General features: G+C 42.4%; 1 protein-coding gene across 5 annotated transcripts; it reads right to left on the reverse strand.

Moving 5' to 3' along the window:
• Positions 1-8,959: 8,959 nt before the first annotated feature.
• Positions 8,960-112,339, reverse strand: BHLHA15 (basic helix-loop-helix family member a15). 5 transcript variants are annotated; one of them, XR_015300662.1, is made up of 4 exons: positions 111,989-112,128; positions 103,683-103,781; positions 35,954-36,104; positions 8,960-10,981 (listed from the first exon to the last, which is right to left on the reverse strand). XR_015300662.1 is itself a non-coding variant. In XM_086940726.1 (2 exons), exon 2 carries the CDS (start codon positions 10,940-10,942, stop codon positions 10,412-10,414), a length of 531 nt encoding a protein of 176 aa, XP_086796852.1. In that variant the 5' UTR covers positions 10,943-10,981; positions 35,954-36,090; the 3' UTR covers positions 8,960-10,411. The 5 variants fall into 5 exon arrangements, 1 of the variants encoding a protein (XP_086796852.1); XR_015300665.1 differs by lacking the exon at positions 103,683-103,781 and adding an exon at positions 73,015-73,129 and having other exon boundaries at positions 111,989-112,109; XR_015300664.1 differs by lacking the exon at positions 103,683-103,781 and adding an exon at positions 73,611-73,677 and having other exon boundaries at positions 111,989-112,067.
• Between the last annotated feature and the right edge of the window lie 31,840 nt (positions 112,340-144,179).

The raw sequence follows: 144,179 nt of genomic DNA on the forward strand, positions 1-144,179 counted from the left end.
CTGGGAGAAAAACCTGCCAACTACCCATCACTGCACGGCCCTTCCAAAGGCGGTTCAGCTCCAGAAAGAAATACAAGCAATACATCACACATGCCTCCACTTATTCAACAGCAATAGTAATTTCCCAAGAACATATGACTGGAATGGATGCTTTCCAGAGTGGAATAACCCATTTATGTGCTAGAGGACTGCAGTGTACGTTGGGATATAATTCTTGAGTGACCTGCGAAAAGGGCGTAATGGATCATTGAGGGAAGCACCTTTCAAGAACCCTGCCCTGACCTCATCTTCGACTGGCAAATATGTATATACTTTAGAATTATAGGTAAAATATACAATTCACTGTGTCTTCTCTCACATCTTCCCATAATCATTCCATAACCGGTGCCGGCTCAAGATATAGTGTGTCAAGCAGTCTGTTGACAATATGAGGGAGGAAGAAGTTGCTGGAACCCTGTGCAGTAACAACTCCACAGACTTAAAGTAACTTGGGAAAAAATATGGAAAGTTGCAGGTTGCAGTTTTTGTTCATTTGTATATGATTGCTGTTTGGTGTTTGCGGAATGATTAGGACATGCTTTACAGTTGAGGCCGATGATGATCATTAGGAATATGAAGTTACAACTGTCCTTGGGTTATTTGGCATTTACTTCAAAACATTTTCTTTAAAAGCATCAAACATTTTAATAAATAATAATAATAATTAGGGCCTGAGAGTTTGGTGGGCAGTGTACCCAGTCACAATCGCTGTGAAGTCCTCCAAATTTAGAGATGGGTGGGCCGTAAGCTTTCCTCACTGGAGCCCTTGTTTGGTCGATGGATGGAAAGCTTCAACTGATGGCCCGACAGAGTAGGGGCCGTCAGAGGAAGGGTATTACACCGCCCAATCTTTTTAGGGTGGATGCCAGGTAGAACTTGGCTGTGTATGACAGAAAAAAACAGATAATGACCCCACTCACTCTGGGAGAAAACCCTCAGGGTGTGGAGTGGTGTGGCTCACTGGTTAGAGGCGGCAGACCCGGTAGCAGAAGTCAGCCGGGACCAGGGTTGGATTCCCGACGCGGCAGGGTCGTGGACTTGGGTCAGCGGACTCGATAATTCTCGCTTCGGTGCCTACTCTAATCAGGGGTCCCACTCGGTAACTCTGGGCATTAGCTTGCCTAATCTTCACAACGGCCCCATCAACACCGGGGATGCCTGGCTCCACTTTGGGGACTCCCAGCAGGGACCATCCCACAGGGAAAGCCAGGACGGGTTCCCCAGCGTTATACAGCGCCAGGAAACCTACGGGTAGCAGTGCGCTTTACAAGCTCAAACATTAATTAATTAATTAATTAATTTGCTTTTTGTCTTTTAGAAGCAAGCTCCCACTTTAGGAGTTTGTTTCTGAATAACAAAAAAGTTTAAAATGTTTGATGAACATCCGTCTACATGACTATCATCCATTTATCAAACCTTCTTTACTTGAAAGGGTACCACCGTGATGGCAGTTGTTGTAAATGGCCCTTTTTAGGGATCATTCCCTCGACATTTTGCTTTTGCCTCTCCTGGTTTTCAGCTGATCTATGTGCTAGCCTTAGGACTTTGAGTGTTTGACACTACCATTCAATGCCAAAGCGCTGTCCTTGTCATACACATACTGGTAATTTGTGTATGCATGATTGGCTTATTTGAGGTATCTGTAAGCCCCTTGTGTAGGGGTAAGATACATACCTATAGCATGTAACTCAGATGCTCCTCCATGGGCCTGCAGCATTAGTTGTGCCACCCACAGAAGTAGGTTTTCAAACGTGCCACAGGTTTGCCCTTGTGGGTCTGGGTGTGCAGGTTACTGTTACTCTGCCTGGTATTTAAAAAAGCTACTTGCCATGGTTTTTCATGACTGAGGTGTGGTGGGGAAGTTTGCCAAGTTCGGGGGACCCATGCTTGCAACTAGAAACCTGTGCTAGCTTGCACTCCGTAGCGTGTGATGTCCGAGGGGTGTTGGAAGACCTTTGCCAAGTCCGCAAGACCTGAGCTGGAAGCCTAGACTGTCTCCGACCTCCTGGTCGGGCAGACGACAGTGACTGACATCGCAGCTTCCATACGAGGTCACCAGCTCCCTTCCCTCAGACCCACTCCACAATTAACTCTGTTGTTGAGAATATCATGTCTGATCTGCAAGGTTTTGTTGTGCCTTGTGTGTACCCATGGCTGCCTGCCTGGAGCAGCTGCAACTCATACCTCAGCTTGAGGGAAAATGGCCTTAACAATGTGGGCTCAGCCACGCATGTCGTTTCCCCGCAAGCAGAAACACGCTTGCTTTAACCACGCATATGCCTTAACAAGGCATATACGTGCTTAACGCAATGTGCAGTCTAGCTGTAGAGCGGATGGGCGGGCACAGGAAGACAGTAGGAGGAAGAATCGAGAGAGGACACAATGAGGTAAGTGGGGCTGGGGCCGGGTCTTGGGATGGTGTGGGGTGTTTTTTGGGGTGGGGTAGTTTTTAGGGCTCGGGGGCTTGGGGTTGGGGTTGTTTTGGGCTCAGGGCGGGAAGCTGTGGTCGAGCGTTTTTTAGGGAGTGGGGTCAGTTTGTAGGGCTCAGGGCGGGGCGGGGGAAGGGACAGTTTTCAGGACTTGGGCAGTTTTAGGCCTCATGGAGAGGGGGCTGGGTCAGTTCTTATTGCTCAGGGTCGGGGGGCAGGGGTCGAGGTCGGTTTTAGGGCGTTGTAGAAGTTTTTATGGCTCAGGTGTGGGGTAAAAGGGACAGCTTAGTAACTGTGGCAGTTGTGGGCCTCAGGGCGGGGGGGCGGGGTCGGAGTACATTACGGATGTAGGGGACAGTTTTTAGGCCTCAAGGCGGGGGGGCTGAGGTCAGGGTAATTTTTAGGGAGTGGGATAAATATTTAGGGCTCAGGGCGGGGGAAAAGGGACAGTTTTCAGGGCGGAGGACTGTGGTTTGTTACGTGTCCCTTTACCAATCATATCTTTATCAGGAAATTGCGTGGTAAAGGCATGCGTGGTAAAGGTGCGGTCATGGTTAGGACCACTTGGTTCAGGCATGCATTGTTCCATCATACAACCCCGCTTGAGGGGAAACACTTCTCCAATTTGGAAGCCCGCCAGCTTCCAGTGTCACAGTCTTTTGCCTACGGGGATAGGGATCCCGCACTTGTGAAGGTTTGCCGGTTGTCTGAAGGCCTAATCTGGAGGAACCAAACCAAGTAACTGTTTCCTTCCGTTTTGGGTGGTCCCAAAAATCTAATAAACCAGCGGGTCCAACATGTATCGTTGGCTGAAGTAGTTTGAGTGGCTGGGTAATGAAGCGTAGTCAAAACCCTGTGATTTCTTGATCATTACAATGGTATGGAGTATGCTATATTGGGAATGTCGTTTTTTATGCTAATGTGTTAGTGGGAAAGTGGAATACCTCTGAACAGCCTGCATATATGGTTCTGTTGCTTTTGATGTTGGAGGGATTGCTTGGTTCGTGAACTCTTCTGGAAAGTACGCACATGGGTTTATTTTGTTTAGGAGGCTGAGGGGATATCGGGACAAGTTAATACCTATGACTAGTACATATATGCTCATAATGTTCTGCTACTAATGGAGAGTTCGACAATTGCATATAACTGTAAAGTATATATCAAATGTGTATGTCGTTTTGATTTCAATGTGTGTTTAATACAAAGAGCAGTGTTTTATACATACCGTGTGGAGTCTTTTTGCGGTGTACTCAGTGTGTTGAAAGGGTGGTGTTGTTCCAATACTTTACACTTTGACCCTGAAGATAAGCCTGACCGCTCAGTGCCAAGCTACCCAAGACTGAGCACAGGTTATCAGACAAGTGTATCGCACTCAACTTATCTAGAACAGTGGATTTTGTCTGGTTTCGAGGCTTCCCAGTCAGTCAGAAAGCACTCGGTCTAACAGCGGTTCTTCTCAAGGTACAGAGATGACCACTGGGCCAGAAGTCCTTTCACAATTTGGAAGACAGTACTTTTTTCAGGTGGTGGAGGTAATGACCTCCCACCCTGACAGACAAAGTACTGTTCAGAAGTTTCGTTGGGCCCTTTGTTTGAAAACTTTTAGACTGAAAAAAGTTGGAACTTAAACTTTGGCCTTCGACTTGACTTGGCCCAAATTAGCCAGGACTAGGGTTCGAATGGTGCTGCTGTCTTTTTGAAATAACTCTAAGGTAAAATGATGGTCTAAGCCGCAGCTACGTGCATGTTTAGGTAGTACAAATAAATCAGTTAAAAAAAGGAAGCAATTATTTTCTTTAAAAAAAAAAAAAAAAAGAGTACCCATTTGGATGTAAATAAGACACAGACATGCCAACCCTCCCTATTCCGGCGTGAGACTACCGATTTCAAATCAATTGTTTCAAGCTAGTTCTTTTCAAACAAAATGTTGTTTTTCATATATGATACTGAAATTCGAATTAAGGACATTTCGCTGTTTGCTTCGAACCTTCAGCCTGAAATTGCTGACACGTGTTGTTAAGGATCCTTTGTTAAGCTTCAATCCACATCCTATTTTCGGGAAGGGAGCATGACAGAACTCTTACCAATCTCAGCCCCCCCTAAAAATGTGTGTGTAATAGAATATTTATGGTATTCTGAAAAAAATTGTTAATTTCTGCAAGCAATCTTCCAACTGAACAGACAATTTGCAAAAATACATTTATTTGAAACATGAAAAAAAGCGTAGTCAAATCTCGTGTTGGTCTCTGGTGTTCGCCAATGAAAGGGGTTCCTTTTCCTAAATGTAGTGTCACAGATCATTACAGCAGGGCAACAAACATGTCAGCAGTGGAATAATAGGACAAACTGTGGAACGCGCAAAGGTTGCAGATAGCCTGAGGCCAGCAGTCTCTCAGAGTAATTCTTGTGTATTCTAGGTACTTCATAGGTCACACGCACAAGCAAACACGTTGACGGTACACAAAGCAGTTTGGAAAGTACAAAATGGCTTTTATGCGAGAGTGAATGCTGCAGCTTTAAGTCGAGGCTCACTCAGCAGTTTCTTTTGCTGCTCGCGTTAGTGCTTCACATTTAGAAAATATTGCTTAGGTTGACGAGGGCAGACCAGAGAGTTCTTCGGTGCTTCTCTGTTTCCACTGCATGTGTCACTATTTTGCCTTCATCTGGTGTAAACTGAACATTCTGTTGAATCCTGTGATAATCCCGCACATTAAGGCTTCTGTGATCCAAGGACTGAGGAAGTGAGATTCCCCTGCTGTGCATGTGTTCATACATACATATCAAAAAATATATAAACAATTTAGAGGCGAGATAAACGAAGCACCAGTGAATTCTGCAATCCAGGGGAGAATTATCAGCAGAATTTTTTCTCTTTCATTGAGATTACATTCACTTTGGATTTTCCAAATTTAACATTTTATCCAGAAATGGGAGGACTTAAAATCAAGCCCTTTGTTACGGAGAATAAAACACGGGGTACATATCAAGTGTCCAGTTTTAAAATACACAATTTTGTTTCCAGTTTTAAGTTCAGAGTTATAATTTTTTGTCAAACTTGTGTTTATTAAGTTATTAAGTTTCAGGTAGTTGGTATTACAATCAGCAGCATCTTGAGAAAACACAGTTTGTAGCATAGTGTGGGAATCCATGTCGAGCTGAAATTGGTACATGGGCAATACATACATTGCAAACAATAAAAAACAGTAACAAAACAAAAACAGTGGGGTTCAGTGTATGGAATGCTTGATCATGGAGCCGTGTAGGCAGGCAAGAAGCTATGGTGGCTGGTGTAGCCACAGGGTGAGTACCAGAAGTGGCGAAAGAGATAGGGGAGGCAAAAGGATGAGGTCCACTCTGGGACTAGAATTAAAAAAGATGCAGCACCTCGTATGTGTAGGGCAGTGGTAGAACCTTGGACAAATACAACACCAATGGACCCCATGCAAACTCAAAGTTTTTGAAACCGTCTGAGAAGTTCAGAATTATTTTTTCGAAAACGATATTATCTTCTCATTAAGGCTGCTTTCAAGTGCCCAGTATCAGTCCAAAGGCACTTCAAAGTCGTATGCCAGTTTGTAAAGGACACAGCATTGCTACGATTCAAAACAATAGGAGTGCACTTTAACTTACATCTCTTGCTCCCCACATCCTCTCAAAATAGGTGCACTTTCACCAAGATGGCGAGTTCATGACGTACAGGGTTGGCCAACCTATTGCAGACATCAGCCTCCTCTCCTTCAAAACTACACACTAATTCAGTCTCTGAATCCTACCTGGTATTTATGATACATTGGAAACAAAAATATAAAATACATAGTACAAAACACATAAACTACAAAACGTTTACACAAATACCACTTGTCATTTTTTTCCTTTTTTTTTTTTTTTACAATAAGTACTGGTGGTAAAATACTCCCCGTTACTGAAGGATAAAATTAACTACTACAGGTCGCTGCCAGTAAAACATTTATCATCTCGAACAGAAACCATTACAGGAAGTAATGACTTTTCATAAATTGGGGTAATAACCACCCCAAAAAATCTTTTGCTATTCTTCGTTACATATTGCCAACAAATACTAAGGTTAAGGACAGTGAAGTGGTTTTCTGTCACTGCCCTTGCAATGTGCACACTGCTTCTGACCACTGGTCTTTTTCACTGCAGAAGGCACCTTTTTATCCTTGGTTGTAATTGTTTCTCTGCTGCAAATAATGCCTGTAGGACGAAATGCTATATTGTACCAGGGTATCTTTACTGGCAGTAGGAAAGCCCTCTAAGCTGGCATGTTTGTTTTATTACGAAATAAACACTGGCAGAATTTGTTTGGGTATAACGTATAGATTTGTCATTAATTTATGTGAAATAAGCATATATTTATTAAAATCAAATGATCATTTAATCCTTGGCCTGTACCAAGCATAGGGCCCGATGTAGGTGGCTAAATACTGGTCGGTAATGGTGGAATTCGGTAAATTTCACTGTTACCGACCAGTATTTAGCTATTCCCAATGAGGGTAAGGCATCTGTAAATAAGGAATCGGTAAATACTGATTCCTTAATACCGATTCCTTATTGCCCTTGCATTTAAGGAATCAGTAACACCAATTCCTTAAATGCAATGTAGGAAGCACATAAAAGAGTGCTTTTGGGACTTAAGAAATTGGTAATTACCACCAACTTCAAGTTGGTGGTAATTACCGAATTCCTTTAAAAATGCACTTTCTTGCTTTTTTAGAAGTGCCACGTGGCACACATCCACGCCCTTAGGGCATGTATGTGTGCCACATGTGCACACATGCACATTTCATGGGGTGCAACAGGGTGTCCTTTGGACACCCTGGCACCCTTGAAATAACTCCCGGTATTACCGATTCGGTAATACCAAATCGGTAATACTGATTTTCTTCACATTCATTCCTATGGGCCTCCAAGCCCATAGGAATGAATGGGTAGGTATTCCTTATCACCGAATCTCAATTACCGATTCGGTAATAAGGAATATTAAGGATTCAGTATTTTTTGCCGAATCTTTACCTACATAGGAAATACTGATTTCTTAATACCGAATCAGTAAAATTCGGTATTAAGAAATCGATATTTCACAATTACCTACATCGGGCCCTTAATGAGAACATTTAGGCATCCCAGAAGTATAAAGTCTTATTTAAAAAATGATCCAACAACTCCTGTCCTTCCTGTAAACAGTGTCTCTGATAAGACAGAGCTTTCTGGTGCCGGTGATAAAGATGTCCTAGAAGGAGATAATTCCACAAAAGATACAATGGAAAAGTATTTTTAAAAAATCCTATACAGAAAAAGAGATTGTGACATGTTAGGTTCACTAATTTTGGAAGAAGGCTTTGTGCCAGTCCTGGTGAAGGTCATAATCGATGTTCACTGACCAAAACATACGAACAGCTTCCTACCAAAGCCACAGACATTTCCTCATAAAATTAAAATACAATTATCAGTAACTGAAATAGTGGTCGCAGCCCACAAAAACGAATACCTCAGCTCTGCATAAGGGCACTGGTAAAAAGGTCAATGTACAAAAAACATCTGCTACACGTGCTTAAATTTAAGAACATTTTGCATTCAAGCAACATTGTTGATTTGTTGTGGTAGAGCATATTTCCACTCATTCACCACATTTGGGGTTTTGTCTTTGCAATATTGTTCAAACTAGAGTTTTTCTGTTTGAGGGCATGATGAGTGACCCAACACTTGTTTTGGGCTTCTTCACTTGAGGAGTGGAGAGGCGAGAAAAAGAAGGAGTAAGGTATTTTACATACCCGTTCCCAGTGACTACTTTTTTGGATACATACCATTACCTCCCCTGCCATTAACTATTCTACCTTGGCATTTAAACCACATCTACCATATCATTGACAGCTAATTTTGTAACAATAAAATTACCATGATATTAAAATGATGCATTTATTTGACCTTTACCTCATCACTAATTCATAAAGCTATTCCTGACCTCTCCCAATTTTAGTGTCCTTGAATTATTTTCAATACATTAACTAACATTCCCTTACCTTAACTGTATTGCTCTTTAAATAACGTTCCCTTATCATAACCCTACTGCTAACCCTATCTCTTACCTGTAAACTAAGATGAGTATCTAATTATTTGTACTTGATTATGTTTTTATCAATCCTTTGTCAGTAAAAACTGTAAAATGTGTTTTGTCAATTAAATTAACTGACGTTAAATAAAAGAAATTCATTATGGGACCCTCATCTTCATATTATTGCTAGTTCTAACTTTGATAAATAATGAATGCATAACTATTTAAATTACATTAAATATAATGTTTATAAAATATGTACTCATCATACTTCTAAATGTAACCCTAACCAATATTCAATTTTTAAGATGATTTGCTGAAATAAATTAAATAAATATTTTTTTAAAGAAAACGTTACTCTAGCTCTAATAGTATCCCTAACCCAAACCTCCAACCGTACTTCAAACATAGAACAATATTTTTAAATTGTATTTCTTTTATTTATTCTCAGTTGTCACCAGAACAGTAACCCTAACTGTAAACTATGTTTGCTTTATTTTAATCCATATTTTAATTTTGTTGCATTTATATAAACTAAAATGAATGCATAATAACCCTGTTTTTCATATATAAGGTAATGGTGAACAATTTATTGGTAAAAGAGGTAATGGTTGGTGCTATGCAGGTAAATTTGTTGTGGTTAAGTTGGAGAAGTAATGTTATGCCCTACCTTCTTTATCTACTGAACTGCTGGTCTTTAGCAATGCCACTTCCCCATTCAGAAACACATCTAACATCCTCACATAGGTGGTTTTTTGGGATCTCACACATCAAAGACAATTCAAACTACACTCCTTTGATCTATAACACTATGAACTTTATAGTGGTAACCGTCCCTGCTGTGGCTGGCAAGCAATTCACAGTTTTATATGTAATAATTAGGGCTTTAAGAAGACCGGGTCTAAGCACCGGCAATTTTTTAAAGGGGGCTCGAAACGGGTCTCTATCGGGCTCTGTTTTGTGCCCTGGCACAGGCGGTCTGTTTTTTTCCGGACTGCAGTGACAGCAGGCACATCATGTGCGCGTGCTCCCACTGCTCATTTCTCACTAGTGGAGAAGTTACGGCATGACGTCATGCCAGGTGAGCGTTTTAGGGGAAGGGAAATCCTTTAAAGAGAGTTATTTTCTCTCTGGATTTCCCTTCTCTTTTTGAAACCTAGGAGCAGCAACATCGTCTTGGTGTCACCAGGGCTTTAAGCCAAAGCTTTTTCAATATTATATACAAGTCATAGTTGCTGCTTATTTATCTTATGCAGCTAACAGCCATTGACAAAGCCAATGGTCTTGACTGGTTGTAGGTATGATGTTACTTGTTGTATCATACATCAAGATGCAATGACCGAAACAGCAAAATACAAGTCGTGTGGCACACTATGCTAAGAACAGATTTTTAGCTTAAGTTTATAAGCCACGCCCCTAATTACATTAGTCACCCTCCTTTGAGAGACCACCCAGTTTTTTCATCCCACTTAAAGCCCTGGTAATAGTACTTCTATTTGTTGAAAGTGCTGATGTATCCTGAAACCCACCGTTGCCTGACCATAACCAATTATATGTTTTCCATAGTGAAACACAATATTGCACCATTAGCTGCAAAAAGTACATCATTTATAACCAGACTATTTATTGCTCCTTATATCTCTCTTTGCATTTTTGTGCTTGCAACTCATCAGCACTTTGACACTCAAAGTATGTTACTTAGATGGAAAATTTAGAAAGACATAAACTGCGAGTACTTCAAAATATTTCTTGGAGGTCTACCTATCATGATTAAAAAACACAATGAATCAGCACTCATTCTACTTCTCATGTCCAGAGGGATAGGGTGATGGCACATTCCATAATATAGGGGCTAGGTCAGTAGCTTACATTAGCTACCTTGTCGGAAGCTGTGGATCTGTGTAGAGTATTTTTTTAACTGTTCGTCGCTCTCATCGTCTCCATTGTGTTTCTGGTAATGTTTGTAAAGTTTGCCCCCGTTTGGGGAGCTGTCGCCTTCTTTTGCAGGTAATAATCCATTGGACAAATTGAGCACGGTAGCAGTTAGAGTGTTAATATAATTCTTTGCCAATGTGAGTGTTTCAATTTTGGACAGCTTCTTCTCTGCCCTCACATGAGGAATAACTTCTCGCAAAGCTTGGAAGGCATTGTTGAGTTTGTGCATGCGCTGTCTTTCACGCTCATTGCTTTCCAGTCGCCGCGTGGTGTGTTCCTTTACCTTAGATGAGTGTTTCTTGCGCTTTATGGATACTCTACCCATCCCTTTTACGTTTCCCTTGGACTTTTCCTTGTAGTCCGAACATTTCAGTACTTCCAGCTGGTCAGTTGCTGGTTCGTCATACGGTAGGTCCACTGCGTCCGCTGCAGCCCTTTGTTTCCTTGCTTTAGTTTTTGACTTCATGCTTCAACAGGGTGCAGACTTGGTGGCAATGGTCATGTGCTGTAAAAAGATGAGATCAGAAAGTTAGATATAAATCTTCAACTGCTTACCACAGTTAATCTAAACTGAGAAGGGATAACATCAGGCGCTGCTCCTCCAATAAGGCGGAGGAGCGTCACCCCACTGCTCTCATAGCAGCGGGAAAGAGAAAAATAAGATGATAATACCAGAGTTATTATCGTTTTATATTTCATAGCAATGGGGCTCGGTTAGGGCGGGGCAGGACGGGTGTCACATTGAGGAAGAGTGATTTGTGCACAATAAGTGCGATGAAGGTTTGGCCGGCCGTCTTGTGCCTGCCAAACAACCAGGCACTTTTTAGCGTGCTCTCCACCAGGCTGTAATGCACAGGCTGGGTGGAGAACATGCACAGGCTCCCAGTCCCTGTCTGAGCACCGAACCACAGCGCCTAGACCAATCACGACGCTGCTATCATGCTGGTGACAGCAGCGTCGCGATTGGCTTAGGGGAGCTTGTGTACTTCCTGCTTATGAGACCTGGAGTCAGGAAGAGATGGGGAGAAGGGACAACAGAGGAGAGACGGCAGCCATGAAGAGTTTTTTTTCAATAATTTGCTTTTTTCAACCCCCATGCCCATCCACCCCTGTTCTCTAAAAGCCGCCACTGGATAGCATATCACATCTGTGCTTACTTTGTACAAGTGCAACGTTTTAATCCCTGAAAGACACAAAGAACCCTCATTACTAACTGAAGAAAACACAACTTTACTTTTAGAAATGCCTAACTTGGCTTGTATAAAAAAGCAGGTTTATATAAGTTTGGTTGAACTTATTTTTACTTGGCTACTCCTGATCAAAACAGTACCAGTGACAAATAATGAGGGCAGGAGTGCATTACGTTTCGTGCCACAATAGCCGGAGAGGAACATTCCTTGCTTTGAAAAGGTTTTAGGAGCACATAGACAATAACAATTAATAATTATTGCCATGTGAGGACATATGAGCAAGACAAACGTCCGGGTCCTCATTTATGAGCTTTTGCCATAGGGCAGCACCGCAGACCTTCCTGCTGCGCTGCCCTACTGTAAGACAATAGGGCAGAAATGCACCGTATCCTTGTGATATGTCGCATTCCTGTCCTTTTCCTCTGCGCCAGCGCAAAATGGGCTGAAGTGCGCCAATGGAGGCCCCTTTGCGCCATGGTGCAAGGGTGCCTGCAGTGCGGGCTGATTGATTTTGTGAAAGAAGGGACATCTCCCTGCACAAAAATCAATCAATTCAGGCGATTTCCTTTTCTGTGTGTGCTGCAGAATGCAGCACACATAAAAAAATGTTTTCATTTCTCTCCGTTGAGATTCCCTAACGCCACCCCTGGGGTGGCGTTAGGTTCTGACGCATTCCCTGGTTTGCGATTGCTCGTAAATGTGGTAATGTGTCAGGTTTCGTGGGTGATGCATGGGAACACCCACAGCAACACCCATGGAACGCCCCTTTCACACAGTTTTTTGCGTGAAAGGGGCATATATTTATAAGGCCATGAAAAGCCATGTAAAGTGGCTTTACGTGGGCTTATAAATATGCGGTGGCACATTGCGCCACTGGAACGTCAAAAAAGTGACGACCCGGGGGCGCAAAAGTGCTGGTAGGGCCTCATAAATGAGGCCCACAGTTTCAATATAGAGACCATTTTTTCCATGAGTGTCACCAATAAGCTTTGCCTAATTCTAAAACGTAGGATCTAAGGCCACTTGCTGCTGCTTGATGACAGGGTCTTTATTCAAATGGGCCAATGTGAATGAGCACCAAATAGCTAGTTTTGAGACCAGCATGAGTGCAGAAATACAGGAACTACACTAACACAAGCCAAAAAGGCACTGAAAAAAGCTAGAAGTCAGGGGAAAATTCAAGGTTAGAAATCATGAACAGGACTACAGATATCAAAAAAGGAATTCAGAAAGCAAGAAATGAAGAGCAGGGTATACTCAGCATGCACAGGGAAACAAACCACTCATTGGCAGACAAAATTACTAATAGAATCTCAAGGATGTACTGAACAAGCACTGGGACAACTAATACCGTTTTGGCACATGGAAACAACAACAAGGATTAGGAACAAGGATACAGATGGAAAAAGCAGACAAAGGGAAAATACAAGGTTGGTGCCAAGTCAGAAAACAGGTGTCAAAGGAGGCTTAAAACGGAGAGAACATGAATACAGCATACATGCCAGAAAGTCAAGTCAGAGAAATAGGCAGAAACAATGAATTGTGAGGCAAAGGAGTTCAAAGATAAATCAGAACGCTGAACAAATCTGCAACAGCAAAGAAGGTAGAAACAAACTGAGAGCTTGCTGCTAAAACAAAACACTACACAGTAAATCCAGAGAAACAAAAATAGCTGAAACAAAGGGCCCGTTTCACAAATTACATTTTTTAGTACATTAGGTAGAATTGCAGTCGTACTACTTACCTTACTACAAAATGCAATTAAGATTTTAAATCTTCATTTCCAATCTCCACCTCTCCAATCATTTCTATGGGGAGATCCTAACAAATGCAAGTGCACTACTAAGGGACCGATTCCGATCTCGCTGGGAGAAGGCTCCGTCCGACTCGGATCCGGAGGGCTTTCCAACCATCTCGGGCTCTGGGGTTCCGAGCGCCCAAGTATGATGCGAACAAGCGTGGACAGACACGGGCGCTCGAAGCCCCATTTGAAGTCAATGGGAGCCTGCTGTACGACGTGTACATAGGCTCCCATTGACAGTTTGTTGCGCACAAGGGCACTCCCTGTAGTGGGGACGCGTATGTGCCATACGCAACATACATGCATGGGTAGGGGGGACCCTTGGGTCCCCCCCTGCGATTGACTTGCTCAACTACGAGTGAAGGGGGGGTCGGCGCCAATGGTTTACGTTTCGGAGCGACTCGATCCGGCTGTCTGAATCGTGCATCGTACTGACTCGGTCGGATATTGCCTCCATTGCATGGCACGGTTTGCTTATGGATGAGATGTACAGGTCAGTTCGGATCAGAAACCGATTCGGTTGCCGATTTCGCGCTTCTTGCATTGTACTTGCTCGCTCGTACAGTTGTATGAGTTGGTCCGAAAATACGCGCACGTCTCGTACATTTTCCGGTCGGATCTCGTTTGGAGCCCTTCAGAGCGAGATCGGAATCGGCCCCTTAGTAGTAAATGTGGGAGGGATCAGTGAGAGTGGCTGGAAAAAGGGCATAGTTATTAGCAAATGGGAGTGGTTTAGTAAGACGTAAGGAGGGGTTTTGTGAGAGTTAAGGAAAGGTTTAGGAAGGGACATGCACCCACCCACAAACGAGTAAACCCATTGCTATTCACAACATTACTATTACTACACCCAAAAAGGCCCCAAAACAGGAGTAAATGTACTCCAGCTCAGAGCTAAAGTATGTCCAGCACTAAAAATGGTACTACAACACCTTCCTGTAGAAAATAATAGAGGTTGAGACTTACAATAAAACCCCATAGGAAATAATGTTACATTAAATATTTAAACTAGTTAAAATATAAATACATTAATTGAATATTACATAAATGATCTGAAACTAAAACATTTATTATTTTATTCTTTAATATTTTAATAACTTTCTTTAATATAAAATAATATTTAATTATATTTTCTAAAAACATAATTCAATTACATTAACTTAATTCTATATACCATTGTTAATAATTTCTACCACATAATAAAACATTAAAATTAAGCTAATAGTGCTGTAGCATTGTTTTACTTTGTTACTAACATATGGGGGGCGGGGGTGAGAAGTATTAGTTTCCAGAAGCTTATTGAAATATGTAAAAATAAAAGATATTTAATTTACAGTATTTTCTTTAACAATTTAACACCATTTAACTATTTTAAATAATTAAATGTAATAATAAGCTCTATGGGGGTTTAATGTTACCACCCTTATTGTCTATGGAAAAGTGTTACAGTATCAGTGGTTACCCATGTGTGGTGCTAGGCTTACTACTGCTCCTTTTCAGCAGTAGTAACTGATAAATGTGGCTCCACCCCCATTTTCTGCAGGTGAAGACATGTGAGTCTACACTTGTGAGTAACTGTACCCTCGGATTTTGTGAATAGGCCAAAGTAGGGAAATAAGTAACTCAAAAGAGTAAGAGTAAATTTACTACAAGCAAATCTACAGGAGTAGATCTCCCTTCATGAATAGACCCCAAAGTGTTTCTAAGAACTACACCACGAGTTGTGCCTCCCTTCTTAGAAAGTGACTCATTGTATGTACACTGGTACCAGTAGAGTCACAAAGCACGACAACCTTATAAACAGCGAATGTAATTAACCGAGAAGTCACTTCTAGACTGATCCTTGGCACAGAACCTTCACACACCGAAGTTTGTTGTATTCACAAAAAAACATTCATTTATATTGTTGCTTTAAATTTATTTTTAGTTAAAGTTCATAAGAAAGGTCGGGGTACTAATTGTGCACAATTTTTCCACACTGTGCTGATTACCAACATGGCGTACTTCAAACACAAACAGGATGTCATGGGAGCTTCAATCACTCATGCCAGCAGATAACCTCTGAAAATGTACACATATCAAGTTAATATCTTGTTTCCATGTGCTCCAAATTCAGTTGTTCAATTCCACTTTAAAATGACACTGATGAATAGAAAATCTAACAAGCACTGGCAAGGACAATGAAAATAGGTCTGATTTATGAATGAAAGTGCCGTCGGTGTGTCTGATGGGTGTGTAGATACTCAAAAACTAGTCAATATTTACTCTGTCACTTATCTTTTCACTCATGCATCGATTCATCATTCCACTGATTCGTCCTTTCAGTCACCCTCAGAGACAACTAGGGGCCATATGTAGGTAATCCCTATTTACCGATTCTAAAATACCGAATTTTACTGATTCGGTATTTCAGAATCGTTAAATAGTATGTAGATAGAAATTCTGTAAATTTTACCGAACCGGTAATATTCGGTATTACCGATTCGGTATTTACCGATTCAGTGATTCCCATTCATTCCTATATGCCTGGAGGCCCATAGGAATGAATGGGAAGCCATTCACTATTACGATTCGGTTAATACCGAATCGGTAATAGGGGGAACATATTCAAGGGTGGCAGGGTGTCACATTGACACCCTGTTGCACCCCTGAATCTTGCATGTGTGCACATGTGGCACACATACATGCCCTAAGGGCATGTATGTCTGCCACATCACACTTTTCAAAAAGCACAAATTTGCTTTTTGAATGGTTTTCAATATTTACCACCAACTTGTAGTTGGTGGTAAATAACGAATACTCAAATCACAAATGCACTCACTTTAGTGCTCCCTACATTGAGGATTCGGTAATTTACCGATTCAGTATCTTAAGGATTCAGTAATTTACCGATTCCTTAACACCTTGGCTGCTATGGCTTTTCCCCTCCTGTGCTGGAAAATGCTCCAGTTCATTATTCATGACGAGCTCAGCTCGTCCTAAGCACAGCTCAACCGTACCTCATGACGAGCTGAGCTCGTCATGAGCAGGGAAGGGGTTAAATTACCGAATCGGTAAATTACCGAATCCTTATTTATTCCCACCTACATTGGAAAAAGCTAAATACCGGTCGGTAACGGTAAAAATTTACCTATTTTCGTCCGTTAGCGACCGGTATTTGGCTACCTACATGTGGCCCTAAGACTTTAACATTTTTGATGATGCCGATTTTATTAAGATAGATTATATATGTTTTGCCACAATTGCACTTTCTGCATTTGGTCCTATTTAGATGAGATATTGAATTTGATTTGTGATGGTCTCTTTTAATGAATCTTATGTATTCGACGGCACAATTCCACTTTTGGTCCTTTTGCTATATAGCCATTTTAGCCTATGAAAACTCAGAATGGTAGCATTAAGTTTTTCATTAATTAATCTTATGCATTTGACAGCACGATTGCACTGCTGATGATTATTCCATATAATCACTTTAGCCTATGAAGGCTCAGAATGTTTACACTGAGTTTTCTTTACATTATTTTTTTTTTCATTTTTTTTAAATCTGATTAGTTTTATTTGTTGATTTATGTTGCTCATATATTTTCTTGCTATGATTTTAATTAATCTTTGTAATAATGATCATTCACAGGAAATGTGACCTTCAGAACTGGATACAAAATATTGCAGGAAAACGTTATGAGCAAAGTCCACAGTAGTAACACTGCCTCTTCTTTCTGTCGGCAATTTCTCTCTCTCGGCACCAACCTTCCTTACTTACAATAGTACATTAAATTGCATTCATGCAGTGTGTGTTTCAAGCAGTTCTAGCAACATATACAGCAGTGAAATGGTACCTGAGAGGGTGACTAGGGCCGGCTTTAGGGCGGTGCGACTGGTGCGGCCACACTGGGCGCTGACCTGGAGGGGAGGGGGGCACTGACCTCTGGGGGGCGCTGTGCTTAGCAATAACTTACAAATCAAAAGCACCTGCTTCAGAGTTCCTTATGGGTCAAAGTTTAATGCAACAATAAAAATGTTAAAGATAACTCTTGTGATTAATATTTCTGCTAGAGAGAGATCAGAGTGTTGTCTAGTGGTAGGATTGACTCGCCATAAAGTAGTGCAGAGGGTTAATGTGCCTGCTGTAAAGAACAGATCTGTATTTTATGTGGATAGCTGAATGGATTAGTAAAGCCAGCCTTTACCAAAACAAATGAAATGTATGTGAGAGAAGGGGTAATTGAGAGATGAGGGGGAACTTTTGTCAGGAAGTAGTGAGGGAATCCGAGGAGGAGGTCATGGGGAGGGGAGGTTCCAAAAAAAGGTTGTTGCACTGGGTTCCACCAGCGCTCAAGCCGGCCCTAAGGGTGACATGAAGCTTGTTGACTACTTCAAAGTTCTCAAGATTACCAAATCCATGTGTGAGGACTTAATTTGTAGCAGAGTGATTCTTTGCACTCTTCCACTTAGAGTACTGAAGGGCATATTTACAAGCTCCTATTGCCACAGAAGCATCTCTTTTTTTTAAGCTCCGGTGGCGTAGCACCGTTTTCAATATTTACAAGGTGGCACTAACCCACATAGAGTGGTTTAACGCCACCTTGTTTAGAAGTCCCTTTCTGCCACAGTCCTTCAAGGCAAAGGGGAGTGCAATAGGTGTGGCTCTGGGCGTTCCACCGCAAGACCCATTGCTTTTTTACACTGCCTCAGATTTACAAGGAGGTGTAAATCTGTAGAAGTGCAAAAATGAATGCCATGCAAGAGTAGGCGTTAGAATGGCTTACAAGGAGAAATGCTTTCATTTCACCTTCCTGCACATAAACAATCATTCCCTGCAATGCAAGCATCCTTGCACTACTGTGCAAAGGTGCCTACGTTGGCGCTTGGCATCTAATTTTAGCGCCAGCGCAAGGAAAAACAGAAGGGCGTGCCAAATTGTAGTAAATACAGCACATCCCTGCATGTTGAAAATTTCAGATCACCACGCTGCCAGATGTGGCGCCGCTCCGCGCTCCGACATTGTCTAGTAAATATGCCCCTGAATTTATAATAAAATAAAAAATGGCTACAGATACCAAAATGCAAAAATAAATCTAGTTTGGATACAGTACCTGTACATGGAGTTGAGAAATTAGAAAGCTATGGAACGGTCTCAACCGTAAATAAATACGGTACCGCAATTCTGGCACCAAGGAGTCCTATGCCACCTTGCCAGGACTCCAAACCAGATGGCAACAAAGCCCAGCCCTCAATGAAGTTGGTGAAAAGATCTGAACTCCACCCTACCTCAGAATGCCCTCTGTATAAGGGCCCCCAGTATTCTTTATTACTGACTGATTTGCTCCATGTTTGTTCACCATTCTGTCCATGACACAGCAGTGCTACCTCCATTCAGGGTCCAGCTACAAGACATTCGCCATTTCTGACTAGCCCCTACACCAGTCCTCCTTCCCAACATTGCCATTACTGTACTCCTTCCTTTTTCTCCATCCAACATGCTGCATCATTTTCTTCTTTCAGGCTCCTGAAGCACTCACCTCCTCCATGCTTCTGCAACTCTCTCACCCTTCTTGCAATCTACTCTTACCTTTCCCTTCCTTCTGGATGCTGGGACACTCACCCCTCTGGGTGCTTGCAGCATTCCTTACACCAGTAGTCGTACAGGACCCCCTCTCTCTGGGCTTATTATAGCTGTCAACTGACCCTATGTTTAAGAATACAATTTAGCCAGAACTATTTTTTAACCAATATCACTAAGCATAGTGTGACTTATAAAGTAAAACTACAAGTCTGAGAATATCTAGGGCCATTGCCTAAAACAGTATTTGTTGAAAGTTATCCTTACTGGCAAGCTGGAAGCGTTGCTTTAGGTTCTTGAGGCAATCCATCATTCTGATTATTATTATTTTTTTGGAACAATTTTTATTGATCATTCTGATTTTTGAGTTCTGCTTGAGTGAACTTCCTCTTGATTGGAGAACTTCCTTACCACACACTCTAAACTCTGGACTAGTAAACTCTGGCCTAGATCATCCTTGTTTTGTGAGCATGCTGCCTCTGCAACATGTGTTACTTTAATAACAGTATAAAAACAGCATTATGATCATTGCAGCTGAACAAGGCCACAAGATCAATGTACATAACACTTATTCCATGCTCTCTTGCTCCCATGGCTTTGCCTTCTGTCTCACACCCACCCTTTCCACACAGGCCTGTGCTTCCTAATATTAGAAGCTTTTAAAACTGCCTTGTTGACCTGTGATAGTAGGTTTGGCTTAGTTCTCCTGTGCACCACAGTCCTGTCCCTTATTTTGTTAATCTAGCAATAGTGATAAGTAATCTATGGGAGCTCAGTTGTTCCTGGCACCTTAGGAGAGTGTTGCAGGCCATAGTCTGGTAATAGGCAGAGTCTGGGGCTGTAGGGAGAAAGCATCATGAACTGTGGGGCTGCAGAGCTCATTCGCCGCTGTGAGAGGTGGCTGGAACACAGAACAAGTATGCTTCACTGGAGTTCTTGCGAAGAGTGTTGTAATGAAAAGTCTATTAGTGGAGAAGTGTGGCTCACCGGTTAGAGGAGGCAGTCACTGATGCAGAAGTCAGACCCGGGACCAGGGTTCAATACCCGACGCGGCAGGGCCTTGAGCTCAAAATGTCCACAGACATGATAATTCTCGCCTCGGTGCCTACTCGAATCGTGGGTTCACACTCTGCAACTCTTCTCACTACGGCCCCACCGCAATGGGATGCCTGGTCTTCACCTTGGGGATGCCCAGTAGGGGTAATCTCGCAGGGAAAGGCCAGGACGGGTTCCCAAAGCAAGCGCCTTGAGACCTTACGGTGAAAAGGCGCTTATAAGAACGTATGATTTACGATTTATTAGCTGAAGTGTAGATTTTATAAAATGATTTATTGATCTTAGTTGAGGTAAGTATATTGCCTAATAAGCTCTAGGATTACTCCAAAGTATAGCCCCACCAAGAGCAGCCTCCCTGCTGCTCAGCCAATACTCCAACTGACACTCCAGCTCAAAGGCACCCTAACATTCCATTGCATCACCATGCACCCCAACATTCCACACAGCACATTCATACTGGCTGAGCAGCAAGGGCCAGAGTAGCAGGGAAGATGCATAGTAAAATACAACGCGTGGCTCTGAGGCTGTCTAAAAGCACTGTTTCATCACTGAGAATGGAGGCACTGCAATTCTTTGCAAATAAAGTTTCAAAGTTTATTTATGTGCACGATTAAAATAATCGCATATCACCATGACAAAATCAGTAAAATATAAAAAGAACACGTAATTTGAACCCGAGTTGTATATCAGAATGTTAAACCTCCAAACTTATCATAATACATTAAATAAATATATATTTTTTAAGTTGCCTAAAATGTTTACGTACAGCTAATCCAGCTATGGCAGCTAAAGTCTGCAAGACTACTGCAGCCGTTAGGGGGTGGAACAAAGTCTCTTCGCGGATTTCAACAGCAGGGAAGGCTGAAATTGTTAATGCACATAGTAAACATTTTACATCAGCTGATATGCATGACAAATATGTTACCCTGTGGTTATCCGATAGCTTATACCAAACTGGGTAGGTTTCAGCCCAGATGCATGGCACTTGGTAAGGCTAAATCCATAAATAATCATCTACTAGACTCCATTAGGAAGTGTAAATATGAAAACAATGGAGTCCTAAGTAACTGAACAGGAATCTTTGTAAAGAAACTGGAAGCAATAAAGCTTTGTAAGTTCAACAAAGCTGGGAAGGTTTTGGCCGATTACTTAAAATGTAAGCACTCCAGACAGAAAAAATCTGTAATCAAAGATCAAAATGGGCAAAGCAGACAAATCGTAAATTAATCGCCAAAGTTTTCAAAGAGTTCCATCTAAGCATGTATTTGAGAAACCAAACCATCAGTTCGGCAACTTGCAAATGATATTTAGGATTAAATATTTTTATTGAGCATGTCAAGACAGGATGAATACAATACAGCCGTATAGATAACATCCACATCCCCACATTTTCAGAGGAAGAAGTATTACTTCTTGATAAATGTGCTACGAGGGAAGAAGCATCCACAGCTAGTAAAGGATTAAAAATTGGCAAAGCCGCTGGACCTCATGGTTTTACACCTACGTTTTATAAATCATTGGTGGAACAGCTATCCTCTTCCCTCGTAGGACTGTTTAACCACTATGAAGAAATATGTGGCAATACTGAAGAAGCTATAATAGTTGTCTGACCTGAAGAAGGGAAACACAATAATTTGGCCAAAAACCGCAGACACATACCCTTCTAAATAAATAAGTACTGGAAATTGTATGCCAAGATCTTAGTCAACGGACTACATCCTCTAAAACTTTTTATTCCCCTCACAAACAAGGTTATGAAAAATAGATTCTCCAATGATAACCACGGCGTTGCTGTCATGGTCTAGAGAAAGCAAATTCTCAAGCACAGCTTCTGCAGTAGTAGCATTGGATGAAGAAAATGCTCTCTACAAAGTAGCATCCCCATTCTACATGCAACTCTAAATAAGTTTGGATTTGACAAAAAATTAACCATAATCATTTAATTCCTCATTTTGTAAACCAGTGGCAAAAGTGAGAACAGCAGGATTATCTGTGACTCTTGTAATCTAAAAAAAGGGTACAAGTCAAGGTTGCCTGTTATCTCTGGCATACTTCCTATTGGTAATTGCACCACTACTGTAATCTACAAGATTAAACTCCTTAATCTACAGTGTGACGTTTAACAATATGTCACAAAAAGTGGCTGCCAATGATATATTGATCTTCACAGAAATACTGACCATCTCATCCCAGCATTAACTGAAACTATTGATAAATACACAATCTGGTAGAGACTTCCTGCCGCAGACTCCTTAATTTAGAATTATCCCCAGGCATCAACTGTATATGGAAAGAAAATGTGTCTGGGGATAATTCCAAGGTAAGGAATCTGTGGCTAGATAGAGCCACCACAAGATAAGGCATTACAAAAGGTAAGTAACTTGTTCTTAGCCTTTGGTTACACTTTAAATAAAGATATGCTGGGGGTGAGACCTTTAACTATTCATTGTAGAAGGCGGTATTAGGAGATACAGGCCTAACATGGCAACTGGATTTCAAAACTATAATTCCATTAGACTTTAATGCTAACATGACTGAATCTTTAGACACAAAGAACAAACAAAATCTGATCTCCTAGAATGCTGGTCACTCAGGTTTATGTATGTATGAATAAAGCTAAGAATCCAAGTCCAACTGATTGCTACCTATATGATTCCGCAAACTTCACAAAACAGCTCATATAGTATCAAAAATGTATTTATTTATTTTTGACATTTGTAGAGTGCTCTGCAACCCTACGGGCATCCTGGTGCTGGAAAGATTGCAAGTGACCATGAGAAAAGTGTTAAAAGATATAAAAGGCGATCAAACAAAGGAAGAGTAGTGTTGTTAAAAAGGCAGAATTTTCAGACTTTTGGAAAGAGCCAGGTCTTAACTCTTTTACGAAACAGAATCAGACTCGGACTACTCCTGATTTCTGGGGGAAGACGATTCCAGAGGTGGGCTGCTGCCACACTCTCCCCCCTAGGGTGACCTTCTTTGTCCTGGGCATTCTGGCCAACCTGGCAGAAGAGGAGCGGAGAGTGCGTGTAGGTTCATACCATTGGAACCTATCTTGAATCAGCTTGGGACCTTGCCCATGGAGTACCCTGAACACTATACATAAAGATCTGATCAGGATCCTCTGGGCTACTGGCAGCCAGTGTAACTCTGCCAGTGCTTGTGTTGTCGAGGAACGGCGTGCTCGACCTAAAGCTAACTCAACTGCTGCCGCCTGGATACTGTGGAGCCTAGCAATCAGGTATCCAGGGGATTCCAGAAGCAGGGCATTGCAGTAGTCCAGGCAGCTCAGTATGATACTCCTGACTACCGTAGTTCGTGCCTGTGCTGGCAACAGCGGTAGCACCTGCCGGAGTCCTCGGATGAGGGTATAGCAGCCTCCCACCAGTTTATTGACATGAGATTCCAGGTTTAATTTCTCATTAAAGCTAACCCCTAGGTTGCGTATGGCATTCACTGGTGTCGGCATGCCATCCAAGGTTATGGGCCAGAAGTCAGCTGGCAAGGCTCGAGGAACCCCCCTCCCCACCTTACATTGCAAAAACTCAGTTTTTTCGTTATTAAACTGGAGCGAGTTCTCCTTCAGCCATTTCACCATTTCTCGCATATATGCGTGAAAGCTGTCCAGTGAGTCCACCTGGTCACCCTCAAGGGATACCATGAGCTGCGTATCATCAGCGTAGTGTTATGCACCTTGATAATCTCCAGCAAAGGTCGCATATATACGTTAAACAAAACAGGACTGATAGAGGATCCCTTTGGTACCCCATACTTATTCTTTACAAATTCCGACTGGAACGGAGGGAGCGCTACTGCTTGCCATCTATCCGATAAATAGGAACGCATCCAACTCAGTGCTACCCCCGTCACCCCCAGGTCTTTCAGCGTTGACAGAAAAATGCCATGGTTGAACGTATCAAACGCGGTGGACAGGTCCAATAGTATCAGCACTGCCGATTGGCCCCTGTCCGCCCGCATTCGAAAATTATCTAAAACGGACACCAGGTCTGTCTCTGTTCCATGACCCGGTCTGAAGCCAAACTGTTCCTCCTCCAGTTTGCTGTTAATCTCCAAAAAGCGGGACAGTGCCCTACTTACCCAACATTCCATGATCTTAATCGGGATGGGTAAGAGGGATATTGACCTATAGTTCTTCTAACATCCTGGGTCTAGTGTGGGCTTCTTCAGGAGCCGGGTAAAGAGCCTGCTTCCAGATGGACGGTACCACACCAGAATTGAGAGACTGACAGCATAGCTGGTGTAGAATAGGAAAGAGTTCTGGCCCAAATTCTTTCATCAGTTTTGGGGGCATAGGATCCATTGGTGACCCTGAGGAGATTCCTAGGGCTATACGGGCAAACACCTGCTCTGAAGGTACGGGAAGATTGTCCAAAATAGCCTGAGGGACAGCCAGCTCACGAGCGCTATCCTAATTGTCACCGCCATATCTCCCCCCCTTTTCCTCATCTAATCGAGCAGATAGGGGTATATCTCCCAGGCCTTCCACAATTTTATTTATCTTTTCTTGAAAGAAGAGGGCCAGTCCATCACACAGCTCCTGGGTGGGTTTGATTTTGCTGTTAGTACAATCAGGATGGGTAATCTCTCTCACTATCCTGAAAATGTCCCTAGATTTATTAGAGCTATTCAAAATTGTTGATGCAAAATATTCAGCTTTGGCAGCGATAATCTCTTTATTATATTTTATTATAATTAGCCTCCAGCTGGATGTATCCTTTTCCAGGTAAGTCCTCCTCCACTGTCTTTCTGCCATTTTACAGGACAGCTTAAGATTCCTTAGATGTTCCGTATACCATGGGACTGAGGGGCTTCCTCTTTTCCTGATAACTTTAATCGGAGCAAGTTAGTCCAGCCTTCTAGTTATATGCTCACTAAGAGCAATATAGTTCTCTGTAACCTGTTTTTCAGGATTAGCCAGAGCTTCCGTCTGAAATACGGTAAGGGGCTGTCCATTTGAGCCTTTCTCCATAGCCCCTTCCAGTCCCGTCCCTGGAAGGTCCTAGTTTGTCTATTCGCAGGAATTATTTTATTCATATTTTGCACACTAAAAGTGACCAAATGGTGGTCTGTCCATCCAATCGGCAGGGTTTCCCTCATGATGATAAGATCTTCCCTAGCAAAGACCAAATCTAAGGTGTGACCTCCTGTATGTGTTCGTACGGTCACCTATTGTTTTAAGCTTAGATTAGCACATGACTGCATGATATTGTGAAAAGTTGTGTCCAAACTTCCGTTGGGCCATAAATTAAAATCACCCATGACTAACAGTTTAGTGTGGGTAAGGGCTAAATTATTAATTACCTCAACCAGTTCTTGGTGTTGTTGTGCAATAATTGCCCCCGTGGCCTATAGCAGATCACACCCGTAAGGGAGTGGCCTGACTCCTCCTTCAGCGAGAAGCCTAAGAGCTCCGTGCAAGTGACCTCATCTACATCCAGTGGAACAAAATTCAATTCTTCTCTAAAGATGATTCCAGTTCCGCCTTCCCGGCCCCTGGCTCTAGGTTTATGCCGAGCCTTATATCCCACTGGGCAAGGCAGTTCAAACTCCACCTCCATCAAAAATATGACTCTTTACTCTAAATCATCAAATCTACTGCTGAAAAACTAATTAAAATGGAAGACAGAAGTTTTTCAAAATGAAAATTTACCCATCCTCCAAATGTTTGTACATTTATGAAGCAACTTTTTTTATAAAGAAATAACCTATCCTTAGCCCAAATTAAATGTATATTTTTGCACAGAACTTTATAGGCCGCTACTGAACTACTCAAATTAAAATTGCGAAACAACAACAAATGGTGGAACTTCAACTAGGAAACTGGTGATACAAATGTATAGGTAAATGTGTGTATACTTGTAAAGCATACTGCCGCCCCATCTCGGGGCATCCTGCCGCTGTATACTGCTGTGGAACCCTTCCTGGCTTTCCCTGTGAGATGCCCCCTCCTGGGCACTCCCAAGGTGAAGCCAGGCATTCCAGCGCTGTTGGGGCCATTGTGGAGATTAAGCAAGCTATTGCCCAGAGTTGCAGAGTGGGACCCATGATTAGAGTAGGCACCGAGGCAAGAATTATCGAGTCCGCGGACATTGAGCCCAAGACCCTGCCGCGTCAGGAATTGAACCCTGGTCCCGGGCCTGACCTCTGCTTCAGGGTCTGCCATTTCTAACCAGTGAGCCACACTTCTCCACTCCACTCCAATCATGTGTTCTTTGACTGTCAACTTTTTGTTTACTTTTGGAAGGCTGTCGAAGAATTTATGAAAAAAGTATTCCAAACTACTGTCACCTTAGATTACAAGATGATAGCCTAGGGTCTACATGGCACAAATAGACTCCATAACTAAATAAACAAGACCTACAGCTGATGTGCACATCAGGTATCAAATCAATTTGCTGTAACTGAAAATTGTACAATGTCTCCAGTCATGCTTGGTGGGAATGGTTTTCATACATCAGTAAGGATAATATTGTACTATCGCAATCCTGCTGGTGTTCCTCGTCGTCGTGCTGTATGTGGGAGAAATTAGACAAATATAACCACCCCTGAGAAAATACTGAATCTAGGCTGTACATGTTCATACAATCTTATCACTTTAGGGCATTCATTGAGTGTAAAACCACATCTTAATCCCCATCAGGATATGGAAGTCTGTGCTAACACTCCCAATCAAAAGTCTATCCATATGTTTCTTTGTCTTCTGACAAGTCTAGTAATCTACTGGCTTTCCATCTTTTCTGTTCTCTTGTTCTCTGTCTTCCTCTTTTTCCTTCTCCATTTCTTTATTTCCTCTCTGAACCAAACTTGCTGCTACCTATAAGAAACTGCATGTCTCAAATTAAATTGAAGAAGATGAAATCATCATGGAAATTTGACATGTTTATGTAATGACATGTGATGACTATGATGTTACTTATTTCCTACTTAAACTTGTTATCTTTTGTTATTCTCTGTAAACCCATATGTTGTAATTACTGCTTTATCAAAATAAATATTTATTGAACTAAGAAGCGGGAAAAAGCAGCGCTCATGAGAGACAAGGGCTATATCAGGGGAGTATAGTAAATAAAAGAAGAAATAGGAAGAATTAAGGCCATATGTAGGTGGCCCAATACCGGTCGGTAACGGTGAAATTCGTTAAATTTCACCGTTACCGACCGGTATTAGGCATTTGAGATGTAGGCAGGATTCGGTATTAAGGAATCAGTAAATACCGATTCCTTAACCCGTTAAGCGCGTCGAACATTCCGCCCCAGTGCGGACGTTCGATCGCGCTAACGGGATTCGGCCGTCCAACGGTCGTGCGCAGCACTAGCGAGGTAGTGCACGCGACGACCGTTGGACGTTCGCAGCACTTAAAGGGTTAATACCGATTCCTTATGGGCTTGCATTTAAGGAAACGGTAATACCGAATCCTTAAATGCAATGTAGGTAGCACTTAAAACAGTGCACCTCAGCCTTAAGGAATCGCTATTTACCACCAACTCCTAGTTGGTGGTAAATAGCGATTTCCTTCAAAAAGCACTTTTTTGCTTTTTGAAGTGTGCCATGTGGCACACATCCATGCCCTTAGGGCATGTATGTGCGCCACATGTGCACACATGCACATTTCAGGGGTGCCAGAGGGTGTCCTTTGGACACCCTGGCACCCTTGAAATACCTCCCACTAATACCGAATCTGCAATACTGATTCGGTAATACCGAATTTCTCCGCATTCATTCCTATGGGCCTCCAAGCCCCTGGGAATGAATGGGTAGGTGATTCCTCATTACCGTATTACCGATTCGGTAATAAGGAATATTAACGATTCAGTATTTTTTACCGAATTATTCCCTACATATGAAATACCGATTTCTAAATACTGAATCAGTAAAATTCGGTATTTAGGAATCGGTATTTCCACATTACCTGCATCGGGCCCTAAGTGAGAGGCATCAATGGTATAATAAAAAAGAAGAAGAGTTAGTACACATTAGAAATTGGGTTTCTGATGCAACAGAGCGAGGGATCATGGGTCACAGCAGTCTCCCACACTTGCTCTATGGAGAAATATCCCAGGTTCTGTACGAACCGCCACAAGAGTTGTGCTTACGATATGGGTGGATGCTCCAAAATCCATGGGTTGGGCAGGAAGGCTTACCTTGGAGACTCTGTAGGGAAAGGGGAGGTCATGGTCCTCCGAGGGTTCTCTGCCTCGGACAGCTTAGGCATTTCATTGTTTAGCGACGAGCTTCATCATGGGCCCATGAATCCTTTCAAGACTTACAAGCAGAATATCAATATCACTGCACTCAAGTTTGCCATTACCGCCAGTTCCGATATGCACTTGTGCCCTATTTACAGTGTGTCAAAGACACCTGGGATTCTCCCCCCTTGGAAGCTAAGATCCTACTCACTAATATCAAAAAGCATACATTATCTGTCATACATCAGCCACTACTGCATAATCGGCCTGACCCACTGGAAGGGGTAAGGGAGACCTGGGATCACTAGAGGACAAGGACTGGATTGAGGCATCAGCCACCACAGGGAGGGGGTGATAGCCTCCCAGTTCTGATTAATTCAACTTAAATTTCTACATTGCACATATTTCACTAGGGCACACCTATTCAGAAGGGGGTTGATTATGACGAGAAGTTGCTTTCAATGCAATGACCCCAATGGTGATTTAACGTACACATTCTGGCACTGGCTTGTTCTTTCGTCCTTTTTCAGCGGAGTCCTGGGTACTTTGGAGAAAATACTGCTTTGGAAAATAACTAGAGACACAAAATGAATTCTCTTACATATTACAGAAGGCACGGAAGGAAATAGGTACCAGGTGTGTTGCTTTGGCTAGGCCTGATGATTGCTAAGCTAGATATAGCACAGACTTGGAACAATATGTAGGCTTCACCTGGTAGTAAATGGGCCAAAGGAATGGATCATTACATGGGTTTGGAGCACCCAATATATTTGGCACTGGGTTGCCTGCAGAAACATCACAAGATATGGAAAGATTGGGACAGTCACAGGGGGATATTGTTAGAACTATGTCAAGCCCGACCATGGTCCGAGACGCGAGCTCTTTTGGGGTGGATTAGGATGGCTAATGGGACAGATGAGTCTTGGGGGCCGAGTTGCACGGTCGCTGTGGGTACTTAGCTTGCAAGTGTCATAACATGGACATTTAACTCTTTCTCTATAAAAGTCCTTAGCCCCACAGCAGTCCTTCTTCCTGGCAGAGTATTCACAGGTCCAGAAGTGTACTGAAGTGGTAGGGACAGAAGTCCAGTCCTTTTACCCAGTGGTGCCTTTGAAGTGGGGGAGACTTCAAAGAAGGGCTTTGAAGTGCACAGAGGTCCTCCCTCCCTACCCTGGCTCCAGCCTCACTACAGGGGGCTAAGCAGTTCTTTTGTGGGGACAGGGCACAGACTATTCAGGTGTAAGGGTGAGGCTATGCCCAACTCCTCCCTCCCATCCTGCCCAGGATAACTCATCAAGTCACCCCTAAGCTCCCTTTGTGTGTGACTATCTAGAGGGAAAACACAAAGTCTGGCTGTCACTCGCCCAGACATGTATTGGAGACAGACTGCAGGCACACAGGACTACGAGCAGAAACATTTCATATTTCTAAAAGTTACAAAACAATGGTGATGACCCAGGCATGTCACTAGGACCTGGGTAAGGTACAGTAGGAAAAAGGGGGGTGGTCCCAGTGGAAACACAATATCACATGAACATTAACACCACCTGTTAAATCAATTACAATCAATGCTTAATCATGTTGAACATATTTAATCTTTCTAAAAGTGGCATCTTTAAAGATTGTAATGATAAATTTGAATTTACCTTTAAAGAGGATTTGTCATTACAATTCCATGGATACTTAACATGACAGCTCTACCTACTTTCAATTGGGAATTACAGCTTATCAAGTATTCTATTCAATATTTATTAAAGATTTAGAACTCCAATGAGGTCCACAGTAAAATACATACAAATTATTACATAAATAAAATAAAACATAAGAAATACTCATTTCTTGGACCATCATACATTTTCAAGAGCCTACGTAGCAGGTCTAGATTTTTCCTTGCATAACATTAGTAGATGTTGACATTTACCCTAATGGCAAATTAACTAAGGTTTTCAATAGTAATACCATTTAGCTCATAGGCAAAAATAGAGACCTGAGAGAACTCAACCAAAGTAAGCGACGCATATTCAAGACCATAATGAAACAAAAAATAACAGCTTCATGTAAGTATAGAATAATATGCATCTCATCAGTGCTAGTTAAGATTTTTCAAGCATGTAGGTATCAACACGTAACCCCTTTGGTAGAAGATAGGGTTTGGGATTAACGGCTGAAGGATTGAAATAACAAAACATAACCTAGAGGGTGCAAAAAGAAATAAATAGCAGCCAGTTCATGTGCAAAATATAATCCAAAATCCAGCTTTGACAGAGAGTTCAGTTTAAATTTAGCAACAAGAAAAAGGAGTAACGAGGCATATCCTAATCTGTGCAAAAAGCAATTCTGTAGCAGCCAAGTTCATGTGCAAGGTACAGTCCAATGTCCCGCTTCAATTAAATTATGAGGTTCGCAAAGAGAGAGAAAAATGAGAAACGAGCACAACATATCCTAACTGTGCAAAGAGCAATAAATAGTAGCCAGAAAATGTGCCAAATACAATCTGAAAAAGGAGAAAATATTAATACTTCATAAAAGAGTGACAGACACAGGGGTTAACAACCCATTTAAAAGAATATATAAAAGATGTAAAATATATACATAAACGCCTTAAAAATGATTGAATAGTTTTACACAGCATATTAAGTATAATAAGGAATCCCCATTGTTAACCTAGTATTAGTGAAAACTAAATGAGAGTTTTTCCCTACCAGGACAAGTAAAACTTAAAAGTACATGTCCTACTTTTGAATTACACTCTGCCCCATGGGCTACCTAGGGCCTACCTTAGGGGTGGCCTATATGTAGGAAAAGGGTTGTTTGAGGCTTGGCAAGGAGTTTAAATACCAAGTTGACATGGCAGTGTAAACTGCACCCACAGGATCTGCAATGGCAGGCATGAGACATGTTTAAAGGTCTACTTAACCCCTTTCATGCTCATGATGGAACGGTTCCGTCATGAGCATCGGTCGAGCTGTGCTTATGACGGAACCGTTCCGTCATGACCACGCCCGTTTTCATTAGGGCTCAGCACCGGTGGGGGGGGGGGGGGGGGGGGGTGAAATCGGGCCGCACGGAAGAGGTTAAGTGGGTGGCACAATAAGTTGGCCAGGCCCAATAGTAGCATTGCATGTACATACCCTGGGCACATTTAGTGCACTTTACTAGGGACTTATAGGTAAATTAAATATGAAAATTGTGGATAATCCAGTATTACCATGTTTTAGGGAGAGATCACAAGCACTGTAGCACTGGTTAGCAGTGGTAAAGTGCACAGAATCCTAAAGCCAACTGAGCAAATTCAGTAAAAAGGGGAAGAAGAAGGCTAAACGTTTGGGGGTGACCTTGCAGAAAGGACTATTGCCAACAGTACCTATAATTAAAAATTCATAAGAACACTGCAGAGATTAGTAGTGACACTAGATAGATTATGTTTGGATGTGTCTTTCCAAGAGAAGATCTTTAAAATGCTTCTTGAAGGAGGTAAGAGAAGTGGTGTTGTGGAGAAATGGAAACTCTGAGCTCCAAGTTCCAGTAGCACTGCTAGACTAATACTGAGCCATGGTAACTCGTTCATCAATGCTAGAGCTTTAAGAGAAAATATTTAGTTCTTCATTTCGTGGTGCGGAATTATATAAAAATAGCTACTTTTCAGACAGGATGCCTCAGAAATCTACCTGGTCTTTAAAAACAAATCTTCTTGTTCCTTTTGGTGCCCTGTAGTGATGTGACAAATTATTGCAGCGTTCTCAGTATATCAGAACGTTGATTATGGCCTCTGGGAATGTGCCAGGGCTCATGTTATATCCGGATTTGGAGTCTAGGAATGCTTCGATTTTGCCACTTTTCCACAAATTAACATACTTAGGCAGGAAGCGATGTTTCCAAAGTTGGATGCCTTGTAAATTGGGGCACACCCACAAACGTACATTTTAGGGCACTTACCCCCAGATTCATCAAGAACACATTTTGCGATTCCTTAAATACCGATTCGCTATTAAGGAATAGCAAAATGCTATTCATCAAGAAATTACTTCAAAAATAGCGATTTCGAATAATTCCTTAATTGCGAGTCGCAATTAAGGAATATCTCCCCATTCATTCCTATGGGCCTAGAGGCCCATAGGAATGAATGGGAAGACCATCTCAATTTGCTAATTGCAATTAGCGATTCGCAAATTGAGATTGCGATTTCAAGGGTGCAGGGGTGTCCAAAGGACACCCTGTTGCACCCCTGAAATTGATGTGTGCACATATGTTGCGCACACACATGGCCTTAGGGCATGTGTGTGTGCAACATGAAACTTTGAAAAATGCACTTTAGTGCATTTTTCAAAGTTTTTGCTATTTACCACGTAGTTAGACTTCGCGGTAAATAGCGGCCCCAGATTGCGAATTCGCAATTTAAAAATGGTTCATAAATTGCATTTAAGGAATCTCAAATTGCGATTCCTTAAATGCAATTAATTGCAGTTTAGCGATTTCTAGATTTGCGATTTTTACATTTGGGATGATGAATCCCAAATGCAAAAATAGCGCTCGCAAAGGGCCAGATTCTCAGAATCTGGCCCTTTGCGAGCCGATTTTACTTTGATGAAGCTGGCTGTAAGTTCTTCTCCAATCTCTGCTCACGTTGGAAAAAGTTGAAAATGTACTCCTAACAAGGCAGAAATAAAATTGTTTCCATGGTGGGCTAAAAAGGGGGTGAAGGAATGGATACGTTTTATTGAGAGATTAATTAAAATCATTGCAAAACCAGGTTAGACAATCCTGTAGCATACAAGTGTTAAACGGCACCATTGTGTTTTACAACAACCAACAATCTGTATTATATTAACATGGCTGAAAACAGATCCTCAGTTTATACATTCAACTTGTTTTTTTTTCTTTATAATGTACCGTGTGTCTTTGACTGGACAGTCAGTAAAATTAATCTGAACAATCTATTAAAGGATTATTTAAAAATAGGAGAATAAAATGATTTAGTGTAAAAACTTAAATAGGTCTTTGAGGACAAAAAAGTGCGAAGTGCAAAGTTTCAAACAGCAATATCCAATAAAAGCTGTACAAAAGATGCACCAGTTAACGCTGAGCAGTCGTTGCATGACGTCGCAGAGACTGATTTGGCCTAACTGTGTCTTTCGTGTGTCATGCCCGAAGGTCCACTTTACTCGCATCGCCAAGAAGTGCATGTTTGCAAGGTAGCATGGCAAATCGTTCATTAAAAGCATTGCTAAAGTACATGTGTGCAAAGTTACGAACAGCAATATTCATTTGAAGCCTTTCAAAAGGTGCAGAATGTAACGCTGAGCACTGGCTGCATGATGTCACAGAGTCTAATTTGGCGAAATATGTCTTTCAGGTGACATGCCCGAATGTCCATTTACCTGTGTCATCGAGAGGTGCATGTGTGCAAGCCAACGTAGCATAGTACATCGTCCATTGCTATAAGAGTACAGTTTGATGCTCAGCACTCGCTGCATGACATCTCTGAGTTTGATTTGACCTGAGAATGTATTTCGTGGGGCATGCCTTGAGGCCAGGGGGTTACGGAAAGTCAAATTTGCAATCTCTCAGTAGATTTTCGCATGAGCAATTTCAAGGACGACTTCTGTAAACTCTTGTGGATTTCTGAAAGTTCTAAATCTGCACTAATCCAAGGGACAATACCTGAAGGTGCACTTTTGTGACTTTCTTAAAGAACTGCGACCCTTATTTATTTTCATGTTTGCCATAATTTTGCCTGTAATGATTTCTTTTTTTTTATGTTGGCATTCATAAAACACATTATACTAAATAATGCTGTTGAAAAACGGTCTTTAAAGTTATACAATAGTTTAGCAAAACATGTGTTTCCAAGCTGCAATTGTTAATGTGCATTTGATGTTGAAAGCACACAATCGCCAATCTTGCTTTGATGCTTCTTTGTGTATTTGCATATAATCAGGGGGCATTCTTTATGCATTATAAGTGGACTCATATTGTTACATTTTACAAACTAACATGTTTTTATACTGGAACTACCATCAATAATGCAAACTGAGCTTACAGCTGGCCCTAGTGGTCAAGGCTTTTGTATTACTGAATCATATATACAAGTTAGAACAAGTTAAGCATATGGATAGAAACCTTGCCTTAGTGGCAGACTAGATAATTTCATAGATCCATACTCAGGTCCTGTAAACTGGCAGCCAAAGGGTTGTGATGTAGGGGAGCATGCCTACATGTCCAGTGTACAAAACAAACATGAAAACATGTTCGGCCACATGCATCATCGGGACATTTTGCGATTCCTTATTTGCGAAAAATAGGGAATCGCAAATAAGGAATCGCAAACTGGGATGCATCAATTTATTCGCATAATTTTTGCGATTCGGTGAAAATCGTAATTTTTACCGAATCGCAAGGATTATGCGAATTCTAAATTGCGATTTCGCAATTCCCATTGATTCCTATGGGCTAAAAGGCCCATAGGAATCAATGGGAAGGCATTGACATTTTGCGAATTTCTATTAGCGATTGGCAAAATGTTAATGCATTCCATGGGTGCAGGGAGGGGTCCAAATGACCCCCCCTGCACCCCTGAAATGCATTTTTAAGTGCATGTTACACACACACACATGTCCTAAGGACATATGTGTCTGTAACATTACAGTGTTTAAAATGCAATTTTGAGCATTTTAAAACATTTTCGCAAATTACCACGAGGTTCACCCTCGTGGTAATTTGCACCCCCTAATTGCGAATTCGCAATTTAAAAAGCAATCATGCATTGCTTTTAAGGAATCGCAAATTTGCGATTCCTTAAAAGCAATCGCATTTTTGGAATTCGCTAAAAATAGCGATTTTCCCAAAAATGTTTGCATACAAAAAAGATATTTAGGAATCGCAAACGGACGATTTTACGGATTCGCACCATTTGCGACTCCTAAATACCTTGATGCATGTGGGCGGTTGTCTTTGACCCTGAACAATATGCCATAGGCGTTAAGCAATAAGAATGTCACACCCCTGTACACGGAGATTGTTTGATTTAAAAAATATTCAGCTTTTTGGTCAGGTGGTGAGCTGCTATGGGGAGTCACTGGACTGTATTGAAGAAAAGGGTAGGATGATCGAATTGTGTGGGTTCTAGAGACAAAGTAAGACATTGCGTGTTAAAAGGATGTCAGTGGTTCCAATCATAAGTTCTAAATATTGTTGGTATCTCGACCATATGTTTGGGAGCTTTTACAGAAGCAGAAAACTGTTTCTATAATGTGTGTTAGCAATTAAGAAATGCTATTTGCTTTATTAAACAGGCCTGTAGATTATCTGATTATTTAAATGATAACTGTAATGAACTAGATCGTTTAGTTATTTGTAACTCAGTACATTGTGATCATCGGTGTTATCAGTGTGATCAGCACTTCCTAGAAATACTATGAAAATACACGGGTCAAAGGCACTGTACACAAGGAGATTTGATTCTCATTGGGAAAAAAAGATTAAGAAGTATATTACACTGGAATTTAACAGAAAACAATCTTGAATTCAGTGTCAGGTAAAAGACTACAAACATTAAGGGAAATTATATGTGTGTGAAAATAGGTTACCACATACTCTTTATTTTTCCTCAAGAACAGTACACGTACATTTATTAAAAAAGAGATGCAGATGAAGAGGTCAATGTTACCTTTAGAAAAGTATTCAATATTTCATCACGCGGTACTATCGGCGTTGACGTGGAAATTGTGTCATGACTTTAGAATTCATTTGCTGTCAAATGTGCAAGGTACATAATCTGAAGTTCGGGCACACTGCATCGGTTGGTGTGTCTAGATATGCTGAAAAAAGACAGACAACATGAATGAAGTTTCATTGAAATAACCTGTCGGAGAGAAGAATGCTAGACCGGTTAGCAAATGTCTAATTTCACTATAGCCATAGTAGTTTGTCAAAGGTTCACTATTTTATTTTTAATATTTTTAGTTATTTTTTTTATTTTAATAAACTTTCATAAATGCAGAAAAATACAAAAACAAAAGGAACTCATAAAAAGTAAAAAATAAAATAACAAACTACAGAGACCAATACCGGCCATAACATCATTTACAGTGTACAATAGTGAATATCGCCCATCACTCATAATGAGTATCATGTAACATAACATGTAGCATCATGTCATCTGCATCACGGAATGTTGAAAGAAAAGAGAGTGGTAGCAGAGTGCTAAAGACAAAATGATAAAGAATCATTATATATCTACCCCTGCATCAATTACCGAAGGAGGCAACAAGCGTTCCAGAACAGTAGAACTGAGAGGATCCCCGATATTTCCTTTGTGAAAACAGCCAGGGGCACATGACCGACAGTCCCATCTCACTTCGTGCACTGAAGTGGAAGGGGTTCCCCGTTTCCAGCATCATTATTTTTAGTGGTGAGGTATATCTTATACAATTCCCAAAAGTATTTTGGGTGGCTGCATGGGGGAAGCATTTCACTGTAATTTTCGGTTTGGGTACAACAATACATCATATCTTTTGACCGGCTGGATACTGTGGGGAGTGGGCCATGGGCCAGCATACAGCAATCCTACGTCTCGCAATCAACAATCCCATATCAGCTAATCTCCTTATGGCTTTGGGCAGAGGTTTGGAGTATCCGAGCAGCGCGAGGATGGGGTCTGGGGTTAGTGGTATATCAATGATGTCCCCTAGCAATTTAAAAATCTGTCTCTAGAAATTAGCAATCCCAGAGACCCCCCTTGCAAGGAGAAGGAAATCGGCCACGTCAACACCACAACACTCATACGCAGCAGCATCGCGCAGACCATACCTATGCAGCCTCTCTCGACTGTAATAAACCCTATTGAGAAATTTGAAGTGAATCAACCTGTGTCTCCCATTTAGCGAAATACGCTTCGTACTTTCGCAGCAGTATGAGTAGTCTTGTATAACTTTGCAATGATATGATTCGGAGTATCAGTACTAATTATATATGTGAGTGCATCCACCTCTGGCGGCTCCGCCATATCTGAGCCCACATTCTCAAGTAATGATGCCTCATCCGGTGAAACTGAAACTTAGTAAGTATTGTGTGTTGTTGTACCGCCGTGGCCACTTCGTCCCACGTTCTGACTATACCGTCAGAGAACATATCGCCTAACGTCTCGATATGCAGGGACTCCATCGCCCTCGTAACCCCCCTGTCAGTACATGCAGACAGCCATAGACACCAGTCAAGCGGCATATGAGGAGAGTACAAAACGACTCCCGCCTGCAGTTTCAAGAGATGTTGCCAGGCATGCACCGTCGTGTTGATGGAGTCTACGATGTCACTCCAACGGTCCGGAGGTTTAAATACGAGTGCCGGCAAAGGGCGTGGAGCATCTGCCACCCTCTCAATCTGTATATGTTGAGTGTCAGCCGGGCCATGTATCCAATAGTGTGCATGGCGCTTTGGGCCACCCTATAATATACATCTAAGTCTGGGGCTCCTAAGCCCCCCAAGTGATATGGTAGCGTAAGTATCTCCCATTTGGCACGCGCTTGTTTGCCTGCCCAAGCGAGCCTGATGTAATATTTTTAGTTAATGTAGTATAACAACATTTTTATGATAGGGTAGTTAATTTTAAATAGTTTAACAACAGTTTTAAGAATTCAATCTTGAAAGATTTAATACAAATCTTTATTCAATTTTACAATATATAATCATAAAAGATTAGCATAGCATAGAAATACCATGTTCCATGTAAATAAAAAGAAAATGTAAAACGCTTTCAGATAAAAGCAACAAGATTAAAAAAGATAAAAAGCCATTTTATTTCACAGAGGGTCACATTAACCCAAGAGTTAAAAAGTCAGACAGCATTTTAAGAATTCATCAGTTTGTTCCAGTACAGGGCACTTTAAAAAAAAGAACAAACTGCAAAAGACACAGCATGATCAGCTAACAATTGCAGATATAGGAAGACCAATCTGCATTGGTGGAAACTCCTTGGCGGAAGAATGGACATAAATACCTTCGTCAGGGGATGATAATATCTACGTAACAGTACCAAGTGCGCCAGAGTATGTTGCAAGCTTTCATCACAAGGATATATTTCAGTAGAACTTGCAATATTGCCCTGGCGGGAAACAAAGATTAGATCGAATTGTACCCAGACGAAACTTTGTAAGAAGTGATCTCTCCCAGGGGCATCTAACAAAAGAAAGGTAAGGTTCAGACCCGCACTGTTCTTTTTTAAAAACAAGAGGGTTCTCAGGGACAGTTTTCCCAGGGCCATATTCTCTCTGTACTCCCTAACAGGTTTTAAGAACAAATTCTTGATTAGCTTCCTATCTTCTTTCTTCAGGTGCTGAGGGCTATAGAACAGTTCTGGTCCGTCCAAAGACATGGCAGCACTCCTAAGGTCTTTAAGCCACAGTATTGTGTGGCCATACTCACACCCAAGGCAATCTTCAATCACATCTCTATTGAGTGCGGTTTGCTCACCACTCCATACTACTATCCACAAAAGCAGCGGGAAATTTAAGCAAGGTCTTCAGCATATTCAAGGTACAACTCATCGTGTATAACAAAAATACACACCCGAACTGGTAAGACCCAGGTCTAACAATTTCCTACAAAAGCAATTTCCCTCTCGCGGGAAACTCAAACAATTATGATACCCCCAGAGAGTGTAAAACAAGGGGATTGTACCTATGTCTCCGGGATGTATTACTAAATCACTCAGTAAGACAATAGATAAAGCTAAATGAATTAGTTTTACCAAGACAATTTATTTTGTCGGCTACGGCACTAGTTCGCATAAAATTCTTGTTAATACATTTAATATTAATGTTCAAGTTTAAAAGGAATGTTTAAACTTTGACTCATTTGGTTCTAAAAAGAAATAGTGCACCACATTGTGGAAACTGAATGCATATTTAATATTGGCAAATTCTTTCTGTCCATGATTAACTGTTTTTTGATAATTGGAATGAAATGATATATGTTGATTTAATGTTCTTTGTATGTCACATGTACATTAGTCCTTTTTTGTTAAGGTCTATTGATGATTAATTCAATGTTTTTGTATGTTATTTGTATATATTTTCTTTTGTGAAAATTCAGTCGCTAGAGGTTGAGTTGATAATGTTGATTCTCTTGCCTAAAAAATAATCATCTAAAAAACTGATTCTAAAGATACTGACAAAATAAATTGTCTTGGTAAAACTAATTCATTTAGCTTTATCTATTGTCTTACTGAGTGATTTAGTAATACATCCCGGAGGCATAGGTACAATCCCCTTGTTTTACATTATTATTGTGGCCCTACCTACCCTCCGTCCCCTAAGGGCCCACCCCTTCCTTTCAATTACCCCCAGAGAGTGGCACCGTAATAACAACACAGGGAGGCATTCCATTCCATATATTTGTAGCAGCGGTCGAACAGTGCTGGCAGCGATTTGCAAGACAAGGTACCGAGCTGTTCTGATGATCAAAGGTAACCCCTAAATAAAGGAATGCAGCCACCCTTGAAATGACCTTCCCCTTAATGGTTATGGGTCTAGCTTTGGAGGTCTGTCTCCCACAGGCCATGTAGTACGTTTTAGCGATGTTAGTATCCAGCTCTAATTAATCCATAAACATAACTAATAAGTCAACTAGGCCCTTTGGGCCATTAGAGGTGCAGAAGGTCAGCACTTCATCATCTGCATATATGAGTTAAGGAACAAATATGGATTTAATTTTAGGCATGTCCTTCCCGTTGGCTGCCAAAAAAAAGTTCACACCGTTGATATATAGTAAGAATACAATTGGCGCCAAAATGCTTGCTTTCCTAACCCCCCTGAGGTAGGCTGAAACAACCAGTGCTTTTCCCTCCCAACCCGTATCTCACCTATGCATTGACATCTTTATGAAGGGCACGTAGGAAGTCAATCAGAGGCTGGGGCAGTGCGCGATCGGCTAAAATACTCCAGAGCTTTGATCCGCAGACCCAATCACAAGTGACAGCCGAGAGTCCATCCACACCTAGTCCAATGATCTTTTAAATATGTTCCACCCATTGTATGGGAGTGATGTTCGAGCCTATGTCATCCGGCCTGGCTGAATAAGACTGATTTCCATTAGCAATCTCCCAACAAACCCTTGCATCCCCGGAATTACAGGTGGTAACTAGGCGCTCCCACATTTTTCTTTTAGGGTTGACTTCCTATTCCTGATGCTATTCTTATAGGCTGCACTTGCGGTCACAATGTTCTGCTAGTTTCTTGGGCTAGTGTTAAGCGTTTTATGGAGCCTCTTATTAGCCACCCTGCACACTTTATCAAACCAACCAGTTTTGGGAGTTCTACAAGGTCCAGATAGTTCGAGCATGATGGTTCTGATGATCAATTTAAGAGCTGGAAGGCACCCAAAACAGAGGTGGGTGCGCCTTCAAAGGTTAGCAGTGAGTCCATGATCAGGCTCAGGTTTGAACCGACTGTAGCTTTTAACAGCGAGGAAATTGATAGGCCGAGCCATTTAACCCAGAGACCCTGAGCTTTTGAGATCAGGCCAGTTAGTTCAGGGGTAGGATTTGGCCGGCTGTTGGCTGGTAATGCCATACTGACCTCCATGGGGTTATGATCACTATAGCAGGTTTTATGTACCTTCCCAGAGCTTACAGAAGATTCGAGGTTCCTGGAGATAAACACATAATCTATAATTGGCCCTTTACACCAACCTGCGAAGGTGGGTCATTGGTTGGAAAGGTTCCCCACCAAATCGATCACATTGCAAATATCTGCCTACCCAAGAGCATTATGCACAGTGGCGCCTCCTCCGCTAAGGTGGAGGAGCATCGCCCCACTGCTTTAAGAGCAGTGCAGCGGAATTTTTTTTTTCACTAAGGGCTGGGTTACGGGGGAGGAGTGGTTTGCCCATTCCAAGTGCACATGACTGCTTGGTCAGCCCTCTTGGGCCGGTCAAACAGTCCTGTGCACTTTGCATCTTCCCTACCAGGCTTGCTTTACACAGCATGGTGAGGAATATGCAAAGCCTCACAGTCCCCGTCTGAGCACCGAACCACGTGTTCAGACCAATCACAATGCTGCAATGCAGCATTGTGATTGGCTTAGAGGAGGGAACAAGCCGACCGGCAGCAAAAGATAAATTGATTTTTTTCTTTTTTTTTGGTCTCCCCTCTCCACCCCTCCCCCGCCACCCCCGTCCCTGCCAGCCACCACTGATTATGCAGTAGCCTACCTCTGGTGTCAGATGTCATAAAGCAAAATGGGGTGTTGCAAGCCAAAAAAAGTTCAGAGGCAGTAGGGTTTAGGCCAGTTTAGCGTTAAAATCACCTCCCTGTAGTACATTAGCTCTTTAGAAATGCAGATCATGGTGGCTAGCCCGCCCCGAGCTCTATGGCCTGGGTAGAGTGTGATTGAGATGGCAAAACATTCAAAACCATCCCAGATAAACTGCTCCTGGGCCCAAGTTTCTTGGAGCAGAATCAGACGAACTGGGTGGATACATTTTAGACATTCTGGATCCAATAACTGGGCCCTAATGCCTGCAATATTCCAACAAAAGAACGTTATAGCAGAGTCCTGTGAGGAGATAGCTGTTACAATGGGAGGGTTGGTCGTCAGTAACCAGCTGACATTAAGGCTAGGGATTGAGATGTCAGTCATTGTGATCAAGGGAAGAAACCTACTAGAAGTGGGGACACATAGTTTTTCTATGTCCCATATCACCAGGGGTAATCCTACTGCTAGACAGAGTTGCAAATGCCCGTAGAAATAGCCAAGAAGAAGGATTTTAATACTCACATCGCGTGGAGCTGCTGTTTTGCACTATGGGTCAAATGTCTGGCCAGGCTGCGTGACTTACAGTTGACTACTACATAGTCTCCTTTCAAGTTCTTAACAGCTGGGCCAACCCACCAAAATCTCCTCACTAAAGTATGTCCCTGTATTCATGGATATTAAAATTTGAGTTGCGACACAACCAGTGGCACTTTGGTTTTCAGGTTGGCGGTAGATTCCTTGGTGTTAAATGGAAGATGGGGGACCCCATCATAATTGTAACGTATCATCAACACTCCAGTGGCAAGTTAAGGCAAGGCAAACCTTTATCGGGCTGAGAGTGCCCTCCTGGACCCCGAGCAAACCCTGCTTCAGTCTGGCCTATCAAAATTCCCTGAGGCAAGCCATCACTGGATGAGGGGGCTGCAACTACTCCAATAGGTGTAGGGGGGGGGGGGATGAGAAATAATAGTGTCAGCTTGTGAGCTATTTTGGACAGAGCAGTCTGTATTTGTATGATAGGGTCCAGCTGCACCCTCGGGAATAACAGAGGTGGCTAGCTGGACCGCACCTGCAGGAAAGAAAACGTTAGTGGTAGAAGACATTTTAGGCAGGGCTGAGTTATGCAATCCCTCCACCAAGAGGGTGAAACACAGATTTAAACTTATCCAAAATAAGGTCTCTTTCAAGGGTAGGAGCTTCACGAACTTCCTGGAGAGCAACAGTTGGTTCTCATTGGCTCAGGGTTTGTGCCAGTTGTCTACTATTCAATCAGGGATTTCTATCAATCAATCAATCAATGAGGGTCTCAAGGTGCTTGGGGGGGCGGGATGCTAGCTCCGTTCAGTTGAAGAACCAGGTCTTGAGTGCCTTCCTGAAGATGTTCAGTGAGGGGGAGCTTCTGATGTTGATCGGAAGCTCGTTCCAGGTCTTGGCCGCGATGTAGGAGAAGGCTCTTCCACCTGTTCTGGCTCTGCGGATTTCCGGCAGATCGGAGGTTTCTCTTGGGTATGTCGAAGGAGATTCTTTCGTTGAGGTATTGGGATCCGGTGTTGTAGAGGCATTTGTAGGTGTGGGTGAGTATTTTGAAGGTGACTCTCTCCTCGAAGGGAGCCATTGGAGGTTCTATAGGTGTTGGGTGAAGTGTTTGTGTCGAGGTATGCTGAGGACCAGTGTGGCAGCTGTGTTCTGTATGGTCTGGAGTTTGTGGAGCAGAGACTTGTTGATCAGTGCATAGAGGGCATTTCCGTAGTCCAGTCTGCTGGTTATGAGTGCGTGGTTAACGGTCTTTCATGATTCGGAGGGGATCCATTTGAAGGTCTTTCAGAGGACGCGGAGGGTGTTGAAGCAGCTGGATGTAATGGCGTTGACCTGGTGGGTCATGGAGAGGGAGGAGTCAAGTATGATGCCGAGATTTTGGGCGTGGTCCATGGGGTGGGAGGACTCCCGAGGGCAGTGGGCCACCAGGTGTTGTCCCATGCCGAGGGAGGGGGTCTGAGGATGAGGACCTCTGTCTTCTCCGAGTTGAGTTTCAGGCAGCTGCTGCTCATCCAGGACGCAACGTCCTTCATACCTTCCTGGAAACGGAGTCTGGTGGTGATGGGGTCCTTGGTGAGGGAGAGGATGAGCCTAGTGTCGTCAGCGTAGGATATGCTTCTGAGTCCATGCTGTCTGACAATGGGGGCGAGTGGGGGGCCATGTAGATGTTGAAGAGTGTGGGGTTGAGCGACGAGCCGCTGGGTACTCGCAGTTAATTTCCGTGGGTTCGGAGAGGAAGGGTGGCATTCTGATTCGCTGAGTTCTGCCGGTGAGGAAGGAGCGGATCCAGTTGAGGGCAGTACCTTCCTTGTATGCCGTCATCGTGGAGCCTGGCAGTGAGTGTGCTGTGGAAGACGGTGTCGAAAGCTGCAGAGAGGTCAAGGAGGATTAGGGCTGCGGTATGTCTTTGGTTGAGGAAGGTGTGGATGTCGTCTGTGGCGGCGAGTAGGGCGGTCTCAGCGCTGTGCTTGCTGTGCAAACTCAATTGGGAGGAGTCGAGGATGGAGTTTTGTGAGATGAATTTAGTTAGCTGGGCATTGATGGTCCTCTCTTTGACTTTGGGCACGAAAGGGAGGAGGGAGATGGGTCGGTAGTTCTTGAGGTCCGTGGGATCGGCTAAGGGCTTCTTGAGCAGGGGTCTGACTTCTGCACATTTCCAGCTGTCAGGAAAGATGCTAGTCGTTGATGGTGCGTTTGGCCGTTCGTGTAGGTTGGAGCTTTTTTTTGGCTGCAGAGGTGCACTCGCTGCTGTTTGAGACTTCAGGCGCATCATTTCCCATTAAAGGTTCAAGGTCAGAATCAGCAGGCGTTGTGCTGAGGGGGACAGCCAGAGGCAGAGGGTCAGAGATGGACTGAGAGTCTTGCTGAGTTCGCGGCGGGAGTCTAAGGCCTTCCCCTGCTTCCAAGGATAGAGGCCGCTCTGCAAGATCCATTTCTTTCACAGTCACCCACACCGCACAGACTAAAGAAGTGTCTAGGATATTAGCATGGGGCAGCATTTTAGCAGAGCCTTTCTCACTCAAATAGTTTACGATTGACCATGCTAGTTTACGATTGCCCATGCTGGTCGCGTGTCAACCCTCAGGCGGCTAGACTGGAGTGTTTGTTATGCTTAAGGAGTAGCACACCCAAGGAAGGAGGAGAAGCCAGGAAACAGATGAAAGTAATGCTCACCACTCATGGTTTGAAATACCAAATCCAAGGAGTGGAGCCCATCCCAGTCTCCTCCAGGCAATGACGAGCACACCCTTGGCCCGGGCGTTTGCCGTGCATTTCCCACAGGGAAGGTGGGGCAGTGAACACACGCTTTAAAGCCTACCCTGCTGCAGGGGAAGGTGTTCCCAGGGACAGCCTCCTGGGGCCCATGAGAATGCTGGTAGGTCTAGTTCTCTGCCCCCGGAGCCGGCACCAAACAAAATAAGATCCCGCACGGCAGGCCGTGACAACACACTTTATCAAGCTTAAAATATGTATATGTCCTGACCCTGTCCTAATAATTATGTCCAGACAAACTGTAATAAAAGACGATGTGTTCTAATGTATAGAGAAAATGTATTATAATATGGTTTGAAGAAGAAAAAAGCTTAAAGGTATATACTTTTGTTGATTTTGTAGAGAATTGCAGTAGCATATATATTGCATATATTTATGCAGCTATTAGAAGTCCACCGGTGCCAGCTGCACAATTCTGAAGTGGTGAGAACTCACCTACTAAACCTCATTTCAGATGATCACAGGATAAATATAGGTACTAGCTTGCTAGGGGATTTAACAGTGTTGCCTTGAGTGAGAGCTAGAACAGATGTCTTAATAGGACAGCTGTGACTTGTAATAGTCTAACATAGAAAGGAGCTTTGTTACTCCTCCACTTCAACCAAACAATTGAAACACAATATTTGCACAGAGGAACCTCCTGGATAAAAATAGAGAAACATCTATGAGTTATTCTAGCAGCCTGATGACACTACAGATAGTTTGTGTCTTCAGCTTTTCATACCCCATGGTAGTTCCCTAACGCTTTTTATGTATAAACCCCAAAACACTTGTAAGGTTGCCTTCAATGGCCAGGCCCTCTTTATCTAACAGATACTGTTTGATAAGTCTTTATTGTTTGATTATTTAAAATCTTACAATATTAAAATTACAAAAATATATACTTTTTTAATATCTAAAACCAGTAAAAGCGATTTCTTCATAAAATTCATTAAAGTTCGTTAAGTTACTTCATTTAAGACTTAATCTCCTAATTTTGTTTTTGCTATTAATAGGAACCTTACAAAGGTAGCGTTCATACCTATATCATTCGATTGGAGACAACATTTCAGGGCTTGTCTACAAGTCCGTATTCCACGTACGTTGAAAGGGAATTTAAGTAAAGATTTCCTTTCATTTTGGAGTCCAGGACAAATACATAGCAGGTGGATAATGTTCTACTCTCCACTTTTACATAGTATACATAGTGTACACCTTTCAGTGGTTTTCCACTGGGGGAGGTGGCAAGTTCCCGGGAGTATTCCAAATCTTGCTTTGAGAAGGATTTGTGTTTTTTTTTCTGACCACAGGGTTTCCAAATAGTCTTGTACCTTCTTTTTTTTGTATCCATTTATTATTGTCCAAGCATGTTTTCTTTTTGTCAGACTATCTTTGTCATTTACGAGTGATGGATGGTTTGTAGTTCTATTAATTATTTTTTTGAACGATGCATTAGTTATAGTGTTATTCCAAATTGAAGTGACCGCAAACTCTTCTATCGCTTCTTTAAGATAGTTCCATGCTGTTGACTTTGCGTTATTATTTATCTCTTTCCATAATAACTACGATATCTGGTTATCATGATAATTTTTTATCCGATTACAGGTTTTAATAAAATGTCCCTTCCTCGCATAATATTGGTTGGTTAAACCGAACTCCAGTCTAATTTGCGCTGGCGAGGCATTAATTGGGAGGTAAAATAATGATTTATATGTTTTAGATACAGTTTTATTTATTGTTTCAGTATCCTTTCCCATTAATGATTCACTGCCATATGTAATTGTTGGTAGCAGTCTTGCCCCTATAATGTTTAAGAGAGGCCCATATGTAAGGTTGCCCGGTGATTTCTGCAAGATTCTAAATGCTGCAGTAGGGAGTTGGTCTTCCTTTGAATATCTCTTTTTTGCGGCTGATAGTTACCCTTCTCATCAAACAGTACACCCAAATACTTCTATACTTCAACTTGCTCTAGTTGGGGTATCTAACAGATACCCCAACTGAGACTGTCGGGAAGGAAGATGAATTATCAACTAGGAGCAGCCAGGAAGAGAGGGTCCCTAATACCAGCAAATGTCTTTGGCTAGGATTCATAAAACACCTGTAACTACTACACTTGCATGGTCCACTTCTGCTTGGTCGTGATAGGTAAGCGTTTTTTTTACTTGATAAACATTTATAATTTAGAGTGCAGAATTTACGAATGTTGTAAACTATCCATATGAGTGCACTGAATTTACAAACAATGCTAATTCACGCTTAATTTCCTAAATCCACATAACTTTGCACTTAATGTCCATGGGATGATTTTTTGTACCAAATCTGTTTGTGGAATTTTGAAACATACACTAACCAATGCCTCCAACCCGGTGGCCAGTGTGGGTGACATGCCTGAACCTAAATGACTGACTACTAGATTCCATACCCACCCTCCCTTCTCCAAATTAGCAGTCATCAAGGAAGCCTTTCATCACAGTTACATTTGATGATCTGCCACTCATTCTGCACCTCAAAGTCCCAACCATATTCCCACGCTCCTCTCCGCCTCAAAGCTGGCGTATTTCCATATGATCTGGTAGGATTATAAAAAATACACGAAAGAGCTCCATGCACCAAAAAATAAGAAATACAAAATTGGAGCCCAAGGCTTTTCAAATTTGTGAGCATCACTCACGACTGTAAGAGTTACAGGTGCAACCATTCCTGAGAGGAGTGATTTCTCGTTTTACCCTATAGTACCATGATGCACACAGCGCCTCTGAAATCTGCCTGCCCCGCAGTGAAAACAGCGAAATTGTGAGTCAGTTGGGTAGGGCTAATGGGGTATAGGAAGGGAATCTGAGTATGTTTGCGTGGAATATGAGACCTTTTACATCTATGATGGTCTTCCAATTAAGAAATCTTGGGGACTGCCAAAGCAAGTGAGTTAGGACGTCCATCTTTTTTCAATAGATGTGTTTCTTGGATAAAGCTTATATCACCTGACTCTCTTAACCTCTTCGCCGCTAATGACAAATATAACCTGACCCAACAGCATCATTGATGGTGCATTCAACACTCTTGTGTTAAAGTTAGAATATTCAGCATTTGTGGGTGTGGTATGTGCTCTACGGGCGTCCAGTAGAGAAGATGCTGAAGCAGCTGCCTGGGCAGTCCCTCATATACTGTCAGTATATAAAGCAAATGCCCCCTTAGACTGATGAGTCTCCCTCTTGTTCCTTCCCTTCCAGGAAATTATAAAAATGTGTCCAAGAATACATTTTTCCAACACCACTAACAGAATTCGCACACACGTTGCCTCTCTCATGGATAAACACACAACAATCGCTTCCAGGGCCATCATGACAAACACCCAGCATCCGCCCCTCACCCATAATAATCCCCAACCAGAGCTCTATCAGATTCATAATGCACATGCGATACTGGAGTTATGATTGGTCCTCTTCGTCTAAGGGTTCCGGCATGGATCTTCCAGGTCTTGTGCGCTTCTGTTGTGTTTGATCAGTTCCTTCATCGTTTGCATTACATTGTCTCTGACAGGTTCTATGACCACACATGATGGTTTCTTTCTGCTCTTCCATATACCTGCACCATCTTCCAGACTGGCTAACATCCCGAGTCATTCGCATTGCGATCTACTCCTTCATGGTCATCAGAACTGGCATCTGTAAGTCCCTGGGTACTCTCTGCATCCTTGAGAGATGTTGTGATAATTTTCTTTCCATTTCATGGGAAGATGAGATTAAATGGATGCCTCCATTGGTATGCAACCTGTTTGGAGTGGAGAAAATCTGTAGCCCCATTAAAGTCCCTATGCTGGCAAAGTGTGGTCTTTGCAAATTCTTTAAATAATTGCAGTTTGTGACCCAGGCAAATAATTTCTACTTGATTTAATGCAATGTACATTATGTTCTCTGTGTCCCCAAAAAATGTACCCTCTTGAGGATGTCGGATGACAAGTCTCTTCTGAGGCCACAAACGCCTGTGTTATGCATACAATTCAGTCTCAGTGGAGAGTCCTTTGGGCACCCACCAATTGTGTGTAACATGCCTTGCATGTATCCCACGATGCCCTGGCTTTCTAATCCTTTTGGCAGACTTTGTATTCTACTTCAAGTAGAGTCCCAGGTCCTACTGCTTAATTTGCAGCTCCGCATTATGATTCTAATAGGGGAGTCCCCACATTCTATGATACTACTCATATATGTCATTCACTGCCTTTTCAATGTCATCTAACTGTCCCACATGTGGATGCCAGGTCACATTCCGCTCACTGAAACATGCTTTGAAGTTAGGTTTTATGAATCCCACTCCTAATTAGATTTTTTGAGAAGTTATGCAAGAAGTCTGGAGAGATTTCCTCCTGTGCCTCCTCTGGTGCTCTGCTGGTTGGTAGGTGCTGTGTAGTGCTTGCCTGGTGCAAGTCGCTGTCTTTCTCTGAGGGTTTATCTGCTAGCATAGCTTTGGTGGATTGTTCACATTTATTTCTGCTGGCAGGCAGGCCATCAATTAACTTGTTTGAGCATGGTGAGTTTCTTCCAGGAATTGAATAAATGAATGAATGAATATTAGATTTATAAAGCGCTAACTTAGCCCAAGGGCGTCAAGGCGCTGCGTGGGTGTGGAAGTGCCGTGTTTTGTAGCATGTTGTATGTTCCCCAGCCAGGCTCACCTGTAGGAGTCTTGGATAACTCTCCCAGGAACATTTATGTCATATTTGGTGCCACACACAGGCAAGTTAAATGACTGCAACACTCATCCATACTGATGTCTTGGCTGCTCCTGGTCTTGGTAGGGTTGTGACTTGCTCACTTCTACTGTAACCCTTAACCAGAATCTGTTGGTTGCCCAAAGCCACCACCATTCAGCACCAGTCAGCACCATTCAACACCATTCAACACCAGACAAACCCACCCTGCTTGATGTAGCACAGTTCAGTCTGCTGGGACTCAAGAGGTGCTCCTCTTCGACGTCTGCAACTCTGTGGTGCCTTCGTAAATACCCGGGTGCTGGCTGTCTCAAACCTTCCTTACCTTCAAAGTTAGTGTCTCTTCCAGGTAAGTTAAACAGACTATTCAAAGGTTATGCATTAGTGGCATGAGAGGGCAATACGCCAGAGACTTTCTGAGACCCTCAGTGCCCTCAAGGCGTAATAAGGGGGTCTGCCACCCTATCCCTTCCAGAAGTCTCCCTTGTGTCTGAAGCATGACTGAGGGGTACAGTATAGGTTGTCTGAACGGTATCCCAATCATGGCGCCAACATGGAAGTTAAGTGTGGTTGCCTCCGCACCACCATTCTATCAGTTTCTTTGAGAAGGAACTGGGGAGTCCATCTCTGTCTGGGTGAATACACTCTCTCCCTCGTCTTGTCTGCCAGAAAGGCTTCAAGGCCTGTGTGCTCCGGCACCAATAGGGACACCACTATTCCACTCAACTGAAGCCAGGAACTTAGCTGTGAGTACAGGCTCCAATCTCTTTCTTATAAATTTAGTAACTCAAGTCTCCGAATGGAGCTTTTGTATAGGAGAATCCTGTGTCAATATCCCCATATATTGGCTTCCTCCAAAAAGGTAAATCTTCACTCTGTTCTTTCCCACCTCAGGTATTCCAACGGACATGGCTCATTAAAGGCGAGGCCCCTTCTCTTGTGAGTGTCCAGGACGGTGCATGAACACTTGGGTGTTGTTATCGTGCCAGATAACTTTTGAACCCTCCTGAGGCACAGCCGGGAGTAGCAAGGAAAACTGAGCATAACTTTCTTTTAAAACTGTAAAATTTCACTTTGCTTTTAAAATCACTCACCTTCCCTGTCACATCACTGCAGTGTGCAGGCACCCTTTCCTGCTGAAAAACGAGCACTGGTAAGGGCAAAATCGCCGTTTTCCCGCCAACTTCATTCCCCTCTCCCTGACTGGGACACGCCCACTTTGAGGCCACGCCTCTTGCATTGCTCCCTCCCTACAAATATGTGCATGTTGCGAAAGCGCAGTGGACGAGCGCAGCGGGCGCGACGAATGTGCGCTGAAGGCGCGCATAAGGCAAGCTCGTCTGTGCTCGTCCGTGCCGAGACCGGGCCAAGGGCCAGAAACGCTGATCAATCTCCGCAACAGGCTCCCCACATCTACCCCAAATCCACATTGATGGCACTGCGCACGCCTAACACCGACTGCGCTCAATATAATCCACACTCATGGTCAGATACCACAAAATTTACATGTCCTCACTGCAACGTGAAGCTGCAGATAACGAATGAAAAAATCGAAGCGCATGCTGTCACTGCATCTATGTCTTCCGACATCACCGCTGCACTAATCAATGCACGATCCCTTGTCAAGCACCGGCAAGAAATACACGATCTTATTATCAACAACAACCTTGATTGTCTCTTTCTCACGGAGACATGGACGGATGGAGCATCCGATCCTGGCATGGCAGTTGCGAACCCCCCAGCCTATAACGCCTATCGCCTAGATAGAGTGGGGCAGCGCGGAGGAGGACTAACCATCATCGCCCGCGACCACATAACGGTCAGAATATCTCACATCCACTCCACCTCCTGCGAAGCCCTTCTTTTCGATCTTAAACTCACCCCATCGTTTCATTTTAAAGGCATCCTCCTATATCGACCACCAGGCTCTCGCACCAACTTTCTAGCAAATCTGGGTGCAATACTAGAGGCTCCAGCGCTGGAAGACTCATTTACATTATTGGGCGACTTGAACTTCCATCTTGAGAATGCAGCTGACAAAGATACCCATTCCTTGATATCAGACATGCACACCATGAGTCTGCGGCAACTGGTAACAACCCCACCCATATAGCCGGTCACACGCTAGATGGCATTTTTACTAATATGCAAGGCATTAATATAATAGATACCTTACCAATGACATGGACCGACCACTTCGCCATTTTAATAAAAATATCAGTCACATTAAATAGACTCAGACCCCACTCTGTACCGAAACCACAAACCATTAAAGTTTGGAAGGACATCGATCACGCTGAGCTAACGAACCTACTTTAAAAAACTCGTCCTGACTCAACATTTGATCCAAACTTGGCCACACGGCAATTTCAGGAGTGGATAGGTACCGCCACCCACTCCTTAGCCCCAACTAAAATATTCTCTAGAAATAGAGCAACGCCATCAGCCCCATGGTTTACAGAGGAGCTCCGTATTAAGACGCAATTCTGTAGAAACAGGGAGAGACATTGGCACAGATCCTACAGCGCTGAAAGCAAGACCAGCTATAAGGAAGCACTCGGACAATACAAAGCCCTTATAGTCGAGACAAACAAATCCTTTTTCGCTGAACAAATCAATTCCTCTAAAAACTCAAGTAAAAAACATTTTGAGATAACTAAGGTTTTAGCGGGAAACGCACCGGACCTCAATCCTCCTCAATCCCAAGTCTTTTGTGATTCTCTGGCTGATTTCTTTTTCACAAAGGTGAATGATATATATCAAGCATTCTCCACAAAAACAGTAATCACCCCCCCCACATCTAACAACGGGACTAACAATATCGAACTTTCTCAGTTCTTAGACCTTGGAGAAACACTAATCAAGGAAATAACGGCCACAATCAAATCAGGCTCAGCATTAGATCCTTGCCCTCTAAAAGTCATTCGTCCGATCATGGACTATCTCTCCCCTGACATTGTATCAATCTGCAACATAATGTTCAGAACTGGGATATACCCAGACTCCCTTAAAAACACCTTGGTCAAACCCCTACTTAAGAAAGCTAATCTGGACAAGGACCAACCAAAAAACTACCGCCCCATAGCCAGTCTCCCCTTTTTAGCCAAGGAGGTGGAAAAGGCTATGAACTCACAACTCTCAGAGTTCATAGAAAAACATCAACTACTGGACAACACCCAATTTGGTTTCCTCAAGTTCCACGGAACCGAAACTGCCTTAATAAAAGCTACAGAAGACATAAGAGTGATCCGGGACCAGGGAGGAACAGCAATACTCGTACTGCTCTATCTGTCGGCGGCCTTCGACACGGTCGACCACAAGATCCTGGTCGACCGTGCCGAAAACCTGGACATCCGCCACATGGCTAGAAATCTGCTTTCCTCCTTCTTGGCCGGTAGATCACAGGTGGTCACACTGGGGCCCTTCCAATCGCACAAGCTGTCACTACAGTGTGGGGTTCCCCAAGGCTCATCCCTTAGTCCGACACTATTCAATATCTACGTGTCGGACCTGGCCTCTGTCATCAAGGCCTATGGGATGAGCCTTACCTCGTACGCGGATGACACCCAGCTTGTGTTGGCCATCAACGGGAATGGAGACAAGGTAGCTGAAAACTTCCAAGAGGGCATGCAGGCGATCGGTGAGTGGATGGCCTCTAACTGCCTAAAGTTAAATGCTGAATAAACGGAGGTCGTCATATTTGGACATCTCTCCCCCGGATGGTCAAACACCTGGTGGCCCCCTACACACGGAACACCACCTACACCAGCCATCACCGTCAGAAATTTGGGGGTGATTTTTGACGATAAATTAAATTTCATGGCCCACTCAAATAAAATAGCAGCAACAGCCCATCACAAACTTAGTTAGGCTGATCAAGAAAATCATGCCGTTTCTACCAACCTCAGCAGGTAAGACGCTGGTAAGCGCCCTCGTGCTGTCATCTCTTGACTATTGTAACGGCTTATTCATCAACGCCCAAGCAAGAGTGACCAAAAAAATGCAGACCATCCAGAATGCTGCAGCCCGCCTCTTGTCTGGAATCCCAAAGTTCTCACCAATCTCTGAGACTATAAGAGACCTGCATTGGCTCAAGGTTCGAAACAGGATCAAGTTTAAAGCGCTGTGCATACTCTATAAAGCACTGCACAACTGTTGTCCATATTTCCTGAAATCCCATCTCAGATACCAGTCCTCCATAAGATCGCTCCGATCTAACAACCTTAAAATCCTTCAAATACCACGAACAAAAACAGTTAACTGGGGCGATAGACGCTTCCTTGTGGCAGCTCCCAGGTTATGGAACTCCCTGCCAGCTTCCATCAAAGACAGCCCATCCCTGATGCATTTCCGCAGAAAGATAAAGACCTGGCTGTTTGATCAAGAATAGTTACCGGCCTAACCTCTGGAATACATTCAAATTTTCTAGCGCCGAGACGCCTACAGGCAATTGTACGCGCTGTATAAATCTCAAAAATAAATAAATAAACAAATTTACTTGGGTTGATGGAAATCCGTCCAGCCTTCCAAGAGACATAAGCAAAATGTGAGTGTCCGCTGTGCATGTGAAAATATGAATATTTTTCAGATTGCCTACAAACTCAATAATCGCAGACAATCAAAACACAGTAAGTATGGACAATACTGTGCACATACACAGGACACTCACCGGTGTTTTCTTCACAATATTCACGCTCATTAGGAAGAATACGACGTTCTGAATATCGCTTTCAAACCTGCTAGACAGGTCAGAGAGAGATAAAAGAAAATGGCTTTTATCCATCACCCTCCTCTGGCCTGGACCAAGGGACAAATCACTTCCCCAAGCAGAGGGTGGAGTTAATTCACTCCCATTATTGCCTTGCCTAAGGGCTAGGGAGGAGTTAATGCAGTCTTATGAAAACAAAAAACTCCTTCTCCTGAGTTTGGCAAATGATTAGTGATGCTGGATTCCCCTGGGGGCAGTTTGCATCAGTGAGAGGGATTTAAATATTGCGTAGGTTACCAAATTTACAACTTAATATGTATCAGACCACAAGATAGCATGAAAACATTGCATACACACACATTTTAAAAGTTTCATTCATTTATTCAAATAATTTAAAAGTAATAACACATTATTTCATAAAAACAATCTTTTGCACATTCGACTTTGCTGTTAGTCAGCTATATTAAAAAAACTCCAATTTTCTTAAAAAATGCTGTTTAGGCATTGTTACACAAGTCTACATATACATCATATTTATTAGACAAAGTTAATACAGGCCATCTCCTACAGCCTTGCACAAGGATGGGAGAACAATTGGGAGGACCTCCACTGCATTTGAAAAGTGTGAGTGGGGCATTTTACAGCCCACACCATCCACCTGGCACTAGGGTAGGTGAAGACAATTATATGAGAGAGTGGTAGGGAGATGTATTTCTTGGCTTCATGGCCTTGCCTAGGAGCAGGCCAGGACATATGATATGCCTAAAACCTTTCTCCCTTGCCCAAAGACAGCCCAGAGGCCGCATTATACATGAGGCATATTTTCCTTCATTGCACCGGGAGCACCTTTGTGCGCCCGGCACAATGAAGGAAAATGCGCTGTATTATGATGAATGCGTTGCCCTCAGGGCAGCCGTGCACTCGTGCTGCCATGGGGGCAGTGCATGCATCTGACAAGCGGAGTGGCTGCTTTGAAGCCGCTCTATGTTTTCACAGTGCAGGCGGAAACCACCTACACTTTTAAAGAGAATTTCTCCCCTCTCCAGAGTGCCAGCGCTGTTGATATTAAAAAAGGGGCCACACAAGTGTCTGCGGCCCCTTCTGTAATACCAAAGTGCCACAGGGACATGCAAAGATGGCACAAAGGCTCATTGCGCCCCCGGGGCACTTTGTATAATACAGCCCTTGGTGTGGGTCACCGCCCTCCCATATTGCTATGTGAGCCATTTAGGGGTAAGGTTAGCTCTCATCCATTCCTGTACCCAGCGGCAGCTCCTCCATGGGAGCGGAGGAGCGCCGCCCCCTCCCCACACAGCTGCAGAAAGCTCGAAAAATAAAATGGTAATAAAATGATTTTATATAAACGGTATGCCTACATACGCTGTGTCGATGCCAATTTGTTTTTGTATTTGTAAAATGTAAAATAAAAAAATAAAAAGTATTAAAAAAAAATATTTTATTACCATTTTATTTTTCTGGCTTTCTGTCCAACAGTGAGGGCATGGCGAGGCCAGTGCATCATTGCTGCTGATTGACAGCAATGACGAGTGTCCCTTTCACTGTGAATTGCACATGTTGTTTGGCCAGCTCCATTATTATGGCCAAACAGACATGCGCAATTCAACCTCTGTAACCCGGCTGTCATAGACAGCTAGGTTGGAGAGCAGGCACAGGCCTTCGGTGCTCTTCGGAGCACTGAAGCAGCCTGCTCCAGCCAATCCTCACATTTCCCTCATGCAGCTCAAGAGCAGTGTCTGGATTGGATAAGGAGCTGCGAGACCTCGCGCTGGAGGAGTCTGGAGACTGCCGGAGAACACAGAGGACATGCTGCAGGCTAAGAAGGTAAGTGAAAGCTTTTTTTTTCATTTTGAAATGTAGATGTTTATTTGTATGTTTCATTTTATTTATGTCGACTCACCATTTTTGAGGGTCATCAACCGCCACTGCAGGCTGTACCCAGTTCACAATTAAGAACAGGGTGCAGGAGCAGGTGCCAGCTGACAAGCACCTCCATGGCCTGCAAAATGCTTCAGATCACAAAAGAATGTGTCTGCAGTCACCGCAGCTGGCTGCTCACCAATAGCCCAAAGTCACGGAGCAGCTTCCTTCCAATTATGAAAAGAGCATAGGAGCAGGTGCCAGCTTCCCTGCTGCCCACCAGGGCAGCAGGGAAGCTGGCACCTGCTCCTATGCCCTTTTCATAATTGTGAAAAGGGCGCAGGAGCTGTTGCCAGCTGACAGGCTCATCCACTAACTGCACCATTATGCAGGCCAGGGAGGACAGGAGCCAGTACGCTGGCACCTGTCCTGCACCCTGTTTGCTGATAGGCACAGGGTGCAGGAGTGAGTGTTGCTGGCTGCTCTTCCGCCACCTGGACAAGGTGCGTTAGGCTATTGCCGACTAGTTGGCTGTCACTGGCCCCTTGCCCCATTTCAAAACAGGGTGCATATCACCTACTCCTCCTTTGTCCCTCACTCTTGGGCAAGGTTAATGGGGCAGATGGGGACATACAACCCCTTGGGCAAGGTGAGCAGGAAGCAATTACATTTGAATCCTCCTGCCCGTGGGCAAGATGGCAGGGGGGACAGAGCACACCTTGTCCCCTGCCCCTGGGCTAGACAGTGGTGGCAATTAATATGGAAGCCCAGGAGCAAGGAGGGTCGGAGGTAAGACGCACTAATGCCTGTCTATTGGTGGGTGTAAATCCTTTACACTCATCTACCTTTTTAGAGAAAGAAAATATTGTTAGGGGTTTAAAAAGAATCCTCTGTTTTATTTTAAACAAATCTCTCCATTCTCTTAAATAACTTTTTTCAAATATTTCAGACATTGGGGTACACAGAGGGGTAATCAGGGGTGCTCAAAGCTGCACACACAGTGAGTCTAGAGGTGTAGTTGTGGGACTGCAGGGCACAGAGCAGTGGGTGCAGGGTGCAGCAGCACCAATGGCATCAGGAGAGAAAGTGGCATACAGTGAGCATGGCATCCTGCCATGCCTATTGAAGAGTCCACATCCTTCACCACTGTTATGCGAAGTATGGCTCAGGCACTTGCCCTCATCCTGAATATGTAAAATTGCTGGGCTAATTTTTTTAGTATTTTTAATGTCTTTATCTTCACGTTTTTATTGTGTACTTTTATGATTTTAATTAATCGAATAAAGTGATTTTGACTTGACTCATCCTGACAACCCAGTCGGTCAAAACGACCCTCCTAACAAAAGTTCTTAATCCTGCACAATCTACTCAGAAAGTACAAGTGTGATTGAGGTCTTCTGTTCCTTCAATTAATGCCGTTTAAAGGGACTCTTATAAGAATGTTTGTGTGTAACCCCTTGAGGGCAGAACACATTTCCCTAAACATATATTCCAAACCATCTTGTCAGAGTCAATTACCCTTCATTACCTAAAGAGTCTGTCCCAGACTCCCTTGATTCTTTCGTAGTCTTGCCTGATATTTTGACTACCACTTTGTCTGATGACTTGCACACTACACTATGAGAGAATCAAGATTACCTATAAGGTAATATTTATGTTTATATATTTTTTCACTGATTCTCTCTTGGATCTCGCTGGAGGTCTTCCTACAGCTCCCTTGATTATCTCACAGTCTTGCCTGATATCTTGTATACCACACAGAATCTATGTACCTACTGTCATACTTATTAACCTTACCACAAGACTTCTCCTGTTTACTTTGGTGCTACTGTTTGCACACAATGTAAGTACTGGTGACAGGATATTCTCACACATAGGTATTTATATATATAGGAATAAATATTGTATTTTCTCTGATGTACCTCTATGCCCATGATATTTTTTTGCCTTGAAACGGCCCCAGGCCAGTGCGTCTCTATGGGCCAAAACACATGTTGGCTATTATCACATCAGTTGAGGAACAGAGAATTAATCTTTACCTCATCACAAACTGGATGTCTACTATTTTCTCTTTTCCTACGCAATATGATGAAGGCAGTTATTCTTGTATAGCACTATATATGTTGTTTTGTGTCACTTTAATGCTAGTTGGCCATTAGATATACATAAGAATTATGAGAGAATATTAGTCGAGTGACGTTGCATCTCCTATTCAGAAAAATTCTACTCAGGAGCCTCTGTTTCTCTTTAATGAGGCCTCACATGACGTCCTGGTGGGCACCTGGTCTATGCAGTCAATAGGAAGGTGGCAAGGCGGCGTGGATCGGCTCCCGGGGATCCAGACTTCCTTTTTTTTTTTTTTTCTTTTGTCCTCATCTTGCGATTACTGTATGATTACGGAGTATCAGGTGTCTGCCTCTTTATTCTTTTCCGACACTGCCCCTCGATCTCTCTTGCCTGGGGAGTTTTGTCCTCTTGTTGGTTTTGAGGAGTTTCCTTTACTCGTTACATACCAATGCTTCTGATTTGGAGCGAGGGGAGCTAGCCAGCTTGACTACTCAACAAGTACCGTACTTGTCCACCAGAAGATGTATCGCTTTAATCATAGGACTAATGTTTGATTCTTATTTGGGGTTTAAGAAGTTTTCAAAACTATCCCAAAACTTAAATCTCTTGCTTACATTTCCTAACTTATCAAGTTTGTTGATTCTTATTGCCGAATTCAGCCATTCTGCATGAGTTGGGCAAGAGGATCCTATCCATTTGATACAGATTTCTCTCCTTGCAAGAAGTATTAACACAAAGAGGAGATTCTCTTGCTCCTTAGTAAGCCCCCCCTCATTTCCTGGGTCTACAATCCCAAAAAGAGTAAGAGTTATACTCACAGTTAGTTGTTTGGACAGGATAGTGCTCAGGGTCTTACCGACTTGGTCCCAAAATTCTTTCAATCAAGGGCAGCTTTTAAACATGTGGATATCGTCTGATTTTTCTTCCCCACACTTAGGGCATTTCTTTATTCCAGCGTTTTTGAATTTGGAGAGTTTTTTTGGTGTCCAATACGCCCGATGAATTGTATACAAATGGTTCCTTTTCAAGGCCGCGGATTTCAAGGTTGACCAGCATTTAGCTACAGATTTTTCCCAAATTAAGTCTAAATCCATTGTTACAATATCTTTCCCCCATATATGCGTTTCCATGTTAATGTTAATGTCGTTGGCCGCTATCAGAGCCCAGTACCACTTCCCTACTTCTTTTGGTGATCGTGTTGTTTTGACCATGTCATTTTCCAGATTATCATTACCATTTACATTGGGGAGAGTTTTGGACCAACTTAGAATTTGATAATATTTGAATTTGGATAGTGTGTTGTTTGTCAGTTCTTGAAGTTCTAACCAAGTTTTCAAGTTCGGACCATTTAATATTTGTCCCCAATATTTTATGTCGGCTCTTTTCAATGAGAGTGCAAGAGTGTCTTTTAAGCATTCTGGGGTTCCGGGGGATTCCCAAATAGGGGCCCATTTGCTATAGTACGATATTTTCAGGATGCCTCTAATTTGTGTCCACATCTTTGCTGCATCTCTTAATGTCTTAAGTTTTATTTTTTTGAAGTATTTGGGGTGTCCATACTTAAACAGCGCATGATCATCTGATTTTGTAATTACTTGCAAGTAGGTTGGGTAGTTGTCATGGCTTTTTAGTAGTACTTTGATATTCTTGAATTGAAAGGCTCTGCAGTATTCCACCAGGTCTGGGCTAGCCAACCCACCATCTTTCTTGCTCCTCCTGATCTTTTTCCAAGCAATCCTCATGCCTTTTGCTGCCCATATGAAGCTTGTAATGTCTCTCTGTGCTCGAGCTAATTCCGCCTTTCCAAACTCCATTGGTATTGCATTAAATAGGAAAGTAAACTTTGGCAAGACGGTCATCTTGATTATATTTGACCTCCCAATCAAGCTCAATGGTAAAGAGGCCCAAGTCTCAAGCAGTTTTCTTACGTCTCCGGCTACTTTATTCAAGTTCCTGTTTGCAGTCTTCTCTATATCATGATTTATTAGAATTCCTAGGTATCTGATTTCATTTTTTATATATTTGCTTTGAAAGGCCGTGTTCCATGTCATGATCTCTGTTTTCGTTTGATTCACCAGGTATCCTGAGACTTTCCCAAATGTACCTAAAGTTTTCTCGATTCTATCCTTAGCTTTTAGATAGTCATCTGTAAAAATCATTAGATCAGCCGCGTAAAGAGCGATTTTCTTCTACCATATGCCATATTTGAGTGGAGTGATTTTGTTGTTGTTTCTTAGCTTATTCGCTAGCGGTTCGATGTATAAATTGAATAGTAGAGGGGAAAGTGGACAACCTTGTCTCGTTCCTCTAGTTATCTTTATGTTTTCTGTTAGACTACCATTAATTAGAACCTTAGATCTTGGATCCTTATAAATTTGGTTTACCATACAGATGAAGTGAGATCCGAAGTTGTTTTTGACCATAACTTTCTCAAGAAAGGTCCAATTGACCCTATCGAAAGCCTTTGCGGCATCAACAGCAAGTATGGTAAGAGGAGTTTTCTTGCTTGTTGCAATGTCTATTGTAGTTAGGAGCTCTTGTGTTACTTCATGTAGATTTCTCCCTTTAATGAATCCTTTTTGATCTTGGTGCAGCAGTTTTGATAATACTTTCCCTAGTCGAGCTGCCATTATTTTTGTAAATATTTTGTAGTCAGCGTTTAGTAATGATATTGGACGATATGAGTCGCATTTGAGAGGGTTCTTTCCGGCTTTCAGGATGATTGTAATTATGGCATCATTCCAGGAGTCTGGTATAGGTTTCTGTTGTGTAAGAATTAAATTAATTAGTTTGGTTATATGAGGAAGTATAGAATCTTTCAGTTTCATGTATAATTCATTTGGTAGGGCATCCGGCCCTGCTGCTTTTCCCTTTTTCAAACCTTTAATGACATCTGCCACTTCTTCTTCTAGGACTTCTTTGTCTAGAGCTTCTCTTTCATTTTCTGTAAGTTTTAGGAGCGCTGCATCTTCCAGGTAGGAGTTAATCTCTTGATCTGAAGGATTTATATCTTCCGTGTATAGCTCTTTAAAGAATTTCCAGAATTCATGCTTGATAATGTTTTCATCAGAGTTGGGGATAGTTTGATCATCCGGAATTATGCTTTTCACTTTGTTTTTAGCTAGATCTGTTTTGAGCTTCCATGCCAGCCATTTTCCGCAACCTTCACCAAACTCATGTTTTGCTAGTTTGCTGGAATCCCATTTTTTCTTTAGCCTCTCTTCCAGAATATGGTTGATTTTATCTTTTTGCATCTGTTTTTTTTTAAGAAGATCTTGTTTCCTTACCTCCTCTTGTTCTGTGGATATAGCGATATCTAAGGAGTTAATCTCTTTTTCCAGATCTGAGATCTCTTGTTTTACTTGCTTGTTTTTATGAGCCCCTAGACTCATGAGTTTACCCCTTATAACAGCTTTAAAGGTATCCCAAGTTGTTTGTTCTGTGGTACCTGATGCATTTAATTCAAAAAAGATATTTGTTTCAATTTCCAGCTCCCTTATAATTTGTTCGTCTTCTAGCAAAGCTCTCTCAACTGTGAATCTTCTTTCAGTTATATTTTCTGTAATTTGTAGTTCTAGTTGTACCGCTGAATGATCTGACAAGTGAGCTGGTAGGTGAGATACTCTTTTCACCATCTTTGATAATTCGTTACTGATCAGAAAGAAGTCGATCCTAGATTTGTGTCCCAGTTTTTTGTTGTGCAAGGTGAACGGGTGTGATTTTTCTCCTTTATTTTTCCAGATGTCCACCAGGTCAAGGTCCCTTTTATAAGACCCAATCCATTGTCTCATTTTTTTCAAGTTGGTCTGTCTACCCGGTGGTGATCTGTCTAGTTTTAAATCCATCACTAGGTTGAAATCACCTCCCAATATTATGGGAGAAGTGGCTAGTAATAGCTGCGACTACAATTTTCGCAACGGATCGGCATCATCCAAGTTGGGACCATAGTAGCCTTCGATGGTAATGAGAGAATTTCCTATTTTAACACTAGCTGTGGCCCATCTTCCTTTGCTGTCCACTTCTGAAGTGGTTATAGTTGCTTTTAAGGATTTTTTGAAGATTATCGCGATTCCCTTAATATTGCATTGTTGTGTAGTGCAAATTAAAGTATCTACCCACCATAGGTTCTTAATTATTTGGTCCCTTCTTTTAACAAATGAGTTTCTTGTAGTATTATTATCTCACTTTTTTCAGTTCTGATGTATTCCAGGATTCTGTTCCTCCTGCTTTTTGTCCTCAAACCATTCACATTCCAGGATAGGATTTTTACGTCCCTACTTGCACTCCCCATTTGTTCTGTTCACATGTTGCGATTTTTTATTAAGCATCACTCCCAATTGTTTTAATTTCCTGAGTATTCGCAGATGAGGAATTTTTTGTTTTTTTCCCCTATTTTGCTCCCCCCCCCTTTTTCGTGTGGTTTTATGCTTTCTAATGTGTGATTTAAAGTTACCCTCCCCGGGGAAGCCTCCATCTTCTTCTCCTTCGGTTATCTTCATACCCCTTTTGGCTTCCCGTTCCCACCCCCGTGATTCTTATCTATATACAGTTAAAAAGTGAGTTAATTGGTTGGTTTAAAGCTCCTTCATATTTGTTATATACCTTGCACTTGAGTGAGATTTGAATTATATCTGTTTTTCCTTATACTTTTTTTTTTAGTTTTTTTTTGTATACCTTCTTTATCTGAAGTTGTATAAGGTTGTATAAGGTTGTATATAAGATTGTATATGGTCATTTAACTCAGGGGTTCCTCTGAGTGTACTTGATCTCTGATTTGCTCTATCAAGTTTTTCACCTCTTCAGGCTCTCTTAGATTACGCATTTTATTCCTCCACAGAATGCGTAATGAGGGTGGAAATTTCATCTGCACCGAGGCACCTAATTGCTGCAGTTCTGACATTAGATTTCCCAGTTCCCATTGTCTGGTCTGAGAGGCTTTTTACATATCAGATCTTATTTTAAAGTTCCAACTATCTTTGTTGTACGTTCCTTTTTTCAATGCCTCTCCCAAGATCCTATCTTTCAACATGTACGTTTTGAAATTGACTAGGATCTTCCTAGGTGTTTTTCTTTCTTTGCTCTTTCCATAAGGATCTCTGTGTACTCTCTGTATATCTTCTTCCAGTACTCCTTTGTCTGCCCATGGGAAATGTTCTACCAGAAGTGCCACTACAAATGCTTTTGTGTCCTTACCCTCTTGATTCTCCGGCACATTTAGAATCCTTATGTTGTTTTTCCTTGCTTGATTCTCCAAGGATTCCAGTTTTTCATTCATGGTTTTGTTTTCTAATCTTAAGGAGTTTATTTCCTTCCTGTTTTTTTCCACCCTTTTGTCTAAACCTGCGACTTCATTTTCTACTGCCGTAACTCTGTCTCCTAGTGCATTTAGCTTGCTGTCCAATTTCTCGCAGACCTCCTGTATTTTGTTTTGTTTTGCTTCTGAGATGGAGAATTTCTCTTTCATTTCTACCCATATTTTTTCAAGAAGTTCGTCTGTATGGGTTTTTGCTGTATCCTTGTTATATTCTACAGATCTTGTGTCATCTTCTTTATCTTCAACTTCTTCAGTTATATGTGCAGTTATATGTGCTGCTGCTGCAGCAGAGGAATCAGCACCCCCCTCCGCCATGTGAACTTCAGTTCCCTCTTCCGTACTGCTTCCCTTGATTTTCCAGATTTCTTCCAAACTTTTGTTTTCTACCAGGCTCTTTTTCTTAGTTCTGGGTTTTCTCCCTTTCTTTACGCTACCTGAGCTCGGTTTTCCAGCTAGGAGAGGGACTGTTCGTGGGTTCTCTCTTCTGAAAGAGTGGGCGTCTGCAAGTTTAGTAGTCTCCTCTTTCTCACTCCTCAAAACTTCTCTTGGAGGGGAAGATGGCGGCCGAGTAGGAAGCTCGGTCGGAGAGCTCCCGGAGCACCCGTGATTCACCACAGCAGCGGTTGGAAAAGCTCCAGTGAAACGGACAGCAGAGAAAAAGATGCACGGAGCATAAACGGAGCATAATAGCTACCTAACATACAAACAATCTGGCGTTTAACTAGACGGTACTTCCTCCTACCTCTTTGCGGAGTGTGCCCTGGAATGGTGTTTTTCTTTGGATTTCTCCCTCTCTCGTCGAACTGTGGGGTGGAGAGTGAAGCTCGGTATTCCACGCATGGTATCTCGGAGGCGGAAGGTGCGGTTTCTGACCTGAGTTTCCAGAGGTCTTTCGGCGGAGCGGACGGGAGCCACAGAGCAGGTAAGGCAGAGAAGAATCCCGGAACCCGTATCGTGGCTGGGAAGTGGAACGCTGCGAGGAGAGCAAAGTCGCGCTGCCGCCGTGCCTCCGGAAGACTGAGATATCAGTTCCGGGGCACGAGCGGTAGAGTCGGGAAACAGCAGCGGTCATTGACATTTGAGTATGTCAGCGAGGCAAAGTCTGTCCCAGTCCCAATTACAAAATCAAAAATAACGAGTGGGCTAAGAGACATATCAGAGAGCACGACGGGGCAGAAGAGAGTGTGTAAGAGCACGTTAGAGTACAAAAAAGAGTGTAGAGGCACAAAATTAAAAAGACAAAAATTCGAATACGAGGAGACAGAAACTAATAATATTCTTAAAGTGGAGAGTGTCTGGATATCGGGTAATCTGCTTTACATAGCTCAACAAGTCAACATATGTCATAAGCCTTGCTATAACTCTAGCATTCTTAACAGTCAGCTTTGTCAGTATTTTTTGCTTTGTCAGACCTACAAGCATTGTCAACCTTGCCAATTCTCAATTGCAAAAGAGAAAAACTCTACAACCAATCAGCATATGAGTAAAATCATAAAATCAGCACAGGAGGAAACAGAGGAGGAGTCGCCTCAAGAGTTAGAGAATCTTTTAAAAAAAAATCAAGGTAAATCAAAACCCAAAGAGGAATCAGAACCCCAGCAATCAGAAACTCAGCTCAACACAGTGAAATCCTTTCACAGTCTGCGCAATAGAAAGTTTTTGAGTCAGGAGCAATTTCCAAAGGGTATTACTCTGAGAGTGAGCAGGAAAAAACAAAAAACCACATCCAGAGCCTACCTAAAGAATAATTTAGAGAAGGAGGAAAACAAATTGGAGTCTACACAGAGATCTAAAGTAAAAATAAAAGTTACTCCATCTCTAAGGTCTTATTTCAAAATTCAGCAACAAGGGCTGAACCCAGAACCTTCTAGTTCCTTACAAGCACAAATCACTTCGGAAGTTTTGAGGAGTGAGAAAGAGGAGACTACTAAACTTGCAGACGCCCACTCTTTCAGATCCAGACTACCTTTTACAGCATCCCACCCAGAGAGCTTTGTTGTCCAAGCAACAATGAGCTGCTGGAACCCCAATGAATTCCCTATCACCCCACCTGAAACGGAACTGAAAAGAATGGAGACATTCGCCAAACGATGTTTTCATCGGCCAGTGTCACCTGAAGGTCATTAAACACCACATGCCTCCTGGGCAGTTATTCACACACATTCCAAGATGAATTGGCGGATATCATGCCAATGGTCTCAGACAATGCCCGTCAATCCTTACAGAAGTTGATCTTGGATAGACATGATGCAGCAATATACTCTATAAAGTCTGGACACTATTGACTGTTCGGGGAGAGCAGTCGGCCCCACCAGCCTGGAGCTTAGGTGCTAAAACTGAATTCGCTTCTCTGGCATTTCTGTGGACATCCACAACCCCTTTGACGGTTCTAGACTGTTTGGAAGTAAAGCGGACCCTGGCCTTGAGAGGTTTCGAGACAGCAAGGCCACTTATGACTCTCTGGGATTACCTCTCCGACGTCAGCAGTTCCCCTAGCACCAGCACCCCTTTCGATGCTTTGGTAGGAGCTACCTGCACAGACAATACCCACTTCAGCAGCAACAGACCTCACTTATTTTAAGGTCAAGGCTGAGGACTGGACTGACAGCATTCAGGCTTCCAGGGGCAACAAGCTACCCAAAGTCTAGCCCCTTCCCCCACAGCTGCCACAAAAAACGCTTTAAGTTATCCTCGGCAGAACATGATCAGCCAGGAGGGGATTTCATCACCTTCCATCTCCCCTGCTGGAGGAGCATCACATCTAATCAATGCACCTTCCTGATCGTGCAAAATGGAGTACCCTTTCTTTCCTACCCCTTAGACATGCCACCCGCACAACAACACCTGCCGGACAACCACATGCCCATACTCCATGGAGAAGCTAATGTTGTCTTGGACAAGGGAGAAATACAGAGGGTGCCAGGATCAAAAATCAGGACTGGTTGTTACTCCTATTACTTTCTGGTGCCGAAAAAAAGGACTCAGGGCTCCCCTTATCCAAGTCCTTTGCCCTCTAAACTTCTTCTGGAAGGACAAGTTAAAGATGCTCACTTTGGCCCAAGTCTTGTCTGCCCTGGATATAGCGGCGCATCTGCCGTGACGCAAGGGTAGTTTTGCGTGACACATTTGTTCTGGAGCATCTCTGCTGATATGCAGGGATGCGACAGAACTCGTAAATATGCCCCCAAGTATTTTTCCTCGCGCAATGTTCCTATTTTAAAGACTTTTTTGGATTGTTCCTCAAAAACAAAATTGCAGGAGTAAGCACAGAGGTCTAGACAAGTATCAGATTGTTTGAGCCCTCCATCCTGCCATTTATTTACTCCTATAGATTTCCGAAGGGCAAATTGGTAGTAGTATAAGGGACAGATGTGTACATTAGCACAGGTACCTTTTTTATATATCTGCCTCCATCAGGGAAAATATTTCACCTGCTGGTAAAATTACCTCTTCCAACGACGGTGGACTGACCAAGCAGGATATGGGAGCATAGTTTAAGAAGCCTGGGGTACTTTCACAGCTGCTCACCTTCAGGTTTCTCTCTCTCATTTGGGGAAATCTGGAGGGGATTTTTATGATCCACCATTTTCCAAGCTTGATGTTTCCCTGTGGTTGAACCTCCCCTACACCCCGGTGGAAGATCATGCTGGCTAAGCAGACCCCGAAATTTATTGTAGTGCTACACAAGTGTTCCTTCAGATACGCCTTTAAAGCATATTGCATTTCTTTTATATACCTTTTTATCCAATTACTTGCAACATATTATATATTCAGAATACAAGCATTCCAATTTCTTTTTCAAATGTCTCTGTTTCACAGTATGAAGCAGTAAGAATCTATGGGATAAGACAAGGAGAGGCTTAATCCAAAGGGAAAACATATCCAATCAAGAAAAGTGTGGCAAACCAGATCCCGGTATGATCTATTAGTGTGGATTTCAGACAATAAATTAATCCCAGGATAGTCAATGAGGGCGTCAACATATAGCAACAGAACATTACATTTTAGTGAGACTTGTCCCGAAATAAAGGAGGGCTGGATCTGCCAGCTTATGCGTCAGATTCCATTGAATTCCCTTAACAGGCGGCCCTGGTTAATCAGTCATTTTCTTGTAGTGCTTCGCTCCAGGAATCAATTATTGGGTGCCTACGAATGTCACATGCTTACTCCCTATTCCGGTCTTCCTCCTCTTCCTCCCATGCCCACATCCTTTATTCATCTGTCATACGCAGGTCCCCCAATAGCTTTCCAGTAAATGGCAACAAGTCATTTAGGGAAGTCAACGCTAAGTCAATTCATCTATATTATCTACTTGTTTGGTTTTAAGTGTGGGGAAACCTCCAAGTAGGTACACCTCTGGGTTGCATGCCACCAGCGGCGGCTCCTCCACTAAGGTGGAGGAGCGCCGCCCCCCTACATTTTGAGCAGTGGGAAAAGGAAAAATAAAATAATAATAACACTAGGTTATTATAATTTTATTTTTCTGTTGTCAGGCAGGTTTACGAGGCGGGGCTTGGCTGTGTCACAGCCAGCTAGGGGCGGAGTGGTGGGCACTTAAGTGCACATGACGGATTGGCTGGCCGTCTTGGGCCGGCCAAACTGTAATGCCAATTTTGCATGTTCCCCACCAGGCTGTAATACACAGCGTGGTGAGAAACATGCACAGGCTCCCACTGCCTATCTGAGCGCCGAACCACGTCGCTCAGACCAATCACAAAGCAGCATTGCAGTTTTTTTAATAGGTTTAGGGGAGCCTTGGTGTGCTTCCTGCTTCAAGCAGGACCCGAAGAGTACGACGCAAGGCGAGGAGGCGGTCCAGCAGCAAGGTAAGTATTTTCTTTTTTATCTCCCCATCTCACCTGTGCCACTTGGTGGCAGCCGCCACTGCATGCCACTTTTCTCTCAAGCTCTGTGAAGCTCATTGCATTTTTTAACCAGTATATTTGAATAAAATTGCCTTTATATTGCTCTACTCTCCCTCATTTGATTTCCAAAATTATAGCTGAGACAGGGTAGTAAAGCACTACTGAAACTGCTATTCATGGCTAACAATAATCAGAAAAAGTGAACCAGATTATCTACATACCAAAGATTCATAGAGGATTATCTTGATGATCCTCATCCATGTATTCTCACCTAACAGAGAATGTTATCCCATTACCTCATTCGGAATGGGAGAGACACAGAGAACCACAATTGTGAATGGACCATTCTAGGTTCTCCCCAACTCCATGAGGCATCACTCGACATCACTACAAGGCTACAAATTGTGCCCTTAACCTCTTCGCTGCTGATGACGAGCTCAGCTCGTCATCAGCCACGGTGGTCGTGTGCGGATGACGGGCTGAGCTCGTCATGTAACGCGGCTTTTTCAAATTCGCCGCACACAGCGGGAAAAGCCGCCGCAGCGATGCGGTTAATACTGATGAGTCCAGAAGGTCACTGCAACCTGGACAAGTTAGTTGTAAGTTATTGCACTTATAGGGGGTACCTCAGAGTTGGAGGTAGTGCCTTTCTTTTGGTCCTGATGAAAGCCTTAGACCCGTAGGTGATGTATGTGGCTGAAACATGTCAACTCTGTCATCCGATGGGTAGGACCAGTATTATATCCACACAACATCGCCTTTTCCTTTAACCATACCCCTATCTAAGCATGGGCGAATTTTGCGAATCTCGCGTTCGCGAATTTTGCGGATTTGCGAACTCGCAATTTTTTTTTTGTGTTTGCGCGGGTTTCTGCCAGTTCGCGAGGGTTTTGTACAATGTCGCAAATTGCGAACTTACCTGTCGGGTCGCAAGTTTCGCGAACTTGTTGTTTCTACGTGTCCAGCCTGTTTGGGACACTCTTCTTCATCACTGCCACTCTCTGTCACCACTGCCACTCTCTGACTACTCATGCCACCCTCTGGCCCACCCATGCCACCCTCTGTTTCATCACAGCACCCTCTGGTTGTCCAGTCAGTGTACATTATTGTGGCAACGCAAGCACACCTTCCCTGCCTCAAGTGACCTGAATTAATTTGGGGCTGATTAATGTGTCACAGAATATTTTTTTAGCTGGCACCTGCTTCCTTAGTGCTTCCTGATTAGTGATCTTTTGCACTTGCTAAGTGCTTTCATTGTTGCAAAATTAGTTACAACACCTGCCCTGCCCCAACTGACAATAATGAATTAGGGGCTGATTAATGGATTTGAACTTCCAGCCTGGCTCCTGCTTGTCTCCCTTAGCTGTAATTCAGGACCTTTGTGGCATATGTGTAACTATTCTGAGGTTCAGAGCAGGGTCACATAATAGTTGCAACTGGCAACTGAACTCTGGAGGGGCCCCTCAGGAAGCACTACAGGAAATGGCTACTAATGATGAGCCTGAACTTTTGAACCTGGTAAGTAGTTTCAGTTTTGCTCGTATTTCTGCAATTTTGCACTTATTCGCGGGGCGCGAAGTTGTACTGGGAAGCCGCGAACTCACGCGAACAGTGCGAGCAAAATCCGCTGCTCGCGGATTTGGCGGGAGATTCGCGAATCTCGCGGATTGCGAATTTACCGAAAATCCGCAAAATCCGCGAGCGAAACGGATTTTCCGCCCATGCTTACCCCTATCCTTTTTTAGCAGGTTTTCTAATAAATGCTTTCTTCAGTATAGGACATAATTTTAATACCCACACTTCACCACTTTCTTTACTTGAACTGTTCTCCTCTAGGTAGGAGGTCAGTTTTCACCTGTAGAACTCGACACTCAAGTGAACTAGACCCTATGATGATGCTACCCACAACATTGCCCCAACAGAGATAACATACACTGTTGGGTGAGAATACGTAGATGAGCGTCTTCAAGATAATCCTCTATGATCCTTTGGTACGTAGGTATTTGGGTTCACTTTTTTTTATTATTGATTTTGAATGGGAGGTTAAGGGAACCTGTTGAACTTGCTTCTATCTCCCTTCTTTTTGATTTGCGCATTCATGTTATCTGCAAAACCACTACCCTAATGCCTTCTAAATACACGTTAGTACAGCGAGAATTTAGCCATAAGTGTATTATGACTCCAACAATGCTGGTAACCATAATAAGTCCATTTGAGGGGAGTTTGTTTTATATCTCAACCTTACTGCTCCTTAACTAGAATTGGAGAAATGTACATTTCTTCAGCAAGCTCCTAAACTGTGCAAAATTTGCTAAGTTTTTGGAACTTCACATAACTTTGCTTGCAGAATAACTGTCTTGAAAAACTGTTTTGGGGCAAGAGTTGTCCTGTCAAAATCAGAATTTGCTGAATATCTTTCCAACAGTTGTCGAAAGTTGTGAAGAGCAGAACAGGATAAACAATGCAACTTCACAAACACTTTTAACATGTTTTTCACTGTTTTTGATTATATTCTTTTAAGTTAATTAATGAATTATTCAAACATACAATGGTGTCTATTCTCTTCAATAGTTTATGGAAAATGATCAGTTCAGATTACATTCACGTGATAGTGATAGCTCATACAAAGTTAAGGGGAAAGGTAAGAGAACAATTTACCCCACTTTGGGATGATTGAAACCTTGGCACAATCAGTAAAGCTTGCAATCTACCTAGGTTTACAGAGGTGAATCCTTGAGGCCATGGTACAAGGTCCTAAAGATAATCTTATTGGCAACTAGTGTCCAATGCAAAGACTTAAAGTAAAATTATACAGATGTTCTCCTACTGTGAACCAGCATACATTTAGTTGCTAGATAAATAGCATTTATGTAGTCAAGGAAAAATGACATCAACACCTGGATTACTTGCAAATGACATGCAAGCAGAAGATAGATATTAGTTCTGAAAGTTTTTTATAACCACAAGTAGGTCAATGCCACTCTGTTGACTTGGAACACCAAGGTATGGAATGCATCAAAAGTGCACCAATGATTACTTCAAGTCAAGGAGAACAGCGAAGCACCAAAGAATTTAGGCCCCAAGCATTCTGTTATTCAGACCTCAAACACCAGGAGTTTAGTATGGTCCAAGTATAAATTTAAAGCATTATCGGCCATCAAAATGGCAATGGAAGACAAAATGTTGTGAAGCTGTCTTTAGTAGCGGATAAAGTGGAGTACATTTTAAGATCATTTGAGTATCATCCTGGTATGTATAAAATGGAAAACCCAAATTATCTGATAAGCCTGGCAAGCGGGGGCTACATAGAAATAGAATAAGGTAGGGCAGAAAGGGGACCTTGAAGAACGCCGCTTTTAATACTAAGAAACTCTAACATGTACCGGTGAGAGAACAACTGTGTGCTCATTTTTCCTGGAAAAATCTCAGCCAGGCGAAAGCAAGACCTCTAATTCACTTAGCCTTGACAAAAATTGACAAGAAGGAACAGATGAAGGTGTAACAGAGCTGAAAAATTCACTAAGACAAGGTCTGTGATCCCTCATTCAACCTAATTTATTTATTTATTTCACGTTTTGTACAGTGCAAACATGACCCGTTAGGGTATCAGAGAGCTTCACAGTGATATAGTCATCTCACTCAGGAGCAAGTATTCATAATTAACTCTCAAGAATAACATTTCAAACAATGAACTGGAAAGACAAATGTGATTCCAATAAAACCTGAGCCTAAAGGATATGTCGTATTACAGTTTTGTTACCATCAACTGAACCCTATAACAATACTATATTTACGTTGTTAGACTCTCTGATAAGGGTTGTATAGTTCCCAAATAGCTTATATTTGGAAGTCTTGAGGGGCTAGCGGATTATATACCCGGAGGGGTATAATCACTAAGACAAATATAAGGAGCCTCCTCTAAAGAGATTTATACTACAATTTTTACAAGGGTTCAAGTTAACACAATACCTGCATCACATTTTAAACATAGAATCAAAAAACCTAAAGTAAACATTATAATATGAAAAATATGGAAAATTATACCAATGAAGACACAGAAAAGGAAAAAGGAAAGAGAAAAGGAGAAAAAAGAAAAAACCCATGTATAAATATATACAATTCATAGAAAGTTTTATTAACAATGATAAATAATTCAATCTTATAGCATATAAGACAAAAGGCGCTCAACACAATACACAAAGACCTATAAACAGTGCAATGTGTAAACAGACACGTGGCTGAGGAAAAAAGGTTTACAAAAATCAGAAGTTCAGGACAAAACTGAAACAACACAAAGCAAACAAGGCGTCCTCTTCAATTTCGGCCACATATGTGCGTCAAAGGCATTTCGACCATAGTGAAACTAAATGGTCATCATCAGGACAACGGTAATTATATGAGCGTCCGTACCAGTTTCAATAAAACATCTAAATACAAAATTATATAAAAATGGGTATCAGACATTCAAGGGTTATATTACAGCAAATAATAAGAGACAAAATCCCTTGCTATTTAGAAAAAGGAGAGAAGAAACAAAAGATAATGTGACTGCAAAATGACTACCACCACCAAGACGAAGGGGAGAAAAGACCCTTAAACCATCTTCGGAACCTATGTGTGTGAAAAGAATAGATTAATGTGCCAAAACGTACCATAACTCTAAAACAAGGAGATGTAATAGTCGATTCACCTATTGTTAAAGTAGACCCAACCGAAGGTGCAACAATCGTATGGAGTCCACCCGGAAAATGACTCTGTAGACTGAAGCTATGAAAGTTAAAAAGGAATGAACAACTATTAGTGGCCCTATTCACCTATGCAAAGGGGCAGAGAAGGCAAGAGTGTCACATGCCACACTCACATCAAGAGGAAATGCGGAATTATAATCACAGAAGTTTATGCCTAAATTGAAAGGCTCCAAGATTAGGTGAAATAATGGAGAAGCCTATTCCTTCAATTAATTGTAAGAGTGAAAAGTATTAAAGAAATTAGATAAATAAGTATAACACTTTGTAGGTCTAGATGATACAATACAAAACTCCATTCCACTACTAAGCATGTTATAATTACAGCCACATTAATTGGCAGAAGGCTTAAACATCAGTGCTAGTAGATCACATAATTACAGGTGTTTATTCATGAGTAAACTAAAAAAAGAAGAAGGAAAAAAAATAAAAAATAAATGTATTTATTTTTTAATGTATTCATTAGAAAAATCAGCAAGTTATCCAAAATCTCAGAGTGTTACCTGTCAGTCGCCTTTAATAAATTGGCACCAACATATGGATCACTGGCTTAGGCCAGCCCCTCGGGTTCTGAAATGGAACCAAATATGATATTCAAGCTTTTAGCTACATTTAAAAAGTCAAAAGTCAAATTCCTGAGTTTAAGCTGAACAATATTTAATGTGCATTCCATACAGCTGTAATCAAAAGAATGAAACATGGATAGAAGATAAGGGCTTAATTTTCTAAACCTGACAAATAAAAGTGTAAAAAACTTTAATAAATATAGATTCCCAAACAGTATACAAACAATGCTGCTGTAACCCAAGGAATGAGAAATTAATTAGAGATAAGCTTATTAAATTTTAACCATGTCAGATAAAATTAAGGCAGCAACAGCTAACACAAGGTAAGTGCCTCAGTTCAATGTTAATCAATTGTTGTTGTAAAGTAGGGGGAATCAAGCTATCGACCTTGTATTACTATTAAACAGTGTATGCGCCCATGCAATTTAGAGCAGAAAAGCACAGTAACATCATGCCATACTGTACTTGGAATGAAGGCTGTGACCCCTGCAAGGCTCATATGCATCTCATCCTGAAGAAAAAGCCTCATATCCAAGGCAGGCTATGTCTATTACAAAGTCTCAGTAACAGCTTGGAGCTATAATTCCAAGAATTAAGGGGGGAAAAACGCCAAGCGTTTTACCTCTAGCACGCTGTCCACATGAATAACTCCCGTAAGGGTATTCGAGCCCCGAACCAGAGAGATCAAATAACACGCCCATGCGCGAGGTCACTTCCTGAAAAGCTTATACATAAGTGAAGAAGGACGTTAAGCGCCCTAGGACAGTGTCGGCCATCCTTAAACGGGTCAATGATACTCCTAAACTAAAAGTACTCAAAGATTAGTACTACTTGTGTCTATGGGGTCCCACGCGAACGAGTAATTTTCTGTTGTCAGATCAAAAAACTGCGCAAGCGCATATCATTAGAGAGTATTTCACGGTAAGAAATAACTTACACCACTCTCCACGAGGTCACTTCCTGTACAGCTTATACATAAGTAAAGAAGGACTTACAGATGGCTAAAGGGTTTTTTCTCCCCTTACTCTTGGTGGTGGTAGTCATTTCCAGGCACATTATCTTTTGTTTCTTCTCTCCCTTTTCAAAATAGAGAGGTATTTTGTCTCTCATTTATTGCTTTAATATAACCCTTGAATGTCTGATACCCATGTTTATATATTTTTGTTTTTAGATGTTTTATTGAAACTGGTACGGACGCTCATATAATTACTGTTTGTCCTGATGATGAACATTTAGTTTCACTATGGTCGAAACACCGTCAACGTACATATGTGTGCGAAATTGAAGAGGACGCATTGTTTGCTTTGTGTTGTTTCAGTTTTGTCCTGAACTTCTGATTTTTGTAAACCTTTTTTCTCAGTCACTAGTCTGTTTACACATTGCACTAGGGCTTTGTTTGTGTATTGTGTTGAGAGTCTTTTGTCTTATATGTTTTAAGATTGAATTGTTTATCATTGTTAATAAAACTTTTTTTATGAATTGTATATATTAAAACATGGGTTTTCTCTTTTTTATCTCTTTTCTCCTTTGTTTTTCCTTTTCTATGACTTCATTGGTATACGTTTCCATATTTTTCATATTGTAATGTTTTCTTTAGGTTTTTTTGATTTTTTTGTTTAAAATGTGATTGTGTTAACTTGAACCCTGGTTAGGATACTAGTATTGTTTGCCCCTGGTTTAGGTTTTCAGGGCTGCCCCTGTTGTTGATAAATAAAGAGATTTATGGCAAGAATTTGCCTATTAGAAAGATCTTAGATTCCTTAATCTTGATGTGGTCGGGATTCTTCTGATATTTGGAGGTAGCAATTTCCAGATTCTAATTCCTCTCTATACAACATCCACACCTTCTTTTCATAATGCACCATATTTTTTTTTTGTGTCTTGAAAACACCTTATGAGCTCCCCTTCATAGGGGTAGCAGCTCCCCTCATTACTCCCCATATAGGTTCCAGACCAGTGATGAAGTATGGCACCTAAGAGTGGGTGAGGGGTTTTTGCCCCTTAACTGCAGTGCATTTGCATTATTACAATGGTAACTGTGTGGTGTCCCTATTGATTTACTGATGTCTTACAATGAATATTTTTTTGTGATTTACTGTCCGTATACAGGGGATAACCAGGTGCACAGCAGTCTTTTTGTCTATCCTGTAAGGAACTATTCTTATCGATCAACGTATGTAGAGACATTTCTTCCTTGTTTATCAAGATTACATTTTAAGTTACATCTTGAGAAGCAAAACACCATTGAAGCCCTGAGATGCAAATCCTAAAACCCAGGACTTGATGTGCCGTTCTTATATATATGGTCTGATGTGAGTGTGAGATGTTTATCTTATCACATGAATGACTAAGGGGAAAAGCCTAGAGTTCTTGCATAGCCCAGTGATGTGTTTTTTCATTCTGCATTTAACATGTATAACTGTGTAAAACATACTTACAGCCAGAAATTAGTATCAACAATTCAATTGTGGAGTTAGCTAAACTAGTGGTTCACACAGCCAAGCTTGTAAACCTCACCAGCTGATAGGTGTTCTTGTGCAGGTTGAGTTACAAACCTAAGAGAACAGAGAGTAAGTTCATAACAAGACTGGTAATCTTTTAATTTTTTCTCTCCGCAGAGTGGCGAACATGCCCCTGATTCGTTTTTTTTCTTTGTTTAAACTTTGTCGCACACAATGACCACAGTTTCATGTCAATCCAGTGATAGCAGGGGCAAACCAAGTTATGGAGTGCATTGTGTGTGTTGCGTACAAATGATGAATTTCAGTGATTTCGAGTGTTCGAACCAGAACTACAGTTTGTAACTAAATGTTGTCACTGTATTTTATGGTTTATTTATAACAAGTGATTTCCAACACTTCTGTATCCCACCTTTGGCCATGTGCAGGGGGAGTTGATTGCGGGGCCTAGTCGTAGCCTCTCACTGAGGGCAGCTAACCCCACTGTACAACCCTAAACAGGCACCCAAACCCTACTGAGCACAAACACGACTGCACAGGGGCTTTGTCTCTCCACCCTGCTCTTTCATTTTTTCTCTGTATCTTTCTTTTCTCTCTATCTCTCTGCCTCACACCACTTCTGTCTTTTCTTTTCTTTAAACTTTTTTCTGAAAGTCGAAACTCGAATCAAAATTATGATTTTTGTTGGAATACGGGGGCCAAATTAATTACGTAAAATGGCGGAATCCCTGTTGTGTTTTGAATCACGAATCAAGACAAGCAAATGCCAAATTTGATGTAGGTCTGTCCATGAGGTCAAAGGATATATGGAAATCAAAACAAATATTTTTAATAAAAGCTGCTCTGTACCATATCCACACATTGATATTAAATATATTACATGGTTAAGACCTCTAGTTTAAGGTCTCCAGTGGTTTCAAAGCCTAGGTCTAGCTGTGAATTAGCTCCCATAATTCCCAGTGCTGAATTCATTAGTAGGATATTCAGCTTCTTAAACAAGTAAAAATAATTAAACATAGCATTTTGTCTTTCTTTTCAGTGCTGGTTAAAAAATAAAGTTTTCAAAATGAAAGTGCTGCTTTTAGACTATAAATCAGCGAATCTGACAAGTTCGTCCTTGCAGGCTCATCCTGCAAGCATCTACCAATGAATCCTCTTCAGTGTGTGAAAGTAAACATGGAAAGGGCCGACCATTCGGTCCCCCCGAACGTATGGCGGAGTACCACGATCCCCCCGGGAAGCCATTTTTGGGCGGGCGGCGAGTCTCGGCTGGTATGCCCGAAGCGGCGTAGCCGGGGCGCGCTTTTTCCCGCCCTAGAGTGGGCTGGCCTAGACACTGACGCGGCCGGCCACGCCCTAGGGGCAGGCAGGGGCGGGTTTACGCCCGCCCTGAAGACGGATAAAAGGAGCAGCAAGCCAAGAACGCATCCTCTTGTTCCTGTGCTCTGAAGCTGCACCTCCTCGCTGCACGTGAGCTCGAGACGGAACGAAGAGCCAATTTTAAGCGTGGTAATCTTTCTTGTTTGTCTTACAGATACTCTGTTGGAGAATGCCTAAGAAAGTTGGAAAGCGAATGACTACCGACCAGATGCTGCGTATTCTTATGAAAGAGGTGACCGACCTAAAGAAGCGAATGGCGGATAAAGACAAGGAAGGGGGACCGAAACGTCCTTTGGCAGGAGCAGCTCCGGGAGGAAAAGGCAAGAGGCCCAGAAGGGGAGCAGCTGGGGGAGACATCCCGGTTCCCTGTATCCCACTCGAAGAGCCGACTCCGGTTCCGGCAGAGGGGAATCCGATTCCCGTGGTGGTCACCCCCGTGTCCGGGGAGGATATGCCGCCCGAACTGGCAGCACAATTGGCAGCGTGGTTGGGTAAAGGTAGCGAGGGCGCCACGGCTGACGACGCACGGGTATGGATGAAGCAACTGCGTGAAACGAGGGAGGCGGTGAAGACAACACCGCCAGTCGCAGATACAGCTTCCGGTTCAGGTAAGCGGCCATTGCCGATTGCGAGGGATGAATCTGCACCTTCACGAAGGGAAAAGTTGGGTCAACATGTCCCTCTGGCTATTAAGGAAAAGATATGGGCAGATGAGTATATAAACATCTTCTCGTTGCTTACCGATCATTATGAGATGGAGCATGTTAAGAGCCAAAAGGAGCTCATGCATCCGAGTGTTTGGCGCGCAAAGATGGCCGCCTTTAAGGTAAATGAAAACATTGGCACTTGGGGCAGAGCGTGGGGGATTTTTACATCCATCATGGGCGAATGTAGGCCCGAGTTGCTGTCCGAATTGCCGATTTATCAGTCACGGATCATGGGGTATTCTGTATCATATGGGGGCAATCAATGGTTCTGTTACGATAGCATTTTCAGAAAAGCGAAAGAACATGATAAAAACTTAACTTGGGATTGTTACGATTCGGTGTCATGGTCAAAAATGGAGGATACTGGTATGTTGAAATTGCCATTGGTAGGGAGTAGCGTAGGTGAATCCTCCCGCCAATATGCTGGGGCGCCCTTTCGATCGGATACGAGTAATGACTACCACGCAAGGCCGAACGGCACCACAGGAAAAAGGGGGATTTGTTGGAACTTTAACAGGGGTAAATGTACGAGGCCCCAGGGGTCATGCAAATTCAGGCACGAATGTGGTGGGTGCGGGCAACCATCCCATCCTGAGTCCATGTGCAGAGCCAAAACGGGTGATAACGGGGGTAGAGGAGGCGCCAAACAGGTCTAAAATAGTCCGAGGGGCGCCTTTACCTACTCCGATTGATACCCTGGCAATGATTCCCTAGCTCAGCGAATACCCGGATCACGCCTCCGCTGGGGTGTTGCGGAACGGGTTTTCATATGGCTTCCACATCCCAGTGGGGGAGTTTCGGGGTGTAGCGAATTGTAAAAACCAAGTATCGGTCTTGCAACATACGACCGTGGTACAGGAGAAGATTGGGAAGGAGGTTACTCGAGGTCGAGTCGCCGGTCCATTTAATGTGCCACCGGTTGCTAACTTTGTTTGTTCTCCTTTAGGGGTGGTCCCCAAGAAGGACCCGGGTGAGTTTCGGCTGATACATAATTTATCAGCCCCACGTGGTCTTTCCGTAAACGATGCGATAGACCCGGAAGTGTGTTCGGTGCGGTACGCATCCTTCGATGAGGCCGTAGCCATATTGAATCGCCTAGGGCCCGGTGCGCTGATGGCAAAATCTGATATCGAGTCAGCGTTCCGGTTGCTCCCGGTACATCCAGACGATCAGCGTCTTCTAGGTTTCATGTTTCAGGGTCACTATTACATGGATAGGTGTATGCCAATGGGATGTTCTATATCTTGTGCCTATTTTGAAAAGTTCAGTTGTTTCCTGCAATGGGTCTTCACGAAGAAGACGGGGTTTCAACATGTTATGCATTACCTCGATGACTTTTTGTTTCTGGGGGCAGCCGGGGATCCGGAATGTGGTCAGGCTTTGAATGCATTTTGTGTCTTGATGAATCAATTTGGTGTGCCATTGGCACCAGGTAAGACTGTGGGTCCCTCGACTTGCCTCGAGTTTCTGGGGATCGAGCTCGACTCTGAGGAAGGTTGTTTTCGTTTACCAGGAGACAAAGTGTCAAGATTCAGGGCATGCCTGGAAACATGTATTAGTGAGTCTAAGGTTAAGCTGCATCAATTACAACAATTGGTGGGACAGTTGAATTTTGCTCTAAGAGTAATACCGATGGCCCGCCCCTTTTCCCGCTCGATCGCTCAAGCCATGGTCGGCCTGAAGGAGGGTCATCATCGCACGAGGCTCTCGGCAGAGGTTCGCCAGGACATGCGCATTTGGTTGGCATTTCTGGCGGATTTCAATGGTCGAATTGTCTGGAGCAAACCGGCGGTGTCCTCTGATGAGCTGGGGCTGTGGACGGATTCGGCAGGGAGCATTGGTTTTGGTGCCATATTCGGCACACAATGGTCGGCTCAAAGATGGCCGTCATGGTGGCATGAGGGTGGGCTGACATGTAACATTGCTTTTCTTGAACTATTTCCCATTCTGGTGGCCCTGAAAACTTGGCCCGAGGGGTTCAGAGATCACTCTGTGGTGTTTTGGTCTGATAACATGACCGTGGTGGAATGTATCAATAGCCAGGCGGCACGATGCAAATGGATTCTGAGACTGCTCAAAGAAATTGTGTTATTGTGTATGCAATTGAATGTGCTATTTAGGGCAAGACATGTGCCGGGGGTGAGGAATCAAGCGGCTGACGCGCTTTCTCGTTTTCGTATGCAGGCCTTCTGGGGTTTTCTGCCCACAGCGGACCCGGTGGCGGCACCCTTTCCCGAAGCTCTCTGGTCTCTCGGTGCCCCGAACTACGAAACCTCGTGGGAGAGAGTTTAGCACCCAGGACGAGGAAGGCATATGAAGGGGCGTTCCGTTCCTATTGGGCCTTTTTGGGGGCTGCTAGAGGGGAGCTTTGGGGCCAGGAGGAGTTGGTTGTAAAATTCCTGCTGTCTTTACGTCAGGCAGGCAAATCAGTGGCTACGGCCCAGAGTCATCGGGCCGCCATTTCCTTTGTGGCTAGGGCTTATGGGATCCAGGACCCGACAGCGTCTTTCGTTGTGCAAAAAGCGCTACGTGGGTGGCAACGCCTTGAGGGTCGCAGAGTAGATGAAAGGCGCCCGATAGGTCTGGATAGGCTGGCCCTGTTATTATCTGTACTCCCTGCAACCTGTTCATCCCAGTACGAAACAGTGTTATTCCGAGCCGCTTTTACGCTGGCATTCCATGGGGCTATGCGGGTAAGCGAACTAGTGGCAAGGAACAAGCAGGATGTGATGGGGGGACTGTGCCGAGAGCACGTTCAGGTCAGAGGGGAGACAATGACTGTCTCGTTTGTCAGGTCCAAGACCGATCAGGATGCGCTGGGGGACTGCATAATCATACGAAGGATTCCCGGGTCCTCCATGTGCCTGGTGAGTTGCGTAGAGGAATATTTAGCGCAGAGGGTGGCATCATGGGGGGGGACCTTGTTGAGACACGCTGACGCCACCCCACTGACGAGGTTTCAGTTTCAGCGGGTGCTTGCGATGTCGATTTCCGCTGCGGGCTTGAACCCCGGCGAGTTTGGGACCCATTCCTTTCGGATAGGGGCTGCTACAGAGGCTACAGCCAGGGGTCTGAATGCTGAACAAGTTAAACGTGTGGGGCGTTGGTCCTCCAACTGTTATAAAAGGTATGTGCGGTTGCACATGTTGTGAAGCTGTAATGATGTACTCACGCTTCTTGTTTTGTTTGGTTTTCAGTTGCGCAAGCCTACGAGGCGGGGCGGACTATGCAGTCGACCCAACACCGGGCCAGCGGTCAGACATCACCGGCTGTGAAAAAGGAGGTGTGGGTCGTGGGCCACTCATACGTGAGGCGTGCCGCGGACGTATTCAAAGCAGGTGACATGATTCACATGGCTGGGGAATACGGGTACAGTGTGTCCTTCTACGGAAAGGGCGGGCTCTGTATTGACCAGTTTCAATCTTTTTTCGATGGTTTGTTAGGGCGGACGAGGTCACCGCCGTCTATAGTCATAGTACATCTTGGGGGCAACGATTTGGTGACCACTGGTAGACGACTTCTTTTTGAGGCAATGCTTTCCACTGTAAGTTGGTTAGCGAGAAGAGTTCCAGGGTGCACAATTGCATGGTCCCATATGATCCCACGGAAAGTGTGGCGGGGGGCTCTTTCGGTTTCTGCTCTGAATCATTCAGTGAGAAAAATTAATAATAAAGTGAGTAGATTGTTCCGTTCAAGTACACTGCATTCTATTTCGCATGGTTGTATTAAAGGAGACAGTATGTATTTGGGGGATGGTGTTCATTTGTCCCGGGTGGGGAACGAGTTACTCATAGGAGACCTGATAGCTTGGCTAAAGACTTTAAGACATGACCTTTAGGTAGGAGTGTTGTGGGGGGTCCGGATAGCCGGTCAACTATCCGGCCTGTGGCGGTAAGGTCATGATCGGTGAGCAGTAATTGGAAGATCCCTATGAGTGGGCGTCCCCCATTACGGATGGGAGCGCTCGAGGGAGGTGGCCATTGGCCCCTCAACGGGGAGGCGGTCCCTTCTAAGGATGGGCCGCCGGAAGGAAAGGAAAGGCGGTCAAGGCCCCTTCCTGGGTAGGAGGGGCTACAGCCCCCTCCTGGGGAATTTCCCGGGGCCAGGACATCTGCGACGGCAGATGTGGTAAGTTGTGTGGGGTTTGGGAGGGGGTCTACGCTACCTTCTAGATACCTCACACGAGTCCTCGGACGACCTTTAAGTGGCGTCGAGTTTATTGGGGCCCCCGTCAAGTCAAGGGAAATTGGTAGTTGCACTTGAGGTACACCTCTGTGCGGTCGCCCCTCACAAGTGAGGGGGATATTTATGGTTTAGGGATCTTGACACCGGTTACGACCTTGCCGTTGGCCCTTAAACGTTAGGATGTACAATTTCAAAATTTCAAGTTAATGTTTGGTAGGATGTCAGTTCGGCTAGGAGAACCATTTGTATTAGAAAATGTTAAGGTTAGCCAAACATCGCAATGTGGTAATGAAATTGTACATAATATGAAACTGTTATTTTATGTTTTAATTTTGTTTCATATTTTAATAAATACGGCCGGGAGGGTCACTCCCTCCCGTCTTCCAAAAGTTCAGAACTGCTTCCGGTTTCCCATCCTTGGGGAGTGTGTTGAGAGGGGGTGGCGGGTATCTCAGCCATATGGAAAGGGGCGACCATTCGGTCCCCCCGAACGTATGGCGGAGTACCACGATCCCCCCGGGAAGCCATTTTTGGGCGGGCGGCGAGTCTCGGCTGGTATGCCCGAAGCGGCGTAGCCGGGGCGCGCTTTTTCCCGCCCTAGAGTGGGCTGGCCTAGACACTGACGCGGCCGGCCACGCCCTAGGGGCAGGCAGGGGCGGGTTTACGCCCACCCTGAAGACGGATAAAAGGAGCAGCAAGCCAAGAACGCATCCTCTTGTTCCTGTGCTCTGAAGCTGCACCTCCTCGCTGCACGTGAGCTCGAGACGGAACGAAGAGCCAATTTTGACCCACCCACCAGCCCCTGAGGACAGCATGTGGTTTCTGAATAAAGTGTGATGTGTTAACGCTAATTCTTGCAGGTGGTGATGATTATCGTGATAACTTTGATTATGCAATAAAGAATGGTCAATTCATAGTATGTTTTCAAATAAAGTAATTCTGCACTAGTTTGAGCCGTAATCTCGCTTGTTGATAAGCTGTAATTGTTACTGTCCTTTAGTAATTTAGTCATTTTAGTAATTTAGCTAGAATTGTCGTATTTATTTTGGTCGGGCGGTAAGGTCATGATCGGTGAGCAGTAATTGGAAGATCCCTATGAGTGGGCGTCACCCATTACGGATGGGAGCGCTCGAGGGAGGTGGCCATTGGCCCCTCAACGGGGAGGCGGTCCCTTCTAAGGATGGGCCGCCGGAAGGAAAGGAAAGGCGGTCAAGGCCCCTTCCTGGGTAGGAGGGGCTACAGCCCCCTCCTGGGGAATTTCCCGGGGCCAGGACATCTGCGACGGCAGATGTGGTAAGTTGTGTGGGGTTTGGGAGGGGGTCTACGCTACCTTCTAGATACCTCACACGAGTCCTCGGACGACCTTTAAGTGGCGTCGAGTTTATTGGGGCCCCCGTCAAGTCAAGGGAAATTGGTAGTTGCACTTGAGGTACACCTCTGTGCGGTCGCCCCTCACAAGTGAGGGGGATATTTATGGTTTAGGGATCTTGACACCGGTTACGACCTTGCCGTTGGCCCTTAAACGTTAGGATGTACAATTTCAAAATTTCAAGTTAATGTTTGGTAGGATGTTAGTTCGGCTAGGAGAACCTTTTGTATTAGAAAATGTTAAGGTTAGCCAAACATCGCAATGTGGTAATGAAATTGTACATAATATGAAACTGTTATTTTATGTTTTAATTTTGTTTCATATTTTAATAAATACGGCCGGGAGGGTCACTCCCTCCCGTCTTCCAAAAGTTCAGAACTGTTTCCGGTTTCCCATCCTTGGGGAGTGTGTTGAGAGGGGGTGGCGGGTATCTCAGCCATATTGTAAATGCAGAACCCTGTCAGAAAAACGTTACACTGTACCACGTTGCACTTTATTTCTTTCTTTTTATATACATGGTTAAACGTATGCTTTAGTGACAATGTATACTCTAAAAGAAAAGCCATTTTTTATGCATATTTTGAATTCCTTAGAACACACTTTATATTTAAAAAAAATTAATAATACTACGAACTGAAAGATATTTTAGACATAAGCACATTATGGCCAACAAAAACACACAATTTTCAACATATTGACATACATATATTCAGTCTCAGACAAACAATGAGTTTTAATTGATGACGCTCAGATGCTCTAAATCGTTCTAAAGAGTATTGAATCAATTAAAACATTCTGTAATATAAAAACATATATGAGAATAACAAGAATAATATGGTCAAATATTAGTGTCTTGAGTTTCAGGTGATATATATATATATTCGATAAAATTCCAACCACTTCCAGAAGAGCCCCTGGCGAAAAAGGAAATCAGGCCTCTGCAGCAAAGTTTGTCAGGCAAGAAATACTTTTTTTATCACCCCTCACGACAAATATATATATATATATATATATATATATATATATATATATATATATATATATATATATATATACATATATACATATATACATATATATTTGTTGTGAGGGGTGATAAAGAAAGTATTTCTTGCCTGAAAAACTTTGCTGCAGAGGCCTGATTTCCTTTTTCGATATATATATATATATATATATATATATATATATATATATATATATATATATATCGGTGCGTTCCTTTTCCGGCAGAGCCAAGCTGGTATTCAATGCAGTAAAACACGCGGCGAAGTAAAGACGCACTCACTCGTTTTCAGGAAAGTTTTACAGGCAAGTTTATTTGTTTTTTGCCATGCCCTACGCGTTTCGGTCAGATACACTGACCTTGATCACGGGATCCCTCAGATTTTGGCAATTTTTTGCACAATGTCAGCTCCTTTGCACTTTATGGCAATCTTTGCACATTTAGTAATAGGCGTTTTTGGAATAGTTAGGTCAGCCACCCAGGGGAGTCACTTTTTGGATATACTGACATCTATATCTATTCTCTTTTAAACTGCATTTTTGCACATCCTGTTATTTGTATTAGTGAATACAATCTATTTAGGTATCCCTTTACATCATTAGCAGACATATGAATGAAGGGGCTTTTTGTATGAATTTGCATTCTAACAGTAATTCTACATTTGATCTTTAACCTTTGTGCTGTTGACATGTATTACTGGGCACCTTACATTTTGAAGGAAATGCCGGGGTGTTTTTTTAACATATGTAGTTTTTATACTAGTATGAACTCTTTTTTAGGAAACACCCTTCTATGCCTTTTTAGACTACTTGCACTGTGGAGCAATGTTTTAGCATTTTAAGCATTTATTTGTATCAGAGCATCATCACTGCAGTAGCATTTTTCTTCACTATATTATTTATCAGCATGTGTGCCATAAATATTATTTAAAATTCTGATACATAACTGTGATATTATGTGTAACAGTTTCAGTATGTCTTCATTTATTTTTTCCAGTTTATTGTATTGATTGACAGTATTTCCTTTATGTCTATTATCATGTGACGTGGGTGTTGCAACTTTAAAAATGTATCTAGCAGAGTCAGCCTTATGTGATCAAGGCCAATTCATCGGCCGAAACGCGTCATGGCAGGCAGAAGGGAGTCATAAATATCTTTCATCTTACCACGAAGAGCAGTCGTGCATTCTTTTTCGCCATACATACACATACACACACACACATATATATATATATAATTATATGCACACACACACATAGGTTTTGAACCTACATTTCTCAAAAACTACTGAATGGATTTACACCAAATAACAAACAGCACCTTTTGTAGATCTGTAAAGCTTTTTCAAAAACCCTATGAACAACTGCATGGAGAAGATGTGTGTGTCTCTGGACTCCTCTTTTTCTCGGCACTTCGCTTGACAGATCACCCCAAAACTTTACAGGAAGAAGCTGGCTAACCCTTTTTTGTGGAGAGTTTAGTGAATATTTCTGAAATGGAGCCGAAGTTATTAGTAAACAAAAACATTAGTTTCCAATGGAACCCCGTCCTAAATATAACTAGACTGTTTTAACGCCACTGTGTATACATGCATAAACACTCATACACAACATCAGGAATCCCATTCAACATAATTAGAATATTGAAATGTTGAGTGATCCATTGAAGACAATGGAGTGCTCCGGCCTTCTAATGGCTGGTAGAAGCCTGGATCATCAACATTCCAGTGTTCAATCACAGCTGTTGCTGTGAAAAAAGGCCTTATGTAGCCCGAGGGGATTTCAACCCCCTCAGGCTCAGTGAAGCCTTTATTTTACAAATTTGAACATTCTGCCCTCTAGGGGCAGAATGTTGTAATAGCCTTAGAGCCCTCTGTAGCCAGCCATTAAATGCCTTCTGCCTTGTTAAAGGCCCTCGCCGGATGCTGTAGTGGGCCTTTAATGATAGTCTGTCCCTGATGAAATTCACATCGCGAACTTATTGTCTGTTCCCTTGTTTTCTATTCTCTCTTTACCAGCCTCAATCTTTACTTTTTGTCTCTATATTCAAGGCAGTTAGATTACAAGATTCAGGATTCAAAATTGGCTTATTTGCAAGAAAATGCTTTGCAAATATTTAAATACATTTTCTACCTACATTACACATTCGGTGACCCTCATTGTGAGAGTGGAGAGTTTATAGGTAAAGTTTCCTTATCACCAAAAACTCTGACCTCATTAAATGAATCTACACAACACTCACCCAAAAGGCATCCATGCATCTAAGTGTGATTCTGGAAAGTTTAATTTAGATTAGAGACAAAAGCCATATGGGTTCCATTTCATCAGGGTGATTAATCGCTGACTAATCAATGTCAGATTCTTTTTCTTTTAAGTCCTCAAGGCATTTTTTCAAGACTTTTGAGTTTGATCCCAAAATTTTCTGTTTCAAAATGAATGACTATTACTTAACAAATTAAATAATTTATGGGGAGAGACACAGCATGCTCAGTAACCTTCCATTACTTTACTCCATTTATTATTCCTTCTTTTTGATTAACTGTATTCTTTACACCGATTTTTTTAATTTAATTACATTTAATTAAATTAAAGGAGGACCCTATAACGAGGTCCTCTCCATTTTCTTTTTTACCTAATCCCTATATTTAATTACTACTCTTACCCTTTCTGTTGCTCTAAAATCTGGCCTAAAATACTTTCCCATCAAACCCCAATAATCACGGATAATCTCCACGGTGGGGATCTAGAGGCTATCGGGCCTCATGGGTGAGCTGGCCTCCAATCAAATTCTATCTCACACAAAAAAAGCCACTTCGATTAATTTATATTATTTTACAGTTCAACAATATTTTATCGCATGATTATCAGCATATTCCTAAACACACTCAAACGTTTGACAGGATGTCCTTACACACCTACCATGTGTCATGCTTCGTCATAGGCTATCCCCACGCTCTCCAAAGCCTTCAATTTGGTACACCAAGAGATCAGGGAGGCACTAGTTTCTAGCCGAGGATCCGTGAAATAGATTAAACACCAATGTGATAACCCAGTGTACTTTTTACTATGTAGGGTACCACTTGGTATTAAAAATTAGGTGTGGAGTATTGGGGAATTAGTACCCCAACCCCACTGTGATGGCAACATGTTTCTGCCTTGCGGCTCAACTGAGTCCATTGCATTCATTAGGACAGATGTTGGATTGGCTTTAACCCCTCCCATGCTCATGACGAGCTGAGCTCGTCATAAGCCACGGTGCTCCGGTGCTCATGACGAGCTCAGCTCGTCATGGCCCGTAGAACGCTCAGGTGCGGGGAGAATTCCCCCGCTGTGCTAAACGTTCCACAGAGCCAATGCACCTGTGACGAGCTGAGCTCGTCATGAGCACAGGAGCACTGTAGCTCCTCGTCATGAGCATGCGGGCGCTGTGCGCGCCCCCCTCCCCCCTCAGGACAGCGGGGGACTAACCCCCGCAGCGAAGGGGTTAGGAGATACTTTTCATATATAGTAATGTATTGCCGGTCTTACACTTGTCGCCACCCAACGCTCATAGGTCGCTTAGTTACATGGAAAACAGTAATAACATAAGTGTGTTACTAATATATATATTGACCAATAAATCTGGACCTGGTGTCCTTCAATCTCCTATTTAGGCAACATTGCATGCAATGTAAGTATGACACTGCACTCGGGTATCACACCCAAACAATATTGTGTAGTGTCATGCTGTGAGAACCAGCTCACACACTCTTACTCTAATAGAGGGTCATCTGGGCCCCATGGAGACAGGCCTCAAGAACACCTTAGTCATACTCTACATAGGAGAGAAAAGGATTGTCAACCATTCTAATCTAAAATTAGAAGTCACTGTAGAAAGTGTTACTTCCCACCACTACCCACTTACTACACCAAGGTGTGTTCCTCGCCGTCCACCTATTCAAACTAGCTCTTCCTTCTGATGATTGTGGAAGTCACTGTCTGTTAACCTTAAATACCCTGATGGGGGTCACACCTGTGATTAATTAGTGGCACACACCAGAGTAGTAGTAGTAGAAGAAGTGCAAATATACCCCTAGTTTCGCCCTCTCGATGAGGGTCAGCTTTTTTCAGGCCCATTGCATGCACTTAGGCCAGCGCATAATGCTATGCAGCTGTGTCAGGGTCCGCTCTGAAATTAAATGCGATAGTGCGATTGTGTTCCCCAGCGGGAACCAGCTGATTCGCCCAGTTCAATCAGGCCCATTTGATGAAAGGGGGTGCGTAATGCCATTCAGCTGTGTCAGGGTGCCTGTCTAAAAATCAATGCGCTAATGTGATTCAGTTCAATCCCAGTCTTGCATTCGAATGAGTGCGTCACCACTGGGCATGGAGCGCTCCCTTGGTTAAGTGCATGACTCTGGGCTCAGACCTAGGATTATGGATAATACAGTCCAGATACAACAATCATTGTTTGCCCCAGCGCCCCGGGCTTTGTTTGGTTTTCAGAAGCTTTTGTATAATGTTAAAAACATTACAATGGCATATTAAGAAACTGATAGGCAATATTAAAAGAAAAGTGTGAATAGATGTTCTGTTTCATTTCGTATACAACTTAATTTAGATTTATTCAAAATGGTAACAGAATGTTATGCCCAGTGCTTGATGGCTGGAACAGATAGCAATCCCAGTGCATGTTAAAACCCAGGATTCATGGGGATGCAGTCCAGGAGCACCACTGGGTGTTGCATGGTCCATCAGTGTGTCCTGAGAACAAGGGTAACAGCACATATCCGTGCCCCATTATTACGGGCACAGTGTGGTTAAATCTGAAAATAGCTTTTCACCAGAAAGTGTCCAGAGATGCATTCTGGGACATGTAATATGCGTGCATGAATCTCTCCTACACCATTGAACCCCATTGTTGGTTTAGGGAAACTGGATAGCCCTGAGCTTCACGTCCCACTATAATCATACAAAAAAGGGGGGTAAATGAATATCCCTCAATTAGTTATTTTAGATAAACAGGTCTCAGAGATCATCGTAGTGAGGGGAGTTCATATAGTTGGAGCCACCCACGGGTATTCCATCATTGCGGCCAACTTCCCACGCCCTTAGACGATACACCCATCTCTGTTCTCGGATGAAAAGCTTCCTTCACACATCAAGGACACTTATGATTGGCCTCCAAATAATGGTGTGTCAATTTTGTGGCACTCTTTCTACATTGTATGGTTCTACAATGTTCATTGACTCTAACATTTATAATCCTGGTGTTCATTCCCACATAGAATAAATGACATGGGCAACTGATAAGGTATTCCACATTTTCGCTGTTGCAGTTAGTTAATGATTTCAGTTTCCAGGGTCTCCCAGTTTTTATATCCACTTTCTTAGTCTGTGTGGTGAATGCACACGCAACACAGTTGTCACATGGGAAATGTGTGCAGTGTTAGCCTGCCTTGAATTTGTCCCGCTTTGGTCAACCTTTCCTTGCGAACAGCTTGGGCTCTAATTTTTAAAGAAATAGGCACCTCTTCTACTGTCAAATGTTTTTTCTTTCTAAAACATTTGCTCCCTGGTCATTTATTTGAGACACCTTCCTCCTCAGACATGGACCAATACTCTTCCTCCTCCTTCATATTTCCTTTGCTATTCCTTTTATTTAACATAGTCCTAAATGCTTCTTACACACTTTCCTTCAGTTGTCTCCTAATATGTCCCTTACTCTCTCTTCCTGCATTTTTTCCCTGCTGTCTGTTCAGTCTTAATCTCCCAGCTTTAAATATAATACCATTTTGAAATAACACTAGATTGTTAAATTGGTGATTTTTTACTTAGCTGAACAGTAATGTAATCAATAATCCTTCAATGCAATGAAGGGATTTTGATTGATCGTTCTGTTCTGCGACAAAACGACCCAAAATCCTACAATGATGCTACCTGGCTCCACAATCCATTTTCTATCATGACCTTGTTGTGCATTGCTTCTTTGTATTCCCTGTTGGGAGCGAGGCATGGAATGCCGGTTGCATTCTTCCATGGTGTTCCAGTCCAAGTGTGAGTTGCTGCCTGTACCTTAGACTGGAAGCCGTGCTGCCTGGCTCTAGTAACCGTTGTCTTTCATTACAACAACTGGCGACGACCTGGTTACCAACGCGTGTGAAGCAAGGAAGATTACAAAAAAAAAAAAATGAAAGCAAGAAGAAGAGGAAATCTTAACAGAAGGGAGTACTCAAAGGGTATCAAATTGACAGGAAGACTAGCTGTATACTGAATTAGGATACCACTATCTTCAACCTCGGATTTCTGAAGACAACCAAATTGTGAGTAGACTTTGTGAGTTGACTTTGGCACTTACTGGTTAGCAGGATCTCTTTGAGTGTAACTGCTGTCCAGCCACAGTTTTCGAGTGGTGGCAGTATTCGTAGACCACTGTCAGGTGCGTGCTAAGTTGGCTGCGGCGGAGTTGCTGTGACGCACATGACGGTAACGCGCACCTTGCGTGGGATGTCTTTGCGCTGGGTTACACTACGTGACTTACGTGACAGCCATTTTGTTTTTAGAGGCTGCTGTGGCAACACAAGGCATACACGGTGTTGTGTTTTTACCGAGCAACATTTGTTTGGAACTTTTCCCTCTTCTCACAGAAAATAAACATAGCGGGACAGGTGAGGATGTCGGGTAAGGAGGATTACCTTATTCTGCACATTTTAATGGTTTAATTTATGTAATTTTAAGCAGACTTACACATTTTCTTTTTCTCATGGTGGGAGAGTTACTGGCAATGCTTTAACCTTCTTCTGTTATTATAATATCTACGAAATTGAAGAGCTATACTATATTCATCCTAGTATAGAAGAAGGTGGTCACCAAGAAGAAATAGTCATGGCTCAACAAAACTTTACAATTAGTCCTCCCCATTCCTTTTGGTCAATAGGACCACGTGCAGCAATGGAGTGGCTGGAGTGGAAAGATTATTTTGTTAACTATATCAAAGCTGTTGATGAGGCAGGCAAAATGAAAGCCCATCAAATGAAGAGAATTTTGCTACATTCTTTACGACCTGTGGTCTGAAAACCTATACTCGTATGCCCAAAATGGTGGTAAGTGGGGAAATTAATGTTTTTGAAGTGGCTTTAACCCGTTGGCTGCTCCCGCGATTTCGCAGCAGTGCAACCGTTTTAAAAAACGGGCGGGGCCGCGTCGGCCATTGGCCGACGGCAGCACCAGCGAGGTAGTGCTGCCGTCGGCCAATGGCCGACGGCAGCATGGAAGGGGTTAAAAGACCTAGATAAGTACTTTCACCTAAAGTTTGCATTGATGTTGTTCGCTATAGGTTCTTCCAGAGGAAACAGAACAAGGGTGAGTTGGTGGATGAATACGTTGATGAACTAAAGAAACTTGCTATTGACTGCAAGTATGGTCATTTACATGATGACCTTTTACGTGATCAGCTAGTCATGCACTGTAGTAACTCTGCAATCCAAGATCGCTTATGGATAAATGGTAATGCATCTTTAGAGGATGTACTAACCATCGTAAGAAAGGCCGAAATGTCTTGAAGATGTGCTACACAACTTAAGGAGTCTGATAAGGAAACTGGAGAGGTCTTCAAAGTCCAAAACATGACACGTGGACAACCACAACAAAATGTTGGCAGAAACCCTAACAAAACACGAAGGAGTTCTTGGAGAGAAAACGAACTGGAGGATAGACGTTGTTATCGCTGTGGCAACAAAGATCATTTGGCGTTCAGCAGAAATTGCCCGGCTGCGAAAAAGACATTTTGCATTTGTGTGACATGTCCAGAGGTGGGGTACCTATCAAGATTTTTGCTGACTCAGGGTCACAGTATACTATAATAAATGAAGGAATTTGGAAGGAGAAATTTGTTAAGAAAATAGGCCAGCAATTAATTCCCACTGATGTCAATCCACTGTGTTTTACTGGTGAAAAGATTAACATGTTAGGTTTCAGATGGTTGACGTTCTTGTTCAAGGGAAGGTCAGCATGAGGGAAACTCTATGAAGCTCAGTTTGGTCTCTCTGTTTTAGGTTGGATGGACCAAAAGAATTAGCAATTTTTTTTCGACCCAAATAGTGAGGAGAAAGTACTCATTGTGGATGATTCGAGTAAACTACAAGATGGAATGAGTAGCATGTTTCCAAAGGTATTCAATAAGGATTTAGGTGCCCTTAAAGGTTTTGAGCATACTATTGTACTTAAAAAGGATGCGGTACCCAAGGTACATAAAGTAGGAACCATCCCTATATTAATAAGGAATGAAGTTGCCAAGGAGTTAGATGGGTTGATTGAGAAGAATGTGATCGAAGAAGTGGAAAGTTCTGAATGGATTTCTCTAGTGGTCGTAGCACACAAAGGGAATGGCAAGATCTGTTTATTCATTGATTTGCGCCACTTAAATAACAACATTGTCATTGATAGGTTTCCGCTGCCTAAGATCAATGAGATGGTATCATCTCTCAAGGGTGCTACTTGGTTTTCCACCATAGATCTTTCAACAGCTTACCATCAGGTTGTTTTATCGCCCGAATCAAGGAAGCTTACCGCTTTCATAACACTGTATGGCTGCTACCAATTCAAACGCATGCCTTTTGGCCTTACTTCGGCGTCTTCCGTCTTCCAGGGCCTAATGCACAAGTTGCTCCGAAAATAAGTGGGGTCAGGACAATATTTTAGTCTCTATCAAATACCAGAAGGAGCATGATAGCAAACTGAAAGATGTTTTGAGTGTGTTACAAGATGTTGGAGTAACTGTGGAAATCAGTAAATGCAAATTTGCAGAGAGAAGTGTATCCTATTTGGGACATATTATCAGTGAAGAAGGTGTTAAACCCAAACTTGCTTTAGTGAATGAAATTGTTGGTTTTTCTGCTCCAACCAACAAGGAGGAGGTGAGATCATTTTTAGGCATGGCCGAGTACTGCGCAAAATTCATTAAAAATGTTGCCAGTAAAGTATTCAACATGCGTTCAATATTGAAGAAAAACTCTAAATTTGAATGCACTAGTGAGTGTGAGACAGAGTTTGGTCGGGTGAAAAGTGATTTACAAAATGTGGGTGCTCCTAGTAGTTTTGACCCCAATCTGGAATGTATTTTGACAACCGATGCAAACAATAAAGTTTTGGGAGCTGTCTTATCGCAGAAATGTGTGAACAATCAGGAGAAGATAATATTGTTAGCTTCCAGATCTTTATCTCCCATGGAAAGCAAATATCCTATTATCGAAAGAGAGGCTTTGGCTTGCGCTAGGGCCCTGCAGCATTTACATGTGTTTGTTTGGGGGAAACCTGTTGTAATCTGTACTGATCACCGTCCCTTAGTAAAAATCCTTACTACTGAGTGAAATGTTACAGCATCAGCTAGGTTAGCCAGAATCTCCATGAAAATGAAGGAATTTGTCTATAGTTCGGTTTATGTACCGGGCAGAGAAAATGCCATTGCTGATAGTCTGTCTAGATTAGCACCTCCCATGAAAGAATGTTCTGATGATTCATTGGGGGGATTTCAACATTGCACTTATTCAGGACGCTGGTATACCAGCTATCGAGAAAGTTGAGTGGATGGAGGAACAATGTAAAGATGTTAAATTACTACTGGTTCAAGGATTTTAATGCAAGCGTTGGCCCAAGAAGGATGATGTTACGGACGATTTGAGATCTTTCTGGGAAGGTAGAACTGAACTGTCGGTGGACAAGGGTTTAGTCATGAGGGGTGACAGGGTCATACCTCCTGAGAGTCTTAGGAACAAGCTATTACATTTGTGCCATGAAGGTCATTTTGGGATTGTAAGAACTAAGATCATTGTTGAAGGCATTTTCTGGTGGCCAGGTGTTGATAAAGCTGTGGAAAGATTTTTGAGGGATTGTGTAATGTGTTCTTCCACTGACAAGTCTTTTAAAACTTTAAGACCCCCAATAAATGAGGGTTTGATTCCAAATTTTCCATGGGAAGTTGATGCAGTGGATATTTCTGGTTCTGTTGGAGTGTTTAAGGAATATGGTTTAGTTGCCATTGATTTGTTTCCATATGGCCAGTGGTAAAAATTGTTGAGAGAGTAGATAATGACACTGTTCTTAATTTCCTGGATAAAATGTTTGTAATGGAAGGGTTACCTGTTTGTATTTTGAGTGACAATGGAGTACAGTTTACGTCCAGGAGTGCCAAGGAATATTTTTGAAAGGGTGGACATCAAGCACAAAACCGCAGCTCTTTACAACCCCAGTGGTAATGGCACTGTGGAGCGCTATAACCGTGTGTTGAAAGGAGTCATCCAAGCTGCTATTTCCAAGAGGAAGGATTGGAAGTTGGAATTGCAGAAGAGTGTTTGGGCTTACAGAATCACCATGCATGATTCCACAGGTTTGTCTCCTTTTGTCATCATGACAGGCAGAAAACCCAGGTGTAAGTTCTCCCCTGCTTGGCTTTCTGATGGTTCTTTGCAACAATGGTCTGTGGAGGAAGTGAGGAGCAAAATGGTGCATGATAAGAGTAAATGCTATTTTGATAAGACTCATGGCGTAAAGGAGGTGCAGGTCAAGGTCAGTGATTTAGTTTGTGTGAAGAGACCTGGTAAGGTTCCTAAGGGTGAGAATCAGTTTGGGCCACCACAAAAAGTTGTTGAACTTCTGCGCAATTCAGTGCGTTTGGAAGATTGTAGAGTGTGGAATCTAAAGAGTATTGCGTTGTGTTCTGGGAAAATTTGGAATATTTTACAAGAAGGTTTGTTGGGTACTGATAGTGTGAAGGATACTAAATGGATTGAAGATTTTCTTGACACAAGCTCTTTTTGATCAGGAGTATTTTCTTATATCTCTTCGGAAAGAAAGGTGGTGGAGAGTGCTGCGGAAAAAAATGTGGTTGACACTCAGGATAGTTTTGAGGCAGAAAATGGTGTGTTGGACACTCAGGATAGTTTTGAAGCTCAACCTGTGGATGGGGGAATGGAAGTTTTGGAAGCTGTGCAATCTGGATAGAAGGAACTGTGCTCAAGTGCCATCAATCCGGTTGTGGTTACACAGGACACTAGTGTGAGTGGAAGTAGGAAGAGATCACTTCCAGGTTGGCTTAAAGAATATGTAATGTGGTTATAGTTTAAATTACTGCATACTGTTTGTGTATAGTTTTGGAAATTCTCATTGCACAATTTATTTGGCTACTTGTTTTGTCTTCTGTGTAGGGTGTGTGTGTTGTGTATTGCTTCTTTGTATTCCTTGTTGGGAGCGAGGCATAGAATGTCGGTTGCATTCTTCCATGGTGTTCCAGTCCAAGTGTGAGTTGCTGCCTGTACCTTGGGCTGGAAGCCGTGCTGCCTGACTCTCACCTGTTCATCTTCAAATAAACTCATTCAAGAAGTAAATGTTGTCTTTCATTACAACAGCCCTTTTTCCTTTGGAAAACCTACCTTTTGTTTTTATATTTCTTACTCTGAGACAGCAAGCGCTTATCTCATTGGCTTCTCAAACCTCTAATTTTTAATGAACCTCTTAATTTCAATTCCCCTTTGGGCCAGAACAGTTTATTGGTTCAAAATTCCCGAGGGCTGATGCTGCTCTTACATTGCATGCGCTCCGCACAAACAGCAGGAGCAGCAGGACTTCTTTACACCCCTCCAGGAACAGAGCAGCTGAAAAGATGCAAACGCTCCACTTGAAACAGTAGGAGCTGTGGCCTCGCTGCACGCGAGTTGCACGAGACAGCGAGCACTTTGCCACGTTCTGCCAGAGCTTCGTGAGCCACGTGCTCCACCTCACATGCACTCTGAAGTGGGATGGCATAATAGAAAGCCTGGAAACATGCGGCTACATGCGCACTGCTCGTATACCCTGCTTTCCTTCAAATTTAAACGTTACAGGTACGAGACAGTTACACTTTGTTGTTTGTTTTTGGTTTTCCCTCAAAACTTCAGAACCTCCAGCCTTAAATCCAACCTAAATCCTAATCAATCGACCTTATAACTCAAGTTAGCTAATTAATAATACAAAAAAATATTGTTAGCATTAGTAAGACAATTATTAAAACATTCCTACCTAATATAAACCCATAAATTGGGTTCTTAGCTATACCACTATATAAATTACATACCAAAATTCTACATATTAATAAAAACACACAATATATAATACATTCTACTGCTCTATTCATACATTAAATTAAAGGTATACTTTTCTGCTCAGACGCAACAAATAAAAAAGGAAGACGCTGGAGTGTTGAGGAGTTTTATGGACTAGACGTTCTAATTGGTTTACGTTGTCGTACTTGGTTCTAGTATGGAATTTTAAAAGTTGCTGCTTGGAAGTGGGGAGAGGGTTTTATGCATAATTCTAGCCACTTGTCTTGCAATAAAATCCTTTCCTCTTCCATGCAGAGTGTGACTGCAGGGGTTCCTGAGCCTTTTCTCCATGGGGCTCAGATGACCCTCTATTAGGGTAAGAGTTTGTGAGCTGGTTCTCATAGCATGATACTACACAATATTGTATGGGTGTGATACACGTGTGCAGTTTCATGCTGACACTGCATTCATTATTTCCTAAATATGAGAATATGAGATTGAAGGACACCATATCCAGATTTACCAGTTATATATATATATATATATTGGTAACACACATATCTTATTACTGCTTTCCAGATAACTAAGTGACCTATGAACGTTGGGTGGCGACAAGCGTTAGTCCCCAGTACATTAGTACATATGAAGTGTATATGCTTAAAGAGGATCCAACATCTCTCCTGATAAATGCAATGGACTCAGTTGAGACGCAAGGCAGCAACATGTTGGCATCATAGTGGGGTTAGGGTACAAATTCCTCCACACCTAATTTCTAATACCAAGTGGTATCCTACTTAGTAAAAAACAGATTGGGTTATCGAATTGGTTTTTAATCTATTTACCGGATCCTAAGCTAGAAAAAATTGTGTCCCTGATCTCAGGTTGTAGGACCCCTCTCCATCAAACTAAAGTTTTTGGAGAGCTTGGGGCTATCCTATGATGAAGTATGACCCCTGGTAGGTCTGTGGGGACATACTGTCAACCTTTTGTATGTGTTTGGGAATTGGCTGATAATCATGCAATAACAATATGCTGTAGAACTGTAAAATAATATAAATTCACTCTGGTGGCTTTATTGTGTGAGCTAAAAAACATCCCAACATTTGTTTTTGAATATTTTTGTTTCAGAAAGTTTACCGACCCGAAATGTTTGCTTCCTGTGGTAACTGAAAATCACATCACCCCTTAAGGTTACATGTCCTATTTTAAATTCTATATGAGATTTTGCACATCAATGCAACACAAACTGCTGTACAGAATGAATACTCAGCAAGGTCCAAACTAACCCTCCTGCTTAATTGGTTATAAAGTCAATTGAGTTGTTCCTGAGAAATTTGGAAAAACAACATATCTAGATACCAGGAAGATTATGTCTGTAAACAGGTTTACAAATGAAAATGTAAATTTAAACTCAGAAACTGATTGATTTGGGCTCTTTTTCAGCCAATGTGACAATTTGTGGGCTATGAGCCACCTCATTGGGTTCACATAACCTTGTTGTATAAACAATGTGCTAGGTTTCAGTGAAGCCTATGGGAGCACTCCCCAAATCTAGAGGAGAATGCGGCCATTCTGAGGTTCATGTCCTGTGCACGTTGAGCACCACCACAGGCTCTGTCCATGAAACGCTGCAGCAGGGATGCTGGGCACAAGGCATGGCCTATGACTATACCAAAGCGCATAATGTCATAAGTGCACCAAAAGCGATGACAGTGGATACACCGGGCGGGGGTACAAGCAGACAAAAAGTCTCTAAAAATTATTTATTAGGTGACATTATGCTTGTGCACTAATATCAATAAGTATCTATCACTATTAAAAACATTAAAAACATCTTAATTTTCAACAATTACTTAAATTGAGGGGATTATAATTATGATTCAAAATCAAATGCCACTGTAATTAGAGAATTATGGTTGGCTACAAATTATAGCACTTTCAATCCAAGACACTAGACAGGCTGGTGAGATCACATACGTCAACAAATACAGTCATAATCTCTGTCTGAAGATGGTGAGATAAAGGAGGAGGCTAGATCCTTCTACGAAGAACTTTATTCAGAAAATACTAATAACACAATTGATGACCTAGAAAAGTTGACGATCTTGGGACACTTACCACAACTATCCAATGATGGCATATCCTTCCTGGCAAAAGAAATAACTGAGGGGGAGATCAGACTGCAAGTGAAAAAGATGGCAAGGAACAAAGCAGCAGGCCCAGATGGTCTGCCAATAGAGATCTATAAGGATAACCTAGATGAAATCTTGGGCCCACTACAGACATTATTTAACAATATTTTTATTCAGGGGGAACAAATTCCGCCCTCCTGGTTAGATGCTACAATCTCACTAATCGCAAAACCGAATAAAGATCCGGAAATAATAGGGTCATACCGACCCATCTCACTTTTGAATTCTGACCTAAAAATTTACTCGGGCATACTAGCAAATAGATTGGCTAAGGTTATAAAGACTATTATTCATCCCGATCAGCGAGGATTTATTCCTGGCCGACAACTGAATGAACTTACATTTCAAGTGATTGGGGCGATAGATTATGCAATTTATAAGGAAAAGCCACTTGCAATTGTGGCAATAGACGCTGCCAAAGCTTTCGACCAAGTGAATTGGCTCTATCTATGGAGAGTGATGAAGAAATTTGGCTTCCCTGAGATTTATATAAAAGGTATTGAAACATTATATAGGGGCCCGAGAGCTAAGATTTTGGTGAATGGGGGGTTGTCAGAGTGGTTGAATATCTACAGAGGGACGAGACAGGGATGCCCCCTGTCTCCATTATTGTTCGACATATATATTGAGCCCTTTGTTTGTGTTTTAAGGCAAGACCCCGTAATCTCTTCATTTAGTATTGGGGAATTATCTATTAGGACGGCACTATATGCAGATGATCTTCTCCTTTACACCTCTAATCCACTAGTAGCAATCCCAAGATTATTTAGCCTAGCTGAGTATTTTGGTACTGTTTCCGGTTATTCCATCAATCGGGATAAAACTGAGGTTATGTGTTGGAACATCCCGGTTCGCATCCCAGAAGCCAAACCAAAGATGAGATATCTGGGTATCTATCTAACTCAGAAATTGGAGGACATTCCTAATACTAGTTGGGAAGAGGTAATAAAGGAGATTAAAAAACTTTTGTCAAGGTGGAATGCACTACCTTTCAATATTTATGGTAGAGTCAATTTAGTTAAAATGATTATCCTACCTAAGGTGACGTTTTTGTTCAATTCTATTCCCTTAATATTTAATAAAAAAGATATTACTAATCTGCAAAGCAGGATAGGATCTTTTATTTGGGCAACTAAAACCCCAAGGATAGCCTGGAAGAAGTTAAGGAGAGGATTGAAAGTAGGTGGACTATCTCTTCCGGATTTATTATTTTACTGTTATGCTTTTCAACTTAAAAATTTTCGGTTATTAGCCAACAAACTGGACTCAACTTCCAATAGCTTGTTGTTTCAGGCAATGCTGCAAGATCTACCATATGATGCAGATTTTTTTTTGTTTAAATTTGGTGATAAAAAGTTTTTCAAAAAGGTTAGATTAAAGCTCTTGAAGGCTGCTCTATATTACTGGACACAGAGCTGTAAGTTATTGCATATTCCCTATTATCATTCATACGCCCCAATCTGGGATTCCCCCGGCACTCCTGAATGTTTAACGGACCAATTGGCTCTTCCCCTGAAGAGAGCAGGTATTTTCAGATGGGGAGATTTTTGCGATGAATCAAGAAGTCTAGATTGGGATTTTTTGGTCGGTATAACTGGCGGAACTCTTACGAGATTTAAATTTTATCAACTCTCTGCCTGGTGGGGAACCCAGTATTGGGGAACGGAAGATGACAATCTTTTTTTGAGATTCATTAGTAGCTGTACTGGTAAGAAAGGAGAGACCGCCCAATGCTATAAAACTCTTTTAGATCACAAAGATAACTTGGAGTTAGAAATCACCAGGCTATGGGGTCTGAGTATGGTCCCGATTGCTGATAACTTGGAAAATTTGGAGAAAATGTGGACAGATTCCTTCTTGATATCTCAGAAAATAATTAAACCGTCCAACTTAAGAAGAAACCACCTATATACAATGTATAGAGTATATTGGACTCCAGCTAAGCTTTCCAAGTTGTCAGTAACCTCGTACCTTTGTCCCAGATGTAACTCACAGGATGCAAATGACATACATATGTTTTTGGATTGCCCCAATATAAGCAACTATTGGGAACAAGTGTGTAAGTTTCTGGAGGATGTACTATCTTTTCCAATTATATGTATCCCCAGTCTGGTATTTTTTGGTCTAACTCCGAATTATGTTGTCAATAATTACATAACACAATTCATTTTTTACGTAATAGTGATCGCTAGAAGAGAGATTTGTAAAGCTTGGAAGTCGGCGCTCTCTCCGACGTTTGCAGATTGTCTCAAAAACATCATGGGGGTGAGTAAATTGGATACTTTGTGTGGGGGTGAAAAGTCTGCTAAATTATGGTCGAAGCTAAAAACTTGGATCGAAAAATAATCCTAATAGTCCAATGATTATGCCAGAGGTCTTGTGGTCCTGTCCTTCCTACGCAGCAAGCACCACTACGAGAGGAAGTTGGACGGGTAACAACCCTACCTCTGGGCAATCTTCACAGGCTATCCACAATCACAAGGGCCGTAACAGAAGATTGTGTCAGTGGCTTGAAGAGCGCTAAATCAGAGTATCAATTTACTGGTGGCATATATGAGGACACAAAAAAAAAAAAAAAACCAAATACAGTCATAATCTATATGTGCTATCTGTGATTTGAAGTGGGTAGGCTCCGCAATTCTTCTGAATACATATTCTCATAGACATTGCATTGAGGCTAAAGCCAGCAATACTACTGAAAGCAACTAGATTTCCTCACACAGAGAGTACAGAAAGGAAAGGCTGCTTTTGTACTAAAGAGATAGCTGCCTACAGTCTGCATGGAGATTAAAGGCTGCAGTATTTGTCTTGGCAACAAGATGTCCCTATTCTGGATACCAGGGGAGTAGAAGTTGTTTCAGTTCAACTTACAAGTAATAACATTTCACATATATTAAATAGAATTATAACGAGATATTTCCCCTGATAGTAATCAATGAAATGTCCTCATACAGACCAATCAGAGAAACAAGGCCTCTGAGGTCACACTTGCATGTAAAATAAATCAGGAAGCACCACTGTCAGAAAATATTTTTGGAGAGAATAAAGTTTGCTGCACTTTACTCACAAGTGACAGAATGTGTTACAGGCGTTAAAATCTACTTCAAAACTGAAGCACCACTATTTACAATCTAGATTTACTTGAGTTACTTGAATAAGCTATAGCCTTGAAAAATCTACTAGCCTACTTGCTATGGCAGGTCAGATTTGAGCCGGAAGGAACATGTGATCTGTTCATTCAGAAAGTGAATGAGCAATAAAGACACCTTAAGGTCTTATTTTTATCTTGACACATTTGCTCTCTGTTCAAGGACAGGTCAAATATAAGTTTGTCTTTTTACTAATTGTTGCTGTATCCTGGAAAATTGTGTTTACTTTTCTTTCTCTTATTACAGTTAGAGGTTTTTGTCAAGTGAGCTGTCTGACAATCGTGAAACAAAAGGCTGTAGGATGTCAGGTTTTTTTTTAAATTCAGAAGTGATCACAGAAGTGATGCAAACAAAGATTTAACTTGGAGCAACACAAATCAGAACACTTTACTTGGTGATGTGAAAATGGCAAATATTTAGAGAAACTGGATTTCCAAGCATTATACACTATATAGTTGTATCTGTAAAACCAAATGTCAGTGAGAAATATTGTGGCCATTTCAATGGAAAATCTGCTGATTGCAAATAAGTGTACTATCACGTCATGCTTCAGGTATGTATTTATTAAAAGTGATAGTGTTTAAAGATGATTTGAGAAACATTCCTGCCCTCATGACAATGACGTTAATGTACTAAGAGGCAGGTCAGCGGTCAAGTGTATCCTGTATGTGACTAGATTTGTTTTATATATGTAGCAAAAGTTGTCTATTAAATAAAAAAAATGTGTTTATGTACAGCAAACATGCTGACCTCATGTATTTGAAGGTGCTCTCATCTATGATAAAGCCAGCTCAGTGAATTAAAATATTTTCCCAGGATCACATATTTTGAAACCAGTTTATGGGTCAAGAACATTATAATTAGGTCAAATAGATTATTTAAGTCTAGGCCTGCACGTCTTGTAACATTTTTATGGTTTTTCGAGGCCTGAACAAAACCTGCTTCAATGCTAGCTGCAGGAAAACGATAACATCTCTGGCATTAAATATTGTTGAACTGAAGCAGTGTAACAGTCAACACCAAGAAGTTCCTGGAAAAATACCTACAACTTTCACAATGCCTTAAAAAGTTCCTTGACACGTACCCCTGGCTCTGTCTCTAATTGTGAGCTGCCTCACATCATGAGTTTCGGGCTTATACGGATTCATGCTGGAAGGTACATTTGAAAAACCCACTGAATCGAAGTCGTTGTGTATGCAGCTGGATCATCTCACCACTGTGTACTCCAAGGAGGAATAGTCTGTCCTGCTGCTCCATCATGATAGACAACTGCATGAAGTTCAGGTTTTTGAAAATCTTGTTTGAATGGCATTGGTGCCCAGCCCACCTTTGTAGGGCAGGCATCAATACCTCCTATCTCTGGGGAAGAGGAAAACAGCTTGCCTGCAACATTACACATGTTCTTTGACCCTGTCCATCAGTAATTCATGGTTGGGGCAGAATCCTTGCACTGCATGAAATATGTGTGGCAATAACCTCACCCTCTGACCTAGTGCTTCTCCATGACAACTCACCATCCAGGGGATAGTACTGCGCTGGTGCCAGTGGTTCTCCATGGCCTGGATGGTGGTTTTGTTGTGTTTTCTGTGGAAGAGTGTTCCCCCACCAATGCACTGCAAATGGATAAGAAGATTGTTGACAATGGCCACTCACGAGATACTGATTTACATACGTTCAAGATTACCTACCTTTTATTGACATGATCAGGAGTCACTTAATGTCAATAGCCCAGGACCACCTGTCCACTTCCCCCCATTAAAAGTCTATCCTTCAGTTTTAATCCCCTATTTCACTATTCCATTCCTGCCCTAACCAATCTAAGAGAACTTTAAAACTCTGCTTCTCTGCTATTGAATTGCCCACAATGGGAATCTTGCATTTTCTCTTCACATCCTATCTTCTTATGTCAATGGTTGTATTATATTGTCTGCATTTATTATCCAGATCCACTGGCATCATGCAATTCTGTGGCTGCTGAGTTGTCTGAATGGCAAAACGGGTTTGGTAATTAGGAAAAGGAATTTTGTGGTTGCAAATTCATTGATTTTGCTAAATGCAGTTTGTGACAGAAAACCTACTAGGTTTGTGTGCTTAAAATTCATCCTTTTGCCAAACATTGATAGTTTATCTCAAAATGCCTATGTTGACATCTTGAATCTGAGAAAGTAAAAAGGACGCCCCCTTTGTCTGTCAACTTAGGGACAGGGGAGATACATTGGAAACAACAAATGTCCCACAGGGTTACCAATCAATTGGTAAAGAGTGGAAAAGTGGTACGTTTTAATTTTTCAGATGTCTAGCAATACCAATCACACACTTATATAGGTTGCAGAGGTTCAGAAATGTCAAGCATAGGTAAACAAATATATTCCTTAAGACCACCAGAGATTGCAAGCTTGTATCACTATGGCGCACCATATACACTATACAGACAAGATACAAAATTAGAAAACCAGAGAGTAGTTTTTGGAAAAAGTTATATATATACTTTGTATATTTATTCAGATAAAAAACATTTTATCACACATATCACAAATTTTAAAAAACATACATGTAATATGTTGAACATTTCATAAAAAACATTTAAAAACACATGAAGTAAACAGTGGTTAAAAAGTTCGAAAGAACGTGGGTCGACGCGGCGTTTCGGTTACAGTCAAATACAAAAACCTTCTTCAGGACCAAGTTCTAAAAGGAAACAAGAAATTACTTTTTTTGCAGTTCCAATTTGTCAAACAGAGCATTTCTCCAAAAACAACACTATTAGTTGGCTACATTATTTTGGGGTTGGTGCTTAAATAAAGAAGGAAGGTAGGTGGTGGATGACTTTATTGGTATTGCTAGGAGACATCATTTATAGTACCAAAATATGGGGCCCAATTTATAATAATGGGGAGGGTTTCACTCATTTGGATATGTTTATTATTTAGGTATTAACATTCAATTTACCTGTATTGTATTAATAGCTTCCAGATAGATCCTGGGAAGCCATGAGCCGGTTCTAGAATCCGGTCAGGAACTGAGTATAAGTTCTCGCTTGTTTTGACCTGTGCTTCAATGATATCTATAATTAATAGTACAGATTGGATCAATGATTTGCCTGTTCAATTCTTACTAGATAGTGAAATTTTAATATAGTACGTATCTACCTTGAGGTTGTTAAGGGATGGACCTCGCTCTGGTAGTAGGAGCCACCGATATTGGACTGCAATTATGCTGTAAACAAGTACATCTAGTATTATACTGTAGTAAAAGGAGTGATTGCCAAATAACAAATAGGTCTTTGGTTATATATTACTCACCCAGATTTACATGCCTGGCGGGTATTTATTTCCACGAGCTTTTCAATTGGCTTGTGTGTCAATGTCTATCATTCACTTCATGGTGGGGGTTGTACTGCCTCTGTTTATTACAGAAAGGTATAGAAACATATTATATTAGAGTTCTTGTCTGTTATATAACACGATTAAAATGTTAAAAAGACCTGTGTCTTTGGTTAATCTATCATGTGAATATATATTTTTTTATTCTAAGCAAAATATCAACTATATAAAGTGATTTTTTTGCCAGTGTTGCAGTTGTTTATATCCCTGGCATTGTATCGGGGCAGCACTAACATCAATGACAGCATGGGTTTTAAATGCCCGAATAGTTGAATAGCACTTTGAGGCTGTATGATTGAATCTATATAGCATGCGGATCGTGTTAAGTTTGCAGACACCACAGTACTGCAACAGCGTATGTTTCTATAGTTTAGACGCTAAGCATTTAAATAACCTTCTATTCTGAAACGATTTTAAAATTTCAGGCACACGAGTAGTTCGAGCGCAGAGCCATCCAATTTGGCGAGCGTCGACGCTCGCCAAATTGGATGTTGTCATTGATGTTAGTGCTGCCCCGATACAATGCCAGGGATATAAACAACTGCAACACTGGCAAAAAAATCACTTTATATAGTTGATATTTTGCTTAGAATAAAAAAATATATATTCACATGATAGATTAACCAAAGACACAGGTCTTTTTAACATTTTAATCGTGTTATATAACAGACAAGAACTCTAATATAATATGTTTCTATACCTTTCTGTAATAAACAGAGGCAGTACAACCCCCACCATGAAGTGAATGATAGACATTGACACACAAGCCAATTGAAAAGCTCGTGGAAATAAATACCCGCCAGGCATGTAAATCTGGGTGAGTAATATATAACCAAAGACCTATTTGTTATTTGGCAATCACTCCTTTTACTGCAGTATAATACTAGATGTACTTGTTTACAGCATAATTGCAGTCCAATATCGGTGGCTCCTACTACCAGAGCGAGGTCCATCCCTTAACAACCTCAAGGTAAATACGTACTATATTAAAATTTCACTATCTAGTAAGAATTGAACAGGCAAATCATTGATCCAATCTGTACTATTAATTATAGATATCATTGAAGCACAGGTCAAAACAAGCGAGAACTTATACTCAGTTCCTGACCGGATTCTAGAACCGGCTCATGGCTTCCCAGGATCTATCTGGAAGCTATTAATACAATACAGGTAAATTGAATGTTAATACCTAAATAATAAACATATCCAAATGAGTGAAACCCTCCCCATTATTATAAATTGGGCCCCATATTTTGGTACTATAAATGATGTCTCCTAGCAATACCAATAAAGTCATCCACCACCTACCTTCCTTCTTTATTTAAGCACCAACCCCAAAATAATGTAGCCAACTAATAGTGTTGTTTTTGGAGAAATGCTCTGTTTGACAAATTGGAACTGCAAAAAAAGTAATTTCTTGTTTCCTTTTAGAACTTGGTCCTGAAGAAGGTTTTTGTATTTGACTGTAACCGAAACGCCGCGTCGACCCACGTTCTTTCGAACTTTTTAACCACTGTTTACTTCATGTGTTTTTAAATGTTTTTTATGAAATGTTCAACATATTACATGTATGTTTTTTAAAATTTGTGATATGTGTGATAAAATGTTTTTTATCTGAATAAATATACAAAGTATATATATAACTTTTTCCAAAAACTACTCTCTGGTTTTCTAATTTTGTATCTTGTCTGTATAGTGTATATGGTGCGCCATAGTGATACAAGCTTGCAATCTCTGGTGGTCTTAAGGAATATATTTGTTTACCTATGCTTGACATTTCTGAACCTCTGCAACCTATATAAGTGTGTGATTGGTATTGCTAGACATCTGAAAAATTAAAACGTACCACTTTTCCACTCTTTACCAATTGATTGGTAACCCTGTGGGACATTTGTTGTTTCCAAGACATCTTGAATCTTACAAAACGTTCAATGTTACTACCCTTGTTTGCCAAAAATGTACCACTTACACTAAATGCGGTCCACCCCCCAAAATTCCTCAATAGGGCTCTCCAACCTACTTGTGGAATACAGTTTTGAGGTCCTTCTTAAAATATACATGATTTGTGATTAACTTTGTGCAAGACAAGATTGGGTGTGCAGATGTGGAGCTAAACAAAATAATCTGTTCTTTCTAAAGCACATGATATCGCAGTTTTGCTATTTTCTAAATCCCATAAATACAATTTTTTGCAATTTTTGAGCGAAACTGGCCTAAGAGTATTAAAGCAATATATTAAAAACAACTGTTTGCGTTGCAGATTCACTCTTTTTAAAATTTGTTTTCGTATAGGGATATTACATTATTTGAGCATAATCACAGGATGTTGAGCCAAAGCTGGGATTTAAACCTGTAATCGATGTTATTGATGTTCCAAAGGCACTAGTTATAGCCTCGGGCTACATCTCCTTCTTTATTTATTACTAATTTAGCGGTACTCAATTTATTAACTTTAGTGGGATAAAAGGATGAATTAGCTATGCAAGTGGGTATTTGACTTCATGAAATGCAGGACCATAAACACCCATACTAGCAGCAAGTGCTCAACTCCTTGAACCATCTTGGGGGTGCATGTCTTTGACACCCAATACTGTATATCTCCAAATTCAACAAACATGCCGTGAAGCAATAACTACCACGGATGACCATTTCCTTCAGAGCAGGGACCCACTTAGAGCCTACACTGTTCTACTACACAGAGAACACTACTGAACCTGATGGCAGTGTTTACATACATTGACCCATTCCATCGAAGACACAGATTCCGTCTGGGCCTTGAGGAAGTCGTAAGTTGAAGAAACAAGTGGCGGCTATTGTATGAGATTTAATACTACAATATATCAAGAATACAAGATAGTTGTATAATAAACAAACAATATCTAAAAAGTATAGTTATCTTCATCTGTTTAACTTTTTAACATGGACTTGTAAATCTGGCATTGCTACTCTGATACTGATCTTTAAAAAAGTGCTATTAAGTTTAGTTCTCCCAGGGGCTGCCCGCGCAAACACTACAAAATTTGGAAGCGATGGGCCGACTACCGGGGTCTGTCCCTGGATCCCCCAGCGGAGCGAGAGAAGGACATTTGAAGGCAGTGACATTGTTGGCCCGAAGCAGTGACGCTCCAGTTGCGCTGCACCTACGCATTTTATTCTATTGCTATATGTACACGTGTGGGTGGGGGGGTAGGGGGGGGGGGCAGTTTTGGGGTTGGGGGGTTGGGGGGTCGGGGTTGAGGGGTAGGGTGGGTTAGAGGGGGCTTTTCATACTGAGCCTATTCTTAAGACCTGCTTAAACATTTGCTGCCTATGTGATTTACTGTACCGATATTGTCGTGGTGATCTTCGGTCTTGGGGATGCCACGTTTTTTATTGCTCATTTGCTCAATAAAATTGGTTGTGAAAGTTTAGTTCTCCCAGTAATGGTGGGTCATCCAATCGTCTCAGTAGCTTTCAAAGCAGAAAGTTACATGGGGTTTAGCAACCAGTACGTGCACTGTCAATACACAAGCAAAGTGTACCCATTAGCGGATGTGCTATCTTGAGTACAAAACTGCTGTGTCCTTTTGTAATAGTAACTACCTCAGAAGAATGAAAGTATGAACTTGACATGCAAGCCTGTATTTAAATTCCTAAGCGGGGGTCAAATCACACGTCAGAAACTCACTGAACCATCTTCCTGGACTTTAAAGACTACGTCCATTCAATCATTTACCATAAGTGCACTGTGGCCAAAAAAGAGAGGGAAGCAGTATGAGTGAAGGAAAGGAGAGAGGGTTGTGCAAAAAAATGTGTCACTCCTATGGCACTAAAATACACTGACAATACCGCACACTCACAATTCTTACCCTAATTCCAACAAAGGTTTGATGAAACAGCATCACTTTTTTCATAGTGATTATTAATAAGAACCTGTCCACGCTTTCAATGACAACAGGCTCTTATAATAGCCCGTCTAACTTTCAATTATTGCACGTGAGATTGTGTGCCAGGGACATTTTAAGGTAAAGTGGGCAACTGCCCAGGGCTCCAACCTATAAAGTAGCCCGCTATGAAATTGATATTTCTATTTTACCTCTGTCTATTTCTCTCTCTTACCCTTTCTTCTGTCTGCCTTAATGTACCACTGACTTTTTCTCTACCCAGGTCATTTTAAGGATGTTTGGGACCCTGGGAAAAACATATTTCGGCTGTTTTGGGTTCCATCTTACAAGCATAGATTAGAGAAAATTTGAAATACAATTCAAAGTTGATCTAACAGTGGGCCCCAAAACTACTCAAGTTGACACTGCTCTGTTACTTTATTGCATGTATAGCCATTGAAATTGTAACAAACGGCCATGGTATGCTTATTTAAAACAAACTTTGTAGTGAAGTTCTCCAATTTGTAGGGTCAGATCAGGAAAGTGGAGGGCCTCATTTACGAGGTTTTATCGCAGGACAGCACCGCAAGAAACCTTGCTGTACTACCCTGAGTCAAAAGAAAAGGGCAGGAATGTGCCGTATCTTGTCCTTTTCCCCGAAGCTGGCACACATTGGGCTGCCAACGCAGGCATCCTCATGCCATGTAAATTGATACTTGTATAGCGCACTACTCACCCCCAAGGGTCTCAAGGCGCTTGTACGAATATCGCTGTGGAACCCATCCTGGCTTTCCCTGTGAGGCGTCCACTCCTGAGCACCCCCAAGGTGGAGGCCAGGCATCCTTAGCGTTGTGGGGGCCGTTGTGGAGATTAAGCAAGCTATTGCCCAGGGTTGCAGAGTGGGACTCCATGATTGGAATAGGCACTGAGGCGAGAATTATCAGGTCCGTGGAATTTTTAGCCCAAGACCCGCCGAGGCGGGGAATTGAACCCTGGTCCCGGACTAGACCTCTGCATCAGGGTCTGCTGCTCTAATCATTGAGCCACATTTCTCCATGGAGCAAGGGTGTCTGCATTGTAGGGGTGATTGTTTTAGGGCATGAAGGACATCCTCCTGCACGAAAATAATCACAAGAGGTGTTTTCCTCTTTCTGTGTGCTGAATGCAGCACACATAGAAAGAGTTAAAAACAAGGAGAAATTAGGATATTTCGCCTTGTTGCGCCTCCCTACCGCAACCCTTGGGGTTCCGTTAGAATCTAACGCATTCCCAGTTTTACGATTCCTTGTAAACCTGGGAATGCTTCAGATGCCATGGGTGTTGCTTGGGAACACCCACAGCAGCACCCATGGAATGCTCCCTTCACGCAGTCTTCTGCGTGAAAAGGGCACATATTTACAAGGTCATGAAAAGCCACGCAAAGTGGCTCTGCGTGGCCATGTAAATATGCGGTGGCCCATTGTGCCACCGGAGCGTCAAAAAAGTAACGCTCCGGCAGCGCAAAAAGTGCCATAGGGGTTTCTTAAATGAGGTCCAAAGTTTTGACTGAAAATGTAGGTAAAATAGGGGGTCACATCCCTAAAATGGATCATTCAAGAGCAGCGGTCTTCAAATTGTGAGGCATGCCCCCCCTGGTGTGTCTGAATTGATCTCAGGGGGTGACAGGTTCCGGACAAGAGTAACATTTACTAAACCCATAGAGAACCAAGGCAAACATCATGTTGCAAACAGTTTTGTGTTGTTTATAAAAGAAAACAGAGTGGCAGCGAGACACTCCGCAGAGGGGCGTCAGTAATGTGTCTGTCACTCATGTCATGTAGGTAGAGGTGAGGTGGGGTGCAAACAATCCTTAAAGTATCTTACAATGTGGAAAATTGTACACTTTTAGAAAGCTGTGTCTGCCATTCGCAAGTTAGCAATCTCCTATTTGCATATTTTTAAATAGATAACAACTGCAATGTTTGCATAGTTGAATATATTCAGAGTTGACGATTACAGTAATTATTGTGAGGAAATATATATTTTTTTTAACTAAGGTGGCTGCGTATTAAAATGTTTGGAGACCACTTCTCCGGTGCTATGTCACATTGAGTAAAAAAACAACTGTGCCAGTTTTATTCTAAGTACTCTGTGGATAGGGGAAGCCCCGTGTGCAGGTGAAACTCGCGTGACAGAAGAATAGTTAATTTTTTGACTGGTTGAAACTTGGGACTTGCTCATACTGCAATTTCGGTTCCTAAACGAAGGGCTGTCCCACCAGGGTGTCTTCGTTGGTGTGGTGGCAAAATTAAGCTCACAACAACTGTCTACGTCGCAACAACTCTCTCCTGACTGACCTGCTATCGCGACCCGAAAGCTCAAGTAAAATACACTATACTGAGTTGAGGAGATATGGGCAATAACAAAATATATATATAGGACTTCATTTCGTTTTCGTTCAAATTGTGGGGGAAATCAAATGCTATTCTCGCCAAGCTCCGACCTTCGCCTCTTGGCTATACGGTCTTTCTGAAGTGGTTTGGGGGGAGCCAGGACCCTGGACCCTGCAAGCCCCACCCCGCAGGAAGAACCTACCTCGTGCTCTGCTCGGCTCGCGTGCCGCTCGCTGTACCGCACGCGCTTCCACTGGCTGCTGGCTCGCGCTGCGTGCTGGGGGGTCCCGGCCTCTGCACGCGCAGCAGGTGCATGCGCGAGCTCTGGGAGCAGGGCTGCTGTTAGCGGCTCCCCGCCAGGGTATTGGTACACGTTGCTTTAGTGCCGAGCCAGGTTAGGGCGGAGCCTGGCAGCATCCCCGATGCAAAGACGGCTCCGGGTGTGCTTTTTTTTTTTCTCGCAAAAGCAACGGCCCCCCTATGCAAACATATCTGACGCTCATTGTTTGCGCTGGGCTGCTTCCTTTTCTCCCCGAGCTGCTCTGGCGTCCCTGTTGTCAGCAGGCGGAAATAAAAGAGCCGGTTGGGTGGAAAATTAAAGGTCATGTGTCCTCTCTCGCGGGATTGTGCCAGTTCTTAATCTTCCACATATGAATTGGTTCTTTCAATCAAACTTTCAATGTACTTTTGAGATCACACTTTAGTGTGATTTGTGCAAATGCCTCGTTCAGGTTGGTTATCAATTGACTCTGTGTCGCCAGGAACACCGTGCTCCAGTACCGATTCGCTTTCTTTTTCAAAGCATTGTTTCAAGCGTGTTGGTGCAGTTGGTTTCTCCCAACATTCTTGTCTAATGGTGACATGGAGTCATTTAGTAACCTTACTATTAATGCCAGGTTTAGCTTTTTGCTACTCAGTTTTTTTTCCAAATCATATATAAAATAGATACACAGAGAAGCTTTTGGTCTGGGTGCTTCCTCCATTGATCTGTTAAATTCTGTGGCCCCAGCTCGGCTGAGCCCTATGAATGAATGAATGCATGAGAAGTATTTATAAAGCGCACAGCTACTCAAAACTAGCCTGCTGCTGTCCTTAAAGGGTGGGGGAGACTTAAGATAAATGACGGAAGAGCCAATTTGCCAAGTTTTAAGCATCTTCCTAAAGGTAAGTAAGTCGGTCAACTGTCTGAGTGTCAACGGCAGGAGGTTCCAGGCGCGTGAAACTTGCCCTTGGAAAGAGTGACCTCCTGTACGGGTGCAGCATATCTTGGGGACAGCAGCCAGATGCAGTAAAGATGTCATCAAGGTTCTGCGGGGGGTAGTGTATGACTCTCCTTCTGAGGTAATGTGCGCTGATGCCCTGTAGTGCCTTAAAGGTCAGGGTCAAGGCCTTAAAGCATTTTTTTTCCTCACAGGTAGCCAGTGAAAGGCTTTCAGGTGAGGTGAGATCTGGGTTCTAGGTTTAAGCAGGTGGGCCGCCCGGGCGGCCGCATTCTGGACAGGGCCGGGCTGGGAACCAAACCCGGCCCTGGCAAAGTGCTTGGGCGGCCCCCCTCCCCTGGGGGTTGGGATGCCGCCGAGCTCTTTCCCAGGGCCGGTTTTCGGCCAATTTTGTTACACGGCCGATTTTGAAGCTCTGCTGCAAAAACGTCCCTGCAACAAAAACGGCCCCCAGGGGCCCAAAACCGGCCCCCACCCATGCGGCCCACCGGGGGATTGCCCGGTGCCCGCTACGGCCAGTCCGGCCCTGATTCTGGACCACCTGCAATCTATTCAGTAGGTATTGTGGGAGGCCCAAATATAGGACATTAACATAGTCCAGTCTAGAAACAATAAGGGCTTGAAAAATGGTCTTCCTGTGGTCGAGAGGCAAGAGGGGGAACATTTCCTGAGCCTCTGCAGGAGGCCAAAATAGGATCCTGCAACTGACTGGATCTGGACATCCAGGTTCTTGACTGTGCTAGCGGATGAAAGGGGTGACAACATGTCTGATGGGCACCATTGTTCCACTCATCCATAGGTGGAGAGCCGAAAAAAATTACATTTGATTTCTCTGAGTTGCATTTGAGCTGGATCTCCCTAAGCCATGCCGAAACCCTAGTCAGATATTGGTTGATCTTTTCACCTACAAAGTCCTCACCCATGTCACAGGTAAACAGAAGCTGCGTGTCGTTCGCATAGGAGCATATTTTAGCCCCGCATTCTTCTGCTAAGGGAGCAAGGAGAGACATAGAAAGGTTGAAAAGTGTGGGGCTCAAAATTGAGCCCTGAGGGACTCCCACTTTCATAGAAGGAATGGGAGCAGCCAAAGGGGGAGACCAGACCTCTTGGAGAAGTGTGGCTCAATGCTTAGCGCAGTAGCAACACAGAATCAAAGCCAAAGTAAACTCCAACATGGGCTTGATTCCTTTTCAGAACGCGAACGTTCGTCTAAAATGAAGTGAGGAGCTTGGGTCGCCAGCCGCGCTACACGAAGGTAGGCGAATAAGATAAACAAACACTGAACTCCAGTAAATGTTTCCCTTTGATTTGTGAAACTGATTCCGAATTCTTAAACATACAGATCGGAGTCACCGCGGAACACGAAACACACCCCATTAACAACACCTCTTTGAGAGAGCAACTGAATAAAAGCAAGTAAGTGCTAGCGCAGTCTTACCGCAGATACCATTGAGCATTAAAAGTCGTGGAAATTAATAGATTTACTAAATTCACCCATCCTTAACCATGTTTAGGTAACGGTGAAAAGTCAAAGACAACCAATAACCCGTGCTTGAAAGCATCAGCCTACAAACCTATCAGATAAGGTAAAATTTTCTAGACATTGTCCACATTTGAAGCTAAGTAAAAAACCAGGAAAATAGGAGATATTAAATGTCCATAATTTCACACCATAGGTACACAGCCCGGCCCTGAGGAAGAACCCATTAGACTAACGGAAGGGTTTGGAAACGCGTCGGCCATCTGGCTGTAGGCACACAGCATAGTGATAAAACGATGAATGTACCTTAATTATTTTTGGTGTATAGGATTCAATGCTTGTGTTTTGAAAAAATGATGAAAGCGCAACTGTTATGAATTATCTTACATTGATTCTTGTTTATACATATTGTTTTTGAAATGTATCAAATTGTGAAATATTTTGTTTATCCATATCCCCAGTAAAAGGGATTTGTTCAGCCTCTGTATATTGTTGAAAGTTTTCAAATTGTTTTGAAATGCGAGATTTATGACAAATGCATACCTTCTTTAAATAAATATTAGAAGGCACACACCAGCTGAATAAACCAGTTCTGGTCTGTAGAAATCGAATCCTGGCATCTTCTTCTTTACTAATCAATGCTTAGAGCGGCAGACCTTGATGCAGAACGCTGGCCAGGGACCAGGGTTCGATTCCCGCCTCGGCGGGTTTCGGGCTTAAATTCCTCTGACTGGATATTCTCGCCTCAGTGCCGATTCTAAGCATGGGTCTCACGCTGCAACTCTGGGCAATAGCTTGCTTAGTCTCCACAAAGGCCCCCTGATACACAAGGGATGCCTGGTTTCACCATGGGATGCCCAGGAGTGGACACCCCACAAGGAAAAGCCAGGAGGGGTTCCCTTGTGGTAGGAGTACAAGCGCCGGGATGCCTCCGGGTCACTGTTCGCGCTATACAAATACGCCGCATTTACATTTACATCTATCGTCCAGAAAAGAGGAGAACCACTTCAGAACCGTGCCACCTAGATCGCACTCCTACTATCTGTGCATGAGTCAGTCATGTGGCACAGAATCAAAAGCCGCGGAGAGGTCCAGCAGAATTAACATAGCTTTACCCCCTTATCCAGCTTCTCCTTGCTGGAGTCTGAGCTTTCGAGCAAAGCCGTCTCTGTGCTAAAATTGGATCTAAACCCGACTGGCTCTGGTGGAGGAGATTATTCTTTTCCATATATTCAGAAATGACTGAATTAATATATTTCTCTAGAGTCTTAGAAAAAACGGGAGCAGTGAGATAGGTCTATAATTGGCTGCTACCAAGGGATCGGTTGAGGATTTTTTTATCAGTGGCAGGGTTTTGTCACTTTTCCATCTGCCAGGCACTTGGCCGGTCCTCAGCAAGGATTTAAAGACTTGATTAGCCTCTGAATTAATGACCTCGGTCACCGAGGCCAGCAAATTTGCTGTCCAGGGGTCCAAGGGGTAGCAAGACTTAAGGCATTTCATAATCTATAAGGAAATCTCCAATTGAAGAGGGGGAAACTGTATTAGCGATGAACCCTCTACAGGGGCTCCAGGAGTTAGACATTTGGAGTACATTCCCTCCACCGGGAGGTTCTCAGCGAACAAGCCTTGGATAACTCTGATCTTACCATGGAAAGAGGCAGCAAGTTGCTTGTCCATTCCACAGAGGTTGTAAAAGGTCTGGTGACCAAAAGTGGAGAAGAGAAGGCTTTCACGATTTAAAAATGTCCTTGCCCTTACTATCGGATGACTCAATTTTGGTTGGAAAAGATCTTTTTTGGCCTCATAAATTTTAATGTAGTGGACTTTCAAGGCCTGTTTATAAATAGCTTTGTCCTCTAGATTAAAGTTTTTTCGTAACACCCTTTCCAGGCGCTTGCAGGAGCATTTACTCTGCCTGAGGACTTCATTAAACGAAGGGGCGGAAATTCTGGTTGCCTTGGAAAAGCAAATGGGTATAGAAGCGAGCACGTGGGTGCGTTGCTGCAGCCAGTTTTCAAGGCAAAGAGCATCGCTGGTCCGGGTTACCACTTACTAAGAGTGGGTGATGTGCCAGTGCTTTACTCAGAGCTGCTGAAGTTATTCGGTGGAATAAACAGCCCATTGAGCAAGACAAAGAAGGCGGTAAGAGCACAGACTATGTGCTCTATATTTCTGAAACAGAACAATTTTTTCCTCTTTCCCTGACTGTTTAAATTTAATTCTTGCTTTCTATGCATTTTGTACCTTAAAACTGCTATTTGTTTTTTAGGTCGAGCCTAGCGCAGCGTGCATGCGCTGCTCTATGGGAGGCTTCATATGAGGGGCTCATAACTTCTCAGTGTGGGTCGGGCTTCTTCCACACATCTGATTAGCCTTTGCGTGTGTCTTTCAGTAATTATAGCACGCAAATAGCCAAAGGCGGATGCATGTCCCAACTCTTCTTAAAATGTTCACTCCCATGGCGTTTTGCTCTCGGGAGCGAGCAGCGGCACACAGGCTGGCAGCTGCATTCCTTCCATAGCCGGTGCCTTTAACACGGCTGTTTACGAATATGTACGCTTCTGGGAGGGGTCGGGGCCCTTGGGCTTTGAAGATGTCTGTTTACAGCACAGGGCTCTTGTCTTCCTTACAGCGGCCGTGCTTGTTATTTCATTATTCTTGCCGATTCGTGCGTGCTGAGACAGTCTGTCAAATACACCGCACTTCATCTTTAACAATGGCCTTTTCTGTATGTTCATCCGATGACGCAGTTTCTATCTGGAGGTCAGTGGCGAGTGTGTATGTATGCTAAGTGTAACATGTTATTGTCACCCTTACCTACAAATGGTATAGAAGTAACTTCTTGCACAGGCCATATGTACTTACCAGAATGTTCTTTTGTGCAGTCTAAGCATACTTTGGAGACATAGTTTGACATGTTCCCGCACAACGAGTCTGTAATTGTCATCGCCTGCTTATTGGAGTCTGCTAGGTAAAAACCTGTGTTTGATAGAAAGTCTTTTCCAATCGTGCACCCCGCAAGTCCTCCCACCCCTCGCAGCTTTTTCCAACCTAACCCAAGAAAAAAAGCCTCACTGACACTCTCGCTGCTTTTTGCCTCAAGCTGCAGGCATATCAATAGTGTTTTGTTTGTAAACGGCATAGTCTCAGCTGCAGGAATTATTATTCAGCAACGAGAGGCGAGCGTGGAACTGCAATCCAGCACCTACGGGTCGGGAAATCTGCTTCCAAGTGGGTAGATGTGAGGGAGGAAGGGACACTAATGGGTTGCTGAACTACACAGTCTGCCATTGTGTTTTTTGAAAGTCACCCCAAACTTTTTTTGTCCCCTTACTTTTCATTTCCTGCCTCTGACCACACTACCCTTTGATGTCTGAGACCCAGTTACTCGTAGCAAGTGTGAATTTGCAACTCAGCCACTCCCCTCTCCTTGCTCCCTGGCCAAGGTGAAGCGTGCAACAAAAACAGAAAAAAAGAGACTTGAAAAAGTAGTAAGCTGTCTCTGTGCCCATGCTGGGAACAGCTCGTGGCTCAAGGGCTCTGCTGAGGGGGTTCCTCGCTGTGACTCCAGACCAACTTTGATGTTTTTGAGGGGCAGCGGTGGGATGAAACAACAAAACCATTATTTTGCACAAAGAACCCGGCCTTTATGCCCCTGTTTGTGCTGCGCTTTCTCCAAGTGCCGGCAGAACATGTGCCGGATTCCTGGCTTTGCTGTTGAACATGAATCGTTTACATGTATTTTTAGCTCTGGTCTTTCTTGTGCGAGAGACAATGTATTTTGCTTTCAAGGTTTTAGTTACAGAGGTGCCAGTCACAGGGCCGCCAATACGGAATGTATGTATGCATGTGTCGTGGAACTGCGGCCATTTAGGAAATCTTTCAAGACTTGCCTTTACGCTCTGTGACTTGCTGTGAGGAGGGTTTCCGTGCAGTATAACAGAGCTGTTGCTAGCGCCAGGAAACTCTCATAGGTATCCGTTGCGCCCTATGAATACATAAGAAAATACATTAATAAAATATATGTATACATTGGTCAAAAAAGGTAGAAAAGTGTGAATATGTGAGCCTCGTGGGAGTACCCTGGAACCCACCCAAAGGTATATTTATTTTTTTCATATGTGACCCCCTCTATTATTGACGCAGTTCATATTCTGGGCAGTTTACTGTGAAGAACGGGCAAGCCCTGGATCTGCGAGGTCTTGAGAGCTGCACTTTTTATTATATTTCCCTTTTTATGTGCTTTCTAAAGCTACGATTGTCATCTTGCAGTCACTTCATAGCGCTCGCAGTTACCTCGTAGCGCTATTTTTGTGTAATACGAGTGCATCTGATAAAAGTAGCACCTCTGCAATATCACGTTTATGTTGTTTTTTGACAGAACAAAATATTGTGTAGGTATGCGTGTGTATTTGAAGATAGGTGTATGAACATTTGTAACTGCGATTTTATCTTTCTACTTTTGAACGCACTGATGCTTACAGTTACATCACAGTTTTTCCGTCTGTTACTGGCATTTCTTGGCACTGCGCGCTATGCTATGCATGGCTAAACACTTATAAGGCCCCAAAGGCGAGACCTATTGGCTATGCCAATGCTTGTTTCTACCTGTGACTGGTTACATTTCTCTCTTAGTTTTCCCATATACTGTGTTAAGGCCGGTAAAAAGCAATCCCCCCCTCGTCATACAAGGTAAAAAAGCCAAAATGCATAATCAGCTTTATGGTTTAAACTGTGTTTAGAAAGTGTATGTAGCACTCGTATTTTGGCTAGAAAAAGTGAATTGTTGAAGTGTGCGAAAAGTAGTATTTTTAGTGGTTTTAGAATTGCGCCTTACTTGCAGAGTTCAACAGGAATACAAAGTGTGGATTGAGCCTGTCTGGATCCTAGGAGATTCTGACTTCGGAAGCACCTCCCTGCCCCCTACCCACCAGCCTGTGGTTAAGATCACTTGCACCTTATATACATTTCTTATTGGTTGTTGCATCTGTGCTCTGGTTGGCTTCTAGGGCTAGGATTTTTATTAGACTTAGGGCTCAGGGTTTGGGTTTTGATTGGCTAATAGGGCTAGGGCTCTGATTGGTTCCTAAATCCAGGTCTCACATTGGCTCCAGAGCTTAGGGTTATGACTGGTTAGGGCTAGGGTTCCCTTTGGCCAAAGTTTCACATGATCTAGGGCTATTTAGGCTTAGGGCGCCCCAGCTAAGGGCAGTTGCCTGCTTGGGCCTGTTCGGGGCAGGTTGGGCCTAGGGCCAGACATGCTGTCCTTTTCACCATTCATAAGAAACCTTAAGCAATCCGAAAACATAATAGCACTCTCTCAACAAATGCAAACTACTTACTTACCACAAAAAAACATATCCACATTTCAGTGTGTCATCAATCACCACAAAACCCCACAAACCACAACGAAACGCCCTTCTATACACAACTACCATACAATGGCACCTTCACTCTTACACAAAACCCCACTCTGTCAGGGCTACTCAGCAAAAACAACACAGCTCACCATCTCACTCTCAACCACCATCTCCTCCACCTAAACAAGCAGACCCAACAAAATGCCTTCTAAGCCTGCTGGACGAGGAAATACGATATAGAAAACCAACACTATTGATACTCTCATACACTAAATACCCGCACTAATGACACACCTGCTACAAGTTAAAAAATACTGCTTAAACTTCTAGAAAAGAAAGTCACGCCACCACCACCAAAATAAAATCTCTAAACTGCCTACTTATAAATGCTTGATCACTTTCTAAAAACAACTGTGACCTATGACCTACTCACTGAATCACAATCTGACTTACTCTTCATAACTGAATCATAGTTGGGAGATCGCATGGCTCCAGTGTTGCATTAAGCCATTCCTCCAGTCTATCAAACTATCACACACAATATCGTATAGGTTAAAAAGAAGGTGGACTAGCTGTTATACACTGGAAAAAGAAATCTAGGCAGATCTCATTAAGTCTATATGTGCAGGCAAAAAAAATCTAGGGAGTGAATAACGCAATTACATGTATGTTTATGACACATATACAACATGACATATATTATTATTATTGATTGTTAAATCATCATTTTTTAGAAAACGTTTTTCATTTCTTAGGATAAATATATATATATACATGTATTGTAAATCTTTGGTTTAAATAGTTTAAAATCATTTTTTACAATATTTTTTCGCAAGTGCCAACATTCACAGTGAATACATCGATATCTGCATATATACTACATGAATCAATCTTATTGCTTCTTTTTTACTTTTACATCACATCATTAAGTGAACCATGAATACTCTTTGTAGACAATGCTCAATGCGAATGACTAAACAATGAACAGAAGCTGGCGAGTTATAGACACTAAGCACGTTTCAGCTGAGCCTTCGTCAGGAATCCATCGCAGTAACACTGGATGGGACACAAAACAACATAAAACTAGATTTTTATGCCTGCAGGATCTGTGTTTAACTATTGTCTTCAATTAAGATCAAAGGAAATGATGACATGATCAATGAGTTGTGACCCGCGTTATTTGATTAGAAGCTTATGAGTCTCTGTTTTATTTATCTATCACAATATTGTGAAAACTTCTTTTAACCCTTTTACTGCGGTGCAAATTCCGCCATGGTGCGGGCAAAAAAAGAGTGGGCGTGGCCCCCGGCCGTCCTCCGCACAAGCCCACAATGACGCATCAAACGGGTTAAAATATTTATGTTCAGATGATTTTTATTAAGCATTTTTAGAAATTATCCTCTTCGCCGCAGTGCAAATTCTGCCACTGTGTGGCGGAATTTGATGCGTGCGCAGAATGGACAGCCCCCAGCCGTCCATCGCACACTCCCACCGTTGAGCCGGGGGCCGTCCAAAGCATTGAAGAGGTTAAACAGGGTCTAATACCAGAATGTTTGTAAATTGGTGACGTTACACAACAGTAACAGATTCCAAAGGTATGGTCCAATGCTAGTAAGAAAAATAGAAGAAACATTTACAAACAGACAGCAAATTATAATACAAAAACAATATATAAAATAATACAAATCAAACAATGGGCGGCCTGAATGTCTGTGAATCGGTTAAGAAACGGGTAGTTGTACAGACATAAGAAGAGGGAGAGTAGAGTTAAGCAAGTGTGGAATAATACCCCAAGCATGATTTGTATATAAACATACGTGTGATCTGGCGTAAGCAGATTTAAGAGAGAAAGGACAATTTATGAGATTCAGGGGCATATTATCAAGGGGGTTTATCTCCGCTTTTTTGGCTTTAAAAGCCAAGAAAGCGGAGATAACATTATCTCCCTATTACCTAGCTGTCGCTAACACCAGTTGGCGACAGCTAGTAGGAGATAGCGACCATCTTGGGCCCCACTTTGCATGTCAGTGATATTTATCACTAATGACATGCAAAGTGGGCGTGCCAAGATGTTAGTGACTGGAAACAGTCGCTAACATCGCTAACATCGCTATCTCCTATTACCAACTTATGGAGATATTCGCGCTAAGCGCGAATATCTCCAAAAGCTAACACCTGCCCTGAGCAGTTCTTAGCCATGTTATCCAATGGAAGGTGGATAACATGGCTAAGAGCATTAGCTCGGTAATGCATGAATATCGCAGATTTTTCAGCGATATTCATGCATTGCGGCCGATTTTTATCGCATTTGCGATAAACCTTGGTAATACCAAGGTTTATCTGCGATACAAATCGCCGCAGCTCAGCGGTAAATTTTTGTCTCTAACCAAGCAATAGCGATAATTATCACTATTGCTTGGTAATATGCCCCTTAGTGGTTGTAAGAGTCCTACTGTGAGTAAGGGAGAACCAGTTAAGTGACTCTAACAGCATGTCATGGCGGTTTATTTGTGGCGAAATAGTTATCTAGTTTGTCCCAGATATTTCTAAACTGCGATTTCCAAGGAGACTGTTGGAGGGCGATGTTGTCTGTGCCTCTAATATGGATGATCCAATTAATCCAACCTTTGAAGGAGGCTTTGTGTGTGTCCTTCCAGTTATTTAGGAAAATATTTATTGCAGAGGTTGAGTAGGAGATCCAGTAGCTCTTTATCTGCTTGGTTTTCTATTTCAGTGCTAAGGAAACCTGTAATTAGGAAGGAGAATTCTCTTTTTAATTGGCACTCAAAAAGATTAGATAAGAACGTGACAACCTTATCCCAAAACTTTGTCAAGGTCTTTCAGTGGAGAATAAGATGGGCTAAGTTCACCTATTTCTTCCATGCAATTCCAACAGGTTGGGTCTGAACAGAAATGTTGTGAGTGTAAACATGCTGGTGTCCAGTAAGCTTTATGAATGAGCCATAATGTTGTTTGAAATAAAACAGGGGGGATTTTACTGTGGCTAATTGATTTGAAGCTATTGATATTCTAATAACACTAGGAACAACAAAACAGGACAAAAGAAAACAAGGACCATGGAGAAATTCAGAACTAAAATAGATAAAACAGGAAATTAGAAATCTGCAACACAGCTGGCTCAAAACAAACAGCACCCAAGACAGACTTCACCTCTACAAAGGTAACAGAATATACAAATCAATAATCAAAAAAGCTAAAAAGAATGGTGTTATTTATACAGAATTCAAATGGTAAATGTGCAAATAAAGAATTTTATGAAATTCTCACTGAATTTCGTAAACCTAAATGCCCAAAAGGACTTAGCCATTACTCAAGACAAACTGGCAAGCGATTACATAAGTGAAGCAGACACGTTGGACTCCTACTTAAACAAAAGAAAACCGCCAGCACCAACCAATTTCCCAAAATCCCTTTCAAGAGTAGGCTAACCGAGCCTCTGCATTCCTTCAAGCAAATACCACAAAGTGAATTTGTGGAACTGGTCAAAGCAAGCAGGCTTCCGGCAGCCCTTCCGACCCTTGTCCACCACAAATTTTCAAAAACATTCTTTTATCTACCTCTGCTGCCACACCACTAAGAAGAATCATCAATAATTCTTTAACTACAGAAATCTTTCCAGAAGACCTAAAAAATGTACGCAAACGGCCTTTGTTAAAGAAAACAAAACTGGACCAGCATGTTTTCTGACAACTACAGACCAATTACAAATGTACCTTTCCTGGCAAACTGATAGAAATACAACAATAAGGAGACAGAGGAAACCACTGTCTGCGTGATGCACTGCTATTGACACTTGGTGTCATCAATAACATTCAAACAATCTTTTTGAGCTTATAAATCACACATTTATGATATTTTTTCTTTAGTACTCAAACATGTTTCTCAATATACATTATTGAACTCAATCAGTTCACAGTGAACATGTCTGAATTGTAATTCATTTGATATGTAAAAAACACATAATTGTATTTAAACAAATTGTATGCAATGTACCACATATATATACATATTAAATACATTACTAAAAATTCCCAAAACTCCCAATGCATTTCGGGTTCCTCTGAACCCTTCTTCAGGGGGATTATAAAGTAACAATGTTCGTTCTTTCAATCTTCTCCAGTTTGTTCTGCACCTACAACGCAATGTCAAAAAATCATGACTCAAAAAGCAGTCTCAGTGTTATCAACCTTCATTATACGGAGTATCTGCTGGGATTTGCACTCGAAAAAATAAATAAGAAATAATATAAAAGTAAAGAAAAATAGAAATAGTGAAAGGACTATCTTCCATGTGTATCTGCTTAGAAAATCTAAATTCTCATACTGTGTTATAAAAAACAAGGATATTAGCAAGAACGTCTCAACACCTTATAACCCACTCTTCTTAATGTGGTGACTAGAAAGGGTCTTAAACGACATCCCACTACCATCATTGACCAGCCACCATGTTTATACTATGCGTTTTGGGTAAACCTCTCACCCTTCACGAAGATTGCAATAGCGTGCTTCAGGGTTTGTGAAACCTGAAAAATATCGAAACAATAGATCCGCCATATATCTAATGTCCACGTACTCCTATGAACAACAGTTAAGGCTCCAATAATTCGTGCTCTTAGTCTTACCCTGCCAGGTTCATCACACGTGTTTCCAAGTGCCTTTCGCTCGTGTTTGCCAAGCGCGTCCTCTTGCCTCAACTCCAACTAAGAACATTAAAACCAAACGTAAGTCCCTTTGCTCAACATCTTCGTTGCAGACTAATATAACTATCTGCTTAACCACAGCTTACCTATCGCCGTGCTTTACCGGGACCCAGTATCGAGCTCCTGCCGTCTTGCTCGTGTTCACCTCACACGCGAGTGTTACATTCACTTCCGCGTTCTATATTTAAAGGGACCTGCACCCGGCATACCCTCCGTGTTAAAAACGCAAAAGCTTTATTCAGGCTCACAATAGTTTAAATATCTAAGCCTTCATGCCCTTCTTTTCTTAATTTTAACATGTTTCAACGATGTCTACCAAATTACACACATTTACAAACTCATGTCAGTGCCCTTCTGTCTCGCAATGTCGTTCCTTATAACTGTTATCACAGTATCCTTAGTCCTAGCCAAACAGGATTCGGTTAAGTATCACTACTAACCGTGCTAGTAGAAATCATCTCTGTAATCAGTTTAAACTGGGATTACACCACTTATTCTAAATACACAGTTTATGTTAATATGTTTGCAACTATGGTAATGTAGTACCGAGTATTAATATTATTGTTAAGCTAGAGTACGAAAAAAATCATAATGAACTCCCAAATATAAAAAAAGAAACATAGTAAAAGAACAGTGTAAAAGCAACCAGGTAGTGCAAATCCCATTACAATGATGAGATGTCGGTAATCACCAACCTACAGTTTCTGAAGAACACCCCTCAGAGTGTTACAGTTATTGTAACTATACATGATTATTTATAGAAAGCATAACAGTTCGTAGTGATCATTTAAACCTCCTGGATGTACTGTCCCCAGCATTTTTATCCAATGTGTTTCCCTCCGTGCCAGGGAGGTGTTCACATCACTACCTGATTCACACTGTATTTTTTCCAAGATAGTGAATCTCAATTGTGGAATCGTGTGTTTTGTTTCTAACCAATATGCCACTAGGGTGGATGTTGTAGTGTGATTTCAAATCCGACTCTTGTATTCTACTATTCTCGTTTTTATTTTTCTGCTTGTCCTATCCACGTGCACCAAACCGCAGGGGCACTTAATGGCGTAAATGACCCCCTCGTTGGTGCAATCTGACGTGTGAGGCAATTTAATTTCACTGCCTGTGTGTGGATGCCTGAATACTTCGCCAAGAATTACATTCCCGCATTGTCCACAGTTGTGGCATTTTCTCAATCCTTTGTGTGCATTCTTAGTTGTCACCTTGCGTGCTTTCAAGAGTTCCCTTAGGTTTTTAGCTCTGTTGTGTGCAAACAATGGTGCACCTTGAAATAATCCTGTGAAATCCGGCTCTTGTTCAATAATGTCCCAGCGTTTCCTTATGATCGTTTTTATTTTAGGTGCTTGTATGGAATGTTTTAGTACAAATACTTGTCTCTTCTCTGTGGTTTTTGATGCTTTTTGTAGTAGTTCTTCTCTTTTTCTCAACGTAACTTTTCTTTTAGCCTCTTCCAAGACATTATCAGGATACCCTCTTTCCTGATAGAAAGAGCAGCATTAGCCCAGATGTCATGATTCAGTGAAGATATCTCCACACTTCCAGACTAGCAAACTGTATTCCACCCAGGCAGAGACACAGAGGCTGCGGTCATGGCCATATGGGATTTAAAAACACAGTAAACTGGAACAGGTTTTCTGTACTACTTCCCTTGGACCTCTCAGCTGTCTTCATCACAGTTGACCATGACATCCTAATAAAAGACTCTACAAAGCTGGCATAGAGGAGACTGCTCTGTACTGGATCACATCCTGTCTTAAACTCATAACAAATGCCATCCATACTTCCACTTTTTCATTCAAACCGTACTTCACAAAAGCAGGGGTCCCTAAAGGCTCTATCATCTCACACATGCTTTTCAATATCTACATGACATCATTACCGGCAATGGTCAATGAATTTCAGCTCACATCCTATAACTATGCAGACGACACACAAATACTCCTTAAATTGGAAAGCCTCAAAGACATTGGAAACTCAAACATCTTCAATTGCCTCAGAGCCGTTCATCAGTGGATGACATGGAGCCATCTCAATTTGAATGCTTCCAAAATTGAAATACTCACATGTGGCAACTGGAAAAATTATGACCCACTCTGCTCCTGGCCTGACGATCTGGGACCACCTTCTAAAGTATCTAAGGAATTAAGAAACCTTGGAATTACCATGGGCTCTAAGTTATCAATGAACGGTCAAGTGGACAAATGAGAAAGATCAAGCTTCATTTCTATGTTAAACTATGCGACGCATCTTCCTGCTCTTGTTCTGTCTACATATGATTTCACCAATGGCCTCTACCATGGATCATCTTTATCAACTATGAAAAACCTACAACGGACTCCGAACTCTGCTGCCTGTTAACAATTGATGTGTGCAGTGATGGCTAGTGGTGTGTGTGCCTGTAGAAATTGTGCACTGATGGCTGGTGGTGTGTGCCTGGTGGAAGTGTGCACTGCTGGCTGGTGGTGTGTGTGCCTGGTGCAAGCGTGCACTGACAGCTGGTGGTGTGTGTGACTGGTGAGAGTGTGCACTGACAGCTGGTGGTGTGTGTGTGCCTGGTGAAAGCATGCACTGACGGCTGGTGGTGTATGTGTGCTTGGTGAAAGCGTGCACTGACGGCTGGTGGTGTGTGGATGGCTGGTGAAAGTGTGCACTGACGTCTGGTGGTGTGTGCCTTGTGGAAGCATGCACTGATGGCTGGTGGTGTTTGTGCCCGGTGAAAGCGTATACTGACGACTGATGGTGTTTGTGTCTGGTGAAAGTGTGCACTGATGGTGTGGTGGTGTGTGGTGGTGTGTGGTTGTGTGTGGTTGTGTGTGGTTGTGTGTGTGTTGTTGTGTGGTTGTGTGTGTGTGTGGTTGTGTGTGTTGTTGTGTGTGTGGTTGTGTGTGTTGTTGTGTGTGTGGTTGTATGTGTGTGGTTGTGTGTGTGGTTGTGTGTGTTGTTGTGTTGTGTGTGTTGTTGTGTTGTGTGGTTGTGTGTCTGTGGTTGTATGTATGGTTGTGTGTGTGGTTCAACGCCAGGAGACCTAAAAAGGAATTCTTTCCTTCCCCAGACTACTCATGCGGAGCTAGCATATCCACACGGGGTGACCTACCCCGCCCCCCCCAATCTTTGTCCCGTGTACTATAAACCACAATCCCCACAAAACTTGGTGGGAAACTATAGTGTTGAACTGAGCTTACAAGGGAGGGTGTATCCCCCCCAATCCTCTTCATATTTGAAGAGGCCTCTCAACCCTTCAGCTCGCACAGGTTGTGTCAGCCTGGTTTGTTTATTTTGGCTAGACCTTTCACACCTGGCAGGGTGGAAACAGGAGCCAATCATCCATCAACTACACAAATCCTCTCCCTGGCAGGGGACTATTTCTAGGAAAAAATATCAGCAGCTGGTGGCTGTGAAATACGACTAATATGACTTTAGCTTTCATGCAACAAATTTCTAACTCTCTTAGGCCAGATGAACATTGAAGATGTCATTATACCCTAGTACTAAATATTCTCCAGTGACTTATCTGTGAAGCACTCGCTATGCATAGAGCGGTCTGGCTCTGGAACTGAAAGGATGATTTGAAAAATCGGTCAGAAACTCAGAAACATAGGTCCAACATTGTATGAAACTGGTGGAGTGAGAATTAAGCATAACTAAAGAAAAAGTAAACATTAGCTGCATACAAGTGCTATGCTATCCCTTCAATAGAAAAAGCGCTTATGTCCTCTAAATGGAAAAGGAGCAGTTAGGGAATCTTGTGCACTATCCCAAAGATAAAGTCAATCTTAATACATTCTGAAAAAGTCCTAACCTAAGGTAAACCAGAAGTAATATAGGACGACAAGGCTTTTGAATTGCTTCTACTAAGTGTAGTGCAAAAGGGTTCTCATCTGTTCTTATGTTGGAAGGACCGCATGAGTCAAAGAAGTCAAACTGGGACACAGTAGTATGGGGGTTTAAAATAGATTACTTACCAGTAACAAAACACCGTAAATAAAACTGTAGAATTTTTGTCTTTGTGATTTTGTATGCTCTCCCCAAGCTGCCATTTTAAAGTGAAAATTAGCTTTTGAGGTCCCCAACTTAGATTGGCAAGGTTCAGTATGTTGGGGCTAGGTAATAAAAAAAAACAGCATTAAGAAGTCCAATGGAAAGTATGAAAAGGATCAGAAAACACGGAGTCTGAACACAGAGCTAAAGAAATGACACTTACAGCAGTCTTTCAAGAAGTAAATTAGGAGGTGTAGTGAATGCATAGTAACTGGCATCATCTTTGCATATAACGAACTCTTGGTTCTAGGAGTTCAAATATTTTTTGACATCCCCACCTAAACCAAGTCTGCACAGTAAATAAAATACAAAATGCATTGGCCTCATGGCTGGAAACTCTTTAAAGCACATGCAAAATTTTACTTTACCGTTGGGGTGCGTTTTGTTTGGAAGCAGTTGTATCTTTTAATATTGGTTGAGAAGTTGGTGCAGACTCCACAATTAAACATTTCCAAAGCACAAAACCAGTAATTGGGAGTTACAAGATTTACAACCAAATTCAAAGAGCAGACTACATGGCATGTCCTTATGGCGAAACAAGGTTTGTGTTGCAGAAAATGCCCCCGGAATCCCGCCGCAGCCGCACCGGAAGTCAGGCAAGGTCGCCTGTGACGGGGGCGGGGCCGCGTCCGGACCGGAAGAGGAGGCAGGCGGAGTAAATGCGTCTCGCGGCCCGGGGCTCCTGTGAGCGGTGGAGAGCCCCGGGGCCGCCAGCAGGAGGTTGAGCAAGTGTTGCGGGGCTCCCTTGACCAAGAGGGAGCCCCGGGAAAGAAGCTGGGCAAGAGCCGCAACTTGAACTTTGTGGAGGGGGCACGAGGCACATGCCCGGTGCCTGCCCCTGCCGCGTGCTGAGATCGGAGTCCCCCGAGATTGGCCCGGTAAGTTTAAAAGGGCTGGGGGGGGGTATGGCTGCTAGAGGGGAGAGCAGACATGTGCGCATGGGGAGAGCAGACAGTGGGGACTGTCTCTCTGTGTGTGCGCATGCGTGGGTCTTGGAGCTTTCCAGGAGAGGAGACAGGAGCTGGCCACAGAGAGCGCGTTCTCGTGCGCGTGGCCCGCTCCATTCCCCAGCGCGCGGCCAGCGCCTGTCCCCTCTCCTGGGAAGCAGAGTCGCTCACAATAGGTCTCTGGCGAGACCGCACTTTCACGCGGTTCAAGACCAGGAGACCTAAAAATGCAATGGGCATATGGCCCCTCATGGGGTTGGGAAGGGCTGAATGACGGAGGGTATGAGTTAAACAGCTGGTGGATTGCAGCCACTAACCCACCAAGTGTATGTAAAAGATCAAGACATAAGGTTTGAGTGCGTCTTGCTTCAACAATGAGTATTGACAGTGAATAAAAAACAAAAACTATACATGTATATCGGAAGAGTATGAAGTCCAAAACATGTTAACTGTTTTTTGACCAAGGTAAACTGTGGGACTACAGTACTGTAAAAGAGAACAATCGGGTTTGTCAGGGCAGTATACAGATGGGCAAGTATCTTGGCTAGGCCCCTATGAAGCAGCATGGACATGATGGAAAAGCACAGTGCATGAAAAGGAAAAGAGACCGCTAATGATTGGAAGCAGTCCCCAAAAATATCAAGTGCAACAAAAATATATATGATAGCACGTACCGTGTGTGATGTCAAAAGGTCCAAAGTGGCTCCAAACCATGTGTCGGTGGTCTATATGTAGACTCAGAAGTGTGTTGCAGAGGTGGCAGCAATAAATAACGGCAAGTCAAATGCTACAGCAGGGCCTTCTTGATAAGGGCCCCACGTGTGGAACTGTTGGGGAAGAACGAGGTAATGTAAGATAGTTGCTAGCGAAAACAGAAAGTAACGTGAACAACAATGATGGGTGGGGGGGGTCAGGGTGCAAGAAGCGGGGCGGGTGTCGCATAACGGCAGGCGATGTGATGCTGGAGCCGCGAGGTCATAGGCGATATGAGCTTAAATGGTAAAGTAAAATAAAATAAAGTAAAATAAAATAAAGTAAAATGCCTGGAAAATTAGAAGGCCCGACACAAAAACAGAGAGTGGCCCTCAAAGCATCCAGGAGGGGTGAGAGAGAAAGTACAGGCCGGGTAGCGCAGCTTGATGCGAAATGATTAAAGCAAAAGATGCTGGACGGCACGGCCCCCGCAGTGGGCATATGGGTGGGAGGGGGGTGTTGGTATCAAACCGCGTGTTCTTGAGAGAGAGCACGGGTGGTGCGACATGAGTTATAGAAAGCCTGAATGTGTGCCAGTGTCGTTGGTCCCTTGGGAGAAGTAAAGGGGAGACGGGGGAGAGGGGAGGGGGCCGGGTGCGAAGGAGAGGGTCATGTAAGAGGCTGAAGGATTAGAACATTAAACGCCAGCCCAGGTCGGAATGAGAGTGACATAACATGCGGGTAAAATGAAGGATAACACGAGGAAAGAGTGGTGGAACTTCAGGATGGTTAAAGAAAGCAATACCGAGTACAGGGAACAGGCAGTCGGGCTGCTTAGCAAGATCAGAAATGTACAGACGGGCGCCTGCTTACCTAGAGCTGTGAGTTATCCTGGCTCCTTCCTCGAGTTGCCTCTGGATACAAGTGGAATCGATTGGCTGCAAGGTATGCCCACATATATTCGAAAAAAGATGGAAAGAAACAAGTGAAAAGTGGATAAGGGGAACAGAGGAGAAACTCCCGTAGGTGTGCCCCGTCATAATGAATCCCGATCGGCAAGTCAGCATGCGTGTAAGGAACGTGTGCGCGTGTGTGTATGTGTGCGACGCCGGGGGTGGGAGGGGTTCTCTGTATGTATGTGTGCGTGCGTGTATGGGCGCTCGTGTGTGTGTGCGCATGCGTGTGTCGTGTTGGAGCTTTCCAGGAGAGGAGACAGGAGCTGGCCACAGCGAGCGCGTTCGCGTGCGTGTGGCCCGCTCCATTCCCCAGCGCGCGGCCAGCTCCTGTCCCCTCTCCTGGGAAGCAGAGTCGCTCACAATAGGTCTCTGGCGAGACCGCGCTTTCGCACGGTTAATGCCAGGAGACCTAAAATGAATGTCTTCTCAAGATTAACACCTCACCTCAAAACAACACCATACAATAAAAAGACCTCAGGTGGTACATCTTTCTATGTTTAAGCAGCCTACTCCAGGGCTGTCTCTTTCCTAGATTAACACCATACTCAAACACTAATCTACAGCATATCCCTGTGTACGTAAACATTTATAATTTGATTATAAATATCTATCTAGATAGGCATATTTCTTTAAACAAATATATATAAAAACTATGGTTTTTAAAATACATAGATATTCTTTAGGTCTGCTTATGTATTACTTATGGTTAAATAAATATATATATTATTCTATGCTTACCAATTTTATAGTTCACTGCATAGTTTTTATAGAAGTTATTTGATTAGAAGTTTTTGAGTCTGTTTTATTTATCTATTACAATATGTAAATATTATCATAACTATTTTATCTACAAGTGCTTCACTATTGAAGTATTGTCAAAAATATAAATTAAAAAAGGAATTGAGTTATAAAAATACACAAATAAATTAGCTTTAAGCAAAGCAACACTTAAAAGTCTGAGTTTATGCAATACAATTATATATCTCAATATATCATATTCTTTTACATGTATACCCTTTCTATTTAGTCATGTATCTAAATATTTATTACTTTACTCCTACTGTAGAAGAAAGTAAAAAAGAACAAAAAAACCTTTCGCTATCTCGAATGTACTACTCTCTCCTACCCATAACCCGCTCATCATATCCTCTACCTCCACTCTCTGACTCATCCCAAACCTCATTCTACTACTATGATACCCATTTTTAGAATCTTTCCTCCTCCATCCCCCCTTAGCTCACCCAAAACTCATTTTATTACTATGATCTCCAAAACAACCCTTTCTAACTTCTTCCCTTATGTATCCCCCATTTGACTCACCCCAAACCTCATTTTACTACTATGATCTGCCTGGTAGGGTGTTGAAATATCGATTACAAAAACATAGTTGACATAAATATAGTTGTAAAAATATCGTTTACAAAAATATCGACACCCTATACTTAAACAGGTAAGTACATAAATATCTACTCAAAAATATCGTTGTAATAAATATAGATGTAAAAAATATCGACTTTTTAAATTAATTAAATTTCCATTAAATAATAAATAAATATAAGTACTATTAACAAAATACATTACATTACTTTTATTTTTAAACTATTGAAAACAAATTAACTACACTTTTTCGTTATAAACTTAATAAATGTGTACATATACATATATTTAACACATTACTTTATATAACAACAATAATACATACATATAATTAAAATATACAATATATTATTAGTTAAAACATTTGATAGCGTAGGTGTAAAAATTACTATTCCCACTCCAGAGGGTGCAACAGTAGGGAAAGCGTTGGATAGCGTAGGGGTAAAAATTACTATTTCCACTCCAGAGGGTGCAACAGTAAGGAAAGCGTTGGATAGCGTAGGGGTAAAAATTACTATTCCCACTCCAGAGGGTGCAACAGTAGGGAAAGCGTTGGATAGCGTAGGAGTAAAAATTACTATTCCCACTCCAGAGGGTGCAACAGTAGGGAAAGAGTTGGATAGCGTAGGGGTAAAAATTACTATTCCCACTCCAGAGGGTGCAACAGTAGGGAAAGCGTTGGATAGCGTAGGGGTAAAAATTACTATTCCCACTCCAGAGGGTGCAACAGTAGGGAAAGCGTTGGATAGCGTAGGGGTAAAAATTACTATTCCGACTCCAGAGGGTGCAACAGTAGGGAAAGCGTTGGATAGCGTAGGGGTAAAAATTACTATTCCCACTCCAGAGGGTGCAACAGTAGGGAAAGCGTTGGATAGCGTAGGGGTAAAAATTACTATTCCCACTCCAGAGGGTGCAACAGTAGGGAAAGTGTTGGATAGCGTAGGGGTAAAAATTACTATTCCCACTCCAGAGGGTGCAACAGTAGGGAAAGTGTAGGATAGCGTAGGGGTAAAAATTACTATTCCCACTCCAGAGGGTGCAACAGTAGGGAAAGCGTTGGATAGCGTGGGGGTAAAAATTACTATTCCCACACCAGAAGGTGCAACAGTAGGGAAAGCGTTGGATAGTGTAGGTGCAAACATTACTAAATGTATTTACTCATTTATAAAATAACAAATCGTTTTTTTTATTTAATTAATCATTAAATAAATAATTATTCAATTAAAATGTAATTAATTCACTACATTTTCGCTAAAAAATTCCAGTACACACCTAAAATTAATTAAACAATTAACATAATTAATTACATAATTATTAATCAATTAACTAATTGATATTATTTATTACACTATTTATAATCATTTAAAACATTAATTAATCTATTATTTTATTATATTTAAATTACTTCCCACCCTACTCCCCTATAAACCCACAACCCGCTACGGAACTATTAACACTAAATTCAACATAAAATACATTATTAACTAATAAAATACTACAAAAAATACTACTTTGACAACAAATACTCATTAAAAACACTACATTACTTATAATTATTAAAAAAACGATATTTTTGTAAACTATGTTTTTGTAAACGATATTTATTACAACTATATTAATGTTATCGATATTACTTACCTGTCTGTCGATATTCTGGTCAAACTATATTTTTGTCATCGATATTTCTTCCTGTAGATATTTTTGCGGCGATATTTAGGTTAGTCGATATTTTTACGACGATATTCCTGCTCTGTACCGATCTGCCTAATCCCTTTCTAGAGGCTCTTCCCTCCTCCATCTCTCCTTTAACTCATCCCAAACTTCACATTACTCCTATGATCTCCCTGATCTCTTTCTAGAGACTCTTACCTCCTCCATCTCTCCTTTCCCTCTTCCCAAGTCTCATTTTACTACTCTGAACTCCCAAATAACACTTTCTAGTCTCTTCTCTCTTCTATCCCTCCATTAATATATTCAATTCAACTAATAGACTCACATTTCCACTACTCAAATTAACTCATATTGGCTCCCTTCACTTTCAGTGACCCCATAAAGTTAAGTGCATAGAGAGAGTTTACTAAAAAATAAAAGAGAATAACGAAGAGCAATCATTTGAAATCAACAATAATAGCAAAACATGCAAATTAATTGTTAAATAAAAGTTCAAAATTCCATAGCACTTCCTGCAGTGGATACATTTATCCAAATAAACTATCCCTGATGTGTATAAGGTGTGCATCAAATCTGACCTGAATGAATTACAGCAGGATTTCCCATGTCCGATACTATAGCCTTCAGTAAAGAAGGAAATCCGTGGTGGATATTCCCCTTGACCAGTTTCAAAACTTTTAAGTTGGACACAGGCTAATTTCTCCAATATTATCCATTGATATGTAGGTAATGAGGTAGGTTGGTAGTTATTTGGATTTAGAGTTAGATTTTTATGTAAAGATTTGACAATTGTAGGCTTCCAGTGGTAATTTATGCATTTTTGGACTCTGAACTATAAGGGAACAAGGTACATTTTTTTTTTTGTCCTCATTTGCCTTTCCTTTTCCGAAAAAGGACATACCAACCACTTTACCCGGCTCAGAGCCTTGATTTGATTTTTCCGATGGCATGGATGTCCCAAACCGAGAAGGAATATATTCAGCTCTATCTAGGTATTTTTCAACCTGTAGGACCCATTCGATACTAGGCTGGCCCAGGTCCAAGAGCGTTAATGGCATAATCATCGGACCCGGGAAAAAAAAAAAAACCCCGGGTTCACTTCCAGTTAATCAGAAGATCCCAAAAGACCAAATTACGTTTACTAGCAGTTCTTTGGAGGTCCATTTTAGATGTTTCATATAAAGAAGACAGCCACCGAGAATGTAATGGGGGAGTTTTTTCTGTCCACTGAATACATATCTGTCTTCTTGCCAATAAGATCGCATAAAAAAGGAAAGATTTCTCCTTACCCCTAATATTGTCTTCTATTCCAACAAGTGGAAGAGTAATTACCAAGGATACTTGTAAGATAGAGTTCAACGTGTTCTTCACCTCTTCCCAGAAATTCAAAAGATCCGGACATTCTAAAAACATATGTATGTCATTAGCATCCACCATATTACAATTGTTACATTTTTTGTTTGGGAGAAATTTAGACAGTTTTAGCGGTGTTATATAAGCGCGGTGAATTGAAAAAAGATGGTTGCGTCTTAGCCATGCTGGTTTTACCGTTTTATACAGTAAACCACAAGATTGTTGCCATTTCTCATCACATGGAATATCAATCACTGTCCCCCATAACTCGTCTGGTAATTTAAACTCCCCATCATTTTCTTCTAACATCTGCCAATACCAGGTGGCTACTTCTTTTCCTCCGCTTGGTCGCTCTACCAGCATTTGTTCTAACGCATTAATTTTCCCAATGTTGGAGTCTGTACGGCTTTGTGATCTCACCCAGCTATCTAGTTGGATATATTTAAATCTGGATATTTCTGTTCCTAGTAGTTCTAGTAATTCATTCCAGGCTATTAATTTCCCGTCTCTGATCAGTTGACCCCACCTAGTAATCCCTGCTTGTTTTATAATGTTTGATAGCCTATCTTTCAAAAATACTGGTAAGCCAGGTGAGCCCCAAATAGGAGAATACGTAGAATAGTAGGACAGGCCATTTTTTTTCCTTAAGTTATACCAGTTTTTAGCCCATGATTGTGCCATTTTAAGTTTAATTTTTTGAAGAATTTATAATTTCCAAATTTGAACATAAATCCTTCAGGTGTTGAATCTGCCCCCAATATTATAGCTTTGTTCATGGAGTTGGAGGTTAAATTAGATGGTGTTTTCAATAACATTCTCGAATGTGAAATCTGAAAAGCCCATGAATAGTACAGCAAGTCGGGGAGTGCAAGCCCCCCCTTTTCCCTTCTTCTTCTTAGTTTCTTCCATGATAGTCTTATTGATTTATAATTCCAAATAAATGAATTAATTTCTCTTTGTGACTTTTCCAAGGTACATTTTTGAGCTAAATGAAATAAACAGGCAGCTCAAATACATATAATTAAAGACAAATAGAATCTTTTCTTCAACTCATCAGTAGTTAAAAAACAAAACCATAAGTCACTGTATCAAGTAGAATCTGTAACTGGGCAGTAGGGGTTCCTTGTTAAGGGTGCTGTTGATCTCCTATGCCAGGGTTGGATTGGGATCAAAATTTGGCTTGGGAACGCTAAAAAAAGTGGCCCACATTTGCAGGCTGCCTTTCCGCAAAACACTGCTTCGGCAAAGTATTATGAAAAGAAGGGGGTGTCTCTGAAAGAGACATGTTTTTTTAACTTCACTTAGGTAAAAAAAAAAGCATGGATTAGTTCACACTGGTTAACCACACCTGAATACAAGCGAGGCCACTTCTGCTCAGGCCCTCCTACCCACTCAATCTGCATAAATGAATGGGTGGCCTGGAGAGAGAATGGGAGTGACACCTCCGCCTGTTGGTAAAAGGGAGGTAATAGAGGCCCATCTGCCTCCAGAAAAGCCACTCAGGCACCCACCGGGCCGCTGGCGGAATCCGAACAGCAGCGACACTGCCCAAATCGGGCCCGATGCTGCCCAAAAAAGTAGCCCACAGCTGGAACTAGGGTAACGGACCCTCTGCCATTGCCCGAGTGTCCGCCTTACCAATCCGACCCTGTCCTATGCCCATCATTACAGAAACTTCTCCTCTGCTGAAAAGTGGGTTAGGCCTGCAGACAGACACATTTTTGTTGTAAAAAGTGTTTCTAGAGAGATGAACGGTGCAAAACATTATTTAGGATGAAGTACCTAGCACTGGGAAACTTGACTGGCAGTAGTCACACTGGCTATTTTTGCTCAATCTGAGATACCTAGAAAAACAAAAAGTGATAGGTGGAATGCTCGAATGAATGCTTGAATTAATATCAAAGAGTGGTAATTACCCAGGGGTATTCATAGTTACCACTATGCTACTCTAGAGAGAGAATAGCCAAATGCAAGTAAGTCTTGTTTCTGCTCCACTAGGAACCGTCAAGTCCACACTTCTTAGCCAGGCCCCCTTCAGACACACTCACAAGCAATTCCAGACCGGTTTCAGCCTTTTTGGCCTTGTCAGGGAATTGCTGCTTGAGTTCTATGTGACAGTGAGCACTAGAACTGTGCCCGTCACACCTATCGTGTTGTACTTAGGCAGCAGCTCGTCTAAAAGTGATTCGAGGGGGCGGCACAATAAAACTGATGGGGAGACCTTCAACAGGCAATCATGAGGAGTTTAAGCACATGCATTTAAGTATATGCTGCATAAACATACACATTTAAACATATTAAGTAATCACATATTGAATAGAGTAAATTCATCAGTATAAATTTACAAACTACAAAATGTAATTACAATTATACATGGTGTTTCTCTGCAAAATTAAAAGAAATAATGCATAACAATAATTGGTGAATATAATTTTTAACAAATAATTTGTTGTCTGGTGTTGTCTAGTGTTGCAAAGAAGTTCCAAGGGAGAAAACATATTCTGAAACTTTTATCTTCACATGGAATTTTATGGCTTATTTGTATGTTAAAATACATGTTGTCCTTATTTATAGGTATTTATTATTGTATTTTAATTTTTTATCATGAGCATGCTTCAAAGCATATCAAAGCACAGATTTAAACCAAACATCGCAGTCGAGCATCCTTCATATATTGTCAAGTTACTTGTTACATGCTTTGTGCAATACTTTGCAAAAGATTTCTATGAAACTATAGTGAGAGTTTTCCAGTTACTGTATAAGTGCAGTGTTTGCAAAAGAATAAGAGTAAATAGGAATGCTTGTGGATTGCTACAAATCTTTCAATAACAGTATCCAGTGGCAGCTGCTATTAATGTTAAGTGGTGTGTCAGGGAGGAGAGGTGTGGGGGGTGGGGGTAAATAACAAAATAAAAAACAAAAGTACTTACCTGTCACTGCCGCCCGCCGTCTCAGTGTTCCTCTGCTCTTGTCCTAACTCCTGGTTCCCCATGTGCTAGTGCACACTGTGCAGGCAGCCAGACGCCAATCAAGATGCTACTCTCATGCTAGTAACACTATTCATCAGCATGAGAGCAACACTGTGATTGGCCTGAGCGGGCTGGTTTAACGCTCATTCAGGGCCTGGGAGGGTGTGCCTCTTCTCCACCTGGGTGTGCAGCACAGCTCTAAATGCGCACGTCAGTTTGGCCGGCCTTAGACATCCAGCCAAACAAACATCCGCACTTACAGTGCGTACTACTCCTCCCTCTCCTGTCATCATAGCCCGCCCTGTCCCATACTCAGCAGGCTCTAGCACCATAAGAAAAATAAAATGATACTAAAATGTTTGTATTATAATTTAATTTTTCATGTTTACCTGTGCTGGCTTTCAGCGGGGATGGCGGCGCTCATTCGCCATATCCTCAGCTGACAGTATCCATATAGGTTTGGGCTGCAAGTTTGACTTTAAATGCTCAAGTGGATTGGACCTCCTTTCCTCTGTTGTGCACAGAAATTACTTCATTAACTTTAGTGCTGAGAAACCTTTTTTCACATGGTGCACTGCTTGTAGATAAAACAAAGGCAATTTTAAAAAGCCTGTTCAGTTCAAATAAATGAACAGCACAAGGTTCGAGAGAGTTTGAAAACTACAGAATAATTTTTTACTCAATAGAATCTCATGTTTTATTTTACTACAGAGTTCACGGAGCTTGCTTAATTTCAATCATTTGGGGCCAGATGTAGGTAATCCAAATTTACCGACTCTAAAATATTGAATTTTACTGATTCGGTATTTTAGATTCGGAAAATGGGATGTAGGAAAAAATTCGGTAAAAAATACAGATTCGGTAAAATTTGGATAGTCCGATTCGGTATTTACTGATTCGGTATTTACCGATTCGGTAAATACCGATTCGGTAATTCCCATTCATTCCTATGGGCTTGGAGGCCCATACGAATAAATGGGAATTACGGAATCAGTATTTACCGAATCGGTAAATACCAAATCGGTAAATACCGAATCAGAAATACAAAATACACCCAATTGAGCCTGTCAACCAATCAGGAACACTCACCACACCCCACAACAAAGCAACAGAGGAACCAACCAATCAAATACATCTACCCCTTCCCACTACCAGGAAGTGGCCACACCCATGCAGGTTCAGAGCAACAGAACAGCATTGAGAGCAGTGAGACACCGAGGAATAGACTGCCCAGAGCTGAGCTGAGCTGCACAATGGAGTCCTAGGATGCCAAGAAGGATGGAGCTGAGCGGAAAAGGAAAATTAAATTCAGCACAGCTGAACTGCAGGCGCTGGTGGAGGAGGTAGTGAGACACCACACCCAGCTCTTTGGCAAGCAGTCTCTGCAGGTTGCAGAGTCTGTTAAAAGGAACACCTGGCTGGGGATCCAGTCCAAGGTGAATGCCATCGGGGTCACAACCAGGGACATTGATGACCTTAAAAAAAGGTAGTATGATCTTCGGATCATAACCAAAAAGAAGCTGGCAGCCCAGAAAAAACAAGCCGGTGCCACAGGTGGAGGAAGGAACCGTGCACCTGCACTAACAGACCTGGAGCTGATGGTGGAGTCCACCCTGGTGCCAGACTGTGTCCATGGGATAGAGGATGCTGACAGCTCAGCCAGAGCTGCAAAAAGCAAGGTAAGCTGCATGGACATCAATCCCCACCCCCTTCCCTGTCCCCCATCCCAATGTGGTTGTGTGTATCACACTCCAGTACAGGTTTCAGGATTTACTTGCAATGCATCATGGGAGACGTAGTCATAGAAACATACATCAATACATACATCACAGAAAAAAGCATGGACTGCCACACACACTACATCCATAAGCAGTTGAGGACTATGAAATTGTGTGACAGGAATGTGATTTAATAATGACACACAGGTGTACATTATCACTGAGCCAATGTTCTTATCTGTCCACAGGAGAGTCATCTTGCATTACAGCGCAGGAAAGGGAGGAGAGGGCACAGACAACAGAGAGGAGTGAGGACACAGCCACAAGTACTAGGCAAAGCACTGTTCCACCACCCACACCCACAGCGCAGGCAGCAACAACACCAGAGCGGCCCACCACACCACAGCCTCTGTCACCTCTGCTGTTTGGCTCACAACAGTTGAAACTACCAGCACTTTTCCCCCACACCAACTTCAGTGTCATCTGAACTGGTAAGGCCAAGGAGGCATGATGTGCCCCCCCTCAGGATTCTGGAGACGTCGGATGAGGATGATGGGGAGGGTGACACACAAACAGATCCTCTTGAGGCAGACAACACTGGGCAGCAGACCGCATCTGGAGGAGTGCTTACCGGTGCCAGTCGCCGAAGGGTACGGGAGAGAGGCGATGAACAGGATGGAGAGGGGGTCTTCTGTGGTCTTGAGGCCACTATGGTCAAAGTCCAGCACCTGCAGGCAAAGGCCATATTAGCAGTACATAGACAGGTGCGCAACTTGACTACCAGGATGGGCAACATTGACCGGGGGATTGGCTCTATGGCAGAGCATGAAGTCCATGGCAGAGGGAATGAGGGACATGTCGCAGTGCATTATTGCTCTCTGTGAGAAACTAGATTCTGATCACACAGAGAGGCGCCGGGATCGACAGTGCATGCGGCAACACACCAAGGCCATGAACCGGCATGCCACATCAACCTCCCTGCTATGTCGCCACTCTGTCGCCATGCAAGATGGCATTCTGCACTGCTGCACGGATTTGTCTAGGGGGATGGGGAAAGTTACCTCTGCCATGGAACTATAATTAACAAACCAGGCAGCCACTGCTGGGGACACAGGTGTCGGGGACACTGAAGACTCCAGCAGCAGGAGTAGCTGTAGCACTCCTATTACTGACATTCGAAGTAGCAGCAGGCGCCAATCTGCTGACCCAGGCTCCACTGCCACTGTTGCCACCCAGCCTTGTGCATCCTGCACTGTTGTGCTTGGGCGCAAACATTGATGATGCCCACAACCCACAAGACATGTCACAGTGAGGTAACCTGTGACCACCCAGTGGGGTATTCAGACATTGAAGTAGCATGGTGTGCTATCAGTAAATTGGCGTAGTGCACATTAAACTACGTCTTTCAAATACAAAGCCTAGCTGTGTCTCCTTATTTACATAGAAATAGCTGCGTGTGATCTCTGACCGTCTCAGTCTCCCATCTGTGGCTTGCGCTGCTCCTGCTGCTTAGGGCTCTGGCTGTTCAGTTCCATCATCAATGTCCTCATGATATGTCATTTCCACTTCTGTGCCTTTCTTGGTGGCAAGGTTGTGCAGCATGGCACAGGTCGCAATGATCTTACAGCAGATGATAGGAGTGTACTGCCGTGCACCTCCGCTTTTGTGGAGGCAGCGGAACCTGCTTTTTAGAAGTCCAAATGTGTGTTCTACAATGCTGTGTGTTGCTCTGTGTGCCACATTGTTACGCCTCTCACTCCTGGTAAATGGATTAAGGTAGGGGGTGAGCACAAAGGACCGCACAGCATAAGCGCTATCGCCTAGGTGGAAAAGAGAGTGCCATTAGTTACATACTCATTATACATCCATCTGCAGTAACTATCAGGGTGTGTCACAGTTAGTTACCTAGCAGGTATCCTTCCCCAAAATCTCCAGCAGCAAGACGTGTGTATATCCCACTGTTCTGGAATATGTAGGAGTCGTGGGTGCTCCCAGGGAATTTAGCCTCAATGGGCCATATGTATGAAGGTACCAATTAGCGATTCTGTAATAGCGATTTTTAAGAAATTGCTATTTCAGAATCGCTAATTGGTATGTATCAAGAAAATCGCAACTTTTTTGCGATTTCTTGATATTCCTTAATTGCGAATTCGCAAATTGCGAATGTGGTGCACATACATGCCCTAAGGGCATGTATGTGCGTCACATGGCACTTAGAAAAATGCAAAAATGGGCATTTTTAAAGAAATTCGCAAATTAACACCAACTTTAAGTTGTTGATAATTTGCGATTCCTTAGGGACAATTAGCAATTTTTTAGCTTTATACATTGCATTCAAGGAATCGCAAAATTTGCGATTCCTTAAATGCAATTGCATTTCGGCCTTTGCAATTAATAATTTGTATGATACATATGGCCCAATGTCTGTTATGATAATGCCAGCGTTGCATATCACCTGCACATTGATTGAGTGTGTTGACTTCCGGTTCCTGTATATGTATTCTGTGGCTGCAGGTGAGCAGATTGGGGTGTGGGTGCCATCTATACAGCCTATGACGTGAGGGAAGTGTGCCAGTTGATAGAAATCAGTTTTGGTCTTCACCAGTTCCGCATGTGTGTCAGGGAAGCTAATGTAATGATGCATTCTCTGCATCATGGCCTCCAGGAACTTCCTGAAGAAACAGGACAGGCAGCTCTGGGACACCCCACCTACCGCAGCAATCACGCTCTGGTAACTCCCAGATGCAAGCTGGTGTATGCTACAAAGCACCTGCACATGGGGTGGGATGGCGTGCGCCCTTGGTGTTGGGTGCTCCAGGAGTGGGTGCAGGTCCCTGATCAAGTCCAGGATGGTGTGGGAGTGAAGCCTGTACCTTTGCAATATCTCTGGCTCAGTGAGTTGGAAAAGCGTAATCCTCTGCCTGTAGACTTGCTCCTCCCTTCTCCAGACCCTCTCTCCTGCTGCCTGTAGCCGTAGCCGCCTTGCAATGACGCAGAATGCCTCCATTCTGGTCAAACGGTTGCATTTTGGGTCCTTTTTTATAGCCTGCACCTGGTTACCATCTGCTTTCACTCCATGGTATATACAGACTCTTAAATACCGAATTTCAAGAAATTTGGTATTTTTGAGGTTTCCTACATCTCAATGGTCATTTTTTACCATTTCTTCTTTACCGATTCGGTAAATAAGAATTCGGTAAATTAGAATTCAGTAAATAGGAATTCGGTAAATAAGAATTCCGTAAATTCCGAGGCGGAAAAATACTGACTCGTATTTACTGAATCAGTATATTTTTGGCTCCTACATCTCAAAAAAACAATTCCGGTTGGTAATAGCCGAAATTCCGTATTTTCGGCCGTTACTTACCGGTATTTGCCTACCTATATCTGGCCCTAAGTCATCAACATTACACTAATAACAGAGGTGGTAGCATTGCTTAGTTTGTAAAAGAATAAGTGATGGGCCCAAAGTTTTGCTCAGAAGCCTGAATCCAGTGAGCTTGAATGTCTGGTTGCCGAATATCAAGGCTGCATATTCATGATTCCACCTCATGCCTCTTCTTTCTTCTTTCCCGTTGTGGGACTGTCCCCTTCTTGCTGTGGGACAAAGTCTGCTGAGACAAAACAAGTACCAGTCCTCAAAAACGAGTACTGTTAGGTTACGGTCTGTTTCATCAGTTGTTGTATCCGGAGGGAACATGGTATAAGTATACCGATCCTCCATATTTTTCCTGTAATTTGTCTTTTAAATGTGATACTTTGCACATCGTGATGATATGTCCTTTGTTTGAACAGCTCCGTCACAAATTTTTAAAACCTCTTGTTTTAATTGATTCCTTTGATCAGGTCAGGCAAGCTTTTTTGTTTCTAAAA

Source organism: Lissotriton vulgaris, chromosome 10, assembly GCF_964263255.1.
Source record: "Lissotriton vulgaris chromosome 10, aLisVul1.2, whole genome shotgun sequence".
Lineage (NCBI taxonomy): Eukaryota > Metazoa > Chordata > Amphibia > Caudata > Salamandridae > Lissotriton > Lissotriton vulgaris.

Excerpts from the sequence above, each read along its gene's own strand:
- BHLHA15 (XM_086940726.1), bottom strand. The coding sequence starts at position 10,942 with ATGAAGTCAAAAACTAAAGCAAGGAAACAAAGGGCTGCAGCGGACGCA.